The sequence below is a fragment of the Thunnus maccoyii genome, chromosome 5 (assembly GCF_910596095.1).
Source record: "Thunnus maccoyii chromosome 5, fThuMac1.1, whole genome shotgun sequence".
NCBI lineage: Eukaryota > Metazoa > Chordata > Actinopteri > Scombriformes > Scombridae > Thunnus > Thunnus maccoyii.
Window position 1 is genome coordinate 25,554,394 of NC_056537.1, and position 119,836 is coordinate 25,674,229.

At 40.2% G+C, this 119,836-nt stretch overlaps 1 protein-coding gene across 1 annotated transcript; it reads left to right on the forward strand.

Moving 5' to 3' along the window:
- Window positions 1–19,331: 19,331 nt before the first annotated feature.
- On the forward strand, window positions 19,332–116,476 carry tmtc2b (transmembrane O-mannosyltransferase targeting cadherins 2b). The gene is made up of 12 exons (XM_042412727.1): window positions 19,332–19,837; window positions 60,018–60,594; window positions 84,155–85,001; window positions 86,871–86,985; window positions 87,532–87,617; window positions 89,543–89,727; window positions 90,966–91,044; window positions 93,841–93,962; window positions 99,298–99,379; window positions 102,603–102,717; window positions 107,006–107,069; window positions 114,092–116,476. Exons 1-12 carry the CDS (start codon window positions 19,755–19,757, stop codon window positions 114,269–114,271), a joined length of 2,535 nt encoding a protein of 844 aa, XP_042268661.1. The 5' UTR covers window positions 19,332–19,754; the 3' UTR covers window positions 114,272–116,476.
- The last annotated feature ends 3,360 nt before the right edge of the window (window positions 116,477–119,836 follow it).

Sequence of the window (119,836 nt, forward strand, 5' to 3'; positions counted from 1 at the left end):
TTTTTGTCATGTCAAAAAGGTGATATGTCACTTTAAGCATGTCTGTTCAGAAGGTGGTCGCGCTGTCGTGCAAAGTCCGAGGGAGCAGAGAGTGACTGCGCACCCTGAGATCCAATATTTGTGGATTTATGGCACCCTTTTGCCTTGTGAGTTGTCACAGATCTCACTGACAGGGGTGCCGGCATTGGAAAAGCCACCATGGCCTCTGGTTGTTCCTGTAACCCCACACCCAGTGTATCCTGGTTGAGGAGTGTATGGGGAGCCGTGAGAGAGGGGCTGTTGGAGCACACAATAATCCAGTTGTCAAACGAGTGAGGGATGAATAGTGGAAGAAAGAGAACAGGGTCTCACAACTGCTCTGTGGAGGGAGAATATGGCGGGAGTAGTATTGAGTGGGAGGCTATCACACTGCAGATTGTTAATTAAACTGATATATGGGCCTTGCGTATGACATAAACAGACACAACTGCAAAAGTAGCAATCCCTCACTCCATTGTGGAAAATATATTCTCATTAGAGGGCTTAAGACAAATTGCCTGTGCATCCAAGCAAATCAAATCAGAAACACGCGAGCACCATATGATTTTGTGTAATTTAGCTTGTTTAGCAGAGGATGCTGTGGGGCTCTAGCAGTACTCTACCAGATGTCGTTCTTTGACTCCATGAAATAATTATTAAAACACACTTTTCCACCAGGGTTTGGCGGATGCTGTCAAAAATGTGTCTAATGAAACTAAGGATCTGGGTTGTGTTATTATTTATGTCATGAGGTTTATGTTTCCCACTGGGACTACACGATTATCTGCTCCAACAGTTCTGAGGTATTGTAGCCCAGGGAAAGGAACAGCTCCTTGTTTTTCAAAGAGTCATTTAATGTACCCAATTAGCATCAACGCATTATCATCAGATTGATTTCAGGTCAGCTGTTGGGTCACTGGAAATCATTCTTTATCTTTGCATATACACATTTGTAATAGTTGTTGCTTCAGTGGAATCTAAAACGGAAGATGATTGATTTTCTGTTCCCAAGGTTATTTAGGGACTTTGATGCAGGTGAGAAAATGTGTGAAAAGCTGTTGCTATTTTACACTTATGTCCCTTGTCAATGGCTATACATTCTTTCGGTCACAAGAGTCCCAAACTGCAGGACTAGGCAACACAGTTAGGACAAATGCAGGAAAACAACTCCACAGGATAAACATACTGTAACTGATTGAAATAGCTTTTGTTTTTTTCTCATTTAGGTACAGTACATTCATACCAGACTGCATTTTTGCAGGACTTCAGATCATCAGGTCAGATGTTTCCCAGTATATGTATCTATCCTTCATTTTTATGGCGGTTTGTCTCATGGATTTCATTGAGTGGAATTTCCTGTAATGTAGCAAAGATGGCTAAGCTGCAACAAATCAACTCCACAACTGTAACTGTCAGCTTTTTTTACATTTTACATGTGATTTTAATCTTGAACCAAGGTTCATTATTATTCATTATCTTATTATCATTACCCTTTAATCAATATATTAAACACTGATATTAGAGAGAAGTGGAGATTGCTACATGATTGGGGACAAGTCGCCTCAGCCACAAAGCCATCTGCCAGGTTTCTGCATGCAGCCAACTGCTTTTCTTTCCTACAGCCCACATCACAGGAGAAACAGCAGACATCACTAGCGACCTGTTAAGGTTTAAAGCTTGGAGGCCATTTGATCAAGCAGCATCTGTGACACAAAGGCAATTCTTCCTGTCACATAATTGCTTCATAAACACTCACACCTGGGGCCTTGGTGTTTCCAAACCTGCAGGGAGAAAAGCTGGACCTCCTCTTATGCATCGGTGAAGATCATACATTATCTCAGGCTCTCTAAGAAAAAGGTTCTATTGCTGTGTGGGAGTATGAGTGGTGAGTTATGGAGATGATGCAATGCCTTAGAGAGGTGATGGCTCCCACATGGTGGCTGATTTAAGGTCCCTCCTCAGTCTGCTGCATTGTTTGCATGTCAAATAATCTTCTCAGGATTGTGGTCTTAGCGAGGCTGTGAGAGATAGGTTGCTCTGAATGAAAATATAGAGGTATGTTGAGTTCTTTGACGCTGGACTTGTGCGAAGGGGGATCATCACAAATAATGACAACAGAGCTGTTATTGATTTTCAGTCTACACAGGTTCTCCTCAGATGGTTGTTACAATACCAGAGGGGTCATTACTATAGATGTATCTTTCTGTAGCAGAAATAAAGCCTGACTGAAAAGAACTTCTTTCCACAGTGTAGCAAACTTTTCAGACACACCTGAACTACAGATGCAAAAATCAATTTCTCTCGAACTGTGTCCTGTGAGCACAATAGTAATCGTACACCCCACAACTGTGTTTCTCTATGGAGTAGTCTCAGATTCAAGGGACCACAAATGCCACATTGTTTGAAATGTCCTGATTTTGTTACTATTAATTGCTCTCATTGCTCATTATGTAAATGTACAGTGTATATGTTCAGAATATTTATGTCTTCTCTTTCCTGTAAGACACTCTGTCTTCCTTGCATTACATTACCTGAGGGGAAACTGTACATTGTAGACATCTAGGCCTTTTCACATTGTAGCACTATTCAAAACAGTATCATAGTTACAGAAAGAGAGAGCAAAGAAAGGGAAGAGCCAACAGGATGTGAAAAACAAGGACACTGGAAACTGCACAAATCATGAAATGTGAAGTTATCATATAACAAAATGATTGCATACACATGAAACACATAAAGTTTTGTGGAATGTAGCCTAAAGGCATCATGGGCTCAGAGCTCAGAACACAGCCTTTGCAATGACCACTGCAGAGGTATTGTAGTAAGGCTTGAAACAGTTTCGGGGCTGACTGATGACTGTCAGTAAACCAGCATATTTTACCTTCTTAAATACACATAATGTCAAAGATTTGCATGACATCCACTGGTAATGCTGTTTTTTTAACTGAATTTTGAACTGGACCTTGCCAGAAGTTCTGTAGGGATGCACATTCAATTCAGCCTTTCAATTTTATTTAGCACCAAATCATAATAATAGTTATCTCAGAGCACTTTTCACATAGAGCGGTCAAGACCGTACTCTTTAATTTACAGAGACCCACCAATTCCCCCATGCGCAAGCACTTGGTGACAGCAGCACTTCCACCCAAACACATAAACACACAACTAGACAAACCCATACACAATGGAGAGATAATACATGTGTCAGTGTAGCACTTATAGTAATTACAGAACTCATTGTAAAGGCTTAATTACTGCTGAGAAGACATTCATCTCCGAGTGTCCTTTGAATGTCACCAAGCATGTTCTGTCAGTGAGATACGTGTACCTGACCTGCTAAATCCATGATGAATGTGTCCCACAGGCAGGTTAGGACTCAGGTAGGTCAGCTCACTTCAGGAGGCATCATTGAGCTGTCAGTGTATGTTATTAGCATTTAATTTACATCAATGTTTAGTCATCATCACCTGCGTGTCATTGATCAATAGCTTTGTAATGCTAATGATACTGCATACACTTAAAAGCGAAAAGGTGCACCTGTCACATGATTGTGGTTGCTTGCTTTTTATCCACAACATTAGTATGCTGCTATTTTCCACTTGTGTGTTCTTTTGGCATATTTGTCTTTTCAAAGAGTCAGTTCACCCAAATGACAAAAAATGTTTTCCCATTACCCTGGATAGTGTTGTGAGTAGTTTTCAGACATTTTCTTAGATCAAATGTTTGAATGCAAACATTTTACAAAATGTTTTATAAATGCTCACAGAAATGTTTGTACACATGTACAAATGTTTCCAGATCCTATTAGGGGTAAGTGAAAAAGTATAATTTTTTTCTGGTTTGGGTGGGCCAACCATTTGAGGTGTTTAAAAAGACAGACTGCTCAGATGGTCTACATTTGACATGGTAATGTGTTAACATCTTTTTTTCTTTCTTGTGTATATATACGTATGTACTGTATATATAAAGAATATAACATAAACAGCCCCCACCACCACCACCACCACCACCACACACATGTATATATATTATCATATTCTTTCTCGCTTACTGTTTTGTTTACCCTTTTTTCTTTCTTTGTTTTCTTCTTCATGGTAAAATATATAACTGTTATAAGAATGCTATTAAATGTGCAAATGTGCTCTATAAACAAATCAACTTAACTCAACTTGACTTTGTGTATTAATCTGTTGATTTTTATATTCAGTTGGAAAGCTACTCAGTTCCACTGCATAGGCCTATATTCTTTGCTTTTATCTTATGTTAGACTGAAAAATGCCAGGAAATTGTGAATGTCGTGAATCTGAGAGTTGTGTCCATAGCTGCTAAAACATTATGAACCAAATTGTCAATGCCGGCTCCAACATCCCTATTTTCAGTTGTTACACGCAGAGCACCTTTGGATGTCTGTTAACACAGCTCTGTTTTCACAAAAGCTCCCCGCCCTGGAAAATTGTTTTATTTATATGACAGTTCAGAGGCTTTATTTCGAGCAAAAGTCTAACATTCCTGCATGCATTCTGTTTTGGTGCACAGCCAGGACCTGCACCTGTTTGCTTTTCTGAAAATATGAAACACCAAATTGTCAAAGTGAAATGCAGCTTGCTAGCAGGAGACTTTGAAAAAGAGGTAAACGAATACCTGCCTGACACACTCAAACCTATGAGTTACTCAAACCCAACAGCCAATGCTGAACCGTGCTTACTGAGTCAAACTGCTTTGAAGCATGGAAATGTGATGCCTGGCTTTGCGGAACTTTCCACTCCTAAGTCATCATCAGCGTTTACTGGATGACCCCTCCCCTCTGGTTCACATGTGTGCATTATATTTGTTTTATAATGTAGAAATTTGTGCACAGATGAGCATATGTTTGTACAATGAGATAAACCAGAATGATATCATGCTCAGGCTCTTGTACTGTACATGGGACTGTGCGAGTGAGGTCAATGCCTGTGAGATGGGTTTGTGTGTCAGAGTGTGAAGATGGGCTCCAGATGGCTGGATAAGGGAGATTTATGGATGAACAGTGGCTTTGTAATGTGAACGTGTGGGATGGGAGAGAGACCTCAGTGCTGCTGCTTCCACACTGCGACCAGTCTGTCTCCACATTACAGGTTGTCTCTGCCTATAGGACTCCGTTTGATTGCCCGTCCCTAAGCGTCCCTCTGGGACACTTGGAACAGGAAAAGATCTGGCAATGATTATGTTTCCAGTGAGAAATGAATCCCGCATATTCTACAACATCCCTCTAGCTTTTGGGTGTGAATTTTACTGTCACAGAGGAGCGGTACTTCAACCGAACAGTACTCATCGTCTCCAACATAGTATACCTGTATTTCATCTCGTTTTTCTGCTCCTTTACTCAAACTCTCCTGTAGGAGGTGCTGTTTTTCTACCATCAAGAATATCTCCTCTGCTGTGCTGCTGCCCCATGGACAAACCACTGGTCCTTATCATCAAAGGATTTAGCCAGGGGCTAATTGGTTTCTCACAAGCCTCGATCCACACTTTCTGGGATGCTGCATATGGATGGAGTGTGTTCAGTCCAGGCAAGACGCCACTTCTAAAAGCGAGCGGCTGTACAAAAAAACAAACAAACAAAAAAAAAAACGCCTTGATGAGATAAAGCACTTCAAGATGTCCACATGTTGCTTTAAAGCCAAGAGCGAGAGGGCCATACGGGGCATTGTATTGTCACATCCTGTTGTTTGTAATGATGTGCGCTCTCTGACTCTCTGATACTCACGCAAGTATGCACGCAATTGCTACACTGTCCTGCTGAGTCTGGAAGCAGTAAACAAACTCCATCACTGCCTCCAGATACAGGAGCAAAAACAAACCGTATTGGAGTATTGGAAGAGATGCACTTGACAACTGTTGCTGGAATCAAAAAAGACATTTTATTGGGAAGTGGAAAGTGGAGAACTTGTTGCCCAAATAGAGTGGGAAATTAGTTATCGGGTGCCAAAGGTCTTCTTCAGCATCTTAAACACATTAGTTACCTGTTCCAAAGGCATAAATAGTTTCCTTGTCTTAAACTATATAACACGGCAGGAATTTCACTGTCATTGACATTTCAAAGCAAAGAGTTATAGTCTAAAACAAATGCGGTGGGGTTAGTTGATTTTAGGCACGCAGCACACTGCAAACAGTAACACATAAAGCAAGGCCTGGTGTCCCGTTTTCTGAGCTGCCAAAGATTTCTAAAATAGCATGTGTTTTGTTTCACTGTACAGAAGTTCATTCCCACTCATCGTTCCACTAAAAAGGGAAACCAGCTAGTCTTCCATGACATTATTGCATACTGAGAGTGAAAACAGCTCAGCCACACATACTCACAAGACTCAGACTGTGAATGACAGGCACTGAAAAACAACCACAACTAACAGTGCTGGATCTAACAGCGATGAAAAGACTGGAGAAGTAAATGACAGCCAGGGCTTAATTGGAACTATATGGGGCCTTGTCAAGCACATAGAGCATGTATGGGTGTCCGCATACTTTTGGCCATAAGCATATGTCTCATTCAATGAGCGTGTCTTTAAAGTCTAATGTGACTTTTGGATGGAAATTTAAAAGTGTATTTAACTTTGATCTGTTATTCATCCTCCCAGCGTGAAAACAGTTTGTTCTCTTAAACTTTGCACAACCTGCACTAAGTGATTAAAGCAAGGACAGAAAATTGCTTGGAGATGATTTGTTGCATAATTATCAATGAAAAATTCAAGGCTGGTCCACCCACCGGTCATCATCATCATCATTAACCTGATATTTTTTCCATGCATGCAAAGTCGGGAAGTCACGTCCTGCCATTAGCATTTCCCAGCAACAGACCCTGTGATGAATTAGTGACACTCAGACCTTTACAAACTGCATCTTGCCACTTTCAAATGAAAAAGGCCTTTACAATCTGTCTATAAAGGACACTTGTGCTAAATGAGAACCAATAAATGCTGGTGGTAATCGTTCAATCTAATAAGGCATGTCTGCTTCATGGACACTGGTTAATTGGTTTACTATAGGTTGCATTTATCAACAATCTGACCTTTGCTCATCCAAATCATTGCAGCCTCTTGTTCTATACAGCTCAGATGCATCGGAGAGAATGTGATTGTTTGAGCTTTTAATTCAGACAACACAGTTATGTTGAAATAGCACACAATATATTAGCATGAATGTACTGAAAACTGATGCGGTGTGTTAACAGCAACTGGTCATTAATGAGCGCCATTTCTAGTGTGTGTTTAGTGGGATAAATATGGATCCCATAATTCAAGCCACCACTCATTTCAGACACAAATCCAGAGTTAAAGTCAGTTGTCTTTTCTTTGTAGTTCTGAAATATAACAGAAAATGAGCTCTCTACTCGCCCAGAGACTGCAGATGGAAAGTAGCTAGTTGCTAAACCCGGTCACCTCTCTTTGTATGATGAATGTTTTTGTACATGGTCCCTGACAAATACATAAAAATATGAATTATAGTTTTATATATATGGTATATATAGTACAGTATTTAGTGAGTAAACACTACACAGCAGGACTTCTTGTAGCTGTTTGCATGGTTTCCAGCATTAAAGAGAGATGTGGGACTCATGTTAAGTCATAAAACATGTCCTTCTGCACTCTTATGTGAACACATTGAGGGGCAAGTGCTTTAGCAAAGCTACTATTTGAAATGATACAAAAGGAATGCTGCTTACTGTGAGAAGCTTGAAACTAGACTAACATTTTATTGACCTGCAGATACTGTTTTGATCTGATTTGCTGAAACATTCTAGCTGCAAGTTTTGGACAGCGCACAGATTTCTTTCTTTATCAGATTTTTGTCTGCAAGGTTCCAAATGGAAGAGCAAAAAGAGCATTCTTGTGTTTTATAAGTACACAGTCTACTGAACATACAATTTGAACTGTATGATGGGTCCCTCTCAGTGGCTGGGAAATTCCAAATGTGGGAAAATCCCCGATGTAACCTCAGTGAGTGATTTACTTGCAGAAGGACACATGTGACATCAGGATCCACATTAACATTGTTTTGATAGAATGCAACATTTACCAACAAAGATACAGGATGTTGTGCGACTTTAAAATTTTCCACAGCACTGAAAAAAATTAAAACTGTCAATTTGGTGGGGGGAAAAAAAAAGAGAAACAGCAAACAGAGACCTCATCACACCAGTTGTCCCAGTACACAGAAAAGCAGAAATTCTTCACTGAACTGCTTCCAGATGGCCGGGACAAAAATAAAAATCAAACAAACACATAGACCTGCACAACACAATCTTCTTCAAAATTGAAATGTTGCAGAAAAATGTCCAAACACTATCAAGCCACTGTTTATCGCCAGTCAAAATATTTTCCTCGACGTCCTCCACATCTGTCCCCACCCTTGTCTGTTGTACCGGGCTGCATCGCTGAAGGGATGTGCAGATTAAAGGGCCCATTAGAGCCTCAGTGACACTGTATCCTATATCACAGGGGAGTGTGGTGAAATTGCAGAGCAGAGGGTCTGTGTAACTCTAGTTGACGATGTAAACAATTTGAAATATCATGGCGCTCCAAGTGCAGCCAAGACAAAAGCGATCATTATGCGTGTGAAGGAGTTTCACTCACGGTCATTATTTTTATAGGACGCTGCTGAGCCGCACTATCAGAGCACTCCCTGTAATTTCATATGGGAGTTGGAGCCATTTTTCTCCTCTAATTATCTACCAGGCTTTGGCGATTGAGACGTTGGTTGTATGCTCCTTCTTTTACAATGCATGTCACTGATGCAGCCATGATTAACAATAATGAGATACTGCACTTATCACATCCGTATGCTGGAAGTAGGCTACACCAGTTTAATATCTGCTCTAGGGGCACATATGAAGCTGATTTTCATTTTTAAACATTGGGCTTAAGATGGACTGCTTGTCAGTTTAGGAAATAATGGCAATCAGTGGCAAACAGCGTCTTCTGCACCCCTTTTTTCATGAAAACCAAAAGTTATTGATGGTGGAAATAGTCTGCTGTAGCATTTAGTTAGAGCTCTGTGATATGCCAAGACAGCATGGTACTGAGTTTAAAAGCACACTGTTTAAAAAAAAAAACAACAAAAAAACAAACAAAAGTACATTCATTCATTTTTTAATTTGCCTGTCGCATTAAATCGTCTCACACTCTGAGCTCATGTACATAGGGTCTGGCAGACATTCTTGCGTATGCAAAATTTAAATCCGATTTCATTACATTTGATGGAAAATATGTAGAGGCTGGTGGTGGTATTGTGGTATTTTGAGCACTCAGCCTTTGTTTAGTGTCTGTCATCTCTTCGCATTGCGTGAGCTGGCACGACTGTACTGTGATCCCATGTGCTGTTGTCCTCAGCTTGTTTTAGAAAAAGCGCAGCGGACTGCTGCGGATTTGTCAGATAAGATTAGATCGCTTCACTTTGAAGACATCTTCTTAAATGAACGCAAAGGCCCGTTTATATATGTCACATTGCATTCTGGGCACAGTATATCAAAACTGATCCTTCAGGCTTGATCTCATTTGCAGTCTGTCAAGTGGCAAAGGTTACATTTTCTTCACTCTGCCGTTGTTCGTGCATGTTGCAAAGTAAGCCACAGCACAACTCTGCTGTGACGGAGCCAGTTCGAGGAAGATCGCACTGACAAATCTTTTTATATCACACAGTTTCACTTCCAGTCAGTTGGAATTGACACTGCTTTGTTCTTCGACTTTTAAAGAACAAATAGAAATCTTTTTGTCATCTGTCTTCTTCGATTAGGACCCTCAGGACAGTGCATTACATAGATAATACTGATGTCAAAACAAAAAAGCCAAAATTATTACGGTATCTCACCAAATCCCAGAATTACACCTCTGACACGTGAAAGTTATTAAATGTTTAGTTGGAAAAAAGCTGATCTTTAAACATGTTCCTGATGACACTCATCTCTGTTCTTTTATACATGTAATGACATAATTACCAGTCAAAAGATGTTGGTTTTCTCTGATGTATAATAATACATAATGCCCTAAACCACATTATTCGACAAATTACAGCATAATAGCACTTCTTTAAGCCCCCAAACAAGGGTTTACTGCGTCCCCTCCATATCAGTCCAGTCAGATATCCTGATGTGTGGCTCCACTTAAACAATAAAGCACCATGTGGATTTTTGGCTCTGAATGCTGTTGGATCCAAGAGGAAAAGAAAGCCAGTAGAAGAACAAAGGAAAATGTTGGAGCCACTTGTCTTTACTTGCTTGCGTGTTGTCTTCACCACTGAAACTATTCCACCACATAGAAAGCATGAGTGTGTGCGGCCCAGTGATTTGTCTGCTGTATGTTGTGTCCCAAGAGAGCAGGAAAGTAGGCAAGAGCGACAGCGAGAGCAGGGGAGTAAGCACAAAAGAGAAAGAGAAATAATGTGAGAAGTGTGTTGGCAAATGCAAGAGGGGGAAGAAATTTGCATGCAAGGCTTAACTTTGGCACATTAGCATTCAGTGACTAGTCCCACTCCACTATGTGCTCACTCCACTATAAATCAAACAGCATGTTTACGGTGTAGGAGTGCACCGACGGAGTGGTTATTGCCGATGCAAGGCACACCATGAAACCACTCTGTGGGCTTCACATTTGATTTTGATTTTATGTGCAAAGCCTGCAGTCTGAGCTGGTTCTCTATGCTAATGACATTTAGGGGAACATCTTGATAAAATTGATTTGACTGATAATTGGCATCCGACAGACAATAAAACCTCCTTTGCCAGTAACATCTTCCAGTAATCCATGCAATTCAATTAACTGATTTTCCCTGAAAGTTCTTGCTTGCAAAAAGCTTTTGTGATTCAGTCTGTCTGATGATCTTTGGCTACTCTGAGCTAATATAAATTCATTTGCAAGTTTAACAGGACCTCACTGTTGTTCACAAAGGGATTAGGGAAGGGTGTATGGATTGGTACCATTCTGTGCCACTGTTCCTCCAAGCCTCTGGATGACTTACAAGGTAAAACAATGGGAGTTATTGGTCTTCATTGGGTTTTTGAAGTAACATTAGCTGGTCAGGTGCAGGTCCGTCACTATGAGCAACGCCTTTTACATTACACAGTCATTTGATTCATTTTTATTAAAAAAATATTGATTATAGTTGCTGTTTCAAAGGCCCTACACACCTGTGGTACACCCACATTTAATAAGTGAAAACATCCACATGCATAAAATTCTCAACAAAAGGTCCACTTGGTGTTTGCAAAACTTGCAGCCACATCTCATGGCCTTCATCAGTTGATTGAGTTGCTCAGTTGTCATGGAAATGATTTAGTTTGTTATCACGTGACCTGGAGTTTAGTTTGGATTAAGTGATTACAGGTGATTGTGAATCGGGGCAGATAGGGGAGCGTAGCCTGTCTCTGTTCAAGGATGGTCTCTGGCATTAGATGTGGATGGCCTCCTTGATCTTTCTCCTGCTGTACACCTGTTTTTGTCACATGATAACTAAACCATCTCCATGACAACTGAGCAAATCCATCCACTGAGACAGGCCATTAAATGTTGCTGAGAGCTTCAGAAGTGGACTTTGTGTTGAGATGTTTTTACCAAAAGTTTAATTGCAAGGTCAAGAATGAGCCCTCAAGTTCAAAAACTTGAAAATCCATGTAAAGGAAAATCAGAGATTTCTTTTGCTGAAAGTGTGAAAAGACTGTGAACTATGTAGTCCTGAACTGAGGAGTTAGACTGTTAAACTGCTATCCACCATTTCTGTGTTCAGGATTTTTTGGGCAGGCCTGAAATGGTGAATCAATGACGTAAAGGCGTTACAAGCATGACCCTTCCCCTAACTTTATATAAGAACTAGAGCACCTTGGCATCAGCTGGGAGTGTAGTTTGTTGTTTGCTAATGGCAGCACGGAATTTTTTAATTGCAAGCTTAGTATTAGCATCCTGGGGGATGTATGCTGCAGTCACAACAGTAGATGTAAACTCTCTGGGCACACAGAAAGGTCTACACTTAACTATTAGATATTCTAGGTTAGCAGTGCCTTCGATGGCATTGTCCGTGCACCAAGCTTTGTTAATATAAATGCACAGTCCTCCACGCCCCACCTCTGGTCTTACCAGAGTCACTAACTGTTGTATCTGCCTCGTTGAGCCCGGTACCTCAACAGAATTTTAAAAAATGACAATTTAACATAACGATGATTGGTTGCTCCTAGTGTTACTTTATTTTAAATGTTATACATTTTAGGGAGTTCTGCAGGCTCAGAGACTGTTAAGTTGGGGCGTGGTTTCAGCATCTTCAGTGGACATGCTCCCGGTGTTTCAGAGCTCAGAATACTGCTTGTTTTTCCATGTTTTTGAAACCTAATTTTATATACTTGCCAATTTTTTTAATCATTCAAATTCGGCTGGGTGGTTAATAACACATTTTTCTCTGGTGAAAAACTCAGAACACATTTATTATTGCTTCACACGGACTTTAAATGGAATTTCAGTCATGACAATTTTTCATGGCAGAAAAAGCAGAATGAGATGTATGCATTTTTCCTTGGTGGTATTTTTAGTGATTGGGGTATTCATGAACATGCGCCCTCATTTCCTTCCTCTATGTCATCTTGAAGAAAACTGCTCATTCAAACATCTGCCAAACTGCAGCGGAGCCAAGAGACTCATGACCAGCGGCCGTGTAATTCTGTCTAACTCTGTCTCAAGACATGACATAAAAAAAATACACAATTCCTTAACATCAGCAAGACTTTTATTCGTACTGTAGTTAGCCCTCCTCTGGCGTGCACTTACCAAAGGAGTCGAGGCGGAGAGCTGGAGGAGCAAGCAGAGGAGACCTGAGCTGACATCTAAAGGATCCCTCGACTGGGCTCCGCTCTTCAATTGTCTGCTGAACACATTAGCCCAGATCAGCTGCGGTTCTCATCAGAGGCACTCAGGCTGAGGACCAAATATTACACATCAAAAAACAACCGGTGCATAAACCTATGCTCTTATAAACAGACACTTCGTACATACTGGTTTTTGTGCATGTGTGCACAACTACAGCCCTGGGATTTAAAGCCTGCTCAGGTTGCTGGGACAGGTTCAGGGAGCTGTGTGTTCATTAAAAAGACTGTAAACATTTTCTCATTGACCATATTCATAGAGATGTGCTAGATACACTTAAGCAGTCCACTGGGTCTCATTAAAATAATCATTTAAAGGGTTTATAGTACAGGTTGTTGCTACAGATCAAACACATTGTAGTTTGCTGTTTTTACAGATAATCATCAACTGCTTGCATTTTGTGGATAACTTTAAATATTTCTTTCTTATGTTTTAACAATCTCTGTTTTATTTCACTTGTTTATAGACCACAGGGCACATTTTTATTGACTATTTGTTGAGGGTTAGAGCAAAGGATTCACTAGAATGTCTTCAAATCTGTTTCCAAGAAAGTCATGTCTGGCTATATCCAATATCTGAAGGACATTCTCAAGCAAAAACAAAGCTTATTGCAGCAGCGGGACAATTTGCTCTATGGAAACGCTGTCAGCTAAAGGCCACTCACTGTCCGAGGGGTGGCATTTTTGTAGCTTTTAAAGGTTTAAAAGTAAAGGGTCTGATATGAATCTAGATTGTGCACTGGAGTTAGGAACCTGCCAGTTGCCAGTGGTGGGTTATGGAGGCATAGGTTAGGAATAACAGAGGTTTCAGTGATTGTCTCTGGAGTGGAGATGTTGATTCATCCGTGGAAAGACCTTGCTCCGGGTAATTTGGTTATGTAGATGAGTGCTCTTGTGCCTGTGACTGTGCTGAAAAGGACACAGGCGCGCGGCTGGCAGGACGCTTATGGGCTGGCAGAGTTATCCATACACTTGCGGGCAGCGTGCCACCATCGCCACAGTGATCTCCTGATCATTTGCAGTTATCCCCTTTCCTTGGGTTGAGTTAACAGGAAAAAATGGTATTCTGTAAAAAGCCACAACATTCCTCTGACAATGCTTATGTCTGTATAGCATAAACAGATGGGAGTTCTTGGCTATGCTGGGCTCCCGCTTAACTTTACTTTAGGATCTATTGTTTTTATTTATAGCAGGCTGCTGCTGTGTTGGCATTTTTATCCTGTAGAGAATTTGGTGCCTAATCAAAAAGAATTGAATGTTACTGAACCGTCCATAGCTAATGATAACAAAAATTAAAGTGGACATTTAATATAACAGGTTTCATACAACGTGTTGAAATACACTGTGGAAAGCGTTCATTTCATAGATGAAATGTTGGCATTGTGTTCCTGCAGGCATTGTTTCCTTCAGTTTCTGTCTTTGTACCATAAATAATCCCCCTCTCTCCTTTTGCTGTCTATTAAAACTTACTACACTGATCTTTTTGAGCTTCATGATGCATATGACTTTACATTATAAGTCGAAGAGGCTGTTGATGTGTGGGAAAAGAAAGGTTAAAATCAAAGTTATCCATGGCTTACGCACTCCAGCTTGCTTTAATTTTACCTGGCAAATAACAAGAATCTGCCCCAGAACTTATATGACTTAAAAGAGAAAAGACAGCACTCCGTTCCTTGCCAAAGATCAAGACTATCCCTGTCTGGTTAGACTTGAGAGGGAGACGGCAGTGTGGCTGCTGCTGCAGGGGGCATCGGGGTTCAAAGCAGGAGTCTAACGCAGAGTGTGTTGATGGACTCCTAAAATGGTGGTGGTTACTTAAAGGGGGTTAAAAAGTAGTGCAGCTCTTTTAAAAGAGCCAAAGAGAGAACATTGGGTCATGTATCTCTGATTTAGGCAAGTTCGTGTTGAAGATAATAGAGTTGGGCTCTTTGATAATACTGCAGATTCTCTGCTCACTTCTCTGCTCAGAATTTAATTGCTTTTTAAATTGGAAATGTTGTTCTCCACGCGCCATCGCACACCGAGATGTGATGGAGATAGGATGTATGTGTGTGTGTATATGTGTGCACAAGCAGTTATCTCAATGTGTATTTGAAAGAATCACGCTCAATAAAGCCTTCTTAACATCTTACAACCAGTCTGAATCTCCCAAGACCTTTCTCTCAAATGATACCAATGCTCCATACAACACATAGCAGAAGGTCCATCAGACTTTCTGCTCTTCCAATCCCATAACAGTTAATGGACCTGCCACACAGACAGACAAACTAACTCCCTAATGAAAAAGAGAAGACAAATTATATTAATGAAATGCCATTGCTTCTTGTTTGACGAATGCATGTTTCTTCCACCTTCACTCAGCCTGTCTATCAGCATTATGTTCTCTCCGGCTGCACCATCAGCTCTGGAATGAAAAGTGATTTACTAGTGATAGTTTACTGCTGAGTAAGCTGTGTCGAGATGAACATTCAAACTGATGATTTCATGTTTTTCCTGATGGCTGCTATTCTCTTCTGGAGCACAGACTGAGGGGGCTCAGATCATGAAGATGGAGAGGAAATGAGGAGAGAGAAGTGGCGACAGTATTTCTGTTTTCATCTTGGCCTGTCATAAAACACTTCCTGTGTGCATCTCTGGTTGTAATGCAAGTTATCAATTATCACAGGCTGGTGATATTTATCAGTTTTCTTGTTTAATATTCTGCTGAGTGTCAGTTCCTCCAAAACACCCACAAAGTAGATTAAGTCTCTTGGATTTGTGCAAAGCCATATGTAAGAGAGCCTGCATTAAGCATCACTTTCTGTTTGACCACATTCACGTTTCTTCGTTTTTTCCATGCAGAAGTGATTTTGCCCTCAGACGTGGGTCTGAACATGTAATTATCTAACAGCCAGAGCAGTGTCCCTGTAATTCCTGCAGACTGTCCAGGATCCAAAGACATTCAGGGAGGTCTTCCTCTGTCACATGCAGGCAAAACACCCATGCACCCCCTTTTCTCATTCACCCACACACACATACATACATACACATGTTTTCACTTTGGTAGACACTTCATGTGCAGAGCTGAGAACTTATCCTATTGTACAGTATACCCATTCCCATACAAAAACTTCTAACAATAAATTATATTTTATTCAATAAGTGATTTAACTGCACTACTATAGAAAAGGTAAGTAACTCGTTTCCCTCAATCCATTATCTTTCACTTCTTTCATTTCAAGTTGGTAATGTCCATAAAACACAACAGAAGTTAGTTGTGTTGAACTGTCACTTTATGATAAATCCACACAAGGATTCAGAGGTTAGTTGTGAAAGAAGTATTCATATTCTTTACTTAGGAAAAAACTAGAACTTCAACAATGTAAGAATACTTTACTAACAAGTCAAAGTCCTGCATTCAAACATTTACCTAAGTAAAATTACAGTAGTATTATCTGCCAAATGTACTTTAAGTATTAAAAGAAAAAATACTCATTATGTGGCTGAATGGCCCCAGTCAGTGTTTTATTCGTTATTATTATATTAGTTAATGTGGTGTGATGTAAACATCTAACATGTGTCTTTTTGGGTTATGTACCAATTTCATTCTTTTTTTAAACTGACCATGTTGCTAATTCTTTCATTTTTGTTTTATTGTATATGTCTCATGCTATTTTTGTTCTTAATAACTGTTAATGTACAGATCTAGTCCTATCTATATTAATATTAATAACCTATGTGTGTATTAACACATCCCAGGGAGACTAGTAATCACATCAGTGGGAGCTAATGGGGATCCTCTTAACAATAGACAATCTTATTACCCATATTAATGGATTATTATTGCAAATGCATTAACATGTAAGCAGTATGGGTGGGTGGTGGTTTCATTTATATCAATGCATCATATTTTATAAGCTCATCATATTTTTTGTATGCCATATTTTAATCTATAAGGTATATGAGAGCACCTAATTTCCATTACTGTTTCGTAATGTCCATTATAGATTAATCTTCCTTGATTAATTGATTACACATTAAACAAAGTAGAGCTGAGAAACTGCAACTATGTGATGTTTTGGCATTTTTCCTTGAAAAATCACTTTAATGATTAATCCATTATGAAAATAGTTTCTGATTAATTTTCAGTGGATTGGCTAGTTGAATAATTATTATTATATATTATTTCAGGTCTAGTAAAGTTACTGCAAAATTATTGTAGACATGGAAGTATAAAGTAGCGTCAAATGAAAATAATCAAGTGAAGTGCAAACATCTCAAAATTGTACTAAAAGTACAGCAGCTACATGCATGAAACATAACTGCAGAACATAATCAACAACAAAAGAATAATTTGATCTGCAGCTCATCAAATTATCACGTTACTGGATCAGAAAGGGTTTTTTGGTTTTGTTTTAATTCAGTAAAGAACAGTGATATTACACGTGAACATCTCTTGAACCTGATGATAATAGGGTCGGATTCCTTATGTTTGGATATTTCATCAGTCCTCATGAATTGTAGACTGGAAGAAACAGCATTGCGCCGGTTGCTCTGATCACTCTAATTAATTCCTGAAATGTGTTACATCATAGTGTCCTGCTGCTGTCCCGTGAAAGGCTACATTGAAGTCTGCCCCGACAGATGGGGTCTGTCTATTGAAACAACCCTGAATCAATATGCAGTGGGCCAGGCTACTTGCTTTGTCTGTGGAGCACATTTACAATTATTCCTTTTTTTTTCTCCTTTCTTTGCCGCTGGTCTCTTACGTCTTTATATTGAGCAATATCCTCCATTGAAAGTGGTCCAAGAACATTTGAACAATCATGAATAAGAGCTTGATTTTAAATAGATTATGGAAATGAAAACATGTTGTTCATCAGTTGATCCTGAAATTGATGATCCAAGATCAAATCTAGGAACATGTAATAATAAGCAGACATTAAAGTTACCAATCATGAAAAAGTGCACTAATTTTGTTGTTATTTTATTATATCAGAGTCATTTTGGAACAGAAGAACCGGTGATTATAATTGGAACAACTTTGTATTTATTTAAGAACATGCATTTAGTTGCATTTAGAAATGTGTGTCTTGTATAGTCTCCCCACAGATATCATGCACTGTGAGCCCTCTACTGGCCAGCTACTGTGTGTACTCATGTTTAACCTGCTCAGATTTAAATCAATAGAAAGTAATTACTCGAATGACCCTGGAGAGCTTCTCAGGGACTAATGTGATGAAACATGTCACCTATTCTTCATATCAATTAAAGGAAAATATTTCTCCTTTTATGATTCAATCAGCCTATCTTTTTAATCAAAGTGGTCTGTGCTCTTATAAGAAAAAAATCCCTACCCTGAAAGAAGTCCACTCTCTTTGGATCGCAAAACTATACTTTCAGCTAAAAGCAGACTATAAAGTAGCTTTAAATAAGCAACTGTGAATTTTCAACCTTTTTCTCTCTTTTTTTCAATGAACAGAAGCCAAAGCAAATACACACAATGTTCCTTTTGTAGCTGCTGTCTCCTACAGCTGTGATCATTTGTTTTGAGTTTATTGAAGCCAGATCAGCATTATGGTAAAAGTTGTGGGATTTACTAAAATAATTCAGAACACACTGTGTGATTTTTCAGCTGTGCTGCTGTACTTTATATATCCTGGGGGTATTCTTTAATTATCATGTATCTTCATTAAGGAGTAAGAGACACAAATCAGATTTTCCATATTTATTCTATATGTGGCACTGATAGAAAGAATATTGCATTCATTATGGTGTTAACCCCTAAGGAATGAAACAGCCAGCTGGTGAAATCAAATCAAAGATTCATGATCATGCTTTGGCAATCCACAGTATCCACCTGACTGACTTTACTTTGAGGACCATCTTCATATCATGGACTGCTGGTACTGCACAGTGACCGTTACATGTTAGTGTCATTAATCCCCCATCTCTGGATCAAGGGTAGTGCGCATGCACCAAAGATCTAACCACATGCGTTTGGATCACAATTTCCGTCAAACAGTCAGAGATAAAGTGATTGGAACCGGAAGTGTGTACAGTTTTTCTCCAAACTAAAGGCCAGAATTAATCAGAAAGTGAATAAAGTTGGACCACAAGTCTCGGTATGATCACCCAAATAAATGAGCTTGAGCTTATAGTAACTGGAATACAGATAAACCTATAAAAATATTTTTATTAGCCTTTATCTTTTTGTATTCTGTTTCATTTTAGAGTAGCTAATTACAGACCGTCAAATAAAACATACACATGATTTTATATAAAACAGGAAGGAACTATTTACATGTTGTTGTTGTTAATGTTGTTGTTGTTGTTTATCTGCAATTTGACTCTGGTTGTATTAATAAAGCATTGGTCAACACGCTTTGCTTCGAAAGTTTAACCGGAAGTTGCGTGTGTGATTGCGGTTAGCTTGACGTCATCTCCATCACGACGTTGATCCAGCAGCGGCCGCTGAGCGTCAGAGCGCTGATCCTCCTCTGAAGGCGTGCGGCGCGCTGTCACACATTCAGTCAACGCTGCTCGTGTTTTGTTTTTTTTTTTGTTTTTTTCTCTGTCCAACTCCCAGCAGGATAAAACGCTGTGCAGCTCAGACCCAACATGGGTTAGAAAGACAGCCAGCTATGGATTATCCACTCTGTGCACTTCAGCGAGGATGATGGGGGGAAGAATATGGACTTGTTTTCGCAGAAACATCCTGACAAAGACGGGGACTGAGAGGGAATAGAGATCTGGATCCGCTGCCTTTTTCTGTCTCGCTTTGCATCCTTCTTCTTCTCGTGTTTCGTTTTTTATGTTTTTTTTTTTTTTTTTTTTTTAATATTATTATCATCATTTCCCCGCGTGTGTGCGAGACAGAGAGATGTTTGCAGAGTTGCTGTGCGGCGCCGTGGCTTTGGTCCTGTATGTCAACACTCTGGGCGCCGATTTCTGCTACGATGACAGGTACTTGGATGAATGAATGACACCCAGATCCGTATTACTAACGTCACTGTCTCCACTGTTTCTCCTCACCAACACCCTATCAGTTCTGCACAAGAGCACAGACATCATGATGGGCTTCATTCATTATGTTGGCATAACTCTGAGTGAGAAGTATTTCACTGCTACAGCAGTTGAGCATTTCCATTAACAGAACAAGCAGCCTGCCTGAAGGCAAGTATCAATTCATCAATAAAGTATGGTGCTTTGAAGGGCTGTTGAGGGATCGAAATGCCCTACTGTTTCTCTATCTGTAGTACAGTGCTCTTATAACTTCAAAATCAGCTCCGTACTCACTTTATGGATCAATATTTCCTATGCAATTACCATAAAACTTCTGCAGCATCCATGTAGTAGGCTAATATCTTTGTGGGATTACAATTAGTTTCCATAGGATGGGCAGTGACATCAGCAGTGTGCTTGGATGCCTCAGTGCAAAGTGTTGCAGTCTCCAGAGTGTGGAGATACTCCAAGACTTAAGTTGTGCTGAGGAAATAATTGATCTCTGGAGAAGAAATGTCTTCTCACTCCACAGCAGATGTCCCTGACCAAACTCGTCCAAATGTACAGCCTACTGAAACTTTGATCAAAGTATTTTATTATTAACTTACTTTAAAAATAGGCTCCAACTTGTCACCCTCCACTGGAAACCGTCGGTTTGAGAAAGCGAGCGTTGGTTCAGCCGCTGTAATGCAGGGTAATGCATTACTCATAGCTGGCCTTTTGATATTTGATGGCTGAACGGTTGTCAGTGCCTCAGGCTTATTTATTCACCATCCAAGCCATGATGTAGGTCAGAGGCATCGTCGTCTTCTTGCCATCACTATATCATCTTCCTATCGTGCTATAGCCTATACAAGTTTATTTTATAATGTCCTAATATTTATAGATATTAGGATGAAATACACCTCCTTGGGACAGAATATGGTGCAGTTTATAGTCCTTTATTACTGACAGTCTGTTTATTCATGACAGGTGTTTGCGAATATTAAAACACACCCAGAGGATACAGCTTAGAGAACAAACAGTACATTTACCCCCTCCGCATCATCTGGTGGTGTATTTCCTTTACAACTCCGCTTACTGCTGTGTATATAGAACACTTCCTGCGTAACACATTCCCCGAGGCCTTTTTAGCAGAATGTGAGATACTTTTCTCGTGGTGCAGTCGCTGTGCCTTTGCACTTTGCACTCAGGTCAGATGATTCAGGCACTTCTGTGTAAGAAGGATGGTGTTCTGTTTCCATAAACCTGTCAGGGAGTGGCAGCACGGTGGAGAGGTGAGAGGCTACTGCATCTGCTGCAGAGGCGGCTGCTGTGTGGCTGCTGGAGCTTCCAAGTTTTAATGGAAGACAGAAAGCCAAACCCTGATTATTCTGTGAAGAGATGTTAACAATAATGTTATTTATTACCATATGAGTTTGGTCCAAGTTAGGTTTCTTACGAAACAGATGAATGACGGAGTTCTCCAATCCCAGCCAGGGATTTTTAAAAGATTTTTCTGACGTGTTGTGTCTCTGACATGTTTTTCATTGCGGGCTATCTGTCATCCGGCGTTATCTGTTTTTTAACACCATGTGTTTGGTTCAAGCGTGCAATTAGCAGCCGTCTCCTGTCCCCTCAGGCTCCACTGGGGGAGAGAGATAGAGGAAGGGCGGGGGCAAAAGAGATATATAATTTTGTTAAGCGAAGCAGTCCTGGAGACACACAAACACACACACACACATTGATCTAACTTGCTAATGGTGCATTTGTGAAGAGAAAAAGCTGATGTGACATGGTGAGGGTAAAGGAGTCATCACGGAAAACACTGAATGCGTGAATGACGATGAATCAAACTGCAGGGTTGCAGACTGTAGAAAAGATTTATTTTGACTGTGAATCTGATAGCAATTAAATGGATCTTTCATGTTTTTCATAAATTCGTCTATTTCTTGAAGACATTAGCGGACACCAGTATTACAGAACGTAAAGCCTCATGCTTAAAAATAAACACCTACAGCTGATGTTTTATTTAGTGTGCATGTAAAAAAAAAAAACCCAAAAAAACAGAAACTGCCTTCCATTGGATGTTTATGACAAATAGTCACAAAGGAATTAAATATGGATGATTTGGCACGGTGCAGCATTGATTTTTTTCAGGGAGAAGACAGATAGTGCTTCCCTTTTGCTCCTGGCTGTGAAAACAGTGCATTGGTTTAACTCAGCTAGTGATTAAAAGTTAAGATCCAAGATCGTGGCATGTGTGTGTGTGTGTGTGTGTGTGTGTGTGTGTGTGTGTGTGTGTGTGTGAAATGGCTAGGGGCTAAAGAACTGGCATAAAAGACACCTGAGGATTTGAAATCGATTGGCTGGTAGTCTTGTTACGTCGCTGGAATACAAAACGAGTTGTTGCTCTCTTCCTGTTTATTCAAAGGGAATGTTCGAGGGAAAAAAAAGTGACATTGCGTGTTCTTAATCAGATACTTCTTATCAAAGCTAGGTTCACTGGTTACACATTCATTTGAGCAAACTTTACGCATTCCTTACTTAATAACAAAGGCCGTCAGGAGGTCACAGTCAAAAAAAAAACAAAAAACTGTTTACTTAATGTTATCCTCTAGGCTGTAAAAAAAAAAATCTCATACAAGGCAGTTTTTGACCCTGCAGTCACTCACCGCCCCTCCCTCGATAAAAATGACAACCTGGAAGAGTGGCCTGCTCTGCGGTGCCAAATTGCCTTGGGGAGCTTTTCCTGTCACTCCCCTGGACACACTCATCATTAGCACATACATGGATTTGACACCTGCACTGGAAAATGGGAATCATATGTCACATAGTTCATATCTTTGCTACTATAATCTACAGTTAGGACGGAGTGAAGGAATGGGAGAGCCCAGATAAATGTCAGAGGAGAAATATTGGTGCAATATTCTGTGACTTGCTGTGTAAGCTTGCATGCACGGCAGTATAGCAGCAAAACCTGGTGAAGGCATTAGTGCATTATTAGCTTGATTGTAGGTGGACACGTGTATGTTCGCACGCGGTCTTAACACTTCTTAAATTGTGTGAATTGAAAAGCTGTTGTGTCACAGGTTAAGCAAGGTAAATGTACCAGTTGTGAAGTCAGAAAGGCAGCATACTTTTCCCCCCATCACACAGTTGAAAACACAGAGCTGTTTTCAAGGTATATTTCAGCTGAGAGTGCTCAACCCACGCACACTGGTTTTATGGATTATCGTTCCCTGTCAGGAGCTGATGGATGTGATGAACTGCACCCACCTCATTTCTCTGCCCTCGTGTGATGTCGTAAAGCTTTGACTGTGTGAGGATGTGTGAAGGTTGCGGGTTCACGCTGAAGGACGCAGCCTCCCCGGGCATGGGCGATGATTTATAACACTCAGACAGTTTGGAAAAGGCGAGTCGATGCTCCATGCCCCGAAAGCTTTATTAGAGAAGTCGGGGCGGAGGCAGAACCAAACACTTAATGCTGATGCAGTTAGATGGGATCTTCGACTCGATGATGGCAAATCAGCCACACAGCGCTTTGGGCAGTGACTCATGTTGTTTAATGATGGTACCAACCCAGTGATGGAAAAAAACAGAAGTGAATCTCCCTTTATTTATTTTTTGTGGGGTTTTTTTTTTTCATTTTTGCTTAATTGAATTCTATTTTTATCATGTATTGTAGGCAGCATCCTTTTCAAGTCTTGATTTTGTTTGCCTCTTATTGCAAAAAAAGTAGGCTGATTACTTATTAAAAATCGCAACCATATAACAAAGACAGTTGTCTGCATTGTGCACTTGTTCTCCTGAGTGCATAAATATCACACATAATGTCCCAAAAGCTTAATTTGAGCCTTCGTGTAGCTTATGTTACCAATTTCGAGGCTCTGTGTGGTCCTTGTCAGGTGCAGACCAGCCTGCGTTGGCCTACCTGACCTGACGTGGACTAGTCTGTGCCGCTGTCTGCACTCATGGCTGCCTCTTATTTGGCTCTGTGTGTCATTGCAGTGATCTGGAACCCTGCTCTCGTGCCCTGTACTGTAGGACGGGCTGGTTAGCGTTGCGGTTATGTTGAGGGCCCAAGGGCGGCAACCCAGCAGTCTGAGTATCTCCGCTTTTTTTCCCAGTCAGGCTTTCTCTGTCTGTGCCCTGTAATTAACGTCCTGCCTGCAGAGAGGGACTCACGACATGGTTTGGTAGACGTAGCTGCTCCGCTCTCTCTCTCTCTCTCTCTCTTTCTCTCTTTCTATGTCTGCCTTCCCCTCCAACTGCCCCCCAAAGCCTTTTAGGCCTCCAGCCCCATCATCCAACGACTGCCTCCAGATGGTCTCGTTTGGTGAGCAGTTGAGGGTTTTTCTTCCTTCTGCAGTTTGGAGGGGAAGGTTTGAAGTGGATTCAAATAGAGGATGTATTTGCTTGCAGTTGCCAGGATGGAGACATCAAAGTCTCTGATGACATAGAGAGTGCGTAATAGAGTCAGTGAAAATGGCCTCATGACTGGAGCACAGTCATATTATCTTTTTTTTTTTTCCTAATAAACATCAAATTAAAAAGACAAACAAACGGTGACAAATACTGATGACCATTGTGGTAGTGACCTCTCAATGAGAGGTATATCTGTTGTGTGGAAGAGGAAGCTTTGATGTTTCTGTGTTTCCTCCCTCAAACCACCAGGGAGTACAACCCATTGGCAGGAGAGGAAGGAGATGTGGGAGGCATCCTGCCCAATAGTGAAGCCCTCACGCTTTCTCTAATAGATTTTCTCAGATGAGCGGAAGAGGGTGTTTTGAGATTTGTGAGCACCGTTTACAGATTATACACAATTACTGGGTGCCAACTTGAGACTTTTTAACATTCTAGACACAGTAGCTGCTACATGTGCCTCTGTAACAAACCAAACATTGTCATTCTGATTTGCTTTCTCTCATGTTGCCTCAATATTCCAGACACAATAGCTAATCTGCTGCCATCTAGTCATTTCACAGAAATAGACATTATAGAGAATTACTGTCGCTGTGACCATCTTTACTTGAGCTAAACGAGCCCGGAAAGATCAGCTCAGTGTCTAACCACAGATAGATTGAATCTCCATTTTCCTAAGCTCTCATTTTCCAACAGATAGCTGTTGAGGGTAGAAATTGTTATTTTCATCCTCGCCACAATTGCAAGATAAGCCAGCCTGGCAGAAATGCATTTGTTTCTAAAAATAGCATTAATGAGGGGTTCTAATATGTTTGTGAGTTGCTCCCCTTACCCACAAAACCCTACAGAGTTACTTGAAGCATCAGAGTCTTGGATAGAGTGAGTTCATATTTAGGTCAATAGGAAACAGCTGACTAGATATGATGCTTCTTTTTCTCCCTGACTGTCATAAGGCTTAGAATAAGACTTCATTATACTGTATCTTGGTTATTGAATTACTCCTCCTGAAGTTCAATGAAAATGTTGGCCTTTGTGTTGCATTCCCTGTGGTGAGGGCAGATAGGAAAAATCTGAAATACCTGTAATATTTGGAAAATGTGCAATGCAGATTAAACTTGAGAAAGTGTTTTATTGGAGCATTTCCTAACATGTTAAAAAAAAAAGCATGGAAACACACACATTGTAGCAGAACACTGCATTCCTATTGCTTAACTGTGGGCTTCCTTCTCCCTACCTTTCCAGTCTGGGTCACCAGGTTTCTCAGTAACTGTCAAAACAGTTAAATTAGCCCTGCGGACTCCTGTGTGGCCCAGAGTTGGATGGCAGCTTCCACTGTGTCATCTGTGTGTTGGTGGGTGTGACCTATGGTGAACTCTCACTGCTCTTGCAAGTCAAAGAGGATTTGAAAATGTTCTCATTTCCCACAGAGAAGAGGAAATATCATTTCCTGGTTTACTTGCAACACTTTGTACGACTTTCTACACAATAAATACTTTTTACATAATAAACAAACAATAAAACAAACAATAAATAACAAGGGAAGAAGCACTATTGGGGAATCATATTCTTCAAAGCACAAAACACTTTATAGAATACTATTCAAAAGAAAGGGACCAAAAGTGCCATGTTTAAAAAATTTAAGGGGTCCTTCATCAAAAATGTTGTTTATATTATGTGTTTATTTTTTAAAAATGTATCTTGGCCACGATTTTTTTTAAAACTCTCAGATATTGATATGTATACCAGGCTCAAAAAGTCCTGTATATTTTGTTCTCTAATAACAAATTGACATTTCATTTTCAGCCACCAGACCAACTAACGGGATAACTCTTCATATATCTGCCATTCCTTTTTCATGATTTTGTTTTATAGTGTTTAAACATTATCTCTACAACCTGCTACTGTTCACAAATCAGTATGAACAGTAGCAGGATGTAATTCTAAGCATGGTAGCACCACTAAATCGTAGTCCAAGTTTTTAAGTAATCCTGAATGACATACATGACAATAGAGCGTGCTCCTGCAATGCCACTGGATACCACTGGTAACCTCCAGGCTCAGATACTGTCTTGCCTCTTGAGAAACATGATACATTACATCAGTCTTAAATACCTGTGATAGCTTGATGTGGAGCCGATCACACAGCGTGGAGCCGAAGGTACCCTACAAACTCCCTTTGATTACTGGAGCACACTGCTATCTGCCTTGGGATGAAACTGAATATGCCTGGCAGGTTGTAAAAAGCTGAATCACTCCAGGGATTGTCTGCTTCAGCTGATTGCCGTTTGTGATATGCTGCCGTGATATACCAGGCCAGTGGCCTTACTGTGGGATTCAGCGTTGCTCATTAGCAGCCACCATGCCCACCATTTCTTGAAAGCCCTTGCTGTGCTCCAGCCAGGCCAGAGCAAGCTGCTTCAAAGCTGCATTAATCAGACTCTGATGCTTTGTAATCACCCGACTGGTATGCAGTGCGATGAGAAATGGGCCATATGTAGATGTCGGGTTAGCTGCCTGGTGGTGGATTGAGGCATTAGAGATTGTCTTTGCTGCACTGCACAAGATGTTAACCTTAGTCCTCTTTGGGTATTCTCAGTCTCCTAGCCTGGCTATTTAATTAAAAGCCAACAGATTATCTCCCCTAATACATCATGTGGTTATAGCAGCACACACACGTACAGTATCCTCCACACAGACAGACACACGCACACAGCGATAATAATCGCCTTAAATGGGAATAATGTGCAACACCGGACTGAATTATCCAAAAAGCAAATCCTTCACATGGTCAGTATTGCATGGCAGACGTTCAACACAGTTACTCAATAATGTGAGAAAGGCATTGGAGCTGCCAAGGAATACACTGAGTCAAAATGATGGATAAAATGTGCTGTTTGACCAACAAAATGAGATTAGTGGGATTTATAATAAAATAATGTGATGCATCTGGCGTGTCAGCTCTGTGCATTCCTGTCAACAATGGTTTCAAGGTGTGTACAAGCTGGTAAAGGTTAGGTTTATAAAAGTATAGGTTATGTTCCCATCATTAGACATGGGTCTCAAATGATTTGACTCCGCTGGGCTAAGTTGTTAATGGGTCTAGACAAGGGTTTGGATTTCGAGGGCTAATGCTGGCTGATGGTTCTTAAGCCGTGGCCACTCTCAGGCTCTTGGCCCTCTTCATATTAATGGGATTAACAGGACCGTGGATGAGAGGGGGCACGACATGTAAGCAGAGAACCCAGAGGCATTAGAAACAAAAACTCCCCTGTCTCCCATAACCAACAAGGATGCTACAGTTTGCCCTTTTCACTAAGGAAGAGGAGAAGGCTACCCCTCTTCACCAAGCCTCTCCTTCTCGGTGGCCTTATTCTCTGACAAGGAGCACTGGCTCGTTTCGATAAGGTTATGACACAAGTTGGCTGGTTCAGTGGCGATGCCTTTGTCCATTGTAAGACGAAGGGGTTGTGAGGTTCCTCTGTTCTCCCTGGACCCAATGAAGGAGACCATTTGTCCCCAAATAGAGGGGAATTAAACCCTGGTTGTGGTGGCCTGTTGTTTATGTAGGACAAAGAAGCAAGACCTCAGTGTTCACTGTTTGAACAGAGCAGAAAACTGCTGCAGCTTTGCAGACCAGACCTGTCAGAACCAATTGGGTGAACTCATTATGGTCGCACAAGCTCTGGTTAGCATTTCAAAGTGGAGAAGCAGAAGAAGGAGGGCGGAGGATTGACGGTCAGTGAGCTAACAAAAGCTGAATTGTGTTATGAATATGGTAGCTCAACTTGTTGGGTGGCATGGATGTTTAGCAGGAAAAATGATGTGTCAGTCAACATTTTTGAGGAAATGCGACATGACAAGTTTTAGAGCTGGTTGCCAGCCTGGAAACCAGCCATCAGCTTTTGTTTGGCAAAGCTGACAGAATGGTTGCCATGTTAGTTGTTAATAATTGGAGCATTAATGGTCCTGTTGGTGTTTTCACTCTTTCCATTTTTGCATTGTGAGGCATTTCAGAACAAACATTTTCTAAAGTGTGGTGTATACTGCTGTAGAGCCCAGTTACTATCCTGTTTATCAGCCAGGCTTTGCCTCTCACAGTTTGAAGAAGTTTCTGTTCCTCTTTCATTTTCATTTGGCTGTTCATAGTACTGTCTTGTGTGCATTGCTGCTCACAGTTTATTAATTGTCTCGATAAAATTGATGAAATCATTGCAACAGCAGCAACACGCATTCACCTGTGTGGAAGATCCTCCACTGAGAAATACAGAGGACATTTTTACAGTGTCAACCAGACCAAATGAAATGGCTGACAGTGGTCTTAATCCTGTTGCCTGGGGCAACTGGGCAAGGGCAGTGAAGACCGGGCCAAGTGAAGACAAGTGATCGAGCAGAATTTTCAGTTATCGTGGTTGAGAACCTCTCTCTGTTGTCAGGTTTAGGTTAATTCCTTCGTGTTGGGATTTTTACTGACTGTGTTATTCTTGTGGTTTAAGTGGTTTTCAGATATGATTACAGTATCTGGTGTTTCTTAAGTGTGGTAAGTGAGTCAGATTCAGCACAGAAGGATGTGTGGTCTGGCCAATTTAGCCACTGTGGGTAACCTGCTGCTCCCCTGGGGCTTGTAACACTGGGACACAAGAGAACATGTGCCCCCTGTGGCTTTTATTCTGATTCTGTGTGTTCTCTTAAGTCACTGAGTTGGACTTGAGAGCAGATATCTATAGAAAGGGAACAATATTGTACACTTTAGAGAGAGAGAGAGAGAGAGAGAGAGAGAGAGAGGAAATTGGGAGATACTTGTCAGGTGTGTTTTGTAGTGCACTTTTCTTTATTTGTGGACCCACAAACAAGCTGACGGAGCAGATTGAAGGCCGAATTCTTGTGGACCCGAACAGTCCCAGATGTAGGAGTTGCCTCCTCCTCCCTCTCTTCCCTCACTTCCTACCTCTGACCAGACCACAGCAATGGAGGAAGCACATCTTTTCACAAGCTGCCTCTAATTGATACTGTTGAGCCCTGGGAACCCAGTGCGTGGTTTTAGTACTCTGTGAAATGCGTGCAAAGCACAACAGCCTGCAGTATGCCACCCTCTGGGACACCACAGGTTATTTACAACCAGACGACCAGTCTGGCCCAGGTTCTCATATAGTTTCATTTAAGTAAGTTTAAAAAAAATACCCACCGCACTTGGATGTGACCCTTGCCAAGCCTTTCATCAAATAGCTACACTGAGAGAGGGCAAGAGTTGAATCCAATCCAGAGCTGTAATCTCAGCCTTAGGGGGCTTTTCACTAAATGGCTGTGTGGGATTTGAAGAATGAAACCAGATATATATGTAGGTTAAGTTACTACTGTGGGTACTGGCTTTTTGCTACTGTTTATTTTTGTATATCCTTGCTTTTCCTCACCAGCTACACCTGTAGCATATTCAGAGTTGTTTAAAATAAAAGATTTTATTTTTCATGTTAAGTGAGGTTTTGGGCCATTTTTTGTGTTTAGAGATATGTATATGGCATTATCAAATCGAATCAGATCAGGTGTAAATGGACTAGTCCTAATGTAGCTTGTCATGTCTTGGCGAGGCAGACGAGTCTGACATCTCTCCAGATGGAGAACAGCTTGTGTTGTATTGTATTTCACAGACAGAGCCAACTCTCTCGTTCTCTCTCTCTCTCTCTAGCTCGCTCTCCCTCTCTCCGTCATCATGAATAAAATCACGCCGGTGACAGATTGATGGAATCATGATGGTTTACAGGTTTGATTTCAGTGGTTTATTTTGGCTGAGCACTGACCCTCAGTATCTGTGGCCATGGTGTTTCTCCTCATCTTTGACCTTCGCATGTGTGACTTTCCCCTCCAGCTATTCTTCCAAGTGAGGTCTTCCTTTTCGGCAGGAGATGGATACACACAATTGGCTGGAGTTTATTTTTGATCCGGGAAGGAAGTTTGGATTGGGAGAAAGTGTGCGCAACTGTTTTTCCTTTACCAGCCCCTGAGGTTTGAGGATCTGGGGAGAAGCGCTGTCAGCTGCCCTGACGGAATAATGAGACTTCTTAAATAGGCTCTCAAGAAAAATAAATTTCTAATCTGAGAGAGATTGAGGGTATGCAAAAGAAAGCGACTGAAGCGAGAAAAGAGAAAAGAGCCGAGCTGGCAAAAGAGAAAGACTGACTGATGGAGCATTATGGCATTAAATGGAGGTCTGATTCATGATTGCTTAAGTGTGGCTGCGAAGGCCTCGAGGCTATCTGTTTCAGCCTGTGGTGAGCATGTGTTGTCCTGACTGTGAACTCCAGCTGCTAAGGGTCTTACAACATTTACCTGATGAGATGTTAAGAGGTTCCAAAACCACACCGGATCTCCCAAGCGGCTCTTCCAAACGTGTCCAGCCTGTACAGTAGACGCATTTCTTGCCACCACATGGTGGAAACATCAGCAGCTGTTTTAATTTGGAAGCAGTTTAAGAAAATCCATCCTCGGGGCCGCGGACTTGCAAGCTTTGTTTTCCTTTGTGTGAGTGACTGCTGGGGTCCCCAATGAAGACCCTAACCTTCAGACACATGAGGCTCACGACTGTTCAAACAAACTGTCACTCAGAAACCTCAAACCATCCCTCTTTCTGTCTTTCACTGCCAAAAATATATTGACCCTAGCAAGTTTTTTTAGCCTCATGGTCAGGATTAATGTTTTATTTTCTAGAAACAAGAGCCATTATCTCGTAAAAAGACAAATTGTGGTCTGAAGAGAATGACACTTATATCAAGAAACTTCTTGAGGCAAATTGATTTCTGTCTGGGAAAGAAGTGAAATTATCTTACTCTGCTGGCAGATTTCCTTCACTCGTGTGAAGAAAAATACATTATCAGCACTAAACACTAGATTAAATGACTTGTGCAGTGCTCTCCCAGCCTCCGCTGCTCATTTAGTACTACTCCGAAACATTTGCTAATGCAGTGCGCCCATCACTCCACTTGATTGATTGAGCTGATGACTCTCCCTCATGACAGCTGAAGGAAAGCAGGCAGGCCTTGGGGTACCTGCCATTCAGGCTCACTCACTCCCTAGGGACACAGCCTTGTTGTTTGGAGAGAATAGATCTCGATTGTCGCTATCATTATGTCACCTCCTAAACCAAACGTCCTGCAGCTCTTATTCTCATACTCCTCAGGGGCTAGCATCTACCACCGGCAGCTCATTGAGAGGCTATTGATTTCAGCGAAGGAATGATCCACCATAGTTTCCCAGTGAGAGCACAGATGGCTGGCCCTTATTAGGTGAATAAGGATTTCATTTATTTCTTCCTGCAACTGTTGCAGAGCCCATTCATTCATTTATTCAATGAAGTGCAAATCCATGACGGAAAATTAATGACTTAAACCTGCAGTGCAGAACTTTTACATATAAATGAACGCCTGTTACATTCAAGCCCTTGCCAAACAAGTTCACACAATGCTAATTAAGCTTATCACCACCAGGTAAATCTCTCAGTATTTCACAGTATACAGAGTTTTTAAATCTGGTGTTGGGGGAGATATCCCTGCGCTGGCCGGATGAATGCATACTGCTCATGCTCTATGGGCAGTGCATGCACACCAGAGACTTCTGCTGACAGAGTGGCTAACTTCTGGTTAGCTCTCTGCTAACTTGAATGCTGATAAAATAATTTAATCATGTGGCTCTTCTAGACTTTCCAAATGTTATCAGACCAGATGGATCAAATTCTGATAGTAAAACAAGTCATTCTGTGGGAGATGCGTGATGCTCAAAACAATTTATCCACCATTTGACAGCGGCAACAGTAGCGACAGAGTAGGCGGAGCCTATGACATAAGCACATGTCGACAGTGTTTTTGTAATTACTCTCACTGCCAAAAGGGGGAAACAAAAGTCGTGCACGCCAGCTTTAAATGTCTGTTGCCCGCAGTGTCACAGCAGTATACATTTATATATAAAATATATTCTCTGTGGCTGTGGTTATCGTCCCAAATGGGCTCACAAGTGACTCAAAAAGCTGGAGTTGAACTGTACAAGCACGAGGAAATAAAATTAAACTAAAATGTTAGTGTTTAGTATGTGATATATTGCATGTGGCCAACAAGTACAGATCAGATTTATGTAGAAGATTATGGTGTATCTCACACTTTACTGTTTAAGACGTTTGGTTGTGAATGATGGATACTGGTTGTCAGAATGAACAGATGAGTTGGCAGGACCCTCGCTGGCATGTTTGCCTGCTCAATGAGCTTTTAATTTGCGGTAACGACTTGACATCAGCAAATGAGCGTCTCTTTGAAAATCAGAAAATCAGACTTCTCTGGAGAAGTGAAGCAATTGTTTCACATACCTGTTTTCATACCTGGTTAAGGGAGTGAATGTTTTATGCAAAGTACAGGAAAGTACAAAGGAAACATGCAAGAGAAAAATGTTTTGCAGCATCTGGGAAAAAGCTGTGGCATAAGTCAAGGAAATGATCCTTCTGTTGTTGAGCCAGTGTTATTGGACACCTCGACTTATTTCGGAACAATTTAGAGTTGCTTCCATGGCTAGTTTATTCATCTTTATTGTTTTTATTTATTTAACACACATAATTATCCCTCGTTCTCTGTTTGGCTATTTATACACATTAGTTTTTTTAGTGTAATTGGCTGTTGTATTCATGGGAAGTTTGTGTTTTACACTAAATTGCAAACTTGGCTTTCACCCTGTGCAATTATAGTTTCCCATCTGGGAGCCATGATTAAGCTATGCTTGTTCTCCACAACCTGCTTAACACTAGGCAAGCTCAGCTGTTGTAGTTAACCAATATTTTACATGAAAATAAGAACATTTAAGTAGAAAATTGAATGTACATGTTTGCTCAAGTTTTTTGTCATGACAGTCATACTGCATGTTGCCAAAGCCTAATAGTTTTACAATACACCGTCTGAAGGAGTGTATTGTTGGAAAGGACACATCCTAAGCTGTGCCATAATAATCATCATTATGATGATCTCATGGCACTTGTTAGGAGGAACTCTGGTTTTCTTCCGGAGACCAGCTCTGCTGTCTCTCATCATGTCCACACTGTAAAATGTAACATGTTGTTTCAACTGAAAAACATGAGTGTTTTAGGTTAAATCAACAAATACGAATGGTTCTTCTAATGCCATCAAAAGTTATCTTGACTAAATATTCCATGTTGTATAAAAAGTCCGTACTCACAAGAAAAACACAGTATAGGTCTGAAATTCAGGCCGGCGAAAATGACCTATAGTTATGTTTACGCTAGCTAGCGGCCTTAGTAATTATGACCAGGGAAAGTGAAGCAGTTCAGATAATGTCAATATAAGGTGACTTGATAAGATGATTTTGCCTTATTAGGAGGGGACGGGTTGGAATGGACATTTTTTTTAAAAGACGTAATGTCATGGTGTTTACTGTTGCCATGACGAGATGTTGTGTAACTTTAAGGAAGTATGGACCACGTTTTAAGTGATCATTTTAAGCCAAACCATCTTTCCCTAACCAAGTGGTTTTTGTGCCTAAACCTAATCAGACCTTAACAACAGCATAGTCACATCATAAAATATAATTATTTCTTAGCAGTGATTTGTAACGGTTTTGGAAAGCTGGAATGCATTACTATGGCTGCTAGATGGCATAAACGTAACTATAGGTCGTTTTTGCTGGCCTGAATTTTAGACTGATACTATTGGGGTTTTTTATGAGGATGTGTTGTGTATAAACCCTTGCTTCATTTGATGGATTTAAATCTGTTAATTTAGTGAACTGCTCAGGTAGTTATTAGAAAATTGTAGATCAAATTTAGATTAAAGATAGTTTTCATTCATATTTTCTTTTGAAGACTTTGAAGAGCCAGTTTTTTATTTGACACAAAAGCTGCTGTTGCTCTCGTCATACACAGTACAACACTGACCCCAGTGACCTTATTATCATACGAATGTACGGGGGTAGGGACTGAATTCAATACTAACCTTCATCAAGGTTTGCAGTGTTTTTCTTGTTATTAAAAGAAACACCCAGGACTTATCTTAACATGTATTAAAGACACACAGGAACTTTCCATCATGTATGTTTTATTCAAACTACAAAAAAGAAAAGTATCTGGAGAGTTTTAACTCTCAAACTATGCATGCTAGGAAATCTGCTAATATGCCGATCATGTTTGTTTAGAAACTTAATGTAATGAGTCGAGTTGCTGAGAGTTCAGCAGTACATTCATTCAACTCATCATTTCAAGTCAAAACACTTCAAGTCAGAAGAACTTGACTTAACTTGAAATTTTAAAAATTACATATTCAAGTTAAGACAAAATATTAGTTGGTTCCACTAAATAATCTGATGTTTTACAGTGGTGTCTGATTGATAGAGATAATAGCTGATTGAAATATTGCTTATTTATGTTTCAGTCTTTTTTTCACAGTATTGCATTTCCAGTTCAATGTAACCAGTTCAGATCCATAAAAATATATTTAATCACTGTGAGGATGGGAGTCCTTGGCCTGGGAATGGATGGCTGTGAGTGGGACACTGCGGGGAATAGAAACCTGAGCAATGCTAACGAAGAGCCACAGGTCCATTTATTGCTCTGCTTTGCCTGGTTCTATATGTGCAGATCCAGTGTTTTTTATAATAATAGAACTGATTCTTACGTGTGGTTCTACCTCATCTTAACCATGCTGATAATACTGTAATAATAATAATGATAATATGGACAGATGTACCTCTTCTTATATTTGGCTTTTTAAAATCAATTAGCAGATGGATGATGTGTATGCATGTTTGTATTCTCAAAATAGTTTTGGGATGTATTCATTAATAAAATAGGCTATTCTTCCCAAGCTTTAATTATTTGCAGATTAATCTGACTTTGTCTGAGGAGGCTTTCTGTATAATAATCAGTGGACTCCCAAGGGTGAGTCAGCTGCAGTGGCAGTAGACACGCACAGTCTAAACCAGATTAAGAGTTTAAACCTTTTAGTCCCCAGTTGTGAGGCTGTTAAACCTCTCCTAATTTAGAACCATACATTTCTTGCGAGGGATTTTTTCAGGCAAGAATGCGCCGTACTGTAAAATCATTGCTTCTCAAAAATAAGAAAAAAGTTGACTTTATTATTTCTAGATTCATGACAAAAACGAAATCTGTTAAAGGTTAAAAAGAAGAACAGCTAAGTCCCGGTGCATTTGATCTTGATCAGAGAATTCATCATAGAACTGATGATTGAAATGATAGTGTATCAGAACTGGTCAAATCTTAAAAAAAAAAAAAAAGATCAAAGAATTGACGTGTACTGAACTCTGCTAGAAATACAGCGATAAAACCCAGTTCTTCTCCCTCAGTGCATGCACAATGCTTTCACCTCAACACAGTTATACTTTCTGACAGCTGGAAACCTTGAAGCAGAGGTCACTTGCATATTCATAAACCTCAGTACAGCTGACCTACTGACGTCTACCTGCATGTTCAGCTCTAAACATTTATGTATGTCTGCAGATAATTTAGTGTGGTTGCTACATTGTTGAGGACAAATAGTTTTTTGTTTTGTTTTTTTTAAATTGAGGGCACCTGCTCCCTGCGTTAGTATACACCATATACACATTGTGTATCATTATGAATCCAGAGTTGTCGGTCTCAGTGTACTAAGTAAACACTATCCATCAAAACACTAGGTGCCAGTATGACAAGACCATAATGTAAAATGTGGGGCAGCTGAGAGCTTTCACCTTGTCAATATAACAAAGCCATTATGATGCAAGTTTAGCTGTGTGTGGTGCAACCTTTGGCTGATCTGTGAGTCTCCCTGCCAGCTTTGTGCAGTAACCAGTATAAGTTTTACTGGAAAAGCCGCCTTTGCTTATTATGACGAGACTTCATAAACATTTGATATGTTCAGCTGCGTTCCTCATTTTTTAACGGAATGGAAATTGGAGTGTTTTTCTGTTGCCCTCATTAGCAAATAGAAGGTCAAGCATCTTGTCTTAGCAGCAACACACAGCGTGTTGCATGATTTCAAAGCAGAAAATCAAATATGAAGTCATACTTGATGCCTTGTGGTGTTTACTACAAATGATGCAAATTAATGAGGTGAACTGCAGTCCAGCAATGTGAAACCAAAATTTACTGTTTCAGTGCTGTTTCAGAATTTACTGAATCCCACCTAAATCATTAATAACTGGAAATATCTCCAGCATCAGTCAACCAATTGCCAGATGTAAACACTGTTTTCTCATATAGTGCAGTATATGTCTACAAGGTTTGACAGCACGTCCTATTTTCAGCAGTGTTGGTTTGGGTTATAACTTTACTGTAGCTCAGTTGGTAATGTGTTTATGGCTGGTGGGACTTCTTGTTTATTTGAGCCGGATTTAAGGCTGTTTATTTAGGACGAGCATCTGCAGTACATAGCAGGCCCAGGTCTGATATGTGAAGATTTATGTGTTGGATAAAATACCAGTTCCGTGTTCAGCAATGTTTACCTCAAGAGTTTTGGTGTAGCTAAATCATCTGCTTTCTTACTGACAACCATGAAATTATTGCACCTGGCTCGCATTGAACAGAAAGTACCTGTTTTTCTCTGAATGCCCTCTGATTTTGTGCATATGACGGATATTGACTACTTGAGAGTAATTATCCTGTTTTTTTCTACCCAGCATTAGAAGTAAATAGATTGAAATAGAACCAATATCACTGTTTCCCAAAGCCCAGGGTGACGCAGCCCAAAGACTAAAAGAAACAGAACATATTCACATTTGAAGCTGGAATCAGAGAATTACTTGAAAACGAATTGATTGTTGAATAGTAGACGATTCATTTTTTGACAATCAACTAATGAATTAATCAACTCATTGTTGCAGCTCTACTTCCAAGACTGCAACTAATGATTATAGTCATTATTTATTAATCTACCCATTCATTTATTAGTAAAATGCACAATGATAAATGAAGATTTTTCACAATCACATCCCTCTAATGCCCGAGGTCTTCAAATCACTTCTTTTGTAAAATGCAACGATATGAAGTTTACTATAAAATAAGATAAAGAAAAGCTTCAAATCCTCACAATTCAAACGCTGTAACTACAGAATCCTTGATAATTTTCCTTGGAAATGACTTAAATGCTTAATCAATCATCAAAATAGTTTGCAATTAATTTTCTGTCAATTGACTAATTGGTTAATCAACTAATTGTTTCACTTGTAATTCCTTGTGTACTTTTTTTCATCTTTCATTGCCAAAAACATATTTAATCCTCACCTAACATGATCTTGCCTTCTGTGTTATAATAATAGATTAAAATCCATGTTTCTCTGTGGAGTAATATGTTCACATTCTCTTTAACCACTTTGGCCACTGTTGATTTTTTAGTCAAGGTAGCAGTGTTTTGTGTCAGTACTGTACATTTTTATTCTGCATAAGTCAGTCAGTTCATCAGTCAGCACAGGTTTGTATGAACCAAACACAGAGTCTAACTGGCTGACAGAAACATACTGTTGTACTTTGCCCCAAAATCAAAGGCCACCAATAGACCTAACCAGCAAGCTCCTGGTAATTGATTTGTTAAAGCCCCCCCACTGGCTTGGTGGAATGAGATGACAAGTACAATCCTGAGGCGTAGTTGAATGGAGGGAGGGATGAGGGAAAAAAAGAGGTCCATGACCCACAGGAAGATCAATACTACATGACGAAGCTGTGGAAATGGTGCTGCAGTTCTTTGTTCTCATTCAGGCCTTTGCTATCAACTAACCATTTTGCCACACTACACTTGTGATGTTATTACAAAAAACAGTGACACAGGCCATTTGTTTTTACTGGCCATGTGTTTGACCATGTGGTTTTTCATGCTACAGGCAGAGAATAATTCTTTTTAACTGCCCTTCATTGTAAGTGATATCAAGAACATACAATTCAATGTGAATCCCAAGCTAAGGCTTTTAATATACCATGACATGAAGTCCCACTACAAGGGAATACAGAAATCACAGACTTATGCTATTTTGCGTTTGGGTCAAATTCTTCCTTAGAAGTCGTTACAAAGATTAATAACCACAGTTCTGCTGTATTAGAAATAGATGAGCTCACATCGGGATGTAGGCTGACTGCAGTGTACAGTATAATACCTGATGTGTGGGGGAAAATGGTGTTGCCTTGTGTCCATTAGTTCTACCAAGTACGGACATTTGCTCAGGGCAAGGCCTAAATAATTTGTTGGTATAACATGAATAATACAAGCGAAGGACACTAATGCAGAGATGATGTTGCATACCGTAGGAGCCTCTATGGGTTGTGGCTGAGACTCTGAAACGAGCTTTTGATCTGTTTGCATGTGTAGAATCGTACCATTCAGTGCATCGCCTTCCTACTCAGCTTTTTTTCAGCTTAAACAGGAGATAGGTCAATTTCAAGTATACTTTTCAAGTCATAAAAATCCATATACAAGTATTTTTCTTTGGGGTTTAGAGAGAATGCCTAGCTCTTAGGAAAGGCAGCTGAAGGATTGGAAGGAGTAATAGCTCACTTTGCACCTCATAAAAACCTGTGCACACACCTCGAGTGGTCCTGCTGAAGGCCTCTCACTGAAGGTCTCTCACTAAAAGCCTTCAAACAGTCCCCGAGGATTATAAAAGTGATGAGGAGGGTGGCCCAGAGGATGCTCTGCTGACGATCTGCCTTCACACCACTGATATGTGTGTTTAGTCTTCTTCTCCCTTGTCCTTCGCCATGAGCCACAGGTTATTTGTGACACAGGACATCATGAATACCTGTTTGCTCTCTCTCTCTTCTTCGTCCTCCTTCATTTTGTGATAGTAGAGCACAGCTTTCTCCTGCTGGCTCCTCTGCACGGCCACAGCTGCCAGTCACACACTCCTAAGTGCTGAAGTGTGTATTTCTTTGCCACAAATGCAAGAGTCTGGCCTGAACCCTTGGCTACTGAGCTGGACTAAATGTGTGCACTGTGTGGTATTTAACCCAGTTTATGTGATTTGAATTTTTAATAATTGTTAAGCTCCAAGAATGCACTCTGTTGCTCTGAAATAATAAGCGAAGGGTTTCCATTGCATTTTTTACTGCAAGTGATTTCATCATTTTGCAGCAGTTCACCATCACTCACCACTATTTCTGGGCAATGAAGACTGAACTTCAATTGATGATCTATAAATTTATAAATGGATAAACTGACAAATGAGCACTTTTACACTTCAGTTTTCTTTTGCCAGTCATTTGTTGCACAAAAGGAAATAGTTTTCAGAATAGCTGTATTGATTTTCTGAGTTTAGATGAACAAAACCAAGAAATTAGTCCTCTTCAGATTTACAAGTTTCAATGGCAGTGGTGTGGTCTCATTATTGTGAAATCACTTGCTGATATTTGGCGATATATATCAATATCAGATCATTTATCAAATAAAAATGCCAAACCTATACTGGGTTGAAATTCTCAAATTAGAGGATTTGCTGCTTTTCTTTGTTTTTACGTCATTTTAAATGGAATATTTTTGGATTCTAGACTATTGGTCCAACAAAAGCAGCAGTATGAAGCCTGACTGAGATCCATTAACAAAGCTGGAATTGATAATTGATATCAGTGAGTCTACAGCTATGCTAGCGTGAGGCTTTGAGCTGCAAGCTAACGCTGAGATGCTAAGATGCTCACAATGAAAATGCTAGGGGATTCAGGGGATCGCCAAAGTCATTGGAATCGATCCTCTAGGGACTTATATCTGCAGTAGATGCCACAGAAATCCATACAATAGTTGCAACGATATTTTACTCTAAAACACAGAAAAGGAAAAGTTGGGAGTAGAGCCACACTGCTAGCGTGGCTAAAACAGTGGCCAATGAAAAATCATAATGATAAAAAGATAAATATATTGCTCTGCACCTGGGCCATAAGTCAAGATATAAGAGGGAGATGGACTAGAGTATGTAGTAAGCTAAAGCCAAAAATGTATGACCTAGCCATAATTCTGAATTATATATGACTAAAATGAAATCCGTCTTCCCATTCTTAATTCACTTACTTATTCTAGGTCAAACATGCCGGTAAATCTTTCCTCTGAGAAAGCCCAACCTCCTCTGAACCCTGTTATCAGGGATCTGACACACTAGCAGGTCCATATCATTATACCCCAACGCTTTGTTCACATCTGCATGCAGCTGTGTCTTACAAGATCCCTCTTTGTCTTTCTTTCACTTTAACACATTCTGCCCTCCACTGTCCTTCCTTTCATCATTAGGCATGCCGTTTGCTCGTAATTAAGTACATCAGTGAATTAAGGGCTCACTGGTGCTGATTTGTGCTGGCGGTATGCCGGAGATTACAGTCTTGCTCTCCATTTCTGTCTCACGCACACGTATGTAAACATGCCCACACAGCTTTCTGAGCCTGACTAGAATGATGGTGGAGGATTTTCAGAGCACCTGAACTGATGGTAGTTAAGAAACTGCTCCACAAATAGCCCATAGAGACATTATATGCAGGTGTTGTTCTGGAAGAATTCATATCACATTCATCTAACAAGGCATTATAACTACTGCGTGGGAGTTTAACCAGCAGGGTTTTTATTTTTCCTTTTTCTTTCATTTTCATGGTGACATTTTATTCTTCACCATTGTTTTGTGGATGTAATAGCTTTCAAATTTCTTCAATACTTTTATAACAGCTTATCCCTCATATTATGTTGCTATTCTGGACTATAATAAGCTGCTACCTCAGGTGACTAGGGAGGGAAGTTTGTTCATTCCCACAGTAGTCTTGAATATATCACAACTAATCTGCCTCTGTGAGTCAGAGGATCACAAACCGGGCCCAAAGTAATTTCTCGGCACCTCACCACTTTGGTCATTACCACAGCACTGGCAGCAAGACAAACGTACACCTTCTGTCAACATGTTATTTTTGAGATTATTGCTTCCTCGCTCCTTCATGAGGAAATTGGGTTGACACAGTGAATTTCTTTCCATTTAAGCAGCCTTAATACTTAATGCTGTTTTGTCTGCCCCTGGGGCCCTGCTGAGTGCTGAAAAAACTTCCCGTGTTCATGTAAAACACTGAAACCTGATCCTGAAACTCGGAATAGTTTGCAGGATAGTGGAGGCGATGCTGCTTCCCAAGACACATAAACAGAAAACCGCCCGGTAGACGATGTGAAGAACAGCATGTGCGTGTTTAACACCTATAAATATCCAAAGTGAGATCATCTGTTTGCTCTAGTGAGCGGAATTATGGGTAATCGAAGGAAATAAAATGACTTACACACTGATGCTATCTCAGTTTTTTATACAGCTATGACCACTTCAGGATTCAGGTTAAAAAAAACTGAGAATCTAGCAATCTGTACGTTTTTGATTATGGGTAAAATAACCTAGAATACACCTTAAGCATTTTTAGTGAAAGATTTTAGTTTGATACAGTAGCGAAAGAGCAATTCAAGTTTCTGCATTGACAAATCCCAGACCAGCAGTTCTTGGTTTGTCGCTTGGATACACCCTCAGAGAGAAACAAAGTTACTATGGTGAAGAAAACCAGTAAATGCTGACGACATATGCTCCATCACAAGGATGGGGTTGGAAAATGTTTACGAGACATCATCTATTGTGCGCTAAAGGACGTTATTTCTTACTCCCTGGTGAGATAATCTATTTTCACCAGCAACTTGTCACGCTGTAGCCACCCGAACAGAAAATCTAATCCCAACCCGCTGGATAATGGGCCTTTGAATCCTTCAGGGCTGCTGATAGGGATTGCCTCTGCGTTCACTGGAAAGCAGTTCAAATTCAACAATGTGTGTATTTGTTTGAGCATATTGGGGCTGTGTGTGTATGTGTGCGCTCGTGTGAGTAAACTCTTGTGTGTGCCTTTTTATGAGCTCGTCTGAGTGATTTCCCAGTGAGAGTGCGTTTTACAGCCGGATTCCTCCAGGATGAGTCTGACTGTTTGATAGAACAGCCCCATGGTGGCCTCCAGTCTCCAGCCTAATGAGCATTGTGTCTAACAGGTGGTCCATCGGCACACTGAGAACAAGAGGGATAAGACTGTTTGTATGTACATTGCTTATTTTGCTTTGTGGAGAGGCTTTATTTAGACCACAATTGGTATTTTTTTTCTTCATCTAGTGAGGAAGTTGAATCATAAACACAAAATCTCTTGGATTGGTGATTGGCAGCCTAAGATGAATTGTGAATGTTAAAACAAATTCATAAAAAGCTTGAAAGGTAGTATCGGTTAATTGACTGATCTAAGGTTGTTGCTGTTTCATACAGTGTCTAAATTCTACTGTGAACAAGTCGCTTTGTTTCATGATCCCACTATGAAGAGCTTATAAAACAGAGGCACAATTTACACAGCTGGACTGAAAAGAGCTGTAAAAGAGTTAATTGCTTCCAGTTGCACTTCTGCTTATGTGATTGTACACAACGTGGGTTTATTACATATTTTTTGTAAAAATGCAATTTTAAGAAGTAATTGTTTTAACAAATTGTGCCGAGGTCTATAAGCTTAGCTTTGTGTTGGCAGCCATCCGATGTAGTGCAATGTTTAACAAAAAGGTCTATTTATTCTCTCTTGCTGCTTCCTGCTCTGTTAATGATAATTATAATGATAAGTTATTTGTAAAATACTTAATTAATTATTTACCAAGTGATTTTATTTTTTGTTCATTTTGTTTTTGAACTTTATCAAACCAGGATGGTTGAGATTGAAAAGAATCCTAGTGAAAATAGTGGCGTAATTGTGCTGCACAAAAAACACAGAACAAACATTCACAGACAGAAAAGACGAGGAAAAAAAAACATATAAGCATTAAAAATAATCAAACTTGCCCATTTTCAGTCTGTAACTTTCTACCACGAAAGCAAGAGCATCAACCTATTTCCCTTCTTGCTGAACAGACTTTGTGCCACCCTGGGTTGGAAATTTCAACAGCGAGAAACATCACACATCTGAATATGAATAACTCTCATCTTCATTAGTCTGCTGTTTTATCTGCATTATGTGGAACTGCTTTTTTCAGCAAGGTCCTTATCTCAAATTACACCTCATTACACTAAACATTAATTGGGTTAAGTAAGGTTAATTACTTAAATCATAGATATATCTCATCACGATAATATCTCTGTTGATGTTAATAACTCAGCCAGAAAAAAAGATTACAGGCTGACAGCTGGTGTGTCTGGGCACTTGGCTGGTGAACAGGGAAGTTGTTCACTTACATTGTTTCTAAAAGACTTTTAAACTCATCACTGGCATTAGGAAGATAAAACCAGCTTCTACTTATTACTTCTTTTTTTTACTAATTCTTTTTCTTTGTTCTGCAATTGCTTTTTGTTTGACCTACTGCTTCACAACATCCTCTGCTTATTTCCTTCTTTTCATAGCCGCATTTTAATCCTTCTGCTGGTTGAACAATATATAGTAAATTGGAAACAAAGGATGACTGTCTTTTGTTTTGGAGTGAGCTCATTAAATGATGTTGTGTTAGAATGCAGGGGCTCTGGGTGGGGCAGGGTGGGGTTCATGCCCCTCCACACCCCATCCCCCTCCCCCTCCCTCTCTCTCTCTCTCTCTCTCATATATTGCTGCTGCAGCTGACTTCGAATGGAATCTGATTTGAAAGCTTGTGCATAATTCCTGTGGGGTTGTAGTTTGTAGGTCATTGTGCCATTATGGTGTGTTCCTGGTCTGTCTGAGGGAGGTTATATGCATGTGTGTGTGTATGTGTGTATGTGTGTGTTGGTTGGGGAGGGGGAGAAGAAGCATGAGGAAGGCCTTGTTCATTTGTCTGGTCGAAGCATCGTAGCTTTTCTTGACATACTGCTGTAGGTGGACACAGAATGAACCCACCCACCCCCCCTCACGGTTGACCCACAAATCCCTGCTAGGCAACAAAGGGATTATGAGCGAAATAGACTAATCTACTTCTGTGAATTTACTTATGCAAAGTGTTCCCCACACAAGCCCTGCCATCGGCTCCATATTTCAAATATTGTTTCTATTTTATTTATTTTATCATCTAAAGCTGCACTTTCTGTATCTTGTACTGTCTATGTAGAGCAAAGACAAGAAAAAGCTGCCGTTCCAATCTGAGAGCCTTTGTTTTCTTTATTTGGGATACTTGAGAAGGAACACTGGGCTTGTAAGGGGCCACCTGCAATAACAAATTACTCCCCAGTGTGTAGGAAACATCTAAAAGCAGCACTCTGGATGATGTTTGTCTTGATTTGTTAATATTGTGCATATGCCTGAGGGCTGTGTATGAAATATAGCTGGAGGGGTTGCAAGATGAAAAATATACCTTTTGTGAAGGGCTTCTTCTCAGCCAATTATATTCAGTAGCACATACCAGAAATGACAGTTTGTTACTTAGACAAATGCTTGGAGAGCAACTTTCACCTCAGAATGGTATTTCTGGCCAGCTCATCTCAAACATCTTTGATCTCTTCTTTGGGTTTATATCTTGATGTCATGTCTTTATCTGCCGGTGAGGTGGGAGTGAAGTGATGGGGAGTGAAGGACACCGAATAAGGCTGAACTTATCACCTTGTCTTTGGCCAGAAAGATCGGGTAGAGTGTTTCGCCATAGCTGGCTCTGCTTCATTTGTTTAAATGTTCATGTCTTGATGGTGTGATACGGTGTATTCCAGGATAATTCAAACAGTCCAGAGAGAAATAAGCTGAAGAAAGGCAGTAAAGGCTAGCACGCTGGAGCGGCTGGAAACAGATACAGTAAAAGCTTCTTGGCCGGGATCACTTTATTGTTCTTCCTCAGACATCCCCAGACATTTGGAAATTAGACTACACGTTGTTTGCGCGTACTGTGAAACTGATTGTTTCCCCTCCACGTTGTACCATTTGGCCTGCTGATGAAAGATTGTGTGATATTCATGTTGGGTGATATTTATCTTAGTGGGAAGAGCTTTGATTTTGCACCACAGGAAGAACATGTGGGTAGTTTCAGTTCTGGATAGTGTTTGAGTCATTTCCAGACTAGATCCCAGATGCTGGACCTGGGTGGTCACAACCATAGAGATGTTGCACAATGCATGTTTACTGTCTCTCGTTTGTCGACCAAATATTGTTTCTGGTCCTAGCAAAAATCAACCCTAAAAGCGGGAGAGTTTAACTGGTTTACCACAGAATTCAACAGACAAAACCACTAAACTATCAGAGAGATATTTCCTCTCCAGATGTTCTAATGATGGTCTCATCAGCTCTCACCACCTCTGTTTTTATAGGGTGTTCACAATGTGAGCCAGATGGGCTTTTCTAACCTGGCTGAATTAGGGCGGAGCCAGACACTCCGACAGCAAGAATTTGGAGATATGCTGTATTATTTTTATATTATTTTAGAGCTGAAACAATATGTAGTAGTAGAATTAGTAGTAGAAATTATTATTTTGATTATCAATTAATTGTTAGTTATTGTTCAAGTAATAACATCAAACATTACCTCATTCCAGCTTCCTAATTGTTAGGATTTGCCGCTTTGTGTCCCATGTTACGGTGAATTAAGTTTAGTCTAGTACCTGTTGAAGAGTTTTGTAGATGTACGATCCTCTTTGTAATGGCTGATGTCCACGAAAAATTCAGACATGGTTGCTTTTCTCAGCCTGAAGGCTTCTTGCATAAGCTTGAGTTTCCCTGCTCTCTCAGCGCTACAAAAATGGCCCTCTGGTGACTTGTTGATCTTGTTACTCACAGTGTGAACGCACTTAGACTGACTTGTTCATTTTATCGCTTAAATGCTACCAAGAGATTAGCCTGGATTCAAAGAAAAAAAAAAAGTAAGCTTTTACAGCTGCGTAACATTAACTATCGTATTTTACAATATCGACACACACTATCCCGTCCAAGAGCAGAAAACATTGTGTGTTCCCATGTCTTTAAACGTATCTTTGCTGATTTCAAACACGGTCTGTTGCATGGAAACAGGAGCACTGTTAAGCTTCTCGAGCACATCCAGGCCACTCCCAGGCGTCCATCCCAGACTGTAACAAGCTGTTGAGTGCTGTTTGAAGTGTGTGTGTCTATGCGCTATACATGCTCAGTGCTGACGGATACGTAGTGACAGTTGTGAGATACAGCCTGCTGAACATCCAGGACAGGGATTGTAGTGTTTGATGAGAGGCATCAACAGCCTCGTCTGATCTGCTGTTAGCAGCGGATAATACAGCTCTAAAGCCTCTTGTGTAAGAGTCCTAGTCACCGAAGACGGGACGGGAGGGGACAGGGAATGACGTAAATGTTATCCTCTTCTTCCTTCCATTCTCGCCTGATCTCTGATCCTGAGCACTTTGGAGGTCAGCAGCTCTGCTCCACTGACCCTAACTCCTCAAGGAAAAGTTTCCTGAGAAGACACTGCTCACTCTCTGCCCCGTTTTGGTAGCTGACCTGGAAACAGCGCAGAGAGCAGCTGACGCAAAGACAGAGGCTGCGTACGAGGCGCTCGGGGGCCTGAACTGCCCCTTGGTTTTTGATCTGATGAAGGACATGGCTCCATCTGTTTCCTGCTCCAGAGGGCTGTGGCATTCACAGTCAGATCGGATGAAGACAAATGAATAAACGGAAGGATGAGTCACGGCTTTATTCACATGTTATGACAACTTCTTCTGCTTGAGTGCGTGAGGCTGGAAATATTGACATGTTTGTTAAATGACTTTGAGGGTGGTTGTGTTTCAGGCGTCATTATAAATGGATAAACACAGACAATAGACAGTTCTGCTGACAACGTTTCTGTCTATAACTGTTTACCAATTCGACATCGCTGTGTTTACTTGGTTGGGTTCCATTGTGTGCCCCGTCAGTAAACAAGCCAACTCATAATGTAGAACATAAATACTTGTTGTCTTCCCCTCAGGAAGCCGTTTGCTTCTTGGTAGTCTCCCCCGTTTCTTTCAGTCTCTCATCCACCTCCATGCTCAAACCCATCCATCTCCTTTCTCTCACTCTGTCCTCTTGTCTGTCTTCCTTCAGCACCTGTCAGCACTATTGTCCTCCCCTGAAGAAGAGTAAACCCATGCAGGCATGCTCCTACGACCTTATCAATAGCCCTCTCCCAACGGGGTGGGTGCCTTTGTTTCTTGAGCCTTTCTTACCAGGTTTTGGGGCAGTCAGCAAGGGGGCATCCGTCTTCCCATTGAGGGAGGCGTGGCGCTCGGTCCTTGCTGGGTGTGATAATGGACCACACATGGTTGTGCTCCAGCGGCTCACCAAGACTCGGGCCTCGGTGCGTGGGCACAGGCTCTGGCTCAGCCTCCTCCCCCTTCAGACGGCCCATAAAGCGCTCTTCTTCTCAGCCTTTTGTCTGGGCCCTTTCACTTAGCCTGAGCTCTGCCAGGGCCTTTGTCCTCCTATCTAGGGGCCCGGTGCCTCTGCGTCCACTCCCTCAGCTTTGTTCACTCCACCTACAATATGCCACCAACAAGTATTCCAGAAATGCAATGAATGCAAGTCTTTCTGTCACCGTGAATGTGCCTCAGTAAAGACAGAGAAAAGGGGTTTTTGATTTCATGTTGCTCAAAAGGTTTTGCTTACGATTTGGGCAGTTTATTGAGCTGAGCTGATGATGTGCATAAATTCATTGGTATACAAGAGGTAAAAGAAAATCCAGCATTCATTTCCTTACTTTTAGAGAAAATGAAATGAGATTCTTGCTTCAAGGAGGTTAATTAACATTTAATTAACATTTTTCTTGAGTGAAGGATTGTTTTTTTTACTTGTTGCGTTTGGTCTAAATTAAATGTGAATTAAAACCTTATGCACGCTTGCATTACCGAAGACTCAACAATACAGAGCCAACCTCAGTCCCAGCAGTCCCCAGTGGTTGAGTAATCTCCATCACAGACCACATGAATCCCAGAAAGGGTTTTTTTTTTTTTATCAAACCTGTAGACATATTTATCATACTTGAATGAATTAAAGAGCTGAAAAACAGGCGTCAGAAGTCTGGATATTATACTGAAACTATGTCCCTCTGTCTCCACGTCCACTAACATGTCTGACTTTGCAACCATAAATCTTTATATCTAAGGCTTATTAAGTTTCTTTTTTTTCATTTTATCTGTGGAGTGAAGCTTTTTGATGTTTGACACACATCAGGGAGATTTCTTTCTTCTTTCTTTCATTATACTGGAGGCCTCGCTAATTTAGAAAACTTCTGTCAAGGCCTAACGATGGTACCACCCTGACACTTTATTAACATAAGGAATATAGGATGGTAATGATGTAAATTTAATGAAATCCCCATCCGTCTTTAGCTCGAATTTCATTGCAACCGTTTCACATTGTGAAAGGGATGTCATTTTATATACCTCATGAAATCATTTGCCGGTTTGCTCCGGTTTACCATACGAATGGCACTGATTTGTTGGTGCTGTCCCTCTGCCTGCCAACACAGACCTGCAAAAATGAAGCATAACGTGCAGTTGTTAATGCCGGTCCACTCAAAAAAGAAGTCCTCTCCACCACGTGGTTCTTTGTTGTTCTGCCGCTAACCAGAAATACAGTATGGCAAAACATCAAAGAGGAACAGCTACCTTTAGAAGCCTTGAAAAAAAATCTGTTTTTCCCCGTTTTGCTCATTCAGGTCACAGTGCCGCCTGTAGTGTATATGACACAGTTTTAACAAAGTCCAAGTATTGGAAGTTTTAAAAAATTTAATGTGAGGAACTGAGTCAGATTCTTCCTAATATCTGTCTGATCTGTGTAAAATTTCCAACCTGCTTTGCTTAGTATCATTTTATTGCCAATAACTCAGTAACACCAGATCTCAGTCATGCAAAACTGCAATAACCTCTGAAGCCAGTGTGCTATCCTTACTTCCACATGTGTAGTTGGATTTTTATAATATTTTCTTGGTCTTACAATACAGACTTCATCTGAACCAAAAAAGAGAGAAAAAAACCAGAAACGATGTACAGTAGGTGTATGCTTAATATTTCATCTCCTCCAGCTCCTGGGGCTGTTTCTCAATATCATCACTAACACTAGACTCTCAGGGAGATATTGAAATCCAGCAACTCTCCTTGGGGAGTCACATGACTCCGATCATTCACACCAGCCAGTTAGGAACAAGAAAACAAGCGGCTGTCTGCTTAACAATTGCGCCTGCCCTCAGGATAGAGACACTATAGATTGCTGTTGTCTGATACCTGCTCTCAGAGGGGGAGACTCAGCCAACACATTGATTACTGTTCACTTTATCCAACTGATTATGTTCACTTCATCCCAAAGTAATTCAGAGCTAATTATACAGCCTCATCAACATGTACTGTATATCTCCCTTTTGTTATTTTATTATTAATATGATTGTATTTCCTCAGTTGTAAACATTGTAGAATGTGGCATTTTGTTAGCCTGTGTTGAACAAATGGTTTTAGAAAATCCAATAGTGCTGACTGGTGCAGTATATGCTGCATCTTAGTTTGGAATTCAATTTGGCCCGAAAATGGAAACTGAGGAAAATTGCCTCTGAATGTTATTGACTCAGAGAAGGAGATTAGCTTGGGGAAAGTCTTTTGTGGTGCAGTGAAAAGAGGGGCAATACAATACAGAGACACAAAAACACAGGGGGGAACATTACTGTTAATGGAGGAGGTTTTCCGTTCTTCGTCATTTCAGGTCACAAATAGCCACTACTAGATGCATGTACACTGAATAGTAAAATTTCCTGATATCAAGTTCACACATCTTAGAAATCCCTCTCATATTGATCCAGAAATATTAGCTTTCCATTGTGATTAGCTTAGGTTTATCAAGGAAAATCAATATGGGATAATATTTGGCAGTTATCTTATTTATGTACCATAAAAGAGGAGCTGTGTGTGACAATAGTGTGCACATCAGCACTATTTCAGCAGCTTGTGTATGACCAATGTGTTTACTTGTGTTGATGTTGTTTTGTATTTGAGAGATTCTACTCTTTGTAAATGGAAAACTAAATGAGGAAATCCAAAGTCTGTAAAAAAGCACAGGCACTAGTTACAGAGGCGGTGCGGTTTGTGTGATTTGGTGGCTGTAAAATTTCAAATGCGTAAATGAGCTCCTTCGCAAAAATGCAAAATGGCACCATGTGGAAGACAAAGCATTTAAAAACACGTAAGAGGCTATTTGGGTTCCTCTCGGACATGTTTATGGGTTTACAAGGCAGTGCAGTCTCACGCAAAGGCAGACGACGCTGGAGATATTTAGGTTCCTCTGAATTAATAGGAGGCTTCAGGCCACGGAGATGGGCCTGAAATAAAGTTTAGGTTTCCTCGTTATTTCTTTTTTTTTACTTTCAGTGACTTTTATATTCATTTGTTTATCTCATTTCAGAATTTCTTTTAGGTCCTTATTGAAACATTGTTTACTGAGTGTTAAGCTGATCTTTCATCTCTTTTTGTGTCAGCCAACTAAACCTAGTTTTCCTTTTCCAATTTGAGTTAGAATAAATACCAGATTACCATTGCACCTTAATCTGATTTCCTCCTTGTGTACTGGTTTACATTGGCCTTGAGTATCTTAGTGCAAGCAGAAGTTAATGAGGCGGCAATATCAGCTATCAGAGGTGCATTAGTCCAGTCCGTCAAAGAAAGACCGGCGCTGAGCCCTGAAGGAACTCCGAAGCCCCGTCCCTCCACGTTAACACTGACAGCCTCCACACACTCACGTGGCTGTTGATGGGGGCTGTCGATCTCAGTGAGTAAGCTACATGTGCCTTCAATTAAGGGCTGGAACTGGAGCCCAAATGGGAAAGTTAAAAAGAGTAAGGCTGGGTTGAGAAGCAGTGTGAGAACACTGGCCTGTTGTGATAGTATCTAATGAGATCACTCAGAGCTGCATCCTTGAATGCTGCCATTCATTAATGTAATGATCCTTTGTATATGTGTGCGTGTGTCCCAATTCACTAAATAAGCTTTCATGCTGTGTTCTCGTTGCTGCCTTGCGGTGAACAGGGAGTAGCTAAATAGTCTGTGTTTAAGGTTTTCTATACAGCTAATGACAGTATGATCTAAGCAAAGAGCAAAGTAATCAGTTGCTCTCTTTCTCCTGCTTGCTTTCTCTTGCGCTGTTGGTTCCTTTAGCTGATTGTCTCTCTCTCATATTTGTTTGTCTTTAATTGATTGCACAGGGCTTCCAGAAAATAGCCACTAATCACAAAGCCTGCGGGAGGGTGAGCTCCCTTAGTCCTTTTGCACTAAGGCAGCTTCTTCATATTTAAACACAGGAGCCTTATAGCCATAAGGAGAACTGGGACAAGACACAGCTGTTTCAAATGCTGAAGATATAAGATGGTCGGAGCACTAAAGATGTCTTCTCCTTTCTGCTCCACTGGCATTCTCAAAGGCTCTTCCTGCACTTAAGCCCACATGCAATAAACATCAGTGAACAGAGGCCTCTGCGGTGATGTGCCATGATTCAGGCTCATCCTTCAGGGCTGCTGTGTCTCGTAAAGCCCCTCTATGTGAAAAGGTTTGGGAATAAGGATGGCAAAACACTGGACATGCGACCTATTCACTCATTTGTAGCTTCTCTGTATAGATGTCTGAACTCTGGCTTGCAAAGAATTTTTCCATCCTACCCTCCTGGTCCCCTCCATCTGGTGTGGGTCTCCCCCTGAACCCCACCATGGGTCAGCGTCTTCTGAGCCCAAACCAGGATGCTTATGGCCCAGTGGTGATGGGCAAGGTAGGATGGGTCTTGCTCACAGCCCTGGAAGAGTAGCCTCCCCTGCACTGATCTCCCTCTCCATGTGAAAGAGAAGCACTCTAAACACGAGAGGAGGAACAAATCAAACAAATTTATTACCACATGGCCGAAAAGGTCAGAGCGTGACAAAAGCCCTCCTGTTGTGAGGAGGAGTGCTGTGGAGTGGCCCCCTCCATACAGAGCCTGGGTGACTACCGCAGCATTAGACATGGGTCAGTCTGAGGGGAAACATGGAGGTAGAACTCATTTGAGAACAAAGAGCTTGTTCTTGATTCTTGTTTGGCTGTGACATTTATTTAATAAAACCTGTTTGGTTAAATTTTCCACTTGAGTCTTAGATTGTCTCAAAAGCCTAAAAAGACGCTGAGAAATTGAATTTTTCAATTTAGTGACCATTATGTTTCCATTAGAAGACGTTCAACACACTATAGACTTTCAGCATAATCTGAATAGAGAAGCTTATTTGAAATATACTGTTACAAGATACTTATATAGCCTCCTAAAGTGATTGTTTTTCTAGAAATCTGGTTGGCAGATCCTAATTTAGTAGCAAGAGTGCATTTTTATCAGGAATTATCAGATGGTGATTTGTCAGCTTGTTCTGTTTTCTTTTCATTTTTCTTCCTTTTTATGACGGCTTTTATTGCTACACCGGCAGTATGGCTCTAGGGATGGCAATGTTGCTTTGTCTGTCTGTCAGTGTGTGGGTTCTATGGTCCACCACTTTGGTTCTGACTGAAATATATCATCCAATAAGGACTGGATGAATGGCCTTGAAATTTGGTACAGACATAAATTTCAAGAATCCTAACAACTTCGATGAGCCTCTGAATTTGTATTTGTATTTGTCCAATATTTTGTTTTTTGATAAGTATTAGCTTTCTAACACAATAAATTAAGATGGTGAACATGATAAACAGGATACCTGCTAAATATCGGCATGTTATCATTAAGCTGAAAGCATGCTTGTGCCAAGTTCAGCCTCACAAAGCTGCAAGCATGGCTGTAGAGTCTTAGTCTCATTTCTCTCTTTTTTTCTTTTCTTTTTTGAACAGACAGGTGCTTGTGTGTCAATAAGCGGAAGCGCAGGGGTTCCATTTGAATTTCACCCTCAAGGAGTGAATTAACGCTTATGGAAACCATCTGAGTCCCAGCCATGGAAAGCTCTTACCTCTGATTGCCCGCTACACTCTTTTCCCAATGAGACAGTCAGACAGAGGTGGTGGCAAATACAAAGCAAGACTTTCTGTTTAGACAAAGGAAAAAAGAAGAGTTAGTGGCTGAGAAAGAGAGGGATGTGTGTGTGTGAGAGAGGCCTACAGCAGTGACCCAGCAGCCCTTTTCTGTCTTGCCACAGCCTTGCACATGCTGACATATTTATTGCATACAATAATCAGAGTGTATATCACCCTGCTCTACTCTGCACAGCCTGCTCCTGTAATTGGTTCTTACACCTGGAAACGACTATAAACATCACACAACTTTAAAGTTGGCCTGAAAATGTGACTTTTAAATGATTTCTTTAGAATGCTCCAGCTTTGGACAGTGATCAAGAGTGATTTTTGCTTCCTGGTTTGTTGCTTTAATACTGAAGAGCAGCAACAACATTCTCAACAATAGTTAAGTGAAATTAGACAGTATTTATTTCCTTAATGAAATATGATATGATGGGATGCAGTGCTGGGCTGCCAGGATTCCTGCTCTGCCAGCCTGGTTGGCTGGGTAGAAGTGTGGCTCACTGGTTGGTTAGTTCGCTGGCTGGATGGTTAGCTTTGGTGATCAGCATTCAGGTCATGCCCTTTACTGTGCCCATCCCTTACAACACAAGGGGCTGATCAGGGATGCTAGGCAGCGGCACGGGTATTCACTTAGCTAAAACACACTGCAGTGCTGGATGAGCCCACCCTGCTCTAGACTCAGTGTCTCAGTGTTCCAGTGTTTGCTTGTCTACTGTGCCATGAAATGGAGTGTTTGTGTATGATTGTGCCAGTGGAGCAATGCAAATAGCCTCCCTTAGGGGAAGAACTATTCCACTTAGTTAGATAATGCTCCTGGATGACCTGGACCTGGTGTTGCATGTTTCACCTTGAAAATCACTTTTTAGTGAGTTCATGTCTTTTTGTGCATTTTATAAAGTACTTAAGGTTAGGAAGAAAGGACAAATTTGCTAAATTAATATGATATGAACTAAACTCTAAACTTTAAAACATCTAAGGCAAGGATCATGTCCATCCATCCATTTTATTCTTAAGGAGTATATTTTTTCTTTATCCAGTGGAGAAGTTGAAAAGTGATGTTACGTTAAGGTTTTTCCAGATCGGCTGCAATTAGGAAAAGTGAACCATCCAAAATATTGACATTAATTATAAAAAAGTTTTGATGCCAGTAGCTCAAATGTTTTTAGACCCACTGTACAAGAAACATTTTCTTGGGAGAGGCAAGGATAAAAGAAAAAAAATAGACTAAGCATGTAGAAGGAAAAAAGGAAATCAAAACACTTCAGTAAGTATATTGCAGTAACTGAGACAGACTGGTGAGTGGTGTAGGAGTACTGAAAGATAGAATTGTTCTTTAGGAAGAGCCTAGATCCACCCCCCTTTATTGTGGTCCCTGACTTTTATGCTTGTTGTCCATCACCAGTATCTCATCCATTCTTACTATGTTGCCTTTCATCAGTTGAAATGCTGGAGGGAGGCATCACGTGTCTGCAGTCAGGGATATTGGTGTAACTAACACCTTGAGCTTAAATGTACCAGAAATGGTACACTTACAAAGAAAAAAAAAAAGACCATAAATATTTGCAGTTATTTTTCAGATCAACGCGTTTTCTTCTGTCTAAATAATAACAAATTGTCAAACCAAAAAGTCTACCTTGCTTAGAAACATGCTTTTCAACGCTCCCTGAGGCTGTTTTCTTTTATTAAGAGCTTTTATTATAGGCTTACTAATCACATATGTCTAATGGAAGAAAGCAGCCATTCATTCTCGAAAATAGGGATTTTACAGCTGCCTCAGTGGGGATGTGTTGGCTACAGTGAGCTACCCCACGACTGATTTCTCTGCATGTCCTCACTAGCCGACCTCCTCTTTTATTCACTGTACTGCCCTCTTGTTAAAGCTAAAATATCAAAACATTTAGTGATACTTTGACACTGGATGTATTAATTACATTTTAGCCAGAAGATACAGAAAAGCAGAGTTCTGAATGTAAGCCAAAAGTAATTTGGACATTTTTCTCCATGTTGAATGGGACCCAGGTGTTTTTTTTTCACTCCCTGACTGAGCTTGTCTTAAAATGTTAATGCTTGATTACATTTTATCTTGTTTGGCATCCATTGCCTGTGGGCTGCCAGTCCCCTTGCTTTTAAAGCTATTTAACAAAGCCTTAAAACAGTAATTCCCCCCTCTGTTTTGGCAAATATTGTCTCTTATCTTTGTGCAATTCATCTCCATCACCTTCTGCATTAATAATTGATGTATTCAAATTAGCCTTTTGATAGTTGCTTTTCTGATATGCAGAATACATTAATCACAGCACCCTACAGGCCCTTGGTAGGACAATATTTTTCTTTCATGCCATGAAAAGATTGGAGAGCAGAAAGAGTAATATTGTGTAGTAATCATTAAATACCCTTAAAATAGGTTGTTAAGGCATTACTTACTTTGTCATACAGCATTTTATTAAAGAAAACAAATTGAAGATGTACTGTTGGCAATAGAAAGAGACCATTTTTTCTATATTAAGCATCATAAGTGCAGTGGAGGTATGCCATTAATGACCTGCTAGCATGCCCATGGGAAGAAACATTAGACAAAAGGGCTTGCCGGAAACACTGAGCGGGCTACCCCGACGTCTCTGTGGGCAGTCTAAAAATACCACTGTGCTTCTTTCAGATATTGAAGCCGGGTGATGACATGTAGTTGGCAGACCTTCGATCACTTTCTCCAAACTCCCACCAGACTTAGTTTTCTTTTCACATGCTGTCACAAATGGAAATCTTTATACGCCTCTTGTTTTAAAGAGCTGACTTTCTCTTCAGTGTTTAAATATCCAAACTGCGCTCTAGTTAGTCCGTACTTTCATCACCAACTGTGGAATCAGTGTGAATATTACTAATTGGCCTTCTCTTGTCTTTTTCTTTTGTCTGTCCTTCTTGTGACAGGATTAGGGACAGGAGGCAGCATTAGAAACATAATGGAAGGTAACTTATTGAGTGTTGTGGTGGAGATATTGGATCAACAGGTTCAACTCCAAAGATCTAGAGTCAAGGCTTGAGTGAAAGGGGTGGTAATTTGCTTACTTTTTACTTGTTGAATGTCCTTCAGCTTTCTCTGATATTTTCAGCCACACAAAGTGTCTCTCACTTTGAAATGAAGCTTTTCTCCTGTGTGATTTATATGCCAGCATATACATTCTATGATGGGAATAGTTTGCCAATTTTCCTGTCCTTTCCCCTCAGGCTATTAGAGGTTTTTAAAAAGGTTTTATTTTGCTCATACAGGTCCATTTCGCTCCCAGCTCCATTTCAAATTCATTGACTAGTTGTAAAGGGAAAATCCTGAGGACATGTCCTTGGTTTTCAATCTCCTTTCTAATATCCAGTCTCATCTCCTGCATGTGACCGCTGCTTAGTCTCTGCATCAAAAAGCCATTCAATCTTCAGTTCTAGATTGCCTTTTTATGTGGGATCCTGTAGTCATTGGATGTGGATATTTTTCTCCACCCTGCTTGTGCATTCACATTATAAGTGAAATCGCTCCAGAGGTAAAGAGGTTAGCTCTCATATGATTATTTCTCAGCTAAGGAGGTAGCAGGTGCATTTTTCATGGAGATTCTTTTGAACTCAGTAATAATAAGGTGTCTTACGTAGGCCGAGGGCACACCCATTCCATTGATTTACTCTCAGTTTATAATTTCATGGTCTTGAACTCTGCGTAAGCACATGTCCTTTGTTAGATGCTCATTTATACGCATGGTAAATTACATATTATAATGATATAAACAAGGCTCTTTTTCATTTTGGTTTAAAAGAAACACTAATTATTTGATCATGAACGAATAATAACTTACACAAGAAGAAATGGGCTAAATTGCAGCGTCCTGTGTCTGCAGTCTGAGGTGGTGTTGGAGTGAAAGTGATCTTTTTTGTGAGGGTGCCGACACTGTGAGAAGAGTTAGTCAGGCCTGTTTGATATGAACAACAGACACCGTGCTGCCTTTGTTTTCTTTCTTCAGATCACATGCTTTTGTGCTGGTGAAGTCATGTAATACTTTTCTAAAATATTGACCTGAGGAAATGTTTATGGGGTAACATTTTAGGATCTCTGGGTTCACCAAAGTTATACCAATTAGTGGTATTGTGTAAGTACTTTACATACTTTTACTCTAATAATACTATACTCAAATTAAAAGTAATAAACAAATATTTAGTGGTACATGTAGGATAAAACTTCAGTTTCTGTCTTCACTTCCTGTTTCAGTCCTCACTTGGTAAAGTAAACAGATTGTGTCCGTTTGAGGCACATGATTTAGATCCAGACAAGTTGTGGAGGGATTGAATTTGACAGCAAAAAGGAGATGAGGGAGGTAGAAGAGTTTTTGGGGGCTTCTCTTGTTAGTGGCCACATGATCCCTTCATTCCTCTGGGAGTCTGTGAACAGGCACGCGGCTGGGGGAGAAATGTGCTCCCGGCTGGAAAAGGTTTGCAGAGCACAGAGAGATCCTCCCTGCTGCCCGCTCTACTGAGAAATGGGCCTGGCCACCCGCGGAAACTCAATCTCCCTTTCCAGCTGGCCTCTTAGCTGGTAGCTGAGTCGGGTCTGATGATCAAGATCTGCTTGGCTTGCCGTGGATTAATGATTTGCCATAGATTGGGGAGACTAGTTAGACTACAATGCAAATGTGTTAATTCAGCTGTGAGTGTATCCCATTTATCTGCTCCAAGTTGTTGTTGCAGAGTGAGTTAAGAGGATACAACCCCCCCCCGACTCTCTCTCTCTGCTTGTCAACTACAGTACATTTGGTGCTCGCTTGCCTCTGTGACATATATCAAGGAGACAATCTGAGAGCGGCATGAGGAAGCCAAGGCCGTAAACGCGATGGGGTTTTGACTGACTGGAACTGGATTTTGTCTGTGCTTTGCTGCCAGAAAAATCTGGTGTGGTTTTGAGGCAATATATAATGTATCTGGCCTCACTGGCTTCACCGCACTGTGCAATGGAAAAAGAGCGCACTTGTCTCCAAAATGGCTTTGAGATGGAATTGAACCATAATGCCTCTTATGTGAGCATCTTGCGGTGGAATGAAGATCTCACTTGACAAATGGGCCAGAGAAAATAAACTGGCATATCTGAGTCATGAAGAGGAGAGTTGGGCTACCGACTCTTAAGCCTGCTGGTGGAGGGCTGGAGCCTCCGTCGGTCTGACAAGAGAAGCTGTAGAAACCTAATCATCTGTGCGCTGACATCCAAGGTATTTCTATTATATCCCAGCTGATTATTTCTATGCCCCTTCCAACATCCTGAGGCCAGGTAGTATTTATTTCCCTTAGATCCATCATAAGACAGGCTATTTCTACTCACCCTTCTCAGAGCCTGGTTCATTTTGTGATTTGATGAATGCTGCAATCCCCGCTGCGCCACACCAAACTCCCCATGAGCTTTCTGGTATTGAGATGTGGCAGAATTTCAGCAGGCTTTTGCCAAGGTAAAGTGTTATGCTTAAGAGCCTCAGAATGGCTGAGGAAGCAGTTCATTACTCTTGAGTCAACTGTTTTTTTTGTTTCATTCACTTCTTACACTTAGGTTTATTTTAATTCACAGTTTAAAAGTATCATTTACTTCTCGTGTGTTGTTCAAGACTCCTTCCCACCTCTTCTGCACCCATCTCTCTTTGAACTAATTGAGTGTGTTAATTGTGTCTGCCATGAGGACAGATTACAACCTGGTGCACTTGGCTTGTTATCACATGTCGTGTCCCATCTATCACACTTTTAATTACAACACCTCCGTACTGCTATTCCCAACCAACGTCTCCCTGAGGAGGCCCATTCTATTGCCTTCAAACTATCAGCACCACCATCTCCCAAAGAAAGCAGGAGGGGCCTGTCATTCTGTCAGACACCTCGCAGTTTGCCAGAAAAGATAGGAAAAACATTTAACATTTAAGGACTCCTGTGGGGAGAAATGTGCCTTCCTTTTCACCTCCCTTGACCCCTGCTGGCCATCCCCCCAGCCACTGACACACACAGCTTGTGGCTGATGTAGCAGCATTAGGCTAGGTCACGCAGGTTCATCCCTGACAGAGAGAAAGTCAAACTCACCCCTTACTTAGTAGCCATGCCTGCCAAGAGAATATGAAAGTAGACATTTGGTTTTGACTTTTGTTTAGAATTGCCCTTAAAATATGCATATCCGTCTGTTTTGCACCATTGCTGCTTTTCAAACACTTCATCCTCCGCATGCGGCAGACAAACTTGGAGCTACCATGTCGTTGTCACCACAGGTTGCCTTCTCTATAAGCTGCATTTTGCCAACATGGCGTTCCTCTACTGCGCGCCTGTATTTGTTTGTGGTTAAGGGTGTGGCACTCTTGCCTAATCCCCAAGTGCACAGCTGTAAGAGCTGTGGCTGTGGTGGCAAAGCTGCCTTGAGTTTGAAGCTCACCCTCTGATTTTCTGTGTGTGAATGCCACATGACCACACTCTCTCTCTCTCTCTGCTGTAAGCAATTGCAAAGTTTCATCTCATAGCAACCTATATTTTCTGCTTAGTCCGCACTGGTAAAGAATAGTTGTACATCCTCCTCAGAGAATCTACAGTGCATTTCCAGTAGAAATATACACTGTTTTCAGACATAGCACTATTATTGAATGTGTCAGAGTGATAACATAGTCAGGCAGTGAAGCAGTGTGATGTTAAATGAATTGACAAAAATGTCAGCGTTCAGTACTGCATCAGATATTAATTTAATCTGTCCATCTGTGTTATATTCATCCTGTTTTTGTACCAAGAAGTCCTTTTCTAACCTTTTCTTCTTTTGTTCTCTCTGCAGCCGTGCAATCAAGACCAATCAGGACCTGCTCCCAGAAACCCCCTGGACAAATATCTTCTATGATGACTTCTGGGGCACCTTACTCACACACAGTGGCAGCCATAAGTCTTACCGGCCCCTCTGCACCCTCTCCTTCCGCCTCAACCATGCTGTGGGTGGGCTGGAGCCCTGGGGTTACCACCTGGTTAACGTTGCCTTCCATGGGGCTGTGACAGGCCTCTTTACCTCGCTGGCTCGCCTGCTGCTTGGAGGAGGCCTGTGGAGCCTGTTGGCCGGCCTGCTCTTTGCCTCTCATCCCATCCACACTGAAGCGGTGGCGGGCATTGTGGGCCGGGCAGATGAAGGGGCTGCCCTGTTCTTCTTGCTGTCCCTGCTGTGCTACATACGTCACTGTAAACTGCGAGGGCACGCTGGGCCCTGGCGGCTCGTGGCATGGTTCCTGGGCAGCCTGGGCTGCGCTGCTTGCAGCATGCTGTGGAAGGAGCTTGGAGTGACCGTCCTGGCTGTATCGGCACTGTACGACGTCTGCGTTTTCCACAGGCTTAAGTTGCGACAGGTCATCATGCTCCTCTATAAGGTAAACAGTTTGTTCTCACCCCCTGGTGCTGCTTAATCACATGTATCTGATTTCCTGCTCCCTGACACTCATAAGTCTGGCGAACAACATTGGGAACTTGATATATAGGTGGGTGTGTGCATGTGTGTGTGCAATATGTGTGTTTTGTTTGCTTTTCATCGCAATATAATTTGAAAAACATTTCCCAGTGTATGCACAGCTGTGTCATTCAGGTCAGATTGTTGTGTTTTCCATTAAAAAAGCAACGAAACACACATGTTTGGAAAGCAAAGCAAATTTTTTTTCTCTGCATGACGCACACACCGTTTTTAGCCATATCTATGTATATTCATAAATGCATGGGTAATCTGGGATGGATATAATTGACAAGGATGATGAGTATCATTATGGTAATGATAAATCATTGTAGTAGAAGGCAGTTAACTTTTTGGCTGGACCGCAACAATGTCTGTCCCTGATTGACTGACTGAGTGAGTCAATGAGTGAGTGATGAAGTTACACCATTGGCTGTCCAATGGTGTAACTTCGGCCTCGGTCAGGTATCGCTATGTGTCACCATGTTACCACTTCCTGTATCTGTCATTTCAAATTCACAGCCGTCTAGTGTTTCATACACAGTCCAACCATATTCTAGGTTTTGACCTAGTCTAGTTGTATTCTCAACCCTTTCAGCCTCAGGACTAAACAGTCTCAATTTATTACAAGGTTGGATACAGAAATGCTGTGTTCTTCTCATGCGCTAACCCACAACAAACTGGCCTGCTACACAGATTGTTTTTTAGTTTTGGGACCTGACTCACAGATGAAAATGTTGCCTGTTTAATTTCAAATATTTCCCTTCATGTGGCTCCACCTCAAACAGTCACATGTACAGTTTTCTCTTCTCTGATCTCTCTGAGCATTTGTAACAAACATCTGAATTAAGGACCAATTTAGCCAATAAGAAGTCAATTAAACTGAACCCAATGTGAGATATAACAGCTAAATGCTCATTGACCCATTAGTGTTTATTATCTTAAGATGGATAATGGCTTTAGAAACCTAATGATAAAAAGTGTGCTCTTGGCCACGTTAGGCATTAGCATTGGAACAAGTTATACTGTGCATGTTTTCCTCCTTCTGTGTGTACTGTATGTGTGTGTGTGTGTGTGTCTATGCTTACGTATATTCATATTGAACACGGCGACAGAAAGAAAATGAAAACATTTTTCAAAAGAAATAGCTGAGATAACAAAAAGTGATGGCCATTTTATATTTTCTTGACGCTTTCGAAGCACCCGCCCATTAAGTAGCCTTTTCCCCAACAACTTCTGTCAGAAGTATTTAATGTTTGCTGTCTAGTCAATGTGACATCCACGACTTTCTAGCCATCATAGCAAATTCAACAGGACGTGTGCACAAATGTGACAAAAGGGCTCCAGAGCAGCCAATGAGAGTGTGGCTATCTGGCACGCCCCAGCAAAGAACACTTTAAGAAATGTTATGCGACAAGGAGAGTCAGCAAGAATAGAGGCAAAAACTAAGAGAGACAGACGCAGAGATGGAAACAAAGAGAGGAAATGGTTTAATTGAAGAGCAAATATAACCCCTCCCTTTTAGTGCTCAGCACAGTGTGGAAATGAAGAGTGAGAGCCTCTGCTGTCTTCTTCTCCACACTGTCGTCTCATGACTTCAGTCTTATCTGACTCCCTGTGTCCTCTGGAGTATGGCCCATCCATTGCCGCTGGCAGACAGGCCTTCTAATGGCTTGTCAGGCATGGCTGGACCAGTAAGGAAACAGGGCCAAAAGGACCAAAGGAGATATGATGCCTCATAGCTGACAGTTTTTCAACTTTTTGATTGAAAATCCACAAACCCTGCTGGTCCAATTGTCTTTGGAAAAAAATGACTGGCAGATAGTTGCACTTCAGACCCTATAGATTTCTTTCATGGTTTGCCATTGTGGTTAACTGACTTGGCAAGCGTCTCCAGGGGCAGATGTAGCTTCTGAATTAAACAGTGCTGTGTTTCTGATGGTTTTTGCCCTGATTGCTTACAGTTTTTGTGTAAAATGTCTTTATTGCAATTCAGTGGTGATCATTACAGCAGTTATTGTCAGCCATTCTTAAGCCATTTCTAGTTAAAGCAGTGCCATGGTTGTTCTTAACTACCATAGCAAAAAGATTTCATAACTTAAAAGTCATTTGTGAGAGTGACAATGTTGATGAAACTGAAAATTAGCAAAAGATGTACTTTACTGAAGGAACCTTCACAAAACCTCTGCACGAGATGCTTCCATGATAACATACAGTAAAAGGCTGCAGCAGATGTTCACTTTTACAATTTTGTATACTGCACCCATCCAGGCAGTCTATTATTTTGGTATTTTACACTTAAATCACAAGTATTTTTTTCTGTCAATTTCATGTTAAACATGTTAAAGTGAATAGGCCACATATACTTATGTATGTATATATATATATATATAAAGACACATTTATCAAATAAACACACTAGATAGATTATGAAAAGAGAAATCAAGTTATTTTTTGCCTCACAGAGGGAAAGTGAGGTACAGCTTGCTCACAGTGGGTTGCTTTGCATTGAGGAGACAAATAAGGAACTGCGTGGGTTGTCAGGCACTTTTGGAACCAACTAACTGTTTTTCATTCTGTTGAGAGAAGAATATGCTGTAAAACAGCTTATTTTTTCTGGATGTGAGGTTGCCATGTAGGGCTTGACATTCATGATGTGCAGCTTTGGGCTGACAATTGTCATTATGGTAGCATGTCATTTAGTTGCACCAGAGACGACATAAAAGGAAGCACAGAGAGAGAGCTGTCATCCCTTCAATCATGTTAATTTTCTTATAAGGCTTGTCTACCTGGTGCTCTGTGATCATAGAGCCAGTTCATATGTATTGTGACCCGATCTATTATCCTCTTTGTCATTTCCATGCAGCAAACAGTCCACTGCTGCAGCGTGTGCATTCATTTCTCTGTCTCTGTGGAGAGAGGCAGTCACTTTGACTGATGATAAGCAAAGGGAGTTATTCCAGAGGGCAAGTTGAGCCGTCAACCGCCCACATGAACATTAAATTGTGTACAGAGCTGAAACTGATCACACTGAAAATAAATGTAGTTCCTCTCCTCAAGTTGGGGTTTGAGATCTATCAGGTGCTGAAAAGTGAGCCGCTAACTCCCCAAACCGAAATGTATGAATGGGAAAGCTGCATTGTAACTTTAATGTTCTGTGATAAGAGGGAAACGAGGCATAAAAGAATGAAAAAGGAACTGTCACTGTGTCCTAGCTTGTTCCTTGTCTGAGTTCATAAAACCCATTCTTCAGTCAGACTAAAGAGTCTTGCTTGTTGCGTGACTGACAGGCCACAATGGGCCGGCACCACGTTTTATTACCAAGCCCTCCACTCAGCTGAAGTCATTTGACATTTACGGTGAAATGGGCCTGCTTATCTGATTGTGGCTCTCAGTCAATTACATTAGAGTTTTATATCTGCTGCAAATCTCCCATTGTGTCATTACAGCTTCTGTGTGCGGTTTGAAGGTTGTAGGCAATCGAGACCAGGAGATTCACTATAATTCCGTGTAGGCCTGCGAGTTCATAACTCATTTCATCAAGACTTGAACTGCAGACTCTCTGCATACAAATGAGAGGGAAGAGGCAATGCATGGACATTATCTTGATTTATTGGTCATATGATAAATAACTTGAAATTTGCATAAGAAGTCTTGAAACAGGAGAATAATGCATTACAATTAGCCATGTGTACAAGTAAAACTAGTAATTAATACTTGTAGCAAAATACAAGGAAGCACTGTGGAAAGAGAGACATTAAAGCATGTAATTACATTAGGTCAGAACATATTGTCAAATTGAATAGACTATAATTGTTTATGGTGCTGTACATGTGTCTCTTCTTGCAGGCTTTTGTCTGTGTAATGTCAGCATCAGAGCTTACATGGATCCATTTCATCCATTCGTCAAATTTAATTGTCCCTGGGCAATGCAAAATCTTAAAGAGATTACACAAACACTTGCCAACTTTGTATTGTACAACAGATTATGTGAATATGAAACATTTGCCACATTATGCAGTGCTTTCAGAATAATATGTCAGTGTAGGGCTCCTTCTCTCTGTGTTAACAAGAACTCTGGGTGTAAGAATGTGAGAGAAAAGGGAGAGAGGGGTAAAGGGAAACAATAGTGCCCAGACAGTAACTGAATAAGCACATGTTGGGTTTACTGTGACGCTGGAGTCAAAGCTCTTGGCATCCTCAGCAATTTTGAATTCTGCAGAAGGCTTTTATTAAGAGATCTGCTGCAACCTTTAGATGCAATCAAAGTCACCCATCAGCGACCTTATGAATATACATAAATGATACTCCTTTTCTTATAGATTATGCCTGTACAACCACTGTCTTCTTCCTTTTCCTCCTTGTAGTCATTAGTGTGTCTGTTTAGTGTGAAACCCACCAGCACTTACAGTGTTGATAACCGGTGCCAGCGTGAGTCTACAGCTTACAGTGTGTTCTAATTAGATCTTTTCGAGACATGTGCTTTCTTCAAATGTGGAAAAAAAACAACAAAAAAAACCCAAAACCTGCCATTAAATTGTTTACTCAAGCTGACCTTTACAGTTGTGATATTCTCCAGTTTCGTTTGTGCTTGATTAAAGCATTTATGGCCATGTGTTGAGCTACTCCCAGGCAATGAGTTTATAGCATTCAAATGTAACATAGTTGGCAATGGCGTGTGTGCGGTGTGACCACATTTTATGTGGAAAAAAGTGCTTTTTACAAGGGTTTAGTTAACAGGCTCATTTTCAATAAGAGATACTGAAACACAATTAGAACTCCTAATTTAGTTGAGGAAGGAATGCTTTTTAATGTGATCTCACATTGTTTAGTCCATAGCATAATTTAATAAATTGTCTTTCTTGAGGACTTGGTGTGCTCTTCAGGTTAGCTGACCAATAAAATAAATGTTTGGACAGTTGTGAGACAGTGAAATTGGCCTAAACACAAGGTCTAGCCATGGGGGAAAAACAAGACCCGTTTGGCCCTATAATTCTATGTAAACATCTTCACTACAAATTTAACTCCTTTTCTTTTGATGTGCACCTTCATATTTATTTAGTTGTGAAAGCCTATTCTTTTGTTTGCCCACATAATGGTACATTCACTGTCCACGTTTTTAACCAGAAAGAGAAAGTGTATGTGAGTTTTTTTTTTACACTGGTGAGACAATGCTGATAGTTACTGTACAGGTAGAGTATGAGCCAAAGTCCCTGAGGGGCTGACACTCCTGACTTAAACATGATGAGAACAACCTTTTGAAAACATAATATAATACAGAAATCTGATGCTTTGAAAGTGTAAACTGAGTGAAGAGGAATTATCTCGGTGATGTCATGTCAATGCTGTACATCCATCAGTACCTCTCGAGTACATAAGGGCTCATATTCTGTACATCTTTAGAGAAACTCGAGATGTTCCTTTGCGATCGCTTTTGTTCACGTCCAACATGTGATGATGCAGCTGCTGGAAAATAATTTCCAAATCTGGCACGAGACTCAGCTGGCCCTTAGTGAATGTCAAGCTTACACACTTTATCTTTTCACACCTCCCGTTTTCTGTTCACACTTCAGCTATTAGTGCAAGGTCATTGCTCACGTGTGTGTGTTATGCATCTGGCTGGTGACGGAGTTTACCTGGGCTGTGAGCTCAGATGTTGTGGAGCTAGTGAGGCCGGCGAGACCTGACCCCGGGGATGTCAGAGATGGAGGGGGTCTGTGGAGGGCAGATGTGAAATGGGAAGTCCCCCCGAACATATGTATGCATGCAGTGTGTTTTTACATGCCAAGGTGTGTGTGTGTGTGTGTGTGTGTGTGTGTGTGTGTGTGTGTGTGTGTGTGTGTGTGTGTATGAGCTACAGACCTTGCATACAAAATATGACTACCATACATACCCTTGCTGTGTATTAGACGAGGTAAAGGGAAACACATCTTAGCCCTTACATTCTTACCTGGGGCTCCACAGATGCTCCTCCATGCTCTAATGGCTTCTGTCGTTATGTGATGGATTGGGCCTGGCGGGCTCAGCTAGTGCCCTCTGCCCTCACCCACCTGCCTCCCACATGGGGATACACACCACCGCTTCTGGTCTGGATAAGGAGATGGGCAATGCATAATGGAAACACAATAGAAAAACAAAATGCTAATACATGCAGATGCTTAGGTAGCTTAAGATGTGGTTTGAAACTGGATATGAATGGTTGTTTGAATATCACACAGCAGGGTAATAGAGAAGACATTCCTCACACCGCTGATTGAACAGGTCTTTCGACCCTTGAATGTCATTGCTTTGGGGGAAATGGAGGCAAGCACAACCATAGTGATAGAAAGTGACTTGAGCTGGGTTTGCTTCAGCCATACCTTTCATCAGGCGTAAGTGAACCTGACAGGCACGGTGCCAGCGACAGCCAACACTGTGACCCTGACTTTGCCTACTGTGAGAAGATGGAAACGGAGAGAAAAGAATGAAAAAATGAAACGCAGCATGAGGCTTGTAATATTTCACATTGTCTTTTTCCTTGCGCCTTGCTGAGAGTGAATGCTTACCCCCGTTCTTTTTATAGCTGGCGTGTCTGAGAATCAATAGTGGCACGTTATGTAAGACCTCAGTCCTGGAAAGGAATGTCCCTCAGCACTAGTGTCCTTCATGGAGACATGTAAAGATTTGCTGGTTTGTCTGTTTTCCCAAAATCATTAAGCCTTCACGAGGGATAATTGATTCATCCAGAAGTATTACAAGAAATAACACACTCACAGTAATAAAATTCTCCTCCATTTAATGAACAGAAACACACTCTCAGTGTATTTTATCTTTTCTTTCTGTGGACAGTCCTGAATGAAAGTGTCCCTCTTCTCCCAGCACATACTAATGTCAATTGATGTTTTAAATTTAAAAATAGAACTTCAACACACTTAAATACAGTTTGGGCCTTTGTTTCAGTTGCTGACCATAGCTCCTGTTTATGGTTCCATTTTATGGTCTCAGCAAATAAACTGGCATGTAAAACCAGTCAGCCAAAACTGCATTACTTGAGACTTCCAGCAACTATACCAGTATAAAAAGACCAGAGTAAGACTGTTGTTAGGCTTAATGTGAACACACCATATAATTTCTGAATGAATCTAATTTCATTGCATTTTTCTCTTCAAGATTCATTTACATTTACATATACATTCATTTACATTCAGTTACATTATTCTATTCTGCACCTTAAAAGAGATATACACCAAAAGAGATATACACTGTCTGAATCGCAGTTGTTCACAAAGTCAGTTTGTTTTTAGTGTGAAGTAATGACTTTGTCCTTTAAAATATGTCCTTGGGAGGACATGTGTCTCATACACGGTTATATAAAACTCAACAAAATGATGAATATGAAAACTGGAACAGCTACAGTAATACAGTAAATATAGCTTTTCGGAATCCTAATCTAAACAAGCAAACAGAAATCTAGTAAATTATAGACCGCTGCCAAAAATGTCCTGATGGATAAGAGGAAATGAAATAATTCAGATGCAGGATGGGAAGAACGCCATTTTAAACAAACAAAGGAAAGGGAAAACAAATTAAGGGCTATCTGCAAATTCTCTCTGCAGCATCATCTCATCACATCCTGTAACATTCACAAAGGCTGCTGAAGGCAGAGTGGTCCAATCTGTTACCTGAATAGGTTGGCGGTCATCTGGAGCTCTGAGTCTTAGCAGAAATTCCCTGTGTGCATGCTGCTACAAAGGACCACTGCATTTTCCAGCAGAGGTCTTATCATCACTGCGGGCGCTCCCAGCACAGAGGGAGGGAACTGAAGAGAAACAGATCATGTGCGAAAGAGATGGAGCAAAAATGTGTTGAAGAGGAGGGCAGAGACAGTAATGGATGGAGCAGCAAATGGACAAAGAGAGAGAGACGGAAAGAGAGCCTGCTGTACACATTTTCAGGCAGAGTCTGTCTGAAGTGCTTTTGTCAGATGGCCTGTCGCTCCCCATGAAACATCATCCGCTGGATGCTCTATTTTAGGATACACAGACGAGGGATAGACCCATATAGCAGGCTGGTGTTATAGTTTTCTACCTATAGTATGTTTCTTCTATAGTTTTTTCAACCAGTCATGGAATTTCCTCTCTTGGCTCATGTGAAACCTGTAATATTGCACATGGCTCATGTTTATTTCTGCATCATTCATTTTTTATAGGCTCAGAGATACTCTACCATTGAAGTGTTTCGGTGTATCACCCTGTCTTAGAGAGCTATTGACTCCTTATGAATATTAAAAGCAAGTTTTTTAGTAGGAGCTTTCTACCTTAAGAAGAATACAGTTTTGACTAAATGCATTGGGGTTTTTTTTTTGTTTTTCTTACATGGAAATGGGAAAAAAGTGATCCAGAAGTGATTCACTGTAACTGCTATGGAAATGTGTTGTTGCATGCAACTGACCTCATCTGCTGTTGTCTTTGGCATTCCAGTTTTTTTGCAGCTTTAAGAAGTCAAAGGTAGTGTACAATGGCATTATAGTGCCAAAATCAGCGAGCGCAAATGATATTCGCATGCGTGGATGTAGAGGAGCCACACGTGCAACTCAAACAGCCGCACACGCATATTATTTTTGTGAGCGCTGTCACAGAACTCGCGTGCAGAATATCTCTGCTCACGCGAGCAATATTGTAGCCTGTGAGGAGAAAACCACGCTTTGAGCACGCCCAGCAGCGTGTGACTGTTTTAACTTAGATCCTGTATTAGTTTGTTTTCGTATTTTTATATTGTTTATTTTGGTAAAATGTCAGTGTAGGCAAAGATATTGAACACACTGAGATCAAACAGAAATATTATTTCAACAAGCACAGACTTTCCTCATGGAGCTTTTCATCTGTTTTCAGCATTCTAATTGTATTTTATGACATTTTCACAGCATGTGAGTTATTACATAAACATGTTTGGTTCATGGTTATATTGTCTGATGAAATGCAAAACTGTATTCATTCAGTAATGCATTGAATATGTTTGTCTGAGCTCTGTCTTTTGTTTCTTCCATCTTTGACATTAATTTGATAAAACACTGGGACTTTTTTTGTTTTTACTTAGATCCTCTAGTCGTTTTTATACTGTTTATTTTGGTAAAACTGTTTGGTTCATGTTCAAGATGTTATTCTTTGGCCCTGGAAGTTATAAAAGTAGTGTTAAAAAAATGAAAGTATACAAATTTTGAGTATCTGCTTAAGCATTCATTCTGAAAAAAATATAAGCTATTGCCTACAGTGCTACAACTATACAAAATAGCCATTACACTCATTTTCTTAGCTATTTGTAGTTTTGTCACTTCGTAGTGACAAAACTACAAATTATACTGACAATACCGTTATAGCTGCTGTATAGCCTTTACTCAACCATTGTGTTATCTCTCCTCTCCCTGTGTGAGGCCTATGACACACACACACACACACACACACACACACACACACATATATATATATATATATATATATATATATATATATATATATATATAATATTTTCAACTATAATGAAATATAGTATGTTAAGATATGTGACTTTTTTTTTTTTTTTTTTTTGTGCTTGCAAAAATAATATGTGTGCACAGCTGTGTGAGTTGCAGGCACGGCTCCTCTACATCCGCGTTTGTGGATCTCATTTGTGCTCTCAGATTTTGGCACTATAATGCCGTCATAGTCGTGTCCATGTAGCACACATGGTGACCCCTATTATGTTTCAATAGAACTGTGTATTAGGAAGAAGAGGATGCATAGTCACATGAGATTGGATCATTTTTGAATCACAGTGTAGACTCTGAAGTTGTGTATAAATACATAATATTACATAAAAGTAGATAGAATCCTGATACAAGACTCATATTAATGATCAGTGCAGGGAGAGCCATTTTATGCTTTTTGTAACGGCTGTATTATCCATTAAATCAGGACATGATTTTATGATCATGAATCCATGAAAAGAACACAAAGAAGACATTGTGAATTTTGAAGAATAATCCCCTGAACAAATTGGTCTCTTTGGACACAGTCTTGAACGACTCCAAAAACCTCTTCCACTCATTCCTTCTTTGTTCACATGTCTTTTCTATTTATCCCATTTCTCAGTCTCACCCAGAGTATCACTTTAGGTATACTATTGCCCTCTCGTATTATACGCTGTTTCATAACTATCAAAGCAACCGTTAAACAAAGTGATAAATGAGCAGCCAGGGAGCTCTCTCTTGCGATGTACTGAATTTCAATAACCTCAGTGATTAAGCACATGCAGAATGTTGGGCGTGCTAATGCATCCGTGAAAGACTGAGTGCTGCTCTTCAGCTGTTTTCCCCTCATTTCTGCTATTAAAATACAGTCTTAATTGTTTTCCATTCTTTCTTGTTTAGCTGCTGAGTTGCAGTTTTTGTCCTTAAACATTCAGTCAACCGTGAGGACTAAATTGACTCTGGCCCACACCCAATTCTTATTTCTCTACTGTGACACACTGGAATGATTATCGCAGTGGTAAAGCAAAGCCACATAGGACAATCCACCGGTTGTAAACATGGATGCCAATAGTGGAAAGAATCCTCCTCCACAATAGGATTTTTAATAGGAAATGTCAGTAGTATAAAGACTCACGTTCATTAAATCCTTTGATTCTGTGTGATCAATGGTTGCTTTTGCGAGCACCCTTATGTCTACTCAACCAGAGCATCTCTTTAAGACAAATAACTTAACTACAGGTTGTTGTTATAGTATTTATACAGATTTACATAGCAGTTTGTTTTACCTCAAGCATAATATTTTACCTAGACTGGCTGCGAAAACCCTCTACAGAGTTGAATGAATCTAATTAATTAGATGTTCAAAGGTTTACATGTTGCATCTAAACATCCTGTCAGATAGATAGATTGATAGAGTGAAACACAAAAGGAGACGCAACGATGTCTGTGCCAGCACGTCTGGGATTTCTTCTCTCAAACCCCAGATCCATTGGTAATCTCGGGGCATACCGGTGTAGAATTGAGCTATCATGCCTTGGTGTGAAGCCAAGCCTGCATGGAGACATGTGGAGGCTCAGAGACCGACTGTACAGAGAGATGTCTGGCATGCTCAGCATACTCTCACAACATTAAAGGTTTCTCTTTTTTCTATTTGATCACTCAGGCTCTTTCTTTCTTTTTGTTTGTTCTATTTTATGTCATTCTCTCTGTAGTGCCCTTTGTATTTCCCTCTCTGTGGCCATCTTTGATTTACTGTCTATGCTGAAAACTACAAATTAAAGCAATTCCACAGTCTTTCAGTGACTTTTATGATCCTATAACCATTTTATGATGACGAGTCTAATCTTTGCCTTCATTACTTTACAAAATAAGCAGTGGTATGTTATTCTGAGTTAATTCTGCTTATTGGATATTCAGTGAATTGGCAGAGGAAAATGAACACCATTGACCGCATTTTTGTAACCTCTTTAATGTTATGTCTCAACTACTAATAATGCCTTAAAGTTACAGAAAACATGATTCAGAATCATGTTTCTTCTTGGAATAAATTTCATGTACTGTTAAAAGGATTTGAAGTTACAGAAAAAAATGGAATTACTAAGAATCGCCATTGATTGTTATGATCTAATGACGATAAAATCAATGACAGCCACGAAAACAACAAAAGCCATGCTATGGCAATACACAAACATGGGACACAATGTAGAGGTAACAGAGGAGTCCAACAGTGTATGTTTGACCTAGATAAGCTCCTAACAACCACAACTGAAAAAACAGAGCAATTTCACCACATTCAACCCAGTAATAAACCAAATGGAATGTTCTGGTTGAAATTTGCACACAAATACATATTTTTTCTTTATGACTTGGAATGAGCTCCATGAAAAAGCCGCCAAATGTACGTTTCACATGTGTTCTTGCTGTTCAACAAGGCAAGTTTATATAGCACATTTCAACAACAAGGCAATTCAAAGTGCTTTACATAGAGCATCAAAGGCATCAAGACGGAATATATAAGCAACACAAGGCAATGTAAAAAGACATTTAAATACAATTAAAAAGTGTTACATTGGAAATAAAAAGAAGCTCAAATAGAATAAGATAAAACAGGAGAATAAAAGTTACAGTGCAGTGTGAGATATTAACCCTCAATTGTTAGCATTGATTAAATAAAAGGCAGTAGCAAACAGAAAAGTCTTCAGCTGTAATTTAAAAGAACTGAGAGTTGCAGCAGACCTGCAGTTTTCTGGGAGTTTGTTATAGATATGTGGAGCATACAAACTGAAAGCTGCTTCTCCATGTTTAGTTTTGACTCTGGGAACAGATTCTAGGAATACATTTCAACACTTTGTCAAAATGTTTAATTTGTGCAATGCTTTGGTTTATGACCAAATACCAAAGCTAATGAAATTCCAGTCATGCTGCACTTAGCTGTACTATCAGCTGTTCACTGCTAAATAGCAAATGTTAGCATCTTAACACACTAAACTAATGTGGTGAACATAGTAAACATTATTCCCTGATCATTTTCTCACAAAGAAATGTTGCACTCCATTCATCTTCCTTCTCACCTTTCCTTTCCTGCACAACACACATACTGTATAAACTCAGTCACCCGTCCTCTCTTCTGTTGGTTATAAGTAAAACATTATCATTTGATTTGATTCTGCTGAGAGTGAATTTTGGACTCAACTGCTTTATGGTTGATGCCTGTTTCTGCTGTTCATCATCGTCCCACACCACAAATCATCTTTTTACGTTTGCTGAGCTCCTCTCGTGCGCATTACTAGCCAGTATAAACAGCAACAAATGGCATGCTGTCACTGAGATGTGGTGGTCAACCATAACGTGACACACAAGATAGCAATTTTCAAAAAGTGGTTCAGGGAGGAAAAATGCATTGGAGCAATTTTGCATATCCAGCATCTGACAATCCTCTCACAGTCTATCTGCTCAGCTTTTGACCCCAGCCTTGGCTTTGTCCCTCTCCTTCATGCATGTTCTGCAGGAGCTTACCACCTCTCTAAACCCTGCAATACAATGGGTCTGATCTCCCAAATGCGCAGTAATGACTGGGAATCCATGCATGGACTAGACAAATCTAGTTTCTGGCATCTAACTGGCAACATGCAACTGGCAACACGTTTCCTCCCTGGAACAGTAAATCCACACTTCTGGTACTGTAAATTCTTTTTTTTTACTAATCATGGAAGTCCTTAAGAGACCATGAGCAGCATGGAGCATAAAGCACTTACCTCCAACCCAAATTTCATCCCCCTCTGTAGAGCTTGAATCAGCATCTTGTCACAGCAAATTTGCAGTAGTGGTCACACAGTCTAGTTGGCCCTCATAGTACAAATAAATATTGGAAACGAAAGAGCAGAAATCAGGAAGTCAGTTTATTTTTTAAACCATTACTGTGGTTTCACTCAATAAATATCCCCTCTGAAATGTTAAGGGTTTGAGTAGACTTTGGTTTTCCATTGTCATTATGTTCTTATTGTTTGGTCTGCTTGACCTTTTTGCCTGTTCAGAATATGACTGCAGTTTGTATTGAGTACTAATGAAAATGAATTCGGAGTTGCTTAATTTTCTGTACTTTTCACTTACTTTAATGAATTGTGATATGTGACTGTGGGGCTGTGTGACCCGGCAAATATATTTTTGAAAAACAACAGAAAGACAAAATGGCGCAGGGATTTTTCTCAATGGGTCAAATGGGTTGAACTTCAAGAGGACAAACTGTCATTACTTTTTGAAAATGTATTGAAACGTTTTGATACTTTGCCATACATTTTATCAACTCAAGTCTCAGTAACCACTGAGAACTTGGCAAATGTAAGGGTTTTCCATTGATTAGCTGTTTATGTTCCTTCCCTCAGGCCCTCCTTCATCTTCCTCCTCCCTACCTATATCACAGTTCTCTATTTACTCCCAAACAAAAGTTTGGATTTCATCGCCTCTAGAGGCACCCTCTGGTTGGACAGAATGAGATGTGTATTCCCCTATAGATCTATAGATTTCCATGTCTGATTGCCACTGATGACAAAATAAATGTTCTCTGATTATGGCACTGGGAAAGAGAAGACCTTTTCTGACCCCTAAATCAGGGTTATCTGGCTTCAGCATGAAAATAAGACATTTTGAAGGATGATTGGGCCATCTAATAGAAGTGTGTTTAAAGAGGTTGAGTTAAAGTGAGACAGAGTGAGACGAGCTGGAATGTTGAGTGAAAGTTTCAAGAGAAATGGATCCTGTGTTGGTTCAATGGTTATGGTTAATAAAAGCTGACCAAGAGAGCATGAGCTGGCATGTTTTACAACGTCTTGGTCGGAAATTTTCTTGCTCAGATTTATTTGCTTTGACCACGTACATTTAAATTCCTTCTTCCTTCTTTTTTTCACAGTAGGTCTTAGGAGATAGCCAGTAAAACTTAAACAAGAAAATGTTGTTCTTTTCACATTCAGCAGAGAAATTTAACTTGTCAGTACCTTTCATTCAGATAGGCACCACATAATGCAGAGTTACAGTAATGTATGTTGTCCGTAGCCCTTCTCTCTAATATGTCGGTCTCTTTCCCACTTTCTCCAACCTCTCTTAACCTCACCGCTGAAACTGTATATTTTCAGTTCTCTTATCTAAATGTTTCACAGTCAATAAATGTCTGTTTTTACCTCAAATTGATTCCCTGCTCATCACTGGCCTATTTCCAGGCCTTTGCTGTCTCTGAGGCAGATCCTCTCCCTCCATCTTTGTGCTCTGTCTATCCGCCAGCCAGACCAGCTGACTCGGTGGGTTTTCTGATGGGTTCACATGGGTTAAAAGCTTTGATCATCAGTAGTGCGCGGCAGGTCCACTGTGGGGTTTGACTCCATGACCCCTCGCACCATGTGGCCCGCGATCCAGCAGTGGTCCACTTGATTTAAAGTACATGGTAAACCATGTACTGAGGCTACACAGTCATTTATAGAGGGTTATCTATCCTAAAGTGACGACAGCATCCATGTAGCTAATCTTAACTATATGAGAAATTGAGGAATGAGAATTTATTGTATGTATCTTGAGATGATTCACAGTATGATTTGCTAGAGACTTTAAAAAATTGTTATGAGACTTTGGGTCTTCTTAGGTGTTCACTAACTCTTATACAGTATGAAGCCACAGCCAGCAGCCGGTTAGCTTAGCTTAGCTTAGCACAAAGACTAGAAACAGGTGGAAACAGCCAGCTTGGCTCTCTGTCAAATGGTGAAAATATATACTGGTAACGCTTTATTTTACAGGTCCTTTCATTTTATACTAATTTCCTGGAAATTTTCTGAGTAATTTGCACATTTTACAGAGAGGGTGGTGCAATTCAGTGTAAATTGTAATAAAAAAAACAGAAAAGGTAGTTTAGTTGGTAGTTTTTCCTCAACTGACATAAAAATATTCAGTTTTCAGTGTAAACTTTTGTGTGTCAAACTGCATATTAGCACATTCGGTTGTTTCTTAAAATTTTATAACAAGCACATTTCCCGTAATACCAAATTACATACACACAAAGAAATGTCCTAAGAATTAACAATTACATAGCAGCTACTTTTAGGAAATTACTGAAAAAAATTAATATGCTAATAATAGGTTTAGCATGCAAAACTACACACTGAAAATTAAGCGTTTTCTGTCAGTTAAAGAATTGTCAAAAGACTAGAGATTTAGAAAAAGAACATCTACGTTTGAACCCAAATAGCATATAATGAGTGGGTTCTTACCAACTAAACCAACTTACTTTTTCAGTTTTTTCATATAATTTGTACCAAATATCCTAAAAATTACCCATTAAATACCAGCAAATTACACAAAAATTTTCCAGGAAGTTAGTATAAAATTAGGGGACATGTAAAATAAAGCATTACCTATTTACCTACCAGCACCTCAAAAATTTACTAATTAACATGTCATATGTCAGTTGTTCAATAAGTACAAAAATTGAAGTGTAAAAACTACTTGTTGCTCTTTTTGTGAGCTAAGCTAAGCTAACTGGCTATTTGCTCTAGCAACAAATTTACTGTACAGACAAACTAACTTTCAACAAGAAATATGTATGTATTTCTGTTTCAAGGAATTGGGAATAAGATGCAGTCTCACTGAAAAGTATTGAATAATTTACAGCATGTCTTTGTTGAACACTTGTATTTTCCTTTTTTCTACAAGCAATAAAATGTTATTGTTTTATCAGTGATGTAGATGACCACCAGTATTAAAATGTAGCCAGACAATTTTCCCAAATCTATTTCAGTTTTTGCATAAATGACTGTGAAATTGGCCATTACAAAGTGCAACAGCTTACGCACTCTTTGTGTGAGAGCAAATTGTCAGACATCAGCTCAATCACATTTTGAAAACATGAGCCAGCTGTTGGTCATCCAGAACACGTTGTTAGGAAGTGAAATGTTTGGACTCTTATCTTGTCTTGCCTGCTAACAATCAGGTTTTTACACCCAAAGGTTCTTTTACCATCTGAGAAGAGGCGATTACAACAGCTGGAGCTGATAAGAGGAAGAAAAAGATAGATGGAGAATTTGTGGTTCATCAACCACAAGCTTGATCAGTTGATCCAGCAGTCAAGGAGCAAGGACACAAGCAGAGAGTATATCCATCCATCAAACCTTTAGAAAGATGTATTCAGACTTTTTAAAGGCTTCTATGTTCTTACCAAATTTTAGCTTTATGTGTGTGTGTGTGTGTGTGTGTGTGTGTGTCTGAAGGCTTTGAAGGTGGTTTTACTCTTTAATTGGTACCTGAGCTCATTTTCGCTTCCATTACAAGTCTATCAGTGTGAAGCAGGATCTTGATGAAAGGCCCTCTGCAGACAATTGATCTCAGTAATGATGAAGAGGAGGGGATAGGTCAGACATGCCACTTCTTCTTTCATTTGATTTTCTCTGAGGTGCTTGCTGGAGTGTGAGCCAGTCGCGGTGTTGCAGTCTGATGGGCTAGTTAGATGTGTCATGTGATGGATTGTTCTTAAAATGCTCTTGAAAAATGGTATGGTGTGCATCAGCCAATTATGCAAAAAAAAGCCTGTGTGTGCCCAGAGAATAGAGCACTTTCACCAAACTAATTAATTAAATTTCTCTGTGAGCTCTTTCCAATTTATTTTGCCACAATACTTCTTTCACAACACCCTTAAGGATGTAAAAAGAAAAAAAAGAAGAAGAAGAAGAAGAAGAAAAAACTTTAGATTGAGTTTTCTTCTCAGTCAATTCAAGCTAATCAAAGTGTTGAGTGAAAAAAAGGCAGACACAAACAGGGATTCCGTAATTGGCCTGTTTTGCATTTCATCTCCAAGGATATTTTATTCACACGCCTGCCTTATAAAAGCTAAACTGTTTCAATTCTGAACTGATTGCGCCTGAAACACAAAAGGGAAGAAAAAAACACTGCCCTCATGCCTCCTACGGGGTTGTGCTAAACCACTTATTTTGAACTAAACTGGATTATAGACAAAAGACACAAAACTGGAATGCCTTGGTTTTCCTGAATAATAATGCCGTGGCACCAGGGGAGCCGTTGCCTGGCTGGTAATTGAACTTATGCTTTTGAATGGTAGACATTTTAACCACAGGCATATTAGGAAGGATGTACACATTTGTTTATACAAGAGATAATACACATAAGGTTTATGTTGTCCCCCATAAGTGTACCCTTCAGAACATCTCTAGAGCCTTACTATTTGCTCACTGCCGATATACTTGTTTGTCTTCACATGTTTTCCTTAGAAAGTCAGAGCAGTTGGCGAAGTAGGCCAAGAGGAGGAGCAGTGGGGTTACAAATGTGTGCTGAGGTGCAATCAAAGGATTGTTTTATGTTCTCAGTACTGCCCAAAGACTTTATCCTGCTCAGAAAAAAAAGGAAATCTCAAAGTGCAAGTACAGCACAAGCATGTAAATGAAACACCGCTTCAGTCCGCACTGTCGACATATGGATGTGGTTAAGGTGCTGGTGTCTGAGTGTGTGCTGTGTCTGGGAAGAGTCAGGATGACATATCTGTTTGTCACAGTGCCAGGTATGAGTATGTGTGGGAGCAGTGCCAGGTTCTCGTCAGAAACAAAGAGGCAGAAAGAACTACTGCACTTTCAGGCCTTCAGAGGTGTACACACACACACAAACACATTCCAGCTTGTTTTTTTTTTGTTGTTGTTTTTTTTTTGTGAAAATTAATTTAAAATTAATTCAATTATTTCAAAGACTCAAAGTCAACTTTTTTGTCAATTCTGCCATATGTACAGGACATATAGAGGATCAAAATGCCATTTCTCTCAGACACCGGTGTAGGCATATACAGGTCCTAAACAAAACAACAAAGGGTTTAAAAATAAATAATACTAAAAGAGTACTAAGAATTTCCATATTTATAAATTAAGTTGGGGGCTGAGGGGGGACGATAACAAGGCACAGGTCAAGAACAAAAACTGTAATGATAAGAAGTAATAGTGTCCAAGTAATATGTCATCCACAGGATGAGTAATTTGCAGTTTCAGAGTAGTGTTCTGTACAAAGTGACTGGTGCTGAGTGTTGGCGTGTATGTCTGTGTGTATATATTTGTATAAAAAGTTCTTATGGCTGGTGATGTTGGACATGTAGGGGGTGGAATGGGTGAGTTACAGTCCAGACTTCTTGGAGGCAGAGGGGAGACAGTTCAGCATCCTGACAGCCTGATGGATAAAGCTGTTCCCCAGTCTGGTGGAGCAGGCTCGGAGGCTCCGGTATCTTCTCCCAGATGGCAGGAGACTGAGGAGACTGTGTGAGGAATGGGTGGGGTCACGCAATGCTGGTTGCTTTGCAGGCCAGGCGGGTGTTGTAAGTGTCCAGGAGGCAGGGGAATGAGGCACCAGTGATCTCCCCAGCCGCGTTTACTATGTACTGCAGGGTCTTACGGTTGGAGGCAGTGTGGCTCCCAAACCACACAGTGACGCAGCTGGTCAGAATGCTCTCAATGATGCCTTGGTAGAAGGAGCATATAAAGGGTGCTGGGGCTCCTGCTCTCTTTAGCTTCCAGAGGAAATAGAGATACTGCTGGCCTTTTTTGGCCAGTGATGCAGTATTATTAGTCAAGGAGAGGTCCTCTGCGATGAACACACCCAGGAATTTGGTGCTGCTCACCTGCTTCACAGCAGTACTGTTGATGGTCAGCAGGGGGTGTTGAGTGTGGGATCTCCAGAAGTCAATAACAATCTCCTTAGTCTTCCCTACATATAGGGAAAGATTGTTATCTTTGCACTAAATGGCCAGTTGGTTGTGGGGACAACAGCCTGACTCAAGGGGGTGTTGAAGACATCTGTGAGGATATTCTTGAGCTCTTCTGCACAGTCTTTCAACACACGACTAGGTATGTTGTCTGTACCAGCAGCCTTGTTGGCAGTAATCATGGAGAGTGGTTTCTTCACACTGGCTGAGGAAAGGCACAGAACCTGGTCACTGAGTTCAGCAGAGAGATGTTGTCGTTACAGGCCTGTGGTGGAGGGTTATAGTCTGTGATGGTCTGGATCAGCTGCCACAGGCTCCATGTGTCTCTGCTGTCTTTGAAATGATGGGTTATCTTTTTGGTGTACAGACATTTGACTTTTCTGATGCCACAGGACAGGTTGACTGGCTGTTCTCAGTTTGGCTGCGTCACCAGCTCTGAAGGCAGCAGGATCATCAGCAGTTTGCGAACCTCACCTGTTGTCCCACTGCCCTACGGATGGTGGTCTCATCACAGCAGGAGCAAAGCCACTCTGCAGAATCAAATATGCTGCAAAAATCAGCCATCAACAACAAAGAAATTAGGAGATCTGTCTTTGGTTGGGAACCAGGCACTGTGCACCTTCCATATAACACCCAATTTTGGGCAACTGGGCCTCTCCAAAAATAGAGGCTTTTCTTCCACTCTCTCGTGCAAAGTGCTCTACTGTAAGTTAACTTTGAGGTGGTGTCTCATAAGTCCATGCTTGGGCCTGAGAGGCGACATGAAAGCCTGTCGAGGAGCCTTGTAAATCCAAGCTGGATCTCCCTGAAGCAGTGATTGAGACGTATTAACACAGCTCAACAAGCCTCTCTGGCAAAGTCTGCACAAAGTACAGCTGCTGGGCCTCACAGACCACTTCAGTCCACTTCATGTCTTATTAATGTAATGTTTCTTTTGGTGTAAGTGCCTCCTTTATCAAATTTTTAATTGATGCACACATGCCCAAACAATTGAAGCACTTTAAGAACTTTGTATTGTCAAAGTTGTCAAATTGACACTGTCAGATTTTTGTTTATCAGATGATTGAAAACATTAAGCTGTATAGAAGAGTTTAATTCATCTAGTCCTTACGCATGTGTTTATTTACTTTTAAGCAAGCCTCAGTGGGTTATCCCACAATCAGCATTCCTGAGTGTCACTGAGGGCTAATTAAAATGATACATAGTCATGGTACTAACATTTGTTCAACAGGAAATGTGGCTTATTTATTTCTTTTTTTTTACTAGAACATTTAAACATAGTTTTGCTTCATGATCTTTTTGCTTTCTGTTCTAGTCTTTTACTTGAACTGGCACAGTTTCACATTAAATTTCCACATGAAAAATACCCACTTTGGTTCCTGTTTCTGAAACTTGTTTCTGTGTACACCAACAGATGTTAGTACTTTTTTACTTTTAATACCATTGAGATAATGGTGATTGTTTGACGTAGAGTCCATTGTTTTGTATTCAGTTGCCTAGCTGGGTTTTTTGTTTTTATGCTGGAGCCTCTGTTGTCATAGTGGGTTTCCAGCTAAACTAGATTCATTATCACGAATTGGTTCATCCATTAGGTCTCTGCATAGATCACTTTGACTCTACGCTCTTAATATAGCCTTATTTAACAACATCTAATAACAATTTTTCATAATTCTAGTATTTTCAGTCCACATTTTCCCCTAGATGTCTAAGAGGACCTGACCGTAATGCTTTTGGCAGTATTAATGAGAAATGGTGATGTGGATTGAAAAGATGACCTTTTGTTGCTAAGCGACTGAGCGACTTCTTCAGCAGTGGCATATCTTCACAAAATACTGAATCACTATGGGTTGTTGTCAGGTCTCCCCTGAAGGTTTTGACAGAGCTGACCTTATACAAGTTGGGGTTTTTTTCATGCTTGTGACATTTCAAAAACTGACACGAATATTGCATACCAATATTCAGCTCCAGAATGTTATGCCTTAGCAAGACAAGTGTGCTAGCTGCTCATCTGAGCACCTCAGAGTATCAATCTTGAGACTGGAGTGAATGGATTTCTTTTCTGCAAAAACATTGTGAAATGAACCATTAAGGAGAGGAAGTCTTCCTTTATTTCTTGAATAATATTCTTTCATTCTCTTTCTCTATGACCTACAGTTTTAAGATGTCATTCCAGTCATACTGTAATATTATGAGGAGTATTGCTAGAGTTTTATACAAACCAACACATTTTTGACAAACACTGAGCATAGAAGCTTTGCATGGGAAGAATTTGTTGCAGAGTTGTTGTATTGGATTGCTTATATCCTCCTGCAATGGTGTCCACACCCCATATTGCCCCACAGCAAGTATCATAATTAGTTGTTTACAGATCATTTTCACGGTGGTGTCATGGTGTTGTCTCCTATGTTTCCAGTCTCATTTCCTGTGGCTGCAGTTCTTTTCATTAGCAGTGATCATCAGCAGACAGGAGAGCATTTCCTCTGCCGTCAGACATCCCCAGAGGTTACCGAAGCCTCTCTTCACAGATGCAATCTGTAAATGACAATGGACAGGCGAGGAAATCAATAGTACATCCCCAAAGCAGTGGTGGTTTGAAGTTTATGATCACAAATGAGACATGTTTGTGCCCTTCGGCATGTGGAGATGGAGAGAGGTCACACATCCACCAGCATAAAAGAAAAGTATGGGAAGTTATTGTCTTCTCTCTCAGAACTTTTTCCTACTATCTGTCCTTAAAGCCCGTACTGAACTGGGAAAAAGTATGAGGCTCCCTCTGCTTGGAATCAGTTGGAAAAATTACCTGAATCTTAAGGAGCTGGTCTCACTGGATGCATTTAAAGTAATTCTAAATGACTTGGAGGCAGACATATCTGGCTGTGGATGTTTTGACTGACTCATATTGCCCCTGTTTGATCCCAGATGTTGATGACTTGCAATGAATACTGATGAATATTTTTTGAATATTTTCTGTAATTTATTCTTTATTTTCATTGTAAATTGTTATATTTTTTTATGTCTGCAACCCTGTTAATTGTGCTGCTGCCTGTCTTGGCCAGGACGCTCTTGTAAAAGAGATTTTTAATCTCAATGAAACTCCAGGTTAAATCAAATCAAATAAAGGTAATGTGAGGTTAGTCTCTGTTGGCTTGGGTTTAAGTTTGAATAATGAAAAAGATTACATCTGAGAAAACATGTAGGACTATCAGATGAATAAAGGGAAACACATGGCATGAATCCTTGGAGATTTTGATTCAGACAGCTGAGACTAATGGAACGAACCTCAGCTGTATAGTTCATTTATTGATAATCTATGTTTTGTCTAATCTATTTTTCAGGCATGGTTCAAGTAGCTCTCTTTCTGAGAAAGTGAGTCAATACTGCAGGACACAGGTGGCTGCTGATATTATTATTATTATGTTTTTTTTTTTTTAGAATTCCCAACATGAACAGTAAAAAAGGTCATTTGGTCCTAATAGTGGAATACACTTGTGAGGAAATATGTCCAGTCGTTTTTCAATGCCCTGCCAAGTATTAAACAACCAGACACACTATAAATATTTCAGAAGTATTTCCAGACAGCATTTGGGAAAGTGTTTAATATCAAATCTGTAATATGATGCACGGAGTTCATATAGTTGTGTTTGTTTTGATATGTCTGTGGAGGCGATGGAGCTCAGAGGAAAAAAAAAACTTGTGCATGAATAGAAAGTTATGATGTCAGGTCAATCTTTTGCATAAACAATCAATAAATTGAGTTTATGTGAATGTTTCTGGCTTTAATAAAAGACGTTTGTGTGCTATTTTTTCCTCTCTGTTGTCCTCTAAAGTCTGAATAATAAAAAGAAAAGGATGGCACTGAACTGATTTGTTCTTGCTTCATGGGTTTTCAAAAAGATCACAGCAGCCAAAACAAAACTTTTTAATGAAATACATATCAAAGCTAGTCAATACTTTATTTAATAAATTGTCATTGAACGCTCTTTCTTTTCCAGATGGCACATTACACAGATGTGCTATTATGGCCGTATAGTGGCCACTTAATTCTTGAGATGTTTGAGGTGAAGTGATTTAAGATCAGACATTCCTTTCATCAATTTCAAATCCAAAGTCTGGGTCAAAGTAAATGTAAGGACCAAGAGTCATAAATATTACAATCACCCAGAAAACTAGTTTGCTCTCAGATGTGCAGTATATTTTCTCCTTCAGTCATTCCTTTCCTTTCCAGTGGATTGAGGGTTTGAGCCCTGTCTCTGTGTTTTCTTTGTCTTTCAGAGAAATAACGTCCACCTGCTGCTGAATGTGTTTTTGCTGGCAGCCTGGGGAGCCGTCCTGTTGGCCTGCCGCTTCTACTGGATGGGCAACAAACCCCCCAACTTCTCCAACTCTGACAACCCAGCAGCCGACTCCCACTCACTGCTCACCAGGACTTTAACCTTTTTCTACCTGCCTGCCATCAACTTTTGGCTTTTCCTCTGCCCGCACACACTCAGTTTTGACTGGTCAATGGATGCCCTGCCTTTGATCAGAAGCCTTGCTGATTGGAGAAACTTTCATACAGCAGCCTTCTACCTTGGATTGCTGTTGCTGGCTTGGTTCAGCCTGTGGACACACCAGACAGCCAAGGGCAAGGAAACCAATGGTAAAGCGTATCATTATACCAATGGCAGGAATGGGAACAGTAATGGACACAGTTATCAATATCACGAACATGAACAAATGAACAACTCCCACACAAACACTCACATTAACAGTGCACAAAATGGTACCAAAAAGCACTATGAGAGCAGGATTCCCCTGCCCACCTCTGAAAATGTTGTGGTGTTCTCTCTAGGCCTGTTAGCTATCCCTTTCCTCCCTGCCACAAACCTGTTTTTCTATGTGGGGTTTGTGATAGCAGAAAGAGTACTGTACATCCCCAGCATGGGCTTTTGCCTGCTGGTGGCAGTGGGGATGAGGTCCCTGTACGTCCGACTGCGACGTAGGTCCTCCAGGACGATGCTGGTGTACTGCAGCGCAGCCCTGGTTCTTCTTTTTGGTGTCAAAACTGTTTTGAGGAACCGGGACTGGGAAAATGAGGAGATGCTCTACAAGTCAGGGATTTATGTCAATCCTGCTAAAGGTAAGACTCAACTCAGATGCATGCTTTTATTCCCATTAGCATGCACACAGGTGCAACTGCTCTAACATGCGCACATTCGCACTTTTATGCACATGGAGAAAACATGTTTTCTCACATCAAAACCTCTCTACCCATCATATTTGGATGTCTGAATAGTGCGAGTGAGGTTTGAGGAATTTTTTTGAATTTGATAATGTGCGCTGCCTCTCTCAGTCTACTGAAGCCCTGAATAATTCAAAGTATAGCTGCTTCAATATGTCTTCTCTTCATCACTCAGCCTTACCAAAGAATATACAATTTAGAGTATACAAGTTAAACTTTGTGCCCTAGAAAAAACAATGAGACTGGTATAGATGGTGCTGCTCAAGGCAAACTTAATTCTTCAGAACTCTCTACAATGAATACAACTAAGTTTTATGTCTTTATCCCTCTTCTTCTTACACCCAACATTCACTCTGTCTAATGACACGAGATGCCCTTTCTCACTTGGAAGGGCACCATCACTGCCATGGCACCCGTCTCTGATTGGCACCTTCAACAGGAGATGAAATATTCAACAGCCTTTAAATTCAAGGTCATCAGACACAGAATTCCTATCCAAAGCGTTGTTCTCAGCTCTGCTGAAGAGAGACGCAGGGCAGGGACTTTCAAGGCAACAGCAGGACACGTTGTGTTAGCTAATTTCCCTTTCAGATTCTGCAGAGGAGCTGAGGCATGACAGCTGTTTGTTTTGGCAGGCCATCAGCCGAACAGAGCAGCAGCAATGTCCCCGACTCACATTCATTAAAGCTAATATGAGATTTGAACGGAACCCAACCTCAAATACAGACACGCTCATTGAATTGTTTGAACTGTGAAATTTCACAATACACAAACGCTTTACAGTAAAAGAGACTTCATAAAGTCTTCTAAACATGCATGCATAACTGGGAGCACAGTTGAGTGAAGGAGGCTTTGCTCGTGTTTTTTTCCTGCTGTTTGTCTTTATTTATACTGAATATTCCTCTGGGATCACGCAGATGGAAGGATTTTCAACATTTAAATAAATACATTGCTTAAAGGCGCAGTGCATATTTTAGCTCTCTAAACACGTCAACAAAAGCAGCAGGATTTTATCTTCCTATTCTACATGACAAGTAGAGAGAAGGAACAAAATCTCAGGTTATTTATAATCATTTTCTCTTGTGCATTAAAACATAACACCATAAATGCACAATTATCACATTGTCTGTGTGCATTTACTTGCACATTTGTTGAGAAATTCATTGTGTTGAATCATATCTATTGGCAGGTTTGTGCAGTCTATGAAATAACTTATCAATCAGTATATTATGTTTGCTACTAAATATTAGGCATCAAAGTGCACTCTTCTACCCTTTACCACTGTTATTCTACATCCGGTGCAATTCGTCTTGTTCCAGCAAACCCTCTAAGTTTATTTTCAGACTCGAGAGTCTATGCACGAAATATACAAAAGCTCTTAGCAACCTTATTTCATCTGTCAGTTACTGCACTATGCCATTCAACACTAATGCTATTAGCTATGCAATAGCACCGTGGTGGTCTCCTTTTCATACACACTCTCATAGGAATGAGTGGTGATTTTGACACAAAGCTCCCCTGGTGTGTCATCTCTATTTACTCATAATGCCTTGGTATACCAGCTGCAGCAGCAGAACAACATCCTCCTCAGAGGTTAAAAACACTGAACCCATAGCAGCGAGTGTCTGTGAATAACAACAGAAATTTATGACTTGCCACAGACATTTCTCTCCTGCTGCTTTAATTTAAGAGCCTTTTAAGATTCATAAAAAGTTGTTTTTGTTAATCGTTTTGCTTTGATTAACCTTTTCTCTTGGAACCTATCAGCATGGGGCAACCTTGGAAATGTCCTAAAGAGCCAGGGGAAGATGGAGGAGGCTGAACAGGCGTACAGAAATGCCCTCTATTACCGCAGCAACATGGCTGACATGCTGTATAACCTGTGAGTTTGTGTTTTATCATTTTGTGTGTTAGTGATTATTTTGTTGTTGTTTGTTTCATCATTAATACTAAATTCACTTGTGATTTTGTTTTAAATCAAACTGTTGTCCATAAGGCTTTAAAATGTCCGTAGTGCTTGTATACGTGATTTTCTGCAAATTGTGTCTTCACAAATAGCTCTCTCAATTGAGTGTGCATGAACAAATGGAGGAGCTCTCTTTGTACACGCTTGTGTCCATTGATCAGAGCTGTTCTCTCAGAGGAAGTGCCGCCTTGTCTTGTATTCCCCGGAGTGCTTTCTGTCTGACAGCAATATTAATGATGCTGTATTAGCCTGAGGGAACACAAAGCGTCCACAGCCAATAATCACAGTGTGCTCAAATGTCCGTGGTTTGCTAAGATCTAAATATCTCCCCCTCTCCTCCTCTTTGTTATCCTGCTTGTATTCTTGTCAAATCCTAACAGATGTGTTTAACCTTAAAACACCCCAGCTTTTTAGTTTTTAAGCTCTAACCTGCTGAACTGTCATTCCTTTTGTCTGTACTAGCGGTTTGCTGCTACAAGAGAGCAACAAGTTCTCAGAGGCGCTCCACTACTATAAGCTGGCCATTGGGAGTCGGCCAACTCTGGCTTGTAAGTACAGCTCTTCTTTTTATTGACAATCTCCAGCTCTTGTGGTTGTGGTTGTGCTGTGTCCAGGCAACAGTGAGCACAGACTGTGGTTATGTGGAAAGAGAGGAATAGGTGGCAAAGGGCAGTGGGTGTACAGCTGAATTAAACATTCAACACAGCCATCTGACTGGCTTTCAGAGTCAAGTCATGTCAACAGATCAAGCAACTGCATGATGTCATTTATTATGAATTCAGGCCATGACACTCATTTTTTTTCCTAAAGCCTCCCACGTTCTCTATATCTACTTCTTTCTCTCAGTGTCTGGTGTGTCTCTCCCCCTTTGCTCATCTCTCTTCCTCTCCTTTCCATTCACCACAATTTGGCTGCTTTTCCTGCAATTACATTTTCCATACAGTGTCATCTGCAGCACGTTCATTCCCTAATTAGTACAAATCACTCACAATCTTACCTGATCATGCAATAAATTAGCTCCCCATTGTTCTAGGCATCAGTCAATGACAGATAAACAGAAAATCTTAAACATCTCTTCCTTTCTTCCCAGGATTAATTATAGACCCAATCAAGATCCCAGTTAGACTAGAAAATTTCCATTCAGCGTGCAATTATCCAATCTGTTATAGCCGATAACAAGGTTAATTAATTACCCTAAGCAGCAGACACATTGAAGGCAGAATGAGAATGTGACAGTGTTTTTCAAGGTTACACCATTACTCACTGCCTAATGAGAGCTACGTCGCGCAAACTGTAGCCTGTTGTATTATATATGCAGAGCTATCCTGTATGTGATAAAGCACTATTGATTTCTGTCACATTTTATGCATACAATGCATAAAAAAATCAGTTTGGGAGGCTGGTGAAAAAGACTTGCTTTTGTCCATCTGTGGTTTTCTTTATCTGTTTTCCTTTCGGTGCAGATACATGCAGTGGAAAACTAGTCTAGATATTGAGCATTGAGTGCAATACCATGTGGGATAGATAAAACTGTGATGTGTAAGGATGTGGAATAAAATAATATAAGGTTTTGAGATAACAAATCCAAGGACAGGAGAGGAAGAAATGTAAAAAAAAGGTGGTTTGATTCTGAACCACCCTCTCATGACTCGATTATACGGCAACACCCTATAATGGAGCCTTCCAGATTGATCTGCTGTATCAAGTTAATTTATTCCAGCAGCCAGACTTGATAGGGAGTTGTTTAGAGAGGCGGGTCCACAGAGACTAATTACTCTCCAGCTGCATATTGACTATTAGATGTTGTCTTTGACCACTCAAGAAAAAGTTTAACAAGCATCCAAAGTATCCCGTGGGATGCATGCAAAGGTCAAACGTAGAGCATGAATAAGATCCACAGTGGTTCATTGTTCCACCCCTAAGGTGTATTTCATAGCAAAATGGCCATTACTCAACTTGTCAGCACTATTGCTCTACATGACTTCGGTTCAGTCACAGACGCTTTTGACCATTTATAGCAAAGGGTTACACTCTATGGAAAAAAGCTCTGCTCTCTTAGGGAGCTCTCAAAAGAATCTAAGCAGCATCGAGGATTCTACGAAGAGAGCAACCCCCCTGCTTAATAAACACATACATGAACATTAAATATTAGTTAAATCAACAAAACTGAAAAATAGCACTAAGGAGGAGGTTGGGAGGAAGCTGTGTTGATAAAGTATCAGCAGTGACATGGTGAGAAGAGTCAGGTTATAATAGCCGCATTATTGCAGACATGACATATATATGATTGGATATTACTAGTCAGCTGATAGCCGCACAACTGGTGAATGAGCCAGTCATCATCAAGACTGAATGAAACAGCTAATCCCAGTCAGCTAATGGCCAGTCAGCTAATGGCAGTGCAATGTCAGTGCTCCGCCTGAACTAACGTCATGCTCTGTGTCTTGTTTTGTCTGTTTTGTTTTCCCTACAGCGGCCTACTTGAACACAGGCATCATCCTGATGAATCAGGGTCGCCTAGATGAGTCCAAGCGAACCTTCCTAACCTGCGCTGACATCCCAGATGAGAACCTGAAGGACCCCCACGCCCACAAGAGCTCCGTCACCAGCTGCCTGTACAACCTGGGCAAGCAGCTCCATGAGCAGGGACACCAGGAGGTAATGCCCCCAACTGCGGAAAAATAAATTTCACCTAAGAGATGCATGAATGTTTCAAAATATTTTAGCATCTTAGCAATGCAGCTTTTAATTCACAGCAAGCATCCAAAGTATCCCACTGTGTTAATTTAAACATCATTTTACCAGCAAAAATGTGCATCTCAGACTTAGCTGTGCTAGTTATTGCCTCATTGAATAGCTGGAATAACTTGTGTGTGTATTTTTAGTGATAAAGTCGGGAATTCAGTGATAGCTCAACACAATATTAAATTACAAAAATCACCATGCACAAGGTGAAGATGACATTCCTACAAAATGTTGTTGTTTATATCTTTATAATGTATATTTTGGCCGCTCAAAATATGAAGTATAAAATATCATGATTGTATGTACTATAATTTATATGCACAAATCTTTTTTTGACTGGTGGTTTCTATATTCTTTATACATATTTCTGGCATATTTTGTCTAAGAAACACACATCACATGCTATCATGAAATTCCAAGGAGTGCTCCTTTACACATGCTGGAAAATATAAAACCATGGTGAATTGAGATAAAATGCAGACAGTTGCCAAAGGAGCCTTTGGGGGACACTGAGAAAATGCTCGGTTTTATATGGACATGTTCCAAAATTGCCTCTGTCATAGGGGACACAATGTTTTGCGCAGATAATCCTCGGGCTGTTTCCAACAAATTCACTCTCTTTCATGCCCCTAAAGACCTACAGTACTGGCTTAAGTAACTGTTTTTCCAATGCTGCACATTTATATTGTACACAAGCACTGATGCTGCTGATTCAATCAGGAATGAAGAAGTGGTACTGCAGATTCAATAAAGGCTTTTGAAAAATTGTTGCATGCTGGAGAGGGAGGGGAGTCCCACTTCCTCCGACCTCTAACTCGAGCATTTGCCTCAGCAATAAAGTAGTTACAGCTCCTTCTATCATTTAAAATGTGAGGAACTGTACCTACTCTCTATACATGCTAGAGTGAATATGTGACACCGCTCTAGTCGTCTTAACAGCCGTGACACTGAGGATAGACCCTTTCTGCTCGGCTCTGTATGAACCAGCCTCTCAGCGACCCCCAATTCCACGCTGTGTATTCACTGTGTCAGGGCCCCGGCTGCAGGGGAGGAATGACTAGTTACCCCAGCGCCAGTTTCTCTAGCGGGGTCTCTCCGGTCTCTAATGCAAACATCCCCCACCTTCTTTTTTGTATTTGCTTCATTCACAGGAGGCCCTTTCCGTGTTTAAAGAAGCAATACAGAAAATGCCAAGACAATTTGCACCACAGAGTCTCTACAACATGATGGGTAAGAGCTGCTTTTGTTTCCTGACTTGAAGCACAAAAGCTGTTGTTGTTTTTTAGTGTGAAATAACATATAGCGGAAGTGAGGGTAAAAGGTTATTTTTGGGAGTATTTTGGAGCAGTTTCCTATAATACATCATGCATTTTTTCATTTTTCTGTTATTTATTATTTGAGCCTTTTAAGACAAATATCTTCTGGATAAGCAGAGTCCAACAGAACCAGCATTAGCAATTACTCATCACAAGCAAACCCAGGGCTTACAGCTCCATTAGCCCAGGGCTTGCAGTTGTATTATCCTTGACTTTTCAGTATTTGCCACAGAAACACAGGCAAAAACCACCTGTGAGCAATAAAGTTGTAACAAAACCAAAAGACTGAATGTTGTTGACTATATTTCTTTGCTCCTGAATGATTAAACATTTAAATATATAGAAAACAGAAGGTCAAACATTTGTCATACCTCTAGCGCTGCCAGAATTCAGAAGATGTTAACTCTATTTTCCGATTTCCAGTAGTGCATCCTAAAGCTGGGGCTTACTTTAAGCCCTTGCTTGATAAATATGATTACGAAAACAAGGTTACACTCATTAACTTTCTGTAGCTGGTGGTGGAAGTGGTTGTAAAATACAAAGAAAAGAACCTGTAAATCAGAGCCAGATAGACATTAAACTCTAATTTTTGATTTTGTGACAAATATAATTAGATTTTATGCTGTTATGACCAGACCATAGTAATTTATTAAATAGCATGTTAAACAGAATTAATTTGCTTTTCCCTACCAGAACAATCCATCTCGTTCGATTACAGCTGTAGAACAGCTGCTGCAGGCTCATTATAGCTTCTCTCAGCGCCTTTGCTTTTTTTTAATCTCTTGTCCCCCCCCTGCTTTCTCTCTCACACACACGTACAAGCACACTTGAAACCTTGGACGTCTGTAATCCAGACTTGGTAGTGCCATGGGTTGGCTTGTATGTTGGCAAAATGCAATTTGACAGAGCTACTGAGATTATGTCAAAATGTTGATGAAAGCTCCAGTCACCGTTAAGGAGCAGCACAGCGTCTGTAATGGAGGCACTGAGCCAGAGATGTGTGATTCCTGCAGCTTAACGTTGTTTCCTCACTGAACTGAATTTGCACATTTGGCACACCTGCTCGTATCTATTTCCAGTTTCGCTCGCTGCACCGCTCTCATGCTGTTTGTCAGACGCCAAGGAGCAGAACCTTTCATCAGAAGCAGACCTGGGTGGTAATCTGCGCCCCGCTGGTCTCACTCCAACGCTCTCTGGTGGGCTGAGGAATGTTCCACTCCGAGGAGCTGGTTTTCAGCTCCTTGGATTCAATGTCACTTCTAATTGCACGTTGATGTTTGTGCTAATCTCATATGGAGGTCTGCTGCCAGGAAGGCGAGAAAAATATTTTGGCTGCTTTTAGCCATATCAACAAATGGAGGTCATGTCAAAATAGAACTGTATACATACAGCTCTATTACATTTTAAAAATGTTAAGTACCTCTGAAATTCAGATAATCCTGTCTGTAAACACATTAAGGATTTGTTAACAGAAACTTTAGTTATTCTTATATTATCCTCCAGTGCTATCAAGTTTTTATTCTGGAAATGTTTTTCCAGATAGTAAAAATGTCTCTGAAAAGTCACGGGAATATAGAAGCATCAGTATGTAGATTAACAGGGAGATATGGATATTTTGATATCCTATAATCCATTATTTTGCTCTGGTTGTTGATAAGGACAAGGACCATACCACAGATATCTAACACTTGAATCTGAAATGTAAAGCTGTACTAATGGATATCATCTTGAAAATATATTCTCATGGATTACTTTACATCCCAGGGGAAAGGTCTTAATCCTCAAAGTGTTTGTTTTTTGGGGGGTTTTTTTTACAATAAAAGGAAGTTACATCTTAAATTTGATGTTTTTTACATGCCTATGTGTCAAGAGATATCATTACACAGTGTCATCGCTCATTCAAGGAGAAAGTGTGTTGTCAAATCATTAAAAATGTCCTTGAGTTGTGATTAGGTGTGTATGTGTCACCTGTTGCTTATCACAGTTTCTTATCAGGGAAGTGACTAAACCTGATCCCCACAGAATTAAAGTTCCAGTATGCTCTAGTCTAAACAACTTGTCCAGCTCATGAAATTTGGTAGTGAAATTTTAACACCTGTGATGCATTCAGTCTGTTCCCCTAGATACATTAGGATGTTGATTTGAACTGTGTTGTGTCCAATTACCATCCGATATTGTCAAATTCTTGCAATAGCACAGGTGTTATTGGATGGCTTTGAAACAGGTCATTGTTTTTTCAGGTGTTAGCAGGCAGAGGGTCAGATTTGGCGGTGGGGGAGGTACGAGATGATGTCTGACAGATGAGTGAGAGTGAGAGAGTGTTACAGACTCAGTGATATTCTCCCATAGTTGTTTAAGCCACCCACTGAACTGAGGTTTTTTTTTATTTTTTTAAGAAATCAAAACCTCTTGCGAAACATTATTACTGACTTTGTATGAAAGGTTTGCTGTTGTAAAAGATACGGAAGGTAGTCATGTAGTATTCAGTATGAACATGGCATTTTAAACAAAGGTTAACTTGCAGTCTCTTCAGTGCCAGATATTACCATACAAGTGAAAATAAATGAAATTTATAGACAACATGGCGTCTGGGGTTGAGTTTCTGGCCTCACTGCCACTCTGTCATCCTCAGCAGAACAATCGGCAGATGTGTGATTTCTTAACCTCTGACAGCTTGACCCCTGACTCGACCCCCACTTTGCTCTCACAGGAGAGGCCTACATGAGACTAAACAAGCTGACTGAAGCTGAACACTGGTACCAAGAGTCCCTGCGAGCCAAGCCGGACCACATTCCTGCACACCTCACCTACGGCAAACTCCTGGCTATGACGGTAAGACTTTGTTTTTTTATGTCATCCTCCCTTGTTCTGTTTCATCTTTAAGATGAGACTATGTTACTTTTGAGAGAAGAAATGAGAAATTCTTTCTCTTAAACATCAAAAGTTGAACTCATAAGCAACAAAACACACTCTTGTTTAAATCAGTACACTCAGGTGTTTTTCTGCTACAGTTTGACTTGGTTTGATATGGCTAATGTTAGCAAACTTTATATAGATATTGCTGTGTAAATTGACATTAGTGAGTCATTAGTGCTACTTAAACATTATGTTTTAGCATCTCTTGATATGTATTATTATGTATTTGCCATTTGTGGCCAACAAATATATAGGCTAGGTTTAAGATTTATGAGCAACACCCAGCATCAAACTCATACAGTCAACTAAATTCAATATTTTCAACTACTAACTTTGACAGCAATTTTGTCTGTATACTGTAGCTCGGGGGCTAAGAGACTCGCTCATCAATGGATGTGCTGGAGGCTGAATGTTAGTCAGTCACGTCCCTACCAAAGTTATTTCTGCTGGTCTGCTGTATCGACCTCTGTATCGACTTCTGGTCTGAAGCCTGACTTGCTGACATGCCTGACTTCACACCGTCTAACTTTTTGCATCCCCAAACCAATTTTCATTCTCTACCTGTCCTCTCTCGGTTCTTTTCATTACGCTCTCTTTCATGTCCTCTAACTTTTCATCAGCTCTGTCCGGCACTTTTCTGTTGGTTGTAATATTCTCCTGAAGTCTCCACAGTTGATCAATAGCGTGCGAGTGAGAGAAAAGAAAAAGAGCGGAAGAGAGTGATCACATTGAGTTTCTCAAGATGTTTCTGTCATGGGAAAATAATTTCCCGATTAAAAGTATTTTCGTGGCCGCCCTTTTTTTGGCCTGTGTAACTTGTTGCTAAATTCCTTGTCTAGGTCTTAAAAAGTAGCACAACAAGCTGCTTTGGATCAACAGCAGCAAGAACAGATCAGGCATTTGGCATGTTTGCAAAGTTAAATGTAGAAAAAAATTGAAATCTCTACACGCTGTAAAAAAAACTCTACATTTTCTAGGTCAACAAAGATAATATAATTTCAGGGTCAGACAGCTGACCTATGTTTGGATAAGCAAAGACAAGGACATCTATGTAGAAGGGTCTCAGGGGCAGAAGTTTCCAGGGTCCCAGACGACGAGGAGATGGTCCTGTGGTCGGATCATACAGTCATCCGTTACAGATCATCGCTAGATAGGCATTCTTGGAATAGAGCTGGCGTCAGAGGAGCAGTTAGAGCTGAAAAGGGCTGTCAGGACAGAAATAAACAAATTAAAAGGAAGAGCTGCACAGGAGGGCAAAAGAAGGGCAGAGGCCTTCTCTTCAACTGACACCCCTCTCTCTCACAGTCTGGGCCCTAATGAAAGGACGTAATTGTGTTCAAAAAGCCCGGAGCAGTGGGATCTGGATTTCCACAGAAAGACTAGACTCTTCCTGGCTCTGTCCCCTCTCATTTCCCGCATGGAAACAGAGTCCTTTTCAAGCTCTTTTCATTGAATCTTTCCAAAATTATGATTTTGTGTGTATCACAACTGATATGTGTGGAGGAATTTTACAGGCATGTCATCTTATCTGAACTTGCTGGCAAACCCCTAATTTTCCAGCATGTTTTGACAATTTTTAGTCCGTGTTCATATCAGCAGTTAACAGTGAGCTCCTAGTCCAATATTAGTCTTGTTTCTTACTCATGGGTGTCATGCAATAACACCATTACCGTAGTGCATCCTCAGTGAAGTCTTACAAGTCTTACAGTTTGTGTGTCTAAATTGGATTAAGCTGGAGCAGCATACTAGATTGATTTTCCCATCTGTACTCCGACTGATTGCCAGCTTTAAGAATAGTTCAACTGACATCACAGCTAAAAGTTGCTTGTTAAACTGACATGAATTCCTCTCTGCACAAAAGCCGCTGGACCTCAAAAACCATCTGAAACCAAATTCTGTCAGCAAGGACAGTCTAGGGGAACAACACAATTCTTTAGAGGAGAGCGTTAAGACTTGGTGAAGTGGACTCAGGGGAAAAATTCAGTGGGCCGTGAAGAGAAACTCATTTTATTTAAGAAAGTGTTATTGATTTTGGAGGAAAGTAGAGTTCAAACCTGCAGGGATGAATCTCTGTAGATCTCTGACCATGATGGATGGAAGAAGGGTCTTGAGCTTGCATGATCCTGTGAGTGCAAATAATGTCATCAGAGAAGGGGAGTCAGTTGTTAGGACAGGCTTAGAGCCTCTTCAACCATGAGGAAATTTTAAAAGAAAGAAGATTCTTTATTGAAATGTGTCAGAAAGTTTGTACCCATGACTTTGAGTCATATCATTTTATTTATGTTCTCTCTGTTGTGGCTATAGCCTCTGTCCCTGGTGACAACAGCATTTAAGAATGATCAAAACCACTTCTGGAAGTTGACCAGCCCATCAGCCCCCACCTCTATCATCCCCTACCTCCGTGCTCCCTGTGGCACAACTATGAGTGATGAAGATGCTTTAGATACTGTCAGGGGTTTCTGAGGTTCAGATCCCTGCGGGAGAGGTGGAGAGACTGTGAGATAAGGCTTGTCAGCAGGGTCAGAGAAGGGTGAGAGGAGGGAGGTGGAGCTGAGCTGGTAGCTGAAGCGCGAAGAGCAAAGAGTCGCTGTGATTTGTGGATGAAGGAAGGGCAAAACAGGGGAGGAAGGGAGAGTTAATTACACAGATCAGTATCACCCCCCTGCTGTGCCGACCCCTCAACACCTCCGCTGGCACTCCAGGGGATCAGGATGTATTTCGGGCACCGTGTACACACCACAGGTCAGAGATGGACACAGCCGCGGTGACGCTTGTAATATTGGACTCAGTCATCCACTTGTCATTTCCTTCAGCTAATACGAAGCAGGCTTCATTCATAATCACCTCAGCGCTCACAGAGCCAGAGCTACATTTGTGGTTTATCTGATCTTATCAGGAGACTTGAGGTGTGAGGTACGCACCACTAAACTCAGCATGTGTGACAAAACGAAGGGTAATGTACTCACACAGTGAGCTGACTGGAATGAGAAGTACATATAGTTAACAGAAAGTAGAAGAGGAGATGTTATTGACAGCATTCTTTTTGTGTTTTCCACCCTCTCCTGATTTTAATGGCCTCAAGGTGCTTTCAGATCAACAAAGAGGTTGCCATGTCTCAAAATGTAGAAATGGAGTGACTGCAAGCAAGCAGTGGGTTCCATTGATCCTGGTTTTTGTCATTTCCACTGAGTGACATGCCTTTTATTAGCTCTCACTAGAGTAGTAGTGTAGTCTAGAGTAGTGCCACACATAGTAGTTATTTTGCCAGTATATAAGTTCCACTTTAGAAAGAAAATCCTGGGCCACACACAATTAGCTAAAGAAAAATCTCTATTCCGACAGTCAAGTATGTTTGCCTTCACTGAAATGATCCCTCAGCCCAGTACAAATCTGAATCTCAGTAGTCCAAACATTATCAAGACTTCTAAGATTGAGAAGCTTCTAAATGTATTTTAGGAATATCAGTTGGTTTTAATGCACTCAATTTTGAGTTCTCCACAGGCCTGTAAAGTAGCTGACTTCTATTGGGTGGAGGCACTGTGACAATTTTACTTAACAAGGGGGAAATTGAACACCGATACTTGTTTGGTTACCTTGATTATTCCTAGAGGCGTACAGGTGAGCCAAATGACTTATAATCCATAAATTTGTGGATGAAAGCAAAGTTGCCAGGTTACAGGGTCCAACAGTGAAGTAATATAGCATGTAGTGTAACAAATTGCCTTTCTAGGGATTAACAAGAATAGTTATAACATTTCCTTTGAGATGAGTAATGAGAAAGGTACAACTTGTTGCTTTTTGGAGGTTCGACACTCGTTTACCTTATAGCTTATTCTGGCCATGGTCTCCATTAATATAGTTGTCATAATCAAAATTTTCTATCCACTCACAACTGCAACTCATTTCAGTGTGTGAAAGCTTAATTCTGAGGTTTAGCAAACAGACGTAGGCCTCTGTTATTATAAAACCAGCAGGCCCTCAAACGTACACATTCCTCCATCTGTGAATACAAGTATAAAAATACACAAAGATGATGCTTTTCAGACTGGAACAGTGATCGCTAGTTGGACACCATCATCTCTATTAAACATATACTTAACACAGGCTTGATTTTCCGCAGCATCAAGGGAAACCACACTCAGATGTTTACATTAGAAAATTATGTATTATATTGAATCTACAGTTCACTGAAAATCTATATGCTTGACTAAGTATACAGTCATTAATACTAGACTGTACTGATTGGATGTGGGCCTATTCTATTTGACTAAACAGAAGTAATTTGCTTTATTTCACACTGAGTTCAAACACATTATTTTTTCTGGCTTATGCAATCTTTATGTAGTCTTCCTCCATCTTTTTCTGATGATTTGGCATTATATCTAAAGCCTTTATAGTCTTGGTAAATCTCCATTTTAATAAGTCTATTTTATACATAATTCATGCAGTGTTTTAGAGTGAAACGCACACTAATTGTTGCCTTGCTAATGCTAGAACATCAGCCTTTATAGATGAGTGAACATTGTTAATTGTTGATCAGATGGCATCTGGTCCCCAACGGAGAGCAGAGATGTGTCAAAGTCCCAGCTGCCACTTCTATTGGCCAGCTGCTTTGTTCTCTTTGAGCTGTGATTGGTTATGTGTCACAGTCTAAAGGACCTAAGGGAGCTCTTGAGGTCCACAGGGCTTCGGTGTTGCTTTTCCTCATCATGCTGTATTCACCCTTCCAGTATGGATTCATTTAATCTCTCCAAAGAGTGAAACAACACCAGAGATCCACATAGATACATGAGCTCACTGACTGTTTCTCAGTTTTTCTGTGTCTTAACTCCTCTCTCCTTTCCACCCTCCTGCACCACTTCCCCATTTCCATTCTACTGCTCTCTGTCTTGTTTCATAGCGGTCAGGCCACACACACCGGCAATCTGTGGTTATGCTCTGGAAGTGTTATTTGCACAGATAAAAGTGTGTAATGAATGAGCCTTTGCCCCGTCTGGTCCACTGTGCCAAGCATGACAGTGTGTAGTTTGACAGGACGACACATGAGCTTGAAAGAATAACACTGGTGCTACATGTGTTTCATGTCTATTTATTAAGATTTACTGTTAAAGTAGGTCTGTGGTTTGGAGGGGGACATTAGGTATACACAAAGGTATTTTGGCTGTTAAGTTGAGTGTGGTGTTTTTACAGTGAGTAGTTTTGAGGAGCAGTTGAAACAATAATGACACTGTGTTTAATCCATCTCCCTCAGGGTCAGAAAACAGAAGCAGAGAGGTACTTCCTGAAGGCCATCCAACTCGATCCCACTAAAGGCAACTGTTACATGCATTATGGTAAGTAGTGATATTTTTTACTTTCATTTTAACATATCCTGACTTCATTCTTACTCCCTCAAATATTTAATTTGGCAATTAAACACATACATGCCGCACTTGTCTGCACAAAGGCAGGAACTCACTGTACACACCTGGCAAGACAACACTGTTGGCCGACCCCTTTGCCGTCTCTTCCTCCAATCAGCCATTCTGTCAGTCTGTACATGGTGGGGGGGTCGTGAGAAGAGAGGATGATTTCCTCCTATTGTTCTTTGATTTTATGGAAACGTGACAATGTCAGCGTCTCTTCTGTCTTACATTACTACTATGCAGGGTCAGACTGGGAGCAAAATTCAGCCCTGGCAATTTCCGTCTAGACCGGCCTCAATTTTCCCCAACATACGCCCTTATGTGTTGCATAAAGCAATATCAGGCTATTAATAACATATAGGCTAAACAATAGATATAAAGTTGGCACCCTAACAATAGGTGTACTTACAGGATTTCATAAAATAATGTAATAAATAAATAAATAGCCAAGAAATAGCCTAGAGGAAAAGTCAGCACCTCAAGAGGCACACTTCAGATTTTATTCATTTGACAGTTGGTATTGGCAACCCGACTCTTGGTGCACTTATGCTTCACAAATAAAACAAATATGACATAATCATGTGTCATGAATGTGGTCTATGAGAAAATGCAATGCTGTTATCATGAAACAAAATAGCCAGAACTTAATTTTCACACTGGACAAAAGCTTTCCTATAGGCCTACCCTAATGATGATCTGGAAATGTGTCTGAAATTGGACATTAATTAACAGCTCTCTATTTATGTTCACAGCTGTTCTGATGCATTTCACACATCAGGCTTAACAGTCAGGATTTCATGCCACTGACACTATTTAAATGTTCATTCACTGCTATTGTCAGACTGTGACAAGCAGCATGCCTGCACTCTATTGGAACATATCCAGAGTGACTAATCAGCTGAGCCATAATAACACTCTCGCCTTGACATCATTTAAAAAACACAGCATAGCAAAGCAGCACAGCAGCCTTAAGCAGCGAATAGAATAGAATAGCATGTCCTACCTTAGGTGGTGAGAAGATAATAATTGATGGCAGGCTCCTGAGTATGATGAATCCCCTCTGGCTGTTAACACTGTCGCTACATGAGCCAGCAGTATCACCTGCTGGGAGGTTGTCATGCACCTTTGCTCGTCCTCAGCAGCGGCCTCCTCTTCTTGCCCCTGTTCTCTACTGGAATCAGCCTGCTCATCTGTACAGACTCTTTCCTCCTCCTCTACATTTGACACTGGACTGTTAAATTATTACTTCAGCGAGGCAGACTAACAGGATTTTGTGTGGCAGTGGCATCGGTATTTTTGAATAAATATGTTAACTTAAAACATTTTGCAGCATCAGCCTCAAGATTTTATTTGCTTTTTCTCTCTGACCTTTTCCACTCCATGTTTTGGCTTTTTGGGATCTTTATCCATTTGTATCGGCTAGCTTTATTTTCGTATCTAGATTTAATTATTTCCCAGTTGACCTCTGACATTACATGGATGGATGCATCCACTTGAAGGAGTGGGTAGCACTTCCTGCACCTGCCTTACAGTATAGGTAGCCTATTGACAATTGGGACAGTGTAACCCCCAATCAGATGGGCTATTCCTACATCAAGTAGGCTGCAGCCAGCAGGTTGAATTTTTTTTCCCACAATTTTTTTTCCCTACATTACTGGTGGCCTTGTGGTCCACTAGGTGGGCCGACCCATCTGGCATTTGCCACAGTTGCCAGATTGCCAGTCCGAGCCTGCTACCATGTGACTCACACATGCCTTGAAGTTGTAGTGTTTAATCTCAAAAAAGGATTTGAATTACTGTGATAGTAAGAGTGAGTTTGAATGAGCTGAGTTAATTACCTCCTTTCTTTAAAAGCCTCTAAAACCTAAAAGCGTTTTATGATGAACTGATCTGTCAGCTTGTTATCGTTGCACCAGCTTGCATGTGACATCTATCTGCCATGACAGAGGATTTGTATTCTGTTGAAGTTGTGTCGGTCTAAGTTGTCATCTTTAAAGAACTCTATTAAAGATAAGGTGAACAATGTTGATAACGAGGGAAAGAATGTCATTAGAGTAGGATATAGATAGCCAAGCAATAGATAAATGATTAAAGATAGAACACCTATATTATGGGAGTTTCAATTTGCTCCGATTCAAACATGCATCCATCCAACTTTCAGTCATTTATTCTGATAAGGTTCTAGTAGTTTATAGATTCATATATTTACAGTCAGCACTACAGCAAACATGCAAAATGTGCAGTGTCATGCAGGATACTCAGAATTTGATATTAAAAGAACTGTGCATTTTTTTAATAAAAACCACCCAAAACCAATCCCAAATATTGGGTTTCTCACTACCCAATGATTTCTGTGTTCCAAACTAGACCTCCTAGTATTCCCCTAAAAGTTGCACTCTCAAATGATGAACATGGATTACAGTATCACAGTCTGTATACATAGACCAACTTTGTAAAATATTTTAAATTAAATCAGGGCAGTCCAGGACACTGACATTATTAGTATTGATTGAGGGACTGTCTTTTCTTTTTAACTGTGAGACTTGTTTTGAAATATCACACATGCCCGACAACTGCTGAGGTGTTTGTAGCCTGGAGCTACGCTCAGTCATGGTCTAAAGTCTCCCTTTAAGTCTAGCTCTCACCTCAGGCCTGTACAAACGGCTTCAATTTCACCCACGGTTATTAAGGAAAATATGCTTCAGTTCACTTGGTGGTTTATCATCCTGGTACAGTAGTGGGGCTAACCAAAATCAACAGGGTATTAATTCCTCTCTAAACCTGGCCCTTACCAAGAGATCCACCCTTAGTTCATGGCCTTGTCAGGGTGTCATAATCCCATCTCATGAGAGGTTAACTGCAAAAAGCCGCCCCACCCGTAATAAGACACAAACCTCCTACAAGAAACATTTTCATCATAAAGAAACAGATCTATCAAGGCTGACTAATCTGAACAAATGAGTCTGAGAGATGGCCAAAGAGTGATGGTATGTTGCATTCATATCTAGTGTTTCAGCATGTTATTGCCAGGACAGACAGGGTTGTCCCTCTGCATATGCCAAAGGCAACACTTCTATCATGTATCCCTTTGTGCCTTTCTAGGCATCCCTCAGTGTTTTAACAGTGGTGCTGTTCTCTCCTGCCCTGCCAGGTCAGTTTTTGTTGGAAGAGTCACGGCTGCTGGAAGCGGCAGAGATGGCAGAGAAAGCCGCACGCCTGGACAGCGGGGAGTTTGATGTGGTCTTCAGCGCAGCCCACATGCTCAGGTGAGTGTTTGATTAGACACGTGCTGGGGAAAAGCCCCAGCACAAGCACAAAAGACACTGTATTTATTTCATTCTCTGTAGATGAGATGGGTGGGCCACAGTTTTCCATGGCTGAGTAGAAAGGAAAAGCTGTGTATGAGAGAGGGAGGTCTACTGTCTGCACGGTTTATCCAGGGGCTTACGCTACTCCTCAGCCAGTGTGATTTACTTGGCTGTACTTTGTAATCCTCTCCTCTTGCTGCAGTGCCAGCCTGAAAGCTCCTGGTTTGTCTTAGCGTGCTGTGCAGCTATGTATCTTCATATGCTCTCTCTCTTTACCTCTCTCCCGCTCTGTTTCACTCTTTCTCTGCTGGCCCTAGCTCATACTTGAAAGTCTGCTTCCAAATCGGTGCAGGGTTCAGCCGATGAGCCTGAGAAGCGAGGCTTTAGCAGCCCACAAGTTGTTGTGTTTCTGAATGCAAGCCATGAGTGGAAATTTGTAAATAAAGCCATGTGCCAATTTACGGTATGCTGCTCCACTGACTGAATAAACCTACAACATTATATTACTCAGTATAGAGATTTCCTTGTTTGCATTGAAATTACAGCTGCCTGCTGAAAGGAGGGTTATTTTTGAAACCATTATTGCTTATCTTGAATCACCACAGTTTGGTAAAACCACTGCTTCTTTACCCAAGAGAATTGCTGCACAGCTCTTTGTAAGATTCTTGCCCAGCTGCTTCATGCATAGCTCCTCGCCCACCAGTCTGATCACGCAGGATCTTCACCACCAACAGCTTTCAGCATCAAGAGCCTCTTCCAGGGTCCAGACCCCTGGCAGCTAAAAAGAACTTCAAGCAGTGATCAGGCTGAACTTTTCTCTGCCTGCTTGGCATGGGGTCTCACTCCTCCGCAGCTCATGTTCTTTATGTGTTTGTCTTGGACGCAGACGTGGAAAGGCTCTCAGTTGGTGGGGACACAAGTAAATCTACACGGGGGGAGGGGCAGAAGCTTTCAGAAGTGCAAATGTCTTTTATTGCCCTCTTGTGCTTGTACTGCTCATTTAATGTATCAAATCAATGAAAGTGAAAAATTAAATTGTGATGTGATAACAGTTAAGTACAATCTGTAGATGTTCACGGCCAGAAAAAGAACCACTATAACACACAAGAAGCACTCATAGTTCACCTCATACATGATTCCCATCCAAACCATATGTTTAATATAATAATATAATATACCGAATCTGAAAGAGTACTTTATATATTATTAGCATGTCATAATGTTAGATATGCCCATTTGTGCATATTTGTGTCTCGATTTCCAAAAAATTGGTTTAAATTGGTAATGTTAGGATGGAAATAAAGAGAAAGTGGTTGCAAGTTACATAAGGTGTACTGCACATACCGTACTCTCCTTAGGGAAGATGTCTGTGTTCAGTGTAATATTCTAACAAAGAGAATCTGAAAAAAATGCAATTCTGTACTCAAGACAGATGGGACGGCTGCGGTTTTAAGCACAAATATCTGGCTGCTGTCAAAAATGCAGTTTGTTCACTGAGTCATTAGTATCTAACAGTGTCACGCTATTAAGCAGTACTGTCATTGTTGTGATTTGTGCATATCTGGAGTTAATAAACCATCTCCAGACAACAAGATGTCAGGGTAAGAAGATCAGTGGTTGAATTGCTGATTTGAAACATGATCAAGATTTTTTCATGCTTTTTTCATTAATTCATGCTACATTTTCCCATCTCTCTTTCTTTGTTCCTGTGCTCTTAGTCTCACACTCTTCCTCGGGCTTAAACCCAAGCAGTGGTTTACATACTTGGCGTCCAATGCCTTCTGCACTCTCATAACCCGCAGTCAGACAGATCTAGGAGGTTGTGCTGCTCCTTTGGTCATGGTGTGGCAGCTCTCCAGTTCCCTTCTGATAATGTGTTCATATAAATGTGATAATGATATTATAGAATTAGATTTGTGCTTTTTTTTTTTCTTAGAAGGTTGCGCTTTCTAAATATTATGCTGGCAAACAAACATATGGTTGTGGTTGGACGTGGAACCCACATTTATAATCTCAGGACAAATTCAGCAACTCAACTCGGTGTCTGGATCGCTTTTGGAATGTAAAATGCTTCTTTGGAGCGCAGTTGGAAAAATTCAGTTGCACTGAAAAAAAAAAATAGCAGTGGCATGTTCTTGTGTGTGTGGATAACATGAAAGATAAGTTCTTTAAAGGAAGGACCAGTGTGTAAGATTTAGTGGCATCTAGCAGAACGGACATGGCAGAAATGGAATATAATATTCATAAGTATGTTTTAATTAGTGTATAGTCACCTGAAACGAATCGGTGTGTTTTTGTTACCTTAGAATGAGCTCTTTATATCCACATAGAGAGCGGGTCCTCTTCCACAGAGCCCGCCATGTTGCACTGCCATGTTTCTACAGTAGCTCAGAATGGACAAACCAAACACTGGCTCTAGACAGGGCATTTTGCATTTTTTGTGAGTTTTGCAGCCACAGTAGGTTCGCCTACACTTTTGGAAGGGGAGGGTGATGGGAGGGGTATTCATTTGGTTGCAATCTGCAACCTTACCGCTAGATGCCACTACACTGGTTCTTCTACTTGCCAGTCATTAGTTTTGAATGTCAGTTTCTAGGGTCACAACTCTCAATGGACTTTAAGGTCACAATTTCTGTACACGCTATATTTTCATTTTTAAATAACACACAAGCAATATGAAAAATTAGTGTCCTCAAAATGTTATATTTAAAGACCCCCTTCACTCAAAAATATGTTTTGCTTATTGTTACTTCACAGTGATGTATGTGCAGAGTTTGGCAAGCTGTTTTCAAATTCATCTGCTGACATTTTTGTGACATCACAACTACCTCTGAAGTCCCTCTGATGGTCCAGTATGAAGCTTACACAAGTTTTGTTTGGAAATTTGAAACTTCCGGCACATATACACTGAGAATGAACTTTTCAGTGAAGAAGACATTGTGCTTCTAGCACTTTTCAAACAAAACATACTTGTATATTCATAGATTCTGGATTTTTCAATGAGGGAAAATGAGCAAGAATTTGTGAGTAGTTATTGAACGTTTTGTAGAAAAAAATATATTAGATGAATTATTATTCAAAGTAAATTATTTTCATATATCTTAAAACATGGTGAAGGGGATCTGTAAGCTGTTAAAGTTTCATCATGTTATATTCGGAATAAGAAATAAAAGCTGTCTACTGATTGTTCAGTGAGAAATGATAAAAGCATCTAGAACACATAAGACAGTGTCATTCGAACCAAACATAAGTATTGTGTGCGTTCTTAGGCCACTGACCTGGTTATCCTAAAATAAAAGCTTTTTCCTTTTATCTGGAACCATATGGAGGATGATCCCTTAATAGACTGCGACAGCCTAAATGAAACTGTGGTTCCAATGGTCTCACTTCCTTTGATCATTACGACTTAAGGGGCTCCACAGCCAGCCGTCGTTTGCTCTGCCCTTGACTTCGTCAAAGTTAAATTGTTTGCAATGAGACAATTGTTACCATCAGTGAAAAGCATGCAGCTGCGGACCATAAAGGTGATTTCTGGTTTACCATGGTATTAATGACAGGAAAAGCCATGTCACAGAGGAGCCACAGTTGCATGTATAACAGTAGGCAGAGCAGTGGATTATGAGGAAGATAAAAAGCATAATATAGTATATTCCTGTCATGACTGTGGGTTTTATGTCCTCAGGAACAAAGTATTTCTGGTTCCAGGGAGTCATGCCGACAAGCCATCTGCCCAAAAACCCTTTTTGTCGCAGTGTGGAATATACAGCATGTTTTAGTGCATCTGTGCCATCAACTCTGCTGTCCTGTTTTTATGATAGTATGATTAAATGATTTTATGTTTCCATACTGTTTGTACACCTTCAATTTCTTTAACCATCCAGCATGTCAAGCCACATTTTCCCCTATTGGCTGTAATTAGTACATTGAATATTTCTCATCAGTTTTAGTTTGTTGATGACTTTTCTTCAAGTACCCAATAAGCCACATGTCCTGACCTCAAAGTTCAATTAAAACAGAAAGTGCTTGCTGTGCACTGCTCAGCAGAGATGTTATCAAGTGAAAGATGCTATCGAATGAGAACCCTACAGGCGATTGGATCGGCTTTTCTCTTTCCTCATGCTGTTCCCTCCTGTTATTTTCTCAGTGACCCCTAAGCGCCAGTAAACACATAGGGTTCAAGGCCTCAACTGAAGCCGGGAGCAATAAAGATGAGTAATGATTGCCTTTCTCTGTTTTACCTTTTCAGACAAGCCAGCCTAAATGAGGCAGCTGAGAAGTATTACGGACAAGCAGCAAGCCTGAGACCCAATGTGAGTACAGCCACAACTAGCTAATCATCCCCATTACTATTTACCCTGATGGACACTATGCAATCACAGTCTGGGTGGCTTTCCAATAATCCCATCCATATTACTGCCCCGTCTGCCTCCTCACAACGGCCCTCATTGTCAGTGGATGTCAGAAAAAAACCAGGGCTAGCTTTTAACTAAGCTCAGAGGTTTGTTTGTGCAGCATCCATCACCAACTTCAAAGGAGAGGCCATGGGTAAGTAGATTGAAAAGAATAATGATAATAACACTCAGTCAGGGGACTTTGACATCTTGAAAATGAATGGGGTCCAGTCTTTGGCAGCTCTGACAAGAGGGGTCGAGTTGTTTAAGTGAGGTCCGCAATGGGAGCAAAATATGTTTGGCATGTGGTTACCCTGTTTGTTCCTGCATCTTGATTAGAAGAAATTGGCTCAGGATTAATGATCAAAATATATCTGGACAATGTTATACAGACATAAAGTTTAGTTCTGCAAGCACACAAAACCCTGGTATAATATACAAACAATGACAAACAAAAAGACAAAAAAACCCTGATTGTAACAGAAGAATACATTTTTACATTTCCATACAAACCATGAAATTGAGCTCCTATCCCCTTTGTTGTTCTCAGTGTTGATGCAGCATTCAGCTCTTACCAAAGCATTGTGTATTTTTAACATCTAATTAAACCCAGATGTATGGTAAGGAGAATTATTGTTCTCATTGTCCCAGTTCAAATGCATACATGAATAATGTAACAGAATCATAAAGTTTAAGGTGAACTGTGGGAATGTTTCCATTAATTATTTGTTATTAGTAGCCTTTTATTATGAGGAGTGTTCAGTCACTTCCTGTGACAGTGTTAACCAGAGAAGACCATTGGTTTGCGGCCTCCTGATGGATTTGTACTTCTTTAAAATGAGGATGTTTGTGCTCCACACAGATCTATTTCAGGGCCAGATCAGTGTAATTTTCACATGACTGCTTCTTGGCATCTGTAATCATATAAACATGCATTTGATGACCACATCCAAACACGGAGGCATGTTTTTGTCCTTACTTGGTCACTCTTGCTTGGATGCCTTTTGCCATTTCTATTGCTTACAGCTGATGCACAATTATAATTTAGGATCTTCATCCGTCTTCTTTACCATTATCCTTTGTTCTTTCCGATGCGACTTGACTTAAGCCATGTACCCTGTCCATCTTCATTTGTCATTTCATGCTTTACTGCCGCTTGACTCTTCACTCTCCAAAGGCTCTGGTGTTTTATATTAAGCACATATGTCTGGTCGCTCTGAGTGAAAGAGGACAATTCGCTCCATTCAGGGGATTTTGTCCTTTAGTCCTCAAATTCCCTCTATCTAGACAAGCTAAGTCCTATCAGATGCTTGCTGTGCACTGGCTCTTCAACATTCAGATATTCTTTACCTAAATGTCTATCTGGAGTCATTTTGGTCAGGTCATTCCCCAACCTAGCTTCATATTTGACTTTAACAGTCTTTATAGCCTATGTTGCTTTACGGTCTAGGCTAATATACTCCACATCTGGCCATGCCTCTGCTGCTACATGCCAGTTTTGGGAAGGGTAGAGAGGCAGAGAGGTTACAGAGCAGCAGGAAATGAGGAAAAAATGAAAGTTTTTGACAAGGGACCTTTTTCAGAGTGTTGCAAGTGTTGCTAGGGCAAGGAAGAATGCAGGAGCAGTGGTATAAATCACAAAAGTCTTAGCTAATGTGAAAGAAGGGGGAGAAAGGCTTGGATGAGGAAAGATGGGAGCCAACAGGGGAGAGTGGAGGAAGGAAACAAAACTGAGGAATTGATAAGTTCTGCATGGGCAAAGAAAAAGATCTTTTGAATCTCTGCTGCAGCTGCACTGAGAGGAAAACCAGGAGTCTGTTGATTTTCTACCCAGGAGTCTTTGCTCAGTGCTTCATATGTTGCCTCACTCATCAGTATCTATTCTGGAGGATGTGAGAAAGCTTTCAGTACAAGTATTGTGTTTTTTTCTATTTAGTTTTGCTTCTCATAACTTCTCAAAATCCTATTAATTGATCCCTCCTACAACCTGTACCATCTGTAAAGGAACTTTTAATGAGTCATGAGATCAAAAATTCACCATATTGCCATGGGCTAAAGATATTGAATACAAGAAGCATGTATTGCCAGTAATACCTTCTTATGTACATTTGCCAGCAACTAGATTTGAGGAGATGTACAGTAGTTGTTTCTCCCTGTGGCAAGCAAAGTATTACTTGACTGTTGTCATCCTCTCATTCAGTGAGAAAAATGACACCATCCTAAGTCATGCTACCTTATGAACTGACCGACCTCTCAGAAACAGAAGTAGGAGATTATTGCACTCAGTGGTGGAAGAAGTATTCAGATCCTTTACTTAAGCAAAAGCAGAAATACCGTTGTCTAAAAGTTCTCCATTACAAGTAAAAATCAGCAAAATGTACTTAAAGTATCAAAAGTAAAAGTACTCATTATGCAGACTGACTTCTTTTATTGTGCTATTAATATTATTTTGATGATATAATAAATATTATTATTATTGATTATTATAGTGTATTATATTTGTATTATAGTTTGTTTTTATCACTAACAAATGCATGTAAGAGCATTTTAATGTTTATCAATGTGGAGCCAATTTTAGATACTTTGGGTAGATTAATAATAATAGTGCTGCATCATATTACATAAGTGTAGACTATGTTTTTTATAAGAATAATAATACACTTTATTTATATAGCACTTTTCACACAAAGTGCATAAGAAATTAGAGACAACTTAAACAACAGTTAGAATATTAAAATATATTATTTTATGTAAAATCTTAATCTAAAAATTAACTATAAGTATCAAATAAATGTAGTGGAGTAAAAAGTCAAATATTTCCTTCTGAAATGTAGTGGAGTGGAAGTACAAAGTAGCATAAAATGGAAATACTTAAGTAAAGTACAAGTACCTCAAATTTGTACGTCAGCACAGTACTTGAGTAAATGTACTTAGTTACCTTCCACCACTGATTGCACTTCTCGTAATATAGCATCCTCACCAACTCCACAAAATTGCATTAACAGTAATTTGCCTTGCACCTACTTGTCACCTACATGTTGTGGATACAGTATTTATGTGTGGCCCCCTGACTTGCAGCTTTCAACTATGTCCATATGTATAAACAGTTATATTTTGGCTAGCATTTTTCTCACTAGTTAAAATCCCTAACTTGCAAATTGATCCCTCCAGCGTTATTTTGTGGTTTGACCTTCAAATGGCAGGTCAAACAGAAGGTAATTTATAGCTCAAACAGCCTCAGAATTACCCCAACCATTACAGTCAAGAACCCTGGCTGCTCCTGTGAATAATAATCGAAACCCAGAGAGAAAATGTTGATTTTGTTTTGTTAGGGGATTAATGTCACTACACAATATCGAGTGTAGTAAATTGGTATCTACTAATTTAATGCTGCACATTTTGAGTCAGTGAGCAACAGCTCACGGTCTGTCATGCCAGCCTTTACTTTTTTTTTATGTGTCGAGGGAAGAAATGCCCCCTCTCTAAGGGACAATAGGACTATTCCAGAGTCTCTTTGATTTATTCATCAATTTAATTCCCCTCTGTGAGTAAAAGCAGCACTATTGGACAGATTGTTCCCATTGAAATTCTCATGCATAGAGTATCACTCATTCAACCTTGACACTGGAAAAACAGAGAAATGTTTGGACAGTTTTGTGAGTATAATCAACAAAGGTGGAGCAGTCGAGCAAAGGAGGGGAGTTCAAAGACAAAGCAAGACAAATGAACAACGTGAGAGTGTCTGGTGTTTGGTAACCTCTCTGAAAAAGTATTCCCAATGCATAGATGAATATGCAAATATGAACTTTAGACCTACTGTAATACATGTATGGGAAGTGTATAGGTTCAAAAAGACATCTGTGGTTGCTTTCCCTCATGTTCCAAAACATAATTTACTTTCCAGATTGTGTTAAATATTTATACGTTTTTTATATCTTGTATAGATATAGATTTTATTTTTAAGCCATTCGGTGACATGAATATCTTTTATATTTTAGTATACCTTACTGTTTTTCTGTAGCAGTGTTGCTGTTGTGAATGGTTTGCACAATTACAGAAAAACACTATTCTCTCATGAGTGTTGCTCTGAGAATTACTCTTGATTAGTTAATGGGACATGGGAAAGAAATTAAGCCTTGTGGGACAGCTCATCGGTAAATGTCAAGATGCCATAATCATGTGCCATTCCATGTGACAATTATGTATGTGGTGATAATTATAGGAAAAAAAAGTCACAAATACTGCAGTAATAGCACATCATTTGCCATTTTGTTTTATTTGAGCATTCCTTAATTCCTAGGAATTACAATTAAGGAAATTACAATCGTCTCAAGTAGTAAAACAGTAGCTTCTCTACAGGATTAGACATCTTTTCCACACTTCAAATTCAAATGGAGATCAGATGTGGCCCCTCCCTTGGCCTGGATACTTCATGGTCTTAACGTGATTGCACCCTGGACACTTTTCCTGTATTTGTATCCTCATGACTCACTCATCACACTGTTGATGATTTTACCTCTTGGCACCAACAGGAATATACAGTATATTCATCTAGAACCACTTCAAACAACCACCACGGTTGCACCCTATGACATCTGTGGCCACAGACAAGACACAAGGACACGCAAAGCAGCATGGTTACCAAACACTGCACCACAGTCTGGGTGATCTGACAAACAGGAATCACTAGCGTGTTAGGTCTAGGAAATCTCTACTTTTTATCTTATGTAATATGTTTATTTTAAATAGTAAGGACATAGATCTCTTGGTTTGATAAATAATATCAGTTAAAAATTTTAGAGTTCAGTCTCCAGATGACAATTAGTTATAGAAAACAGGGAGAAGAATAATGCTACTTTTTTATTGAGAAGAGTTTTTATCATTTTTTTTCTAATAAGGTTCAAGCTGTTAGGAATGCATTTAACCCCATTCTCAAATTCTCTCTGACCTTTGATACTGTATAAAACACCTAACAACACAGTTGGTAAAAATACAATCCTGTCTTACAGATGTTAAAAACTGTCTCTATTAAAACTTTCTTCAGTTAAACTCAGATAAATCAGAAGCCATTATCATAGGTCCAGACCCCTCCGGTAAACACTTTCCTCGCACTTAGGTTCTCTGTCTTGTTGCATCAAAACCCAGTGCAGAAATCTGGGTGTTATCTTTGATGACAAACTTTACTTTGACCAGCAGGTGAAGTCAGTCGTTCAATCTTTCTTTCTGCAACTTTGTAATATCTTGAAAATTAGATCTTTTTTATCCACTAAGAATCTGGAAACTGTTATCCACACTTTGATTACATCCTGCCTAGACTCCTGTAACTCGCTGTATTCCTGTCTCCTTCAATACAACCTCTCCAAACTTCAACTACTTTAAAATGCTGCAGCAAGTGAACTCACAAAGTCCAATAGAAGAGTTCACATTACACCCATTTTAGCATCTATACTGGTTACCTGTATGTTTTAGAATTGATTTTAAATTTTTAGTGATTATTTTCAAAGCACGTTTGGGGTTGGCCCCTGATTATATCACTATATATACTAACTCCTTACAAGCCTGAATGCAGCCTGAGATCCTCTGGCAGAGGTCTGTTAGTAATTCCTAGGTCAAGGCTTAAAACCAGAGGAGACTGAGCCTTTAGAGTCAGGACCCTGAGACTCTGGTACAACTTGCTGGAGGAGATCAGGCAGGCTAGCTCTGTTTCTTCTAATTCTCTCTTAAAAACGTACTTTTTCAGAATTGCTCTCTTTAATTGGTTATTCTTCCATTTTTGTCACTTTTTTTTTTTTACTGTGTTTTAGTAATTCATACCTCACTTGTCACAATTCTACTTTTATTAATTATTTATCTGGTAATTTCTCTTGTTTATGTTGTTTATGTAAAGCACTTTGTAACTTGTTTTTGAAAAGCACTATATAATGAATTTCTTCTTATTATTACTCTCATGTCTGTCCACTAAGTAGTATGAAGCTACAGCAAGTCAGCCAGTTAGCTTAGCTTAGCACAACAACTGGAAACAGGGCAAAACGGCTAATCTAGTTAACCTAGAAGCACATCGAAAGCTCGCTAATCAACAATTATATCTCATTTGTTAAATCTTCACAAAAAACTATAAAATCGACATGTTGCAGTGTTGTACAGTAACTTCCTGAAATCTCTGCTAGTTGCCTGGCAACCTCATGACCCTGGGATGACAAGGCACCGTGAAGTTACTGCACCTGGTCAAGAAATAATCTGTCAGATAACCCATGCAACACCAAAACATGTTGTTTTTACTCAGGTTTTTTGCACAGATTTTAAAACATGAAATATAACATGCTCATTAACAGAGCAAGGCTGGATGTTCCCCCCTGTTTTAAGCCTCTGTGCTATGCTAAGTTAGAATGCTGGTGGCAATAGTTTCACATATTTACCGTACAGACATGAGAAGTTTTATCAGTCTTCCTACTGTATCCAACTCTCGACCAGCAAGTGAAAAAGTGTATTTCCTAAAATGTCTTTAATTTTTGCATGTGAATGAGTGTCATAAAACATTTTTGGTCAAATCTCATTCCTTGTTAAATTATGCATACCCCCAGAGCGTGAATAGATATACTTCATTTGCATTATTAATCTCACCAAACATCCCTTCATTGCCCCTAGCTGTTGTAAAATTTGAATTTTTCATTAAATCAATTTAGTCTAAACAGACCATTAGTGGTGAGTAAATCTGTCATTGTGTGTATGTGTCAGCTGTCTCTTGCTACAATGTATGTCAGGCAGTTGAATCACTGTGTTTGTACTCATTTTACCTACTTCTCAATAACAAGGTATGAGTTCTTGGACAGACAAGACAGAGTATATATGGAACAAATCTTTAAGCTAGCCTGAGGTTTATGAAACTGATATCCTAAATGACGAAGATCTCTTTTTTTTTTTCCTTTTTTTTTTGGTTTTAGTATCCTGCAGCCTTGATGAACCTTGGGGCAATCCTCCACCTCAATGGGAAACTGCAAGAAGCTGAAGCCAATTACCTCCGAGCGCTGCAACTGAAACCGGATGACACCATCACCCAGTCCAACTTGCGTAAGCTCTGGAACATCATGGAGAAACAGGGCCTGAGGACCATGAGCCCCTGATCTCACCCTGCCCGCCTACCTGCCATCTGTACACCAGACTTGGGGGGGAAAAGGACGGTCCAAAAGTTCCTCATTCACTCTTCTTATCCAGGAGAGATGGAAGAGACTCAGGGAGGATGTTTGCTCAGAGAGGCCATGACTGCGCCGCACAGCCCTCCTAATGACTCCTGAGCTCTGCATACACCTCAGGCCAGCAGCTTTCCTCAGAAGCATTGCTCACAGTTTGGCAGGCGCTACATGGTATTTGAACTCTTTAGAACTTTCTTAAAAACTAGAGATCTCACAGGAACCATGTTTTTTTTTGTTGTTGTTTTTCTTTCTTTTTGAACTAGAGCACTTGAACTTAAAGTGAGACAATAGGTACATCCTTCAACATGTGTGATGAATTAGGTTTTTTTAAATAAGCAATTGTAGTTCAAAAGAGTGAATTTTGTCCCAGAGCAGTGCAAGATAAAGTAAAATATACAAGAGATAAAAGAATCTCAGAACACCGCACTGAGGGTTTTCCATCACCGTTTAATAAAGTTTTTGGTTTGATCAGATGTCCCATCTTGATAATAAAGAAAATAAGGTAATATGAAGAATCGGAAACCATCCAAAATCTCAAAATTAATCATGTAATTCTCCAGTGTCTTTTGCTTATGAGATTACACACTTCATAATGCAGAGATGAAAAAAAATATCAGTATTATTGCAAGCCATTTGTAGCAGACCCTGACATTTAGTGCAAACTTGAAAAGGGAATTGAATTTGTTAGCCATTACAGCACAACGATTGCCTCTAAAAGCTCCACGAAGAGTGTATATTACCAAATACACTATGTTTTGGCAAGAAAATTCAAAAAGAAAGGAAAAGGAAATAGGACTCTTTTTATGTTCAATATTATAATGCCTTATAATAAAAAGGTGTGAATCTTCTTTATCAGTATAGCATACAGGTGGCATTGTAACACTAGTTCTTGTTCAGCACTGGTAAAGAAGCCAAGTCACCATGGAAACTTATCTGTCGCCAACAGTCAGAAGCTATAAATGGAAATATTAAGCTACCTTCCCATGGAAGTCGTAGACAACAAAGAGGCAGGCACGGTAGTTTTGGGTACACCGTTTTCCCACATGCCTGAAGCTTTTATAGTGGAGTGTGCAGAGCTGAAATATATGAAAGGAGTCCTTCTAACCAAATACAAAAGCTATGCTGATGCACACCTTTTCATCACATAACAGTGCACAGACATAGCAAATCTGAGGGAAATGTTTTAATGCCTATCTTTGTGTTTGGAATAAAACTAATTTCATGTGTTTGTATAAATGAATCCTAATATATACCTACATTGTGTATAGTATACAGAAAGTCATGCAGCAAAAAAGTAGCCAGACTTAAAGTGGAAACTCAAGTTTCTGGGCAAGTTTGGTTTGTTACATGAAGTATTTCCCATATTGTCAAAACTCTGTTCTTGGTGTTAAGGTTTCATTTTGTATATATTTTGTGTTATTAACATCTATTTGTTTGTTGTTGTCAGCGTACATGAAGTGAAACAGCACCTTCTCAGAAAGATGTACAGTATTTGTAATGGAGTAAAAGAGTCTCCCATCATTTGTTTGTTATTGGCTACAATCCTCCTGAACTATCTGTGTCCTTAGTCTATTACATTGTAAGTTATTGCTTTGTGTTACCTTAGCAACAGAACCAGCTGGTACTGTGTTTTACATGTAAAATGAAGAAAGTTAGCAGATATGATGTCCATGTCTGTGGTCAAAAGTCCCCAAATAGAGTTGAGTACAGTAATGTGGCCCATTATTACAGCAAAACACCTAAAAAGGAGGGTAAAATTTTGAGTATATGTGTCATCTGTTGCAGTCATGATGGTGTATGTATTGTCCTGTTTTTGACTGTGATAGTCACCAGTGAAGTAAGATGTTGAGTAGGATAATCACAGTTCACATTCATTCCTGCCCTACACCTAACACACCCCACATGTGCTAATTCCTTCTGTATATATAAAGTGTTTATGAAAAAAAAAACACTGATAATTGCTTGAGTGAAGATGTTTTTTCAACAAAAAAAGCGCTTCACTCTGTGTCTCTGCTCAGGGATCTCAAGCAGTGGGTTATTGCAGAAACGTGTTCACAGAGCGTTTACTAAATTAAAGATTTATTTTTTGAAAGTTGTTGTATTTGTATAAATTATCGAGATTTGTAGCCTTTTCTCCTTTTTGTAATATAAAAATGAACAATGTGCCAGAATAGACTTTTTTTCCCCCAAATGTTGCTTTTTTTCCACAATAAATTTATGACATTCTGCTTTTGTTTTTGTTCCTGTGCGACTGTTTGAAGACATAGATTACATTTCATATACATACACACACACACATACTTTATGGATTTGTAATATTCAAAACACACATTCCCTTCACACTCTGTAGAAACCTCTGCAGTTCTTAGTGAGATTTCCTTTATACTCATGTGGAATATCAGACTTAATGGGGTGGTCTTGCATGCTGTGGAACAGGTTTTACAGGGCATTTAAAATTCCCCCCTCCAAATTTGCTAAAACGTGTCATAAAATCAACTCAAATGAATCTCCTCTGCTTTGATCTTTGAACAACAAAGACGGCATGTAAATATTCCCATATGGAACGGGTAGCACAGTGTCTACATATGGCTGGTGTGTTTCGATTACAGCCTCCCCCACAATTCAGACCCCGCTGACAAGCAAAAGGCCCTTCCCTGAGAACGAAGCAGTCTGCCTTGTGATGTTTCTCACATGTCTACATGGAAGGTATGCTCCCATGATCTGAGCTCACCATGGTGCCCAGCTTTCCTTATTGGACTGGAATGCAGAGGCTGCTTGCACTGTCCAGTTCAGTTTGAATCTTCTTCTCATAACACAGGTGTGCCTCACTTATCTTGACAAATAATGAAATAGTGAAGCTTGCTGATTTGTAGGGTTGTGGAGACACGCTACAAAGGAAATGTGCTTCCATTTCTTGCTATAGGCCTCAGTAGGCATATGGTTTTTTTCCCACATATAATATGTTAAATATGCACTTTGAAATTATATGTCAAAGGAGCACATGGCAGTTGCAGCAGAGAGAATTTTAGTGCTGGTTTGGTGTTAGTGTTTAAGGATCTCTAAAAGGGCAAGCAGTGTTGCATACATACCCTGCACGTTCACATTGGCCCTACAATTTTTGCCACACTAGCAGCATGGCTCTAGAGATAGCAACGTACAGTATGTTAGTCAGTTTCACAGTTTGGTCATATCTCAACAATTATTAAATGGATTACCATGGAATTTTATACAGACATTCAGTCCCCAGAGGATGAAACCTACTGACTTTGATGATCCCCTGACTTTTACCATTAACATCACCATGAGGTTGACATTTTTTGTTTTAAGTTAAATGTCTCAACAAATGTTGGATGGATTGCCATGAAATCTTGTAAGAACATTGTCCCCTCCAAGATGAATTGTAATAACTGTGGTGACCTCTTCACTTTTGGTCTAGGGCCATAATCAGGTCAAAATCTCACTCTTAATCTTTTTAATACACAGTAAATCAGAATTTCGGCATACCTGTGACAGCCATGTCGCCGCACCACATATTGATCAAATTCTCTCTGCACAAATCTAGCTACAATATGTCATTTTAGCTTTCCTAAAATGAACTCAGCAAACACAAGTTGAGCTTATTAGTTTATTTGGATTTCAGTGTCAGGGGCCTTTAAACAAACAGTTACCTCTCAAGGCTTAGAGTGTCATAGAAGAAGAGTGACATAATGATATGAAAAATGTGTAGCACGGATAAGTTTCTATTTCAATGTGCTAGTCCTTCATAAATAAATCTGTAAGAAAAGTTTGTCAAGTAAAACGAGACATAATACTTTTTGCCCTTGGAAAAAAACACCTCTCTCTCTCGCAACTTGATTTCATGTTCTTATATCAAAATATTCTCATTTCTTTCATGGCATTAGATAAATCTGTGGGTTCTCTGTCCATCACCCAAGGAAATCAAGCATGTCTGTCTTCCACTCTCCTGACTTAGTGCACTTCATGGCTTTATATGACCTCTTATATCTGAAAGAGTTCAAGCTAGGAGAAAGGATTTTTGTTATTATGCTGTGATCTGGCAAATCTCCCCACTGTTATCAAGCAAATATTTTGTGGTATGTGCTGATGAACTATTGCTACTTTGATCTGAAGTGCCTGAGCCAGGCGCTCACATCACACAGCTGGCTTCTTTAGAGCGGACGGCTGTGCGTGATGCTGAGAAGTCCTCGCCTCTGGACCCAATAGCCAATGTTATTACTTGATAGAAGAAGCATTAAGATGAGGCTCCTGCATGAGATGCAGACTCTGTTTCATATTATTGAAGTGTTTTGATGTCCAGAAAGGAAATTGTCTTTCTTTGGTGTTACTAATATTTGCTACTGTACTGCCCATTGTAACATAAGGTACTGCTATTGCTATTCTCATTAGCACATTTAGATTAGATTTTTTATTTCGAACATGTTAAAAAAAAAAATTTAAAAAAAAACATGGCAAAGTTCATAGAGATATTTAAGTCTTTCTTCTGTCAAATCTTTCCGTACTGTGGGTAGATACACAGTAATGGTTTTGTAAGCTGCACGCTGTTTTGGAGTCATTGTATTGGTTATAAAGAAACACATGTTGCCATAGTTGGGTCATCCTCTCACTTTTAAGTTTGGAAATAAATGGGCAGACACCAAAAAGTTGTTGTTCTACCCTTCATCTTTGCCATATTAAATCCAACAGCAGATGTGGTCACACATGAAATAAATATTCTGATCTCATGTCTTAGGAAACTGAGTTTTATAGCCTTTGCATATATTCTAATACCAAGGATTAAGAGTCATAATAAAAGCTTAACACAATCCAAATCCTCCCTTCCCATGAATCCTGACCACATTAAGTGTAGTCTACTGTAGTAACATGACAACACATTCATCAAAATTACACTGTCAAATCCTTTGCTTTCAGAACTACATGTACATGTAATAACAGTGGACTGGAATGAATTTTTGATATTATCATTGAAATTAGTGTGTGTGTGCGCGTGCGTGTGTGTGTGTTGTAGAGAGCTCTGACACACCACAGGAAATTACCACATTGGGTGAGTCTCTGTCATTCATGCTATTAATCTTCTCTTCAACACTACAGAACTCTATATTGGCATTTAGCCTTCACACCATCCTACTCACAAGTGCAATAAGTGTTTGGAAAATGTCTTCTGAAAAGTTTGAAGCTGAAGTTGCTGATGCTTGTGATTCCCAGAACTCAAATTTGGAGTTTCAGTACCAAGGCTCACCAAAATATCAGTACAGACATGTAGGAGTCCTCCAAAGCCCATTATGGTTCCCGACTAATTGCTGGCGAAGCACTACTCTGCACTCTGCACTATTTCGCTGTTTGGACTCTGTGTATGTGTGTGTGTGATCTTGTATGGGTAGCCATGTGTGCTTATGCAGGTGTACTGTACAATGTTAGCACAAAAAAGGAGTCGGAGACAAAACCCAGATCCCCATCTCCACAAAATGGCCACCCCTG

Excerpts from the sequence above, each read along its gene's own strand:
- tmtc2b (XM_042412727.1), top strand. The coding sequence starts at position 19,755 with ATGTTTGCAGAGTTGCTGTGCGGCGCCGTGGCTTTGGTCCTGTATGTC. Across the intron at positions 89,728-90,965 it reads ATGAGCAGGGACACCAGGAG|GAGGCCCTTTCCGTGTTTAA; the intron begins GTAATGCCCCCA and ends CTTCATTCACAG. Across the intron at positions 107,070-114,091 it reads CAGCAAGCCTGAGACCCAAT|TATCCTGCAGCCTTGATGAA; the intron begins GTGAGTACAGCC and ends TTTTGGTTTTAG.